Genomic DNA, 144,179 nt, shown 5'->3' with positions numbered 1-144,179 from the left:
GAATAAACTCAGTCTATTTCAAGTGCATAGAAATGCCGATTCCATCAGACTCTCCTGTAAAATTATATTTAAATAGTAGATATTGTGTTCCTTTTCTTGTTTGGCCAACAAACACCCAAAATTTTCTAAGGCCCTATTTTCAGGGGGCGTCACAGGTGGGTTTTGAGCCTTGTGAGAATTTTAATGATTTAGATTTTCTAATCTAGTAGAAGCTAGCAAGCGAGAAAGGCTTATATGAACCCCTCAATGGCGTAGGCTTAGGTCATCCAAGAAAGGCCTACATCATTATAGGCTCTGCTGATCTCTGCCTGCAAATAATAGGTGCTGACCTGTGCCCATTGCCAGGTGCTGACCTGTGCCCATTGCCCTCTCTGCTGATGTCAAGACAGAATAAACAAGTGTGGACTTCATGTAAAACCCCTCCCATTTCTCTAAGCGGGGTCACCGAGCGCTGAGCAGGAGCGTCCCAGGACGCGTGATGCATTTGGCCGGAGTCACGCAATCTTTGACGTTCCCCTCGTCGCACCACGTGAGGTCCACGCTCGCTGAGCAGCCAGTGTGAGCTGCACAGGGCCCCTCTGCAGATGGCATGTCGTTAGAGCGCTGCTGAATTAAAGAGACTGGACGCTGTAAATATTAATTAAGGAGCTCCCAAAGCCAAGCCACCGTACGCCCACCACTCCCTGCATGCGCCTCTGCAGGAAGGAGCCAGATGGGCTATGGGCTCGGCCTCTCCACGAGCAGGGGAGCAGGGAACCGGCCCAGGCCTAATGAATTCCACCCTGGCTCCTCACAGGACGTTTTAACATAAAATCAATGACAGGAAACAAGGCTTAAATATTTCATCAGGCGATCCATCTTCTGAATTATGTAAATCAGGAGTGCTGCCTTGCTCAAGCGCGGGAGGCCTGGCTGGTGAAGGGGCGCAGGGGATGTCAGGGCCCAGTATGGACCTTGCAAAGAGCTCAACCAAAGTTTCAGAGCTGATGCAACCTCTTCCCGTGGTTCAGGTGGAACACATTCCTTCCAAAGGCAAGATGCGCCCCTCAAACCAAAACATAGAAGGTACACCCCGCTAAAACACATCTCTGCTGTCCATGCCAAGAGTCCTAAGACATGAAGTCACACTTATTGAATTTCAGTGTTGTGTATCTTCCATATGTTGTCGATTTCCGTGAATTTGCCATCGAAAGTTTGAACATTTGTAGATTCACTAAGCACAAAACATGAATACCGACAAAACAGAAACAACTTAAATTGTAGATTAGACTTTCCACCTGTAATCATGTAGCAGAGCGGAGAAGCTTCTGGACAGGGCGGCTAGAGATCCAGCAATGTGTCATAGGATTGTTGGGATGCCTCACCAAATACTCAGCTTCACATCATTACCCCATCAGCTTTCCCCCATTGAACCCTCAGCTTTGCGTCATTACACCCTCATATGTCCCTCATTGCACCCTCAGCTTTGCGTCATAACCCCCTCAGCTTTGCGTCATAACCCCCGTCAGCTTTGCGTCATTGCCCCCTCAGCTTTGCGTCATTTCCCCCTCACCTTTCTATCATTGCCACCTCAGGTTTGAGTCATTGCATTCTTGGTATTGCTTTGTTAAGTGCTTTGAGCGTATGCCACTGTACCCTCAGAGGGCTTCATCTCAGTCCTCAGAATATATATTACTCCATGAAAATGTTGTTGTAAATGCCAAAAGGCCGAGTCATTGCACTAACTGTAGAGCTATGTTGTTCCCCGAAGCAAGAACCATTGTATCCAACAGACTGAGTTTCGTTTTATTATTCTCTCATGATTGCATTACTCTCATAACTTAAATATTGCATTGATTGAATAATCACATTGCTTCATTGTACCCTTAGGATTCGGCCCTTTTCCTATATTGCAGCAGTGTGCCATTGGAACTGCATCTTCGTACTGTTGGAAGGATGTCAATGCACTTTCATGATTACATATTCATATGCTATGGCGTGTGAAAGGAGAGATAGAGTAGGAGTAGCATAGTGGTAGTAGTGGCAGAGGTAGTAGTAGAAGTTTGAAGTGGAGACAGTGGGAGTAGGGGAGTAGCGAGTGAGGGATTGGCAGTAAGTAGTTCTGTTGACAGTGGGAGTGCAGAGTAAGTTTGGAGGTAGAAGAAGTAGTAAAGTGGTAGTAAATAGTAGAGGGTGATAGCAAAGGTTAAGTATGGAGTAGAAATAGTAGGAGCAACAGACTACTAAGAGCAACATTGAGTGGGAGCATAGGAGTAACTATCAGGAGTAACTATCCGCGTAGAGTGAGACAGAGATTACAACAGGAGAATAGCGAGAGGTGAGGAGTTGGCAGGGTAGGAGGACAGAAAGAGAATAAGATAACAGAGGAGGTAAGAAATGAAGGAGTTAAGAAGTAAGCTGAGAAGTCAGATCAAAAGGTGCAGGTGGAAATGCGGAGTGAGAGATTGGAGGCACAGTAATGCGGTGGTAGTAGGGTACTGTGGGACATAGTGCAGGCAAGACAGTGGGCCTCATTACGAGGTAATGGTGCCGGTAAACTCATTCTGCCCTATTGCGAGGTTCCCTTACGGGACCCGCACAGAATGTCTGGTCAGACCAGACGTCCTTTGCGGGTCCCGCAAGGGGACCAAGGGGCTAATAACGGGCCCGTTCTTAACGGGCCCGTTATTAGCTTCATCCCCATTCCCAATGAGCCCTATGGGGGCTCAAATGGGAATGGGGATTGGTTTTGTGAATGAGGAATTACCGGGTCCTCCAAGGTTGGAATGAGCCGGTAATTCTTCATTCACAGAACCCGGACCCGGACACGATTTTGGAGGCAGCCATGGCGCTAATAGCACCATGGCTACCTCCAAACTCGTAATGAGGCCCAGTGTGTGGAAGACAAGCAGGTGGATATGGGTGTAAGGAGGCACCACCCCATAACACCCTTAGAACACTAAGCGGGTCTAGGCGAGGGAGAGTTAGAAGACCCCTAGGAAGTCAGGTAGCCAATGCCTTGGGGAAGCCACACTTATGGTCTCACTACAAGTTTGCTGGTATTCTGGCAGTAAATCAACCAGAATACTGGCAAGCAGACTTACTGATATCTCCACTCGGTTATTACCACTGCCTGTAATACTGGCGATTTTTGCCAGTAAGTTGCTGAATGAACATCCAACTCTTAGCTGCAGGTCATTCCGCCACCTCACCGGCAAACTCCTCGTTAGCTGGTCCAGTTATGTGTCGGTATACATTAATACTAGCACATTATTACTGCACCGGCCAACTTGTAATGAGCCCATTAGACTTAAAAAGAACAAGAGACAGTAGAAGTACCTGGCGCTAGCTATTAACCTCCTGTTATGTACGCATGGGTTAGGGAGGTGGGGAAGACTGGGGAAGTTGAGAGAGAGTGGGACAGCCCTAACGCCAAATTCACCAAGAACCCCTTAGCCTTGAGACCTACCTGAGAGCCCCTAGCCCAAAGTGATTGTAAAGTCCAAATAAACACCATTGGACTTACCATTCGAGTCAATGTGGTTCTTTGTGGCAGTCCGCCTTGTCACATGTGCTGTCAGAAGAGGGATTGGCCAGATCCTGAAAATAGAGATCGCCTGTCCCTATCAAAAGAAGACAACCTATACAGAGGAAATGTTTATTTATTTATTTTATTCACTTAAACATTTATAAAATTGTGCATAGCCCATGGGCATCCAGGCACTAGTTACAGTGGACCAGAAAGAAACAGTTGCAAAGAGATAGGAGCGGGCTAGGCAAAAGGAGTACAAGCTAGTTGAAAAGGTGGATTTTTAGTTTTTAGGAACACCCATGTGAGCACCTATCACCAGAAACCAGAATCGCCAGGTTGCTTTTTCAACCATTGACCGCCCCCCACCCCCTTACCCCCGTGCGCATGTAGCAACCCGAAGTTCACTGCTGGAGAATTCCTATGAGGTCCAAATTGCCTACGAGCATATATTCCCATTAGTGAGAAGGCCATAATCGAGACAGACTTGCGAGTGGACTTACCCGGGACAGTGTGGGATACTTTGCTCCATTTTATCAGTTCTAACAGAAGTCTCAGAACAACATTATGGGCCTCATTCCGAGTAGGGCGGCAAGGGTTAATGGTCACCGGTAACGAGACTGGTGCCGTTAAGCCCTTAATGCCCTACTACGAGTTCCCTTTGTGGGTCCTTCCTTAACGCCTGCTTTTAGCAGGCGTTAAGGACGGGACCCGCAAAGGGACTCCGGGGTCAATAACGGTACTGTACTTTACGGTACCGTTATTGCCACCTTCCCCCTTCCCATTGAGCCCTATGGGGGCTCAAATGGGAATGGGGAATAGCCCTGGTGAATGGGGAATTACCGGTCCCTCCGACCTTGGAATGGACCGGTAATTACTCCATTCATCAAGCCGGAATTTGGACGAGTTCGGAGGCAGCCATCCCGCTTATAGCGGCGTGGCTACCTCCGAACTCGGAATGAGGCCCTCTGACAGTACTAAGTCACGCACAGTCTCCAGCCAACATCCAAGCCCTTTTAGTTGATCTGTCAACAGAACCTGTTTACCTTCAAGCAGAGGAATTATTCAGGCACTTCATTTTGGATACTCTCTGAAAGACCGAAATAAGTTTACGGGCAGCTGAAGCAGAGAAAACCCAAAGTCTGCCATGGAAACAACATAACATGGAATCAGAGGGCGGGCCAAACCCATATCTGGGAAGACAGATAGATATCTACAAGAATGACAGCAAGGCTACCCTATCCGGTGAAGAATAGGGATCTATCACTACATCTAGGCCCTTAGACCCAGAATTCATACTAATGGGATCCGAGCTGGAACTGAAGACCGACAGCCAATCAGGGGCAGAGGAACAGAATGTTCCAAACAAAACTGGAGGCAGGGATACCCTACCACAGGGAGAAATGCGAAGAGACTCTAAGGTTGTCTGCAACATCGAGGACCATTCCGGGAGGTTGTAACAGGAAGGAGAAGGAAAGTCCTCTACTCGCTAAGCAGCAGGGTCAGAGCTCACTTAAGGAGAGTCCTAACAACCAGAGAACAAGCCTTCAAGTATGTCCAACACCGGATGAACCCTTGGGGAATTAATCCAACCCAGAGCCCTTGTTAGGAAATTGAGAAGGGATCCCAAAAGGGTCATACCACCCAAGAACCACAAGTAAAATGACCATTCCCGAGAAGCAAAACTGGAAGCCGACCTGAGACCACCAGCATTGAGACCCAAACCCTTTTCAAATGAAGGAGAAGGTCCCTCTCCAGAAGGAGCCCAGCTGAGGACCATACTGTTCCAACAATGGCCGGAGGACTTTGTGAAGGAGGAAGAGAATGAGTCGGCCACGAAGGACTGGGCCTGAGCCCTAAGGATAAACTCTCAAACCAGAATCCCAACAGAAAACTTAAAGGACAGAGGAAGAAGGGAAGAACTCCCAAAAGATGCTGCATGGCCCAGTTGTTGTACGCCCGAGGTGACTTCCTAGAAGGTGCTTGAGCATAGCATCTGGTTCTTCTTAGACTCTGTGGCAGCACTTACAGCAGCATCTGCCCAGAGATCTACCTGCGAACAGCCAGTTTGATGGAAATCATAGAACAACCTGTTGTGTTCATGATGACTGGGATAAATATCCATCAACCAGAGTGTCCATCCAAAGTCCTAGTGAATCCAGACCTTCCTGAGGACCTCATTATTCGGAAGAGGTTCCCTGGATGCAATCAGTGGATGGCTTCCATATGCTACCAAGGACCCATAGGAAAGTCCTGTGTACGTAGGGTAAATTGGAGGACTAAATGCTAAGCTTGCGGAGGCAGAGGACACCTATCCTACACATGCCTGAAAATACCTCCAATTCCAGCAATACAGAACCAGCCAGGAAGGGTGATGCAAACCAAGGAAGAGACATTGAGTTGCCAACATGAGAGAACCCCTTCCAGAATTAAGAAAACATCAGTGGAAGAGCTACCGGAGATCCTTCGAGTCCAAAAAGGCTATGTCACTTTAGCACCAAGAAACCCTAGCTGTACTATATAAGGCCCGATCTATTGACACAAACCTCAGCAATGTAGATGATAAGCAGGGACAGGAGAACCAGTAAACAAACTGCAAAGCAAGGGTGGAGGTGTGTGTCAGGGCCTGGTTTCAGGGCCTGTCAGGGGAGGGAGAGAGCCCACCCCACCCCAGCACCACGACTGGCGAATCCTGGGAGGGGGTGTACTACTTAAGTGAGTGTGTGAGTGGTCTAGTGTGGGTTCGTTGGGTGAGGACAGGGGGTGGAGGAGGAAGTCCGAGAGACCAGAGGAGGCGAGAGTGTAAGGGGTACAGAGGCTATTATAAGGAGGGGGTCTGTGGAGTATTTGTGTGTATGAGAGGAGCATGCGTGAAGTAGAGATAGAGTAGGAGTAGCGTAATGGTAGTAGTACTGGTAGAGGTAGTAGTAGTTTGAAGTGGAGATAGTAATAGTCGGCAAGTAATGAGTAAGGGAATGGTTGTGAGGAGAGCTAGTGATAGTGGGCGTGAAAGATAGGTTTAGATGTAGAAGTAGCAGAGCATAGGAGTAGCTATCAGTGTAGAGTGAGACATAGATTACAACCTCAAAATTAATAACTCAAAATCGACTCCATCAAGGAAATTCATAGGCGCAAAACCTGCTTCTCGCTGATCCAGTCTTGGATGTCCAGTGCATGCTTGAAGCTCAATCACTCCAAAACCGAATTCCTACTCCTCAGAAACAATGCCAAACACCCAGACATACTGACCTGGCTATCAACCATGAACTCTGAGGGCTTCACACCGGAGCTCACCTCCTGCACCAAGACCCACTGTAACTACTTGTAGAGGAGCAGCTGCATGCCTCTGCAGGAATTCCTGCCCCCTACCTCCTATATGTTGGAAGCATGAGATCATGCCATGTTTGACACCAGCAGTTGTGCCAATACTGCAGTGTATATTCAAAAGAAGATACCCATTGAGACAACCATATCGAATGTATGCCTGAAGAGATGTCAATCTGAGGGAGGAACTCTGAGAAGGAATATAAAAAGAGCAAGAAAAGAAGTCTGTGACATCATAAGAGAGTATCAATGACATCCCAGGATATTGGCTGAAGAGGATGTATGGACCTACAGAAACGAATGATGAAGTAAAGAATCGAGCAAACTCTTAAATATGGAAAAGAAGATTACACGTGCACGAAGTGCTAAGAGAATCAACGGTTCAATAATTGTACAGACACTGAACCACAAATCATCATAGAAGTTGGCTATATGTAGTGAATAGAATTCAGGCAAAGCCACCATTGTATAGGAGCTGGATATTGGTGTCTGACGTTTAGTAAGCCAGGACCCAAGAAGAAAAAAGGCAGAATTATGTTGCAGCAAGAATAAGCTGAAATGGTGTAGCTGCATGGTGAGGTTGTCTGGCCTGGAGTCAAGATTGAAGCAGCCGATGTCAGCTATCTATTCTGGAAAGGAGAGAACGTACAAAGGATGAATCATCCCTTGTTAAGGTGCAAAGAAAGAACACCAAGAGTACCAAGTTTTATTCATTTAAGAAATTTAAAAGCTGCAAAATGGACAAGATCATGGTCTCCTGTCACATGAGCCAAGGATGAAAATAGAGTCGAGCTTGGAGTCCTAGAACAACAATAGTGAGTGCTCGCACTCCAGTGTATTCCCAGAGACAAGGATACTTTGCAAGGCCAACTTCAAAGACAATCTTCATGGCAGAAGGCTTGGGTGATGAGAGATGATGGGCTAATTGGGTGGGGAGGTAGAGTCAGGCCCACCTCCTTGCACCTGGGTCTGGGCTTAAGTGCTGCTAAATGAAACAAATGTTCCAGACATGGCACAAGCGTGCCAACCAATTGTAGTGTTCCATATAACGAAGGACCTTATACTTTGAAGACCAATCAGAAACCGGGTACTTGATGTTTTTGTAGATTACATGTTTTAGAGGTAGGCATATATTGTCCACCTGATAGTGGGCAGCCAATCACAATCCTAGTTCCTACATGATGTATACTTTGATGTTCCCCTTTAGCCTATCCCAATCCCCAGTAGTTTTTCCATTATTTGCCATGTAGTATGCCATTACCTCTGACAAATTGTGAGTATATAATCTTGTTTTTATGAAAGGATCGTTGAGAGAATTCGAGCGTACGTCCGTTGATTTTTATTGTAACTCCCTGCTTTAGATCATTGTTAGTAAAACAGTACTTTGCCATCTTCCTGAGTTGATTTGATTATTTGGACTCTGAGTTATTCTGTGAACTCATCCATTGTATGCATGATCCTACAGGGCCCTATGATCAAACTGTGAGAACTTTGAGAATGCAGACTGATTGGTCTGAAGCAGATGAGTTGTAAGTCCACCGAATGATGATCAAAAACAAAGCCTTTGGTAAACACTCAGCTCCCGAAAGTGAAATCTAGGAGGAGAGTGATCACCAGGCCAAGCCCAAATATAGGGGAAAACCACTGTGGCAAAAAAACAGTTCTGTTGTAAGTCCGACTTCTAGAGGAAGTATTGGAGTCCAGATGATGAGATGGAGATCTGTGATGAAAGAAGAGAGCAATGGGACAGTCTGCAGGTCGTTAGAAATAGAATACTACAAGGAGCGAGAGAAGGCGAAAGGAGAGTTGAGAACCCCAAAGTGAAAGCCAAGAAAGAAAAGCAGAGAAAGACATGGGAAGAAAGGAGAACAGAAAGAGCTAATGCAAGGATGAAGAGAGTCCAAAGCAGCTCCCAAAAAGAAATGTGACCGGTTGGTGCGAGAAGGGAGAAGCCCAACCCAGTAAAGCTGTGAGAGTGGGAAAACTGAAGGCAAGTACCGGAGGAGCTGGGACTCAAGGTAAGCAGCGGCTGTGAGAAGGGAGAAGCCTGACCCAGCGAAGCCGAATGGAAGGAGAGGCAAGAGGGTGGGGGAGGAGCCGGCACCCAGGCTAGGAAGTTTGGGGAAGCAATTGTCAGCAACAAGGGGGCATAACAACAAGCCTAATGGGGCGAAGCAACGCAACAGGCTAAGCTCCCGGCCCTCTTTAGTAGACAGAACAGTGCCTGCCGTTGCCATGATGTTGGATGGCGGGGGCCATCTTGGGGAAAGGCTAGAACGTTGCTCATAGTGACAAAGGTACCCTTAACGAAGCACCATTTTAAGGGGTGAAGATTCCATTTGGGTGTCTGCGCCTCCATCGCTGCCACAAGGACCATGTATTGGGAAGAGTCCTAACAGTATGCCGCCTCCTAGGAGTCCATGGTCCCAGTTTCCAGGGATGCAATCTGTGATAATGACAGAGAAGAGTGGGAGCATAAACAGCAGAAGCTGGTTCCCATGTGCGATCTGATGGTCCATAACCCTTCCAGTCCAGCAGGTATTGTAACTGACCTCGTCGATAATGAGACTCGCAAACTGCTTGAACTTCAAACTCAGGTCCGGACTAGGTATCCACAGGAGGGGGTTTCTGTTGAGTCCTCCTCTTAAAAGGGTCTTCAATGTATGGTTTCAACTGAGAGGCAATTTAAGCTTGAAGGCAACTGGTCTCATAGTTTGAAGGTTTTTTAAATGTCCAAAAAAGCAGGGAGACAGTAGAGGGAGCCAGATGCTTGGGTAAGTATCGAGCTGAAAGCCAGACCAGAGACCCTTCTCTAAGATCAGGTATAGGAAGGCTTTGCAAATCAGCTCTCCTTTTGTTTGCCATTCTAGTTTCAGTCAATATCCGTAAGGCATCTGTGTGACCCTTTTGTACTTTGAGCACTAATTTGTCCACAGATGGTACCTTGTCAGAGGTTCTAGTAGCCGAAGGAAAACAAATTGGGTGAAAACCATACGAACAGAAAAAAGGACTAACTCTAATGGCTGTATGCAGTGAGTTATTATGGGCAAATTCCGCATAATGCAGTAGGGGGGATCCAAATGTCCTGAGAAGCGGAAGTAAAACATTGCAAGTATTATTCAAGGAACTGATTTAAGCGTTCCATCTGACCATTGGATTGAGGGTGAAATCCTGAGGTTAAAGCCCTTTGTATACCCAACATTTAACATAGATGTTTCCCAATAATTGGATGTGTATTGAGGACCTCTGTCTGAAAGAATGGCAGGCCATGAAGCCAAAATATGGTTTGAAGGAATACCTTGGCCATGACTTGAGCTTTTGGGATCTTAGGTAAGGCTACGAAATGTGCCATCTTAGTTAGGGAATTGAATGTTAACCTTATAGTGGCTTGATCTTGCGAGAGGGGGAGAGCCACTATAAAATCAGTGTTCATATGTTCCCATGGTAAGGTAGGCAAGACAGGGTGCATCAATTCTCCCAAAGGAAGTCTTTGTTTACTTTTCTGACAAATAGAACATGCTGCAACATAATCAGGCCACCAAAAGTATTGTTTAAGGTTTTCCTGAGTGACTCTGACTCCTCTGTGACCTGCTGATTTGATATCATGACACATCTGAAGGACATCTAACTGAAGGATGGAGGATGGTATAAAGAGAGCCTGATTGTAATACAGCAATCCATTTTCTTCTTGAAGTTTATGTTGACTCATGATTCCTTGTATCAGCAGATCCTTCACAAGGGTGGCTTGTTTTACTCGCTGAAGAAAAGTGGAGACTTCAAACACAAAGGAAGCCTTGGGTAACAAGAACTCCTTGGATGTGGGAGTGTTGTCATCAGAGTCAATTCTGGATAAAGCATCCGCCGTGTGGTTGTCTGCTCCAGGTAAGAAAGTGAATACCAAATCATAAAGTGAAAATAAATATGGCCATCGGGCTTGCCTACTGTATTGACACTAATGTTGTTGTAGGACTTTCAAGTTGCAGTGATCGATGTGTATGGTAACAGGATGTCTGGAACCAAGTAAAAGGTGTCACCATTCGAGACAGGCCTTCTTAACTGCCAAAGGTTCCTTCTCTAACACTGTATAGTTTTGTTCATATCGATTCAAAGTTTTAGACATGAAGGCAATGGGATGCTCAATCTGATCTACAAATCTTTGTTTTAGTACAGCACTGATCGTGGCATTGGAGGCATCAGTCTCTAAATGGAAGGCTGTTTTTGGTCAAGGAGTCTGAGAATATGTGCTCGAGTGAAGTGTTCCTTAGTTCGAGCAGCTTCATCCCAGTGAAAACTGACCCCCTCTTTTAAGAGAGCAGTTAACGGAAGGATCTTTTTAGAAAAGTTGGGAAATAACTTGCGATAAAAGTTCAAGAACCCTAAAAATCTTTGGATATCCTTAACTGATTTGGCCTCTTTCCAACGTGTAATGGCCTGTGCCTTTTTTGGATCCATTGACGCACCTGTTTCAGATAAGACAAAGCAGATGTAACTCACAGACATTTGGTGAAACTGACATTTCTCCACTTTGGCATAGAGATGATTTTCTTGTAGTCAGGATAAAACTTTAGAGACATGTTTTCAGTGTTCTGAAAGTGATCTGGAAAACACCAGTATATCGTCCAAATAAACAACAACAGAAATTAACATTAAATCAGCAAAGAGATGGTCCATGAATCTTTGGAATATCACTGGAGCATTAGCCAGACCGAAAGGCATAACACATTGTTTGTAGTGGCCAAAGGGTGTACAGAACTCTGTTTTTCATTAATCGCCACTACGAATCCAGAGCAGATGATAAGCTCCTCTAAAATCTAGTTCAGTGAATATTGTAGCCCCTCGTACAGCCTACAGAATTTCCGGTATCAGTGGGAGAGGGTATTTGTCTTTAACGGTTACTCAATTTAAGCCTCAGTAATCGATGCATGGCCATAATTCAGCGGTATCTTTCTTGGGAATGAAGAATAATGACGCCCCAGCGAGTGATTTTGACTCAGCGATTAAGCCATTTTTCAGGTTGGTTTGTAGGTAGGTCTTCAAGTCATCCTTTTCTGTTCAATACAATGTACATTCTACCAAAAGGAACCTGGACATCTGGTCGATCTAACGAACAATCCTCTGCCCTATGAGGAGGTAGTTCCTTTTATTCTTCTTGCAAGGAAATTTGCTGATAGGGTTGGTATTCCTTAGGCAAAGCATTAACCAAAGATACAGTTTATTTTTCCATTTAATCTAGATTACAATGAAAGCCAACAGCTCCTTGACCCAGACAATGGGTTAAACAGTGTTGTTCTGAACCTAAAAACAAGGTGCCTGCAGCCCAATTGATGTAGGGATTGTGTTGACAAAGTCAGGGTAACCCCAAGATAAGAGAATAATGTGCCTCCTTGATAAGATCAAATTGAATGGATTCTGAATAGGAGGCAAGATTGATGATGAGTACCGAATTATGTTCCTTAATGGGTCCAGAACTGAATGGTGTACCATCCACCCGTTCTACAGGAATCAGGATGGGCGTCGGTTCCATTTTTAACTGCTATTGAGAAGCCCACTGATCGTCCATGAAATTCCCTGCCGCTCTACAGTCAATGAGTGCAGGTACATTTAGAATGGTCTTATCATGTAATTGTAGATCAACCTTTAACACGACCATACAGGTCTCTTGATGATGAAGAGCTTGGGAACTCAAAGCTTCTCCTGTTCCATAGTTATCTTTAAGGATGAGGTTTGGCGTTTCCCGCTGGTCTTGGGGAGCCAATGGACATTCCTGAAGTAGATGTATATTTGACCCACAATATGTACATAGCCCTAAAGTTCTTCGACAGGTCCGTTCTCCTGTAGACAACGGACCTATGGTGCTGCCTATTTGCATAGGTTCATCCTCTGGCGTAGATCGTGCATTGATGCGAAAAGGTTCAGAAGGTTTAAGAACCCGTCCTTTCCGCTTTTCCGCATGTCGTTCATGCATGCAGAACTCAAGTTGAAGAACCAAAGTTATAATTTCCTTCGAGGTCGTATGCCTCGGGGCTCTAGAGTCTTTGTCTTTTAGTTCTTCTGATAAGCCTCTATGAAATAAGGTCACCAATGCATCTTCAGTCCAATTTGTGTTGGCAGCTGTCTGCTTAAAGGTGGTTATGTAGGTCAATACCTCCTGAGATCCTTGTTTAAGATCCAAAAGGTTTTCCTGTGAAGTAATGGTCAACTCCTGATGAGCAAACATGGACTGAAGTCAGTTTACAAAGGCTGGATAGGAATTCAAAACCTGATTGTTCATCACAACCAAAGAAGTAGCCCAGGCCAGCGTGCCACCAGCCAGATTGGAAATCAAAAAGCTAACCTTAGCCCTTTCAGTAGGAAAGAATTAGGGTTTTAGAGTAAACGGAACAATACAGGATTCAAGGAATTCCTTTAATCTTTTTGGATTGCCATAAAACTTTCCAGTTGACCTATGTGAAGGTGGCAATTCAGTGTGCGATGGTCCAGCGACTACAATCTGACGCAAAGTAGCATTTTCACTTTTTAGATGTTGCACTTCCTGTGTAAGGTCTTGCAAAGCAGCAAAGGACCTGTTGCATCTGATCCATGGTGATTCTTTTTCTATAGGTATCTTAGGGCGTTGCTTACTGTAACAACTGTGAACACTTTGAGAATACAAACTGACCTGGTTTGAAGCAGATGAGTTGTAAGTCCACTGAATGATGATTAAAGACAAAGCCTTGGTAAACACTCACCTCCTGAAAGTGACATCTAGGAGAAAAGAAATCACCAGGCCAAGCCCAGATATAGAGGAAAACCACTGTGGCAAAAGAAACACTTAGTTCTGTTATAACTAGATGAGGTCTTGAAGTCCAGATGAGTTGGAGATCCGTGACGAAAGAAGAGATGGGGCACTCTGCAGGTCATTAGAAAGAGAATACTACAAGGAGCGAGAGAAAGCAAAAGGAGAGATGAGAACCCAACAGTGAAAGCCACAAAGAAAAACAGGGAACGAAACGGGAAGAAAGGAGAACAGAAAGAGCCAAGGCAAGGAGGAAGATAGTCCAAAGCAGCTCCCAAAAAGAAATGTGACCGGCTGCGAGAAGGGAGAAGCCCAACCCAACAAAGCCGTGAGAGCAGGAAAAGTGAAGGCGAGTACTGGAGAAGTCGGTACTCAAGGTAAGTGGCGGCTGCGAGAAGGTAGAATTCCGACCCAGCAAAGCCGAATGCAAGCAGAGACAAAAGGGGTGACGGAGGAGCCGACACCCAAGCGAGGAAGTTTGGGGAAGCAATTGTCAGCAACAAGCCTAACGGGGTGAAGCAACGCAACAGGCTAAGCTCCCGGTCCTTTTTAGTAGACAGTACAGTGCATACCATTGCCATGATGACGGATGGCAGCTGCCATCTTGGGGAAAGGCTAGAACGTTGCTTGGTGTGACAAAAGTACTATTAACGAAGCACCATCTTGAGGGGGTGAAAATTCTATTTGGGCGTCTGCACCTCCATCGCTGCCAGAGGGACCATGTATTGGGAAGAGTCCTAATACCCTCGGGTTCCAAATCGACAACAGCTCGCCTTCAAGAAACACATAGCTAAGAAAACTCAGAATGCTTGGTATCGGCTCTCTCTCTTGTGGAAAATCAAGCCCTGCCTCCCTCTGGACAGTTTTAGATCCACCGTTCAAGCACTGGTCCTATCCCACCTGGATGGGGGCAATGCACTCCTCGAAAGGCTCCCGTTGTCCTCCCTTGTGCACCTGAGCAGTGGCCTACCTGTGGCTGCACGCCTCATCAATGGTCTCTGCAGATACAACCACATCACTGGCTCAGCACTGGCTCCCACTGCACCCACAAATCACCTTCAAGTCTTGCTGCATCATCTATAGGGCAGTCACCCTTAATTCATCCAGCTACCTTGTGGAAAAACTCAATATCTCATGCAAAAAGGAAAGGACTAGAAAACAAGCCCTCTCTGCCTATGCCCCAAGACTATGGAACCTCCTCCAGGTCAGCATAAGTCTCATCCCCATGCTCCTACAATTCAGAAAATAACTCAAGACCCACCTCAAAGAAACTCTCCTATTCAACACTAAGGCCATCACATTGCCCCTCGCTCCACCTGACTCGCTAGACACAGCCCGCTCCTCTTCCTCCCCGCCACCCGGTACATCTGTACCCCTCCTCTGTGCCTCTCTATATCCAACCCCCCTGCTGAATATCTGTTCGGTTGTTACCTCTGAAAAGCGCTCCGTTATGCATCCGTACTGTTGTATACATCTGTAAAGCGCTCCATTATGTATCTGTACTATTGTATACCTCTGTAAAGTGCTCAGTTGCTTCTCGAAGCTAGGTCCGCGCTCAATAAATACCATAATAATAATAATAATAATAAACAACGGGAGAATAGCAAGAGGCGAGGAGGTAGAGTAGGAGGAAGGGAAGATGAGAAGATAACAGCAGAGTTAATGGTAAGAAGTCAAAGAGTTGAGAAGTAAGAGGAGTAGTCAGATCAAAAAGTTCAGGTGGAAAGGTGGAGTGAAAGATCGGAGGGTCAGTAATGTTGTGGGAGTAGAGTATCTTGGGACATAGTGCAGGGAACAGGCAGACAATACAGTGTGTGGAAGACAAGCAGGTGGATCTGGCCGGAAGGAGGCACCACCCCATAGCACACCTATAACACTAAGCAGGTCTAGGAGAGGGAGAGTTAGAAGACCCCTAGGAAGTCAGGTAGCCAACACATTAGGAAAGCTACACTTAAAAAGAACAGGAGACAGTAGAGGTCACCTGGCGCTTGCTACTAACCTCCCGTTATGGACGCCTGGGTTAGGGAGGTGGGGAAGACCGGGGAAGTTGAAAGAGAGAGGGATGGTCCTAGTGCCAAATTCCCCAAGAACCCCCTAGCTCTGAGACCTATCCAAGAATCCCTGGCCCAACATGATTGTAAAGTCCCAATAATCAGCCTTGGACTTACCATTCGAGTCAGTGTGGATCTTTGTGGCAGGCCACCACGTCACTGTGCTTATGTACATAGCGTAAATGCTTCCTGTATTTGCTTATGGGTTGTGGGCATTCATTATGGGGGATGGAAGAGGGTCCAGCAAGGTGCTGGTAGAGATTGCTGAACGCAATCTGGCATACTTTGGACGATGGTTCTAAGACAAGTGTCATTAGCAATACTGGCATATGAAAGCACTATAAAGGGACAGGCAGCATGAAAATGCCTTTTTACACTGGCAATACTAGCATTATTTGACACAGCTAACAAGACAATGGGCATCATGAGAGGGTCTGGCGATAACCCTTCTGGTGCCACTGGTGGGATGCCGCCAGACTTGTAATAATTTACTGGCACCTGACTTCCCGGTGCCACTGGGCTATTACAAGTCCGGCAGCCGGGAAGTCAGGCGCCAGTACATTTATTAATCCTCATTCCCGTACAGTCCTTTGGAACTCTATGGGAGTGGGGAAATGGGAGCACTGGCACCGTTAATAATGGTGCCGGTGCTCCCGTGACAAGTCTGCCTACCGTGGCCGCTGCACCCGACAGGGTCAGACCTGTCAGGCACAGCGGCTCTGGCAGACAGGCTTGTAGTTTGCCGGTCCGGAAACAAGGTGCCGGTGAGCTTACCGGCACCCTGGTTTCCAGACCGGCAAACATGCAATGAGACCCAGTGTCTCTTATAGATGAATATACATGAATATTGTCTAAGCTTTAATGAACTTGTACCTAAGAACTATATCCATGTTTTCCTGCACCCAAGTGAATATTCGGTAATAGCGCCACGATGCCTTAGGGCAGTTGTGCTGTTTATGAATGGAAATAAATAAATAAATAAATAATAGTGGCTCTCTTGGCATTATTAGGCATAGATAACATTAGTGCACTCTTACAGTGGTAATACTGCTACATATTGGAATAGCCAGCATGACAAAGTCTTATTACCGTTTTAATACTGGCATTATTATGCACAGCCAACGTGAGTCTTCTGTTACAATGGCAATCATGGATTGGGGACAGCCAACATAAGTGTGTTATTACAGTGAAAATGCTGTCAGTATGGGCACAGACTACATGAGTGTAATGTTACATTGCCAATACCTGTAAAATTCAAATGGCTTCTTACCGTGGCAGAATACTGGCATTTATTGTGTATATGATCAAATATGTTTTACCGTCACAATGCTGGCATTAAATAATGTAGTCAAAGTTTCCATAAAAATGTATTGGATAATTCTCTTATGTACTGTTGAGAATCTGGCCTCTATTAAATGTTTAAAGGTTACCCTAGTGAATTGATTATATACAAATTGTGTGACTTTTAACCTACATTGTCAAAAAACGGGTGCTCACAATTTACAATTGTAACCAATGTATTTCAAATATATTCTCATTGATTTTTTTGTATCTCACTCGCTAAGCTTGCTGCTTACACTCATTATTAAGACACATAGGGCCTCATTACGAGATTCGCGGTAAAAACCAAACCTTACCGGCATGGAGGCAATACCGCCTCCAGGTAGCACTGACGCCACTAACAGCGGCCGATTACGAGAATGCGGTACTGTCTGTAATGGCATGGTGTTAATGACCCCAAAACCCCTGTTAGCGGCATCAGGCAAAGCGCTGACACCTCCTCCACCTTCGTCCACCCCTAAATAACAGGCACCAGCAATAACGGGCACTGGCAATAACGGGCACCGGCAATACCATGCTCGGCAATACCGGAACCGGAAGTAACGTCATTGCGCCAGAACAGGAAATGCAACAGCGGCCATCTTGAAAAACACAATCCATTGCAATCCTCCAGACAAAGGACCTGGATCCACACACCACCAGCTACATCTGCAGCACAATGCCCAAAGCAATCAAAAAAGGTGCCTCCAGCCAGCGAAAGCGGCGCTTCTTGGAGGATGAGTTAAATATGCTGGCAGACACTCTGGTCCAGAATGGAGAAGTTGTATTCGCATCAGACCTCAGGCGACCTGCCCAGCTAAAGAAAAAAGAAATACGGGAGGAAGTGGCCCAAAAGGTCAGTGCGGTCAGCACCACCCCCCGCACCGTGAAAGATGTCAAAAAAAGGTGGGATGACCTGCGCCTCTGTGTGCGCAATATCCTATCTGCGAATTGGAGCCAGGGTCTGGCTACAGGCGGCGGGTCCAACTCCCCCATAAAGCTCACCAGATGGGTGGGGGCTAGCACGATTGGCATGGAGGCCATTGAGGGAGTGGGAGACATGGAGCGCGGAGTCCGTCATCGCAGATGGAGGTGAGTGTCCACACAAACCACTGGAATGCAAAGCATAATGATGGGCCATAAATGTGACAGTGACATAAGCCAATGCATGGGCCATCACACACACATGGACACATCCCTGCCTAGATGCTGTCCCCAGCACTGTCACATCAACATGCATGCAGCATGCCAATGCCGTACCTGAGACACACCCCACAAATAGTGAAATGGCATGTGTCACACTACATGCAGTCTACAACACAAAGGCATGTCACACAGCATACACCAGCTTACACATGTGTCAACCAGACATATGCCTGAATAACCCCCCCCATATAGCAAGCAACCTGTATGTCACAACTCCAAGACAGCAAATCATCACATGCGTACAACTGCACTAATACCAATGCATGCATGATGCATGTACAACCATCACTGATGCCGTCCCTCTCTCGGTTCCCCACAGACTCAGATTCCGACAATGATGCCGAGGACACCGCTGCACAGGCCACAACACCAACCAAAAAGGCCAGGGGCAGGGATGACAGCAACAGGCCATCCAAATCTAAGGGCCTAGGCAAGCAACAACAACCACCCAAGGCAAAGCCAACACTGGATGCCAAGGCACAGGGGAGGCAAAGTACTTCCGCAAAACCAACAGTGGCTAAAGTGGAGGAATCCACTGATCCCAAGCCAGTGGCAGATGGGACCCTGTCTGCTGCAAACAGCTCTGTAGGGGAGGCTGCTGCCACAGCGCCCCAGAGTGGTGATGAAGGACAGTGCCAGGCTGAGGTATGTATCTCCGAGGACGACAACCTGTCCATGGATGTGGCAAGCACACCCAGCCCCAGGCAAACACCCCAGCACACCCCACTGAGCACCCCAAACAGCACCACACTCGACCAGTCAGGAGGAGAGGCAATACCAGAGGCCTGGAGCCCCACCAAGGACACACCTGCATTGGGCCCCTCGGCAGATGTCCCATCCACCTCAACGGGCATCCGGGATGGAGAGTGGCGCATGGCACAAATGGAGGGGCGTCAGCAGGAGCTCACAGGGCTTGTGAAACAGTATGTTTCTGATGGTGCCCTAACACGGCAGGAGGCCCGTGAGAACACTGCAGCCATGACTGGGGCCATGGAGGCAAGCACCAGGTGCATATGTGAGGAGCTGTCAGCAGTGAGGCAGCTCCTGGCCAGGATTGCCGATGCCTTGGAGGCTCAGCGTCCTGCCCCGACAGTGGAGCGTGCGGGCACAGCATCATCGGCCAGCTCCACCCAGACAAGCTCCCTGCATCGGTCTTCACGCACCACATGGTGCACTGACATGCATCCATCGGAGGGAGGCCGACAGAGGACACAAGTAGCAGGGGCAGTCTGCATGTGCGGACTAATTAAGACCCATGTTGCATACAATGAATATTGCACACCATGTGTGGGGGAGTTGAGGGGGGAGGGGGAATGGGTGTGTGGGGGAGTTGTGGGGGGAGGGAGAGGGGGCAGGGTGTGTGTGGGGGAGTTGTGGGGGGAGAAGGAGGGGTGTGTGGGGGAGTTGTGGGGGCAGGGTGGGGGGTGGTGGGTGTGTGGGAGAGTTGTGGGGGGAGGGGGAGGGTGTGTGTGGGGAGTAGGAGTGAAATGCACTTTGTAAATATCACATGTTCAATACACCCGTTGTGCACAAAAAATCACATGACTGGACATTGCTTATTGTGTATGTGTGCTTTATTGGTTTATAGTGCACAGTGTCCATGTACCCCCACACCCAGTGCCCAGAGTCCCACATCCATGGCATACTCTGCATCAATGTGTCTTAGAAATATTGGCCTATCACAGACTGGCACACAGCACGTCCCTCCTGTGCATCGCCACCTGGCTGATGTGCAACCCCTTCTTCTTCATCATCTTCATCCTCACCTGGTGGTTGCTGTTCAATGTCAGGGGGCAGAGGCACGTTCCGTCTGATGCACATGTTGTGCAGCATGGCACATGCCATGATGATCTTGGGCACCTTCTCATGCCCGTACAGGAGTGCCCCACCTGACCTGCTGAGGCAGCGAAACTGTTGGCCTTATTCTCATCAGGTGTTAAGTACCGAAAAGGACGTTAAAAGGCTTAACGACCTTTTCGGTACTTAAGACCTATTCTGAAGTTGGCGCATTCTTCCGAAGTCGGAAGGAATGCGCCACTTTCGGAATACATGTGGCAGTTGCTAGGATGGGTTGGAAACCAACCTAGCAACCGCCACATTCGTAAACTGGCTTTTTGGAAGCCTATTCTGTGGCACTCCTCCAGTTTAATATGTGCGCTACACTAGTGCACATTTACGGTACCCTTTTGGTGCCATTAAACTGGAGGAGTGCCAAAAGAAGCCTTGTTTGGTGTAAATGGAAGTGTCCATACACCCGTGTTATATATGGACACTTTCACGTACACCAAACCAAGCAGCTTCAATGTTGCAGGATGCAACGTTGAAGCTGCTCGCTTTAAATGAGAGTGTTCATATATACCTCACGGATGTATAGGAACACTTTTATTTAAACCAATGCGAGCAGCTTCAACGTTGCATTCTGCAACGTTGAAGCTGCTGGCTTTGGTGTAAATGAAAGTGGTCATGTACACCGCATGGGTGTATATGAACACTTTCATTTACACCAAAGCCAGCAGCTTCCTTTCATTTACACCAAAGCCAGCAGCTTCAACGTTGCAGGATGCAACGTTGAAGCTGCTTGCTTTAAATGAAAGTGTTCATATACACCCCATGGGTGTATATGAACACTTTCCTATACACCAAAGTAAGCAGCTTCAACATCCTGCAATGTTGAAGCTGCTCACTTTGGTGTATAGGAAATGTGTTCTCTGCAGCATTTTTGTAAAATAATGAATATGTCGTTATTTTACAAAAATGCTGCTGAGATTGGATTGTGCCTGTAACACCTTAGAACAGGCGCAATCCACACAGAACACTGTCATGCTCTACAAGGACGCCCAGGCCCAGTTGAGAATAGTAGTGGAGCCTGGGTGTCCTCTTTTGGTGCAGTGAATCGTGCTATTTGGCACCTTCACTGCACCAAGTTGAGAATAGGCCCCTGTGCCTTCAACAGGCCAAAGGTCTGCTTGATCACTACACATGTATGGGCACGATTGTAGTCCTCTTCGTACCTGTCTGCGGATTCCGGCATGGGTGAGGAGCCACGGCTTCAAGGGATAGCCAGCTTCACCTGCATGGGATCAAAATAAGGTATGTATGAGTCAATCACTACCGTGACACCTGTACTTATCACTCTCATGCCTGCAGATATTTGTTGTTCACATGCACATGTCCCAGGACGTCTGCACCCATTTTATTTTGCCGCAATGTGTTCTGTTCCATGGTCTACAGGTGTGGTTTGCGTCGTCTAGATGATGCAGGGTGTCCACCTTCTTGATGGTGTTCATACACTGTGGATGCCTAAGGCTGTATTTGCTATCATCTATGTGATGTGGAGTGATTCGTATGTATTTATACTAGCAGCATTAGCACAAGTTTTATCATGATTTGTCATTCATAGCTTAATATTCCCATGGTGACATGCAGCACTACTGTGGGAGTGAGCCAGTGACAATCAGTGTATTCCCTTGGTGGGATTGATTTGTGTGCACTCATGGATGCATGTCCTGTGTTGTGTTTTGATTGCGGTCATTTACATTGTGCATACTCACAGCATGTTGCTGCATTGTGTTACAAAGGGTACGGTCTGATGATGTGCAGTGGACGTGTTGAGGGATGTGGGCTGGTTGCAAGTCTGGCATATTGGCATTGGTGTGGAGCTTCCATCATGCAGACAGGCACGTCGTCCAGCATGTCGCTCCATGTAGCGTGGTATTGTGGAGTTCCGCAGGACCATTAAATCATGAGTTGATCCGGGATATCGGGCACAACAATGTGTGATGAACTTGCTGGAGTCACATACCATCTGCACATTGACGGAGTGGAATAGCTTACGATTGCGGTACGCCACCTCCATGGCATGTGGGACCACCAATTCCACATGGGTGCAGTCGAGGGCACCGATACAATTTGGCATGCCTGCCAGTGCATGGAAGCCAATTTTAGTGTCAGAAATCTCCTGGGCAGTCCGTGGTAGAGATATGTAGTCGCTTGAGTGCTTCAGGAGGGCATCCAGCACTTAGTTTAGCATGCGTGAAAAAAAAGGTTGTGATATGCCATGCATCTGCCCCACTGTGTGCTGGTAGGTGCCTGTGGCCAGGAAGTGGAGCACAGACACTACCTTCAGTAGAGGGGGGATGGCAGTACGGATTTCAATCAGGCTGACAATGTCGTCATGTATCATGTCCACAATGGTGGTGATGGTGTTCCAGTCCAGGCGGTACAGGGTGTGGATCTGCTCAGGGGTTAGGTTGAAAGGACTGGCTCTGATGCAAGGGATTGGAGGCTGCCTGTGTGGTACCACTGGCTGCACTGGTGGGACTTGCTGGGCCCGTATGACCCTTCTTCACCTCCTGCATCTCCTCTGTGGTGCCTGTTGTAATTGTTGCTCATAGTGCAGCATTGCAAGCATGTCCTCCAGCCCCAAGATTGCAACTACAAGTGGGATCATTTTGGTGTGGGAAGGCGTGTGGTGTGTGGGTGTGCTCCTTTTCTGCTGGGCCAGACTCCATTGCCTCCACCTGTGCGGATTGTGTGCACTTGTAGCAGTTGGGAACACAGCACATTGCTGTTAGCGTGTGATCTGCGATGCCGGTGTTGCCGGCATTGCGGTATCCCTTATTACTGCCTTCAGGATGCCGGTAGATGCATGTCCGCGTGACTTGTGATGTCCTCCTGTTAGCGGCATCCCGGTACTGCCGTGCCCACGCACATGCCGGTACAGCGGAGCACGGTCTCAGCAGTGGCGCTGATACCGGTTGTCCACTCGTAATAGGCCGGAGCGGTATGTGGTGCCGGTATTCCCTTACCGGCATCGTTTTTCCATTACCGTGAATCTCGTAATGAGGCCCATAGTTCAGAGAAAGCATTGAAGTTCGAGGTATTGAAATTAAAATAATGGAAAGAATTGGGGCTGACTGTATCCCCTCATTGAGATTCTAGGTTAGGTGCATTAGCTTAAAAGTAATGTGTTTTTATTTAATGAGATGTTGGTGTTATTGTAATACCTTTACATGTATTGTGGGCTTGTATGTCACTTTCAAACATGAATGTGTTGGAGTGATTGTCTCCTCTTAAGGATATGTTGACTGGCAGGGTTCGAAATTGAGGGGAGCTGGGAGCTATGTAGCTCCTGCTTGTAGCCAAGAAGAGCCTGGTTAGCTTGAAAGCAATAGCAACAAGGAGCTAGTTCTGGCTCCCCAGGCCAACTGATGCCAAACAAACTCACCTATGTGAATTTAACTCTGTGTGTTAGGAACAATCTATAGGATATGTCTATATGACATTAAAAGCATAAGGGGTCATAAATAATGGACACAATTATATATCTGCATATTATGTGGAAGCTAGGTTTTTGGAACACTATGCACTAGCTCCTCCTTCCCCAGTGGTAGCTCCTGGTCACTGGTTAACACTGGTAGCTCCTGCTTATCCAATCTTAATCTCGATCCAATGCTGGTAACCTGAAAGGGTTGTAGGGATTGCGTCTTGTGAGTGATTTCTTCTCAGAGGAATAGGATTGAATGAGTTTCGCCTCCGAGTCATATGATGATGCATACTAGAATGAAATTGTGTGATTGTCTCCTTGAGTTATTTTGTCTGATATCATGAAAGAGTTGTAGGTATTGTATCCTGTGAGTGAGCCAATTTCTTCTCACAGGAGTATCATGGAGTGCTTTTCATCCCTCACATTTGATGGTTCCCACTGGAATGAGATGTAGTGATTGTCTGCTCCCAGAGATATTCTTCTTGAAAGATGAACAGCTTGGATGTATTGCTTCATGTGAGTGAGTCACTTTCTTCACAAAGGAGTAGCATGGGGTTCTTTTTACCACTAAGCCATCAGATGGTCTTAGTGGAATTAAATGGAATGGTTGTCTTCTCCTGGAGTTATTTTGTCTGGTAACATCAACAGGTTTTAGATATTGCTTCATGTGAATTAGCCAATGTCTTCTCACAGGGGTAGCATGAAGCACTTTATGTCTTTGGGTCCTTGATGGTTTCTACGGCTTTGGGGTCGAGTGGTTGTCTCCTTCTTGAGGTATTTTGCCTGTTCACATGAAAGGCTTGTGGGGACTGTCTACTGTGAGTGAAGCTGTTCCTTCCCACATAAATAGGATTGTTTGCTTTTCACTACTGAGTTTTCTGATGGTTTCTACTGGAATGGGATGGAGGGGTTGCCTCTTCCTTGAGGTATTTTGCCTGGTCACATGAAAGGCTTGTCAGCATTGTATTCTGTGAGTGAGGCTGTTCCTTGCTACATGAATGGGATTGGTTGCTTTTCACCACTGAGTCCTGTGATGGTTCTTGCTGCAATGAGATGGAGTGCTTGTCTCCTCCTAGAGATATGCTGCTGGTAACATGAATGAGTTACACTGATTGTTCGCTGTGAGTGACATCCTCTTACAGAAGCGGGTTTGCGTGATTGCGTTCTTGCTCTACAAGTGAGGGCCACAGCGGTGATCTCCTCTGACAGACAAAGCTTCCCTTTACACTCCAGGTGTTGAATAATTGTCACCTGTGAGGGCAAAGCAAAGCATTGCTGCACAATGCATATAGGGGGCATGTATCCGCTGACTCTCGCTGATTCTGGGTGCTTGGTCTCCTTTGGACAAGGTCCATGACTTGTCTCTGGGCATGGCTGCCTGAGGACCATTGGTAGCAGGGGAGTTGCTAGGTCTGGAAAAGACCCGGGGCTACGCTGATGTCGGAACTGTTGGGACTGGGGGCTAGCTAGTCTTTTGGCTGCAGCTCCTGAGATTCTATCCGGGGCTACAACCAAAAGATCAGGGGCTATAGCCCTCTTAGCCCCCCCCCCCTAGCAACGCCCCTGATTGGTAGACACAGCAAGCACATTGTTTCCACACAGGTGATGCAGCAACTAATCTTAATCTCATTACGAACTTCATTCCCCCTTATCTCTGCTTACCCCCTCAAGTAAGTGCTGTGTAGCTATTATGTGCGTAACATTTATGATGCAGGGCCAGCTAAAAAAACTTGAAAACATGCTAAATAATTATTCATTGTGACTGCTCTTTCTCAAGCCAAGGAAAAACACTTGAGGTCGACTTTTACGAAGTACACAATGCAGGATTGCAAAGGGCAAGTGGCACGGCGATGCGCCTCTCTGTCAGCACAGAAAGGCAGGAGTGTTTTTATTCTGCCATTTAAGTTCTTACTGAAATCCGGCGCATGCCTGTCCATGTTCACTTGAAGACTGCAAGCGCCAGGTGAATACAGCACAAATAATGAGATCATGTCAACATGAACATATCATAATGCACTTGTTGGGGTTGTCAGGAAAGGTCCCAGTGATGAAGAGGGGATCATGTTAAGCGCACCATATTTGTGGCTGGGGGGTGCGGCAAACCAGGAACGACGTTGCAACTTCAAATGTATCCAGGTTACTTTGTGTTCAAGTTGATACATATTAGATTGGCACGCGTGTCGAAAGATAAATGCTAAAACCTTCAAATGAAATATAAAACACGATCCAGATATGGTGTGCTATGAAGTGCCTATAAGCTGAGCAACAAGGAGTTTCATAATGCGCGTACAGGGAAGCGGAACCCACTGCGAAGAAAAAGTGACAGTTATTAAACATGCATGAACACTGATGTGCATACACGGGGAATGTATATGTCTACATGTAGTGAGCTTTTTCCAAGACACTGGGGGTCTCCTGTCCGTGCAACTCGGCTGCAGCGCCTCTCTGCCGAGACCAGTCTTCCATGCACAGTGAAAAGGGAAGATTTACGGGTGACATATTGTTATTTTAGAAGTGTGAGGTGGTATCCCACCTAGCGTATCCATTGTGAGGATTGTCCTGATATCCTTCAGTTTGCATGTCTAGTTGTTTGGAGTCCTCCCCTAGGGGTGAGGTGGCATGTTATGGTAAGTCCACTCGTAGATACCTTCCTGAAGTATACCCTTGGCACCTGTCATTTTGCATTGATTGTGCGGACGGAGCCCTCACCTCACTTTTTACTAGCGATGAAGAGAGTGAGAGCAGCAGTGTTGTAGTGGAAATGTTGCGCCCCTTCTATTCTTGAGTGAAGGAGATATCTCTGAGATATTGCCCAGCGTGTGTTTTTTGGATAAGATGCTGTCTTTTGTGCAAGAGTGAGAAGTATAACTAAAGTAAATAGCTAAGCGGGTGATTGCGTGGCAAGCAAGCATGGTGAGTGATTTTGTGGGAAGACTGAGAAACCGGGAAGGGGTAAAAAGGGGTTCCTTGGGTGGAAATGTTGTGCCGCAGGTTCGGCTTTGGTGTTATTTTTTGTGAAATTATTTTGGGTAAATTGGGTTGGAGTATGGAGACTGCTGAATCATTTGTTTCGGGTACTTTCTGATTATAAGGTGAAGATTCTAAAATACCATTGGGAATGGCTGCAGGAAACTAAGGGTAAAATGCTCAATTCTTGGCCTACTGATGGGACCTATGATAAGGGGATATTGGAAAACTTGCACACTTTTTTTAACTACAAGGCACAAGGGCTCAAATTTAGAGAAGCGGTTAAACATCTTAGAACTATGGAGGATGTATGAAAAAAGCAGGAAGGCCCATAGTGTTAAAGGATCAGAGGAGGGGCCGAAAAAGCAGGAATTCCTTCTCCACCGCCTCCATATAGGTGCTATCCTTTATTGACCTGTGGGGACCGGGAATGCCGCTGTGAGGCGACTGCCGCAACCTCAACTGTCTCGGCAGTCACGGAGAACAGCAGCACGGTATTCGCAGGGACGCTGGCTGTTGCAGTGTTTCAGGAAGAGGCAAACGCTGCTTCCAAAGATGGCACAGATGGCATGCAATCTCCAAGTTCTCGGGCACATCAGCTGCTGCAGCAGACTGGGCGGCTAGCACGGCCTCTGCTGGAGAAACGCTGGCTGCTGCAGCATATAATGCAGAAAATATGGCATTCGGGAAAGCGGCACCTGCCACCTTAAAAGACACAGCAGAGGACAGGGACACAGAAAACACAGCTGGAAGCGATTCAATATAGTGGGACAAAGGGAAGATCGCTGTACCATCAAGATGCAGTCAATCAGACCTGGGAAGCCAGAACAATACCAGGCCAGTAACTGGGGGAAAGAACGCCATTACAGTCTGGAGCAGAACAGGGGGACACGTGGGAAGAACAGCAGCCATTATAGGGGGCGGGGCTTACTATGGAGAGAAGGGATTGGTGTCTCGGAGGAAGTGGATTGGCAGCAGCGGGTAGGTGGGACTATAAAAGGAAAGGAAATCCCTGTTACATTTTTATACTTGTTACCTTCCAGGATGTCCTGCTGCCAGAGGAAGACCCAGAGGAGTGGTGGGCCTATAAAGAGCAACAGGAGAAAGGTGAAAATCCATTACCTAGACTCTTTAACCAGGAGAAGACATGCTGAACTGAAAGGGTGAAGTAACCCTGTATTCGAGTCTTGCTTGAATTGGTGTGTTCCTTTTGAAAAAAATGAGAAGTTTAAACTACCTCCTGAGTCGTCCTACTCTGTCAATCCTACATGTCCCAGAGGGGTATACACACCCTGAGTTTGAACCTCCATTTTCTCCAGCAGCCACACCAGTGGTTGCAAGATGGACACATGTAATGCCTAGGAAGTTGGATAGCGAGGAAAGTGGAAGGATTACTCCTTCAATGGTTAGGGCTGAAGAAAAGTTGAGAATGGAGAGTGGAAAGGGAATAACTCCCCTGAATGCTAGGTTAGCAGAGAGATTAAGGGTGGAAGAACAAGAGAGAGTGAGGCTGGCAAACAGAAGAGCAGATGATGGGTTGAGAATGAGGGAGAAAGAGGAGATTGTGCAATTTACCGTTAGGATAGAAGATAGGTTGCGAATGGCAGTAGAGACACAGGAGCGTGAAAAATTGGAAGAAGCACTGTGGCTAGTGGAGGAAGAAGTAGTGCTGTTATGGGGGCATAGAAATAAAGAGCGGGAAGAAGTGAATAGACAGGAAAAGGACATAGAGGAAGGAAGGTGGAGGCATGGGCAAGTTCTTGTTAGGTTGGATAAATATAAATCGATTATCAAAGAGGTTAATGTGGACCTGGAGAACAGGAATATTGCCATGGGTACAGGATTCGAGCAGTGAGAAGGGGCACTGTCCCCCTCTGGTAGTGCTGAGTATGCTTTCGTGCTTGTAGAAGGGTCAGGGGAGGAGATAACAGAAGTACGAGATGAATTTTAATGGGAATTGGATGTTGAGCAGGGAGACCAGGGTTTTCCTGCCTCCCCACCTGCTCCAGTAGCCTCAAAAGAGAGTACACCATGCGGTCTTAGGTACTTGCATGGACGTGGTAGGTAGCAGCGGAGAGATGGGGAAGACAAAGTAAAGGCAAGTGTAACTCAGTTTCCATTACTCCAGAAGGGTCTGGGAAAGGCGTATTAGGTCCCATGGTCACCCATGGAGCGGAATAATTTGATGAAGACACTCCTTTTGCTTGCTGCGGGGGCAGGGAAGTGGATTTGTGCATTAGAGAAACACACTGCTGGTGTCATGGTGGCCAAAGGGGATAGGACAAGTGTATTCATGGCTCTAATAGGGGAGCGGTCAGAGGAGCTTGGGAGGAGGGGGGTATCTGGGAGTTCAGTTGAATTCAAATACTCACAATGGAGTCATTTTTAATAATTGCAGGGCACGGCTATGGGGGGCCCTGACGATTATGTGTCCTGATATGGCTGATATCAATTTCATTCTAGCCAAAACAATTAAGTTGGACGATGATCCTGCTGCACACATGCAGTTAATTCAAGAGATGTGGAGGGCAGACTCAGGAGGAGCATGGGACAAAAATGTGGCAAAATCCAGCACTATTTAGGTAAAGAAGTAGGGTTGGAGGCCAAGAGTTGGCTGGAAATTCGGGCACATATTGTGCATGTTTCTAAAAGGAGACAAGAGAAGGAAACGGAAAGTATAGAGCAGGCAAAAAAGTCAAAGGCTAAGCTAGTTCAGGAAACGTTTACGCAAAGCAGTTTGGCAGGGCCATTGATTACAAGCTCCATGGAGGGACAGCAGGTAATTTGGACAGCAGGGACATGGTGAATGGGGTGTGACACAGGGGTGGAGGGAACGAATATGCTCCTGGTCCAAGGCAAATGAGAAGGTTTCCGAGGGGCAGTGGAGGATTTTCATGAGGAAGTGGGTCATTTGGTGGGTCTGGAGGAATGGGGCCCTGGTTTAATGGGCCAATGGGAAATAACTATGGAGGGTTGTATGGCATTCAGTGTTGGTAGTTGGTAGTGTGGAAGGATGGGACATGTGTGTAAAGACTGCAGGTGGGTTTCTGTACTCCTGCCCTGTATATAGCAGAGTAGAATCACAGAGCACCCCAGCCAACATTCTCTATGCGGTAGCAATGGACGAGCAATCCAGGCTTAAACTCTCAGGAGGTGATGCAGGCAGGTTCCTGCAAGCCCTCTGCTGCTCTGGTGTCAGATCTGGAGAGGGATGCACTCCCTCCACTGAGCCATCCTGAGGGTTGCTATGCAGCAAATCAGGAAGGGGCTCATTCTCTTCCTTTCTTGCTCTGAAGCTAGCAGAAGACATGCGACTTCTTCTTGCCTATGGAAGGCTTGAGCCTGTTGATGTGGAATACCTGAGGGGCTACCCCAGGGACTCCCATGTCAACCAGATAATTGACTTCACTCATCTTGGAGATTATCCTGAAGGGTCCAGTCAACTTATCTGTCAAAGCTCTAGCCTTGGTATGCTCCATCACAAGGATCTCCTGTCCTGGAGTCCAATCCACTTGTGATGCTTTGAGGTCATGCCAGTACTTACTCAATTCCTGGTTGGCCTTAAGATTTGCTGTCGCCTGGCCCATCATCTGTGTCATCCTCCGTCTGAGGCCTAACAGATAGTCCCGACTTGCTTGGCAGGACCTGGAGGGGTGGCTTCCAAACATTCTCTGATAAAGGCAACAGGCCCCCTCACGGGGTGTCCAAAGAGGAGCTCAAAGGGGCTGAAACAAAACACCCTCTTGAGGCACTTCTTTGTAGGCGAACAGTGGGCATGGCAGGAGGAGATCCCATTACCGCCTTAGGGGCTCTTTCAAAGCACCCAGCATGCCCTTGAGAGTTTTATTAAATCTCTCAACCAGACCATTGCTCTGGTGGTGGTAAGAGGTGGAGAACTTATATGTTACTCCAAATTCCTTCCACATCACTTGCATGTAACTCGACATGAAGTTGGATCCTCTGTCAGAGACCACCTCTTTAGGGAATCCAACTCTGGTAAAAATGCCCAGGAGAGCCCTGGCAACAACCTTGGCTATAATGGTCTGAAGGGGTATAGCCTCAGGGTACCTGGTGGCATGATCAACCAAGACCAGGATGAACTGATGTCCACTTGAAGTGGGAGGCTCAAGGGGATCGACAATGTCGATGCCAACCCTCTCAAATGGTGTGCCAACCACTGGCAAAGGCTACAGTGGGGGCAATGACCTTGCCACCAGTCTTGCCAGACAACTGACAAGTGGGACAGGTCTGGCAGTGGGACTCCACTTCTACTCCCATCCAGGGCCAGTAGAAACTGGCAGAGTGCCTTTGCTTAGTCTTCTTGGTCCCAAGATGACCAGCTAAGGGCACCTCATGCGCCAACTGCAATAGGGAGGGTGTGTAAACCTGGGGGACCACCAACCTCTTGAGGGCACCAGGTTCAGGCTTAGTGGGCTCACTACAAAAAGGAGCTCACCCTCCCAATATATTTTGAAAGACCTAGGCACTTCACCTTGTGGCTGGGCCTGGGCCTGTTTCCTTAGACCCTCGAGAGAGTGGCACTCTCTCTGACACTTACAGAAGTCACGCCTAGAATGCCCCCCTTCAGCCAGCAGGCATTGAAGGTCCAGGTGATCCTCTGGGTTCAGAACTTCTCCAGCAGGAGGGTCTTCTGGCACTTCTGCCTCTGGAGTTGAGTCTCGGGTTACCACTGGACCCAGCCCTTCCGGAGTATGATTCCCAGTGGGTGCTGCTGAAGCAGCAGAAAGAGAAGGATCCCCCTTCACAGAGGTGGCCCTCTTACTACTCCGCCTTGCCTTGGGTCTCCCCTTTGGCTTGGGTACCTGACTCTCAGTCAGACCCGGTGTGACCTGTGACATAGTGACTGCAGCAGCAGTCAGGGGTAGACCATCAGAGATCAACCCCAACTCCACTATATCATTCTCCAACAAAATGTTAGCAGTTACATTGTCCTGAACCAGGACAGGAAGCTTTGCTGTCTTGTCTGCAATTGTGATGGTGACTAGGGCAACAGGAGATAATTTGGGAGGCACACTACTAACCAGGTAGTTCTCAGAGGAGCACCTACATAGTCCTCTGGCATGAGCAGGATCCTGTCCACCACTGTCATACTAGCCCCAGTGTCTTGCAAACAAGCAGAAGGCTGGCCATTCAGGAGGACACTTCTAAAAAATCTACGGGTGTTTTGTGGGATTGTAGCCAGTACTTCTCCGTACTGGTCCCAGGCCCCAAGGGACACAAGGGAAATCTCTACAGGAGCACCAAATGTGATTCCTGTAGAGGATGGGAGGATAGTGGACTCCACCTCAGGCATGAAGTAAGGGAAGGTCAGGCTGACAGCCTGGACTCTAAGTGCCTTACCTTTACACTTGGGGTCACCCTTCTTGTGGTCCAGGGCTTCACAGTCCCAACAAGTGCCAGGAATGCGAGGTATGGTACTGGATCCACTGGGAGCCTGCTTTGCAGGAGGAAGACCACTACTCTTAGTCCCACCCACATAAGACTTATCCCCACTATATTGTTGGTTCTTATGGGAGGAAGGTTTAGATTTACTCGACTGCTTTTCATCCAGCCTTGCCAGTTTAAAGGGATCCAAAATGTTCTGGTCAGCAACATACTGATGCAGCTCTGGCTAACAGGCTTCGGAAATATGCTCAAAAAACAAAAGGTGGGACAATTCAACAAATGTTTCACCTTTTATCCATCAATCAACCCCATCATGTTCATAAGTTCAGCACTCACCCAGTCACCCCAAGACACATTCTCTCTTTTCTTATATGCCCTGAACCTTTTAGGGTATTGGGTAGGTGTCTTGCCAAACCTGGCAATCAAAGCGGATTTCATGCACTCATACTGACCCATTTCTTCCACAATCAGTTTCAGAATACAGTCATAACCAGTTTGAGGCACTCTACTTAACAAACATTTAGCCCAATCTCTTTTATCAACACCATGGATTCCACAAGCCATTTCAAATGCTCCAATCCATTGGAGGATATCCAAACCCTCCACATACACAACAACCAAATCTTTCATAAACTTGGTGGCTGGGGACCTGACACACTCAACTGGTTTTGCTGAAGTCTCCACTCTAGCTTTCTCTAGCTGGATTATCTGACATTCAGGGTCCTTGTTTTTAAGTTGAAGATCCCTATCTTTGAGTATCACTTGCTGTGCCAACTCCTCCTTCTTTAGTTCAGCTTCAGTTTCAAAATTTTTATAATTAAAGGCCAATTTCATCCTTAATAATTCAAATTTCAAGGAATTCTCTGAAGACCAACTGCTGGGTTTTGGAATGGACACAGCAGGAGTGGTGGCACTCCCAGAAACAGATTCATTAACACCTCCAGGGGCAGGGTCCTCAATGGTTGTGCCCCCCCCCCTTCATCAAGAGCATAACCATCAGTCTGGTAGTCCACCGGGAAAGCTATCAGCTCAGCCCTAGACTTATCTTCAAAGTCTACCTCCCTGGCTTCACAAGCATTCTGGAGAGCCTCTAACCTCACCCTAGTCAATTTACCATTTGCAATAGATTCCATTGATTGTAATGTAGTTATCTTAGTGCACAATTAAACCTAAAATTGTGTGGATATTTTGTAAGTGGCAAGGTTATACACTGTTTCTTAAAACCATTAGCATCCCACCGCTGCCACCAGTGTAAAGACTGGAGGGGGGTTTATGTACTCATGCCCTCTACATGGCAGGGTAGAAGCACAGAGCACCCCAGCAAACATTCTCAATGTGGTAGCAATGGATGAGCAATCAAGGCTTAAGCTCTCAGAAGGTGATGCAGGCTGGTTCTTAAGTACAGTGCAGCCCCCAAGCCCCCACAAAGGAATGTAGACACCATATGTTAATGGTGTAATTCTTTATATAAATAAAGTTCAGAATATATACACAATCAATAACACACTTTGTGCTTTGGCAGTTGAAAGAGCAATCAGTCACAGCATGCATTTTACCTGTTGATGAAGAATGTTCAGCCACAGATCGCAAAGAGCAGAAGAATGGTCGGTGTACGCAAAGAGTCCAATTGAGTTTAGAAGGGGCTATTTTTACCAATAACCGATGGGAACAAGGGGTGAAGAGTTGCAAAGCTGGAAAAATGTGTGGATTCTCAGAAGAAGGGGTGGCACAGGTAAACCAAGAATGTGGAAATGTGCGGCAAAACTATCTTCAGCATCTGACATGACTCAAGGAGCCATAGAACCCTGTTAAAATGCAGGCACTTACCCATTTCTATCTGTGTTTTAAGGGCACAAATGGAAACGGCAAACACATGCTTCACATCGGCGCTTTGGCTGGAGGTAGAGCTGCTCTTCTGGAAAATTTTGGACCTGCGAATTGTACACCTAGAAGCAGTTGACTCCAGCCTGGCGAAATGTGTGCAGGTTCACCACATTACATGTGCCTGTCATTGTCGCTCTGGAAGAACATTTGGTACTGGCCTGTCCGATGCCCAAAGCCACATCTGTACCCCCTTTGTCCCGTGTGCCCCTTCTGTCCCCTGTATCACCACAATGGACTAAGCAGTCCAATTACATCCCAGCGGCATCATCAAAAGCTTTAATGGACATTCCTGAACAGTACCGGCTATTTAGTTGCACAGAGTCCTTCTTTACATCCTTCCGGGCAACTGGAGTCCAAGCTGCAGCAAATTCCAAGTGGCTCCAGGTGACCCAGTACAAACTGCTGCTGTTTGTCAATTCTTCTGAATCAGTGTTTAGTGCCTTCAAAGAAGAGCTGTGAGCCCTTAAGCTTACAACCTTACAAAATAGGTATATCCTCGACCTCAAAACATCCATTGAGGGAGCGGTCTGCCAGAAGATCAGGAGTAGGTGCTGCACATTTGTGACTCCCAAAGATTTGGAGAATGGGTCCCTGACTCAGACAATTGCTGCCATACATATATTTTATAGGGATTATGGAGAATGAGGCAGGAATCACAAATGAGCTGTGGTTTGACTCTCTTTTTTCTTGGGTGCTGTCTGGGATGAGCCTAGCTGTGAGAATTCTAGTATCTATTTTTGTCTTTTTTCTTATTATCTTTTGTTCCTGCCAAATGCTCTTATGATTTTTTTCTGCCCAGGTACGGAAAGCAGCTGCCATGATGACTGTGACCCTGTCCAAAACTAGAACCACTACCATTTCTTCTCACATGTTTACTCAGACTGAAGCTGTCTTGTGTCCTCCACCAAGCTGGGATGATTGTGTGGAGCAGCGGGCAGATTGCGGATATTGTGAGGGCAGGAGTTCGGTTTGTTCTGCGGAGGAGTATGCCCCTCTTGGGACCGATATGAGAGAGGATTGGGGGTTGTTCCTCAAGAAGATGATTTTAAAGAACAGGAATGTGATTTATTAGTTAAAGTATAAACTAAAGTGGGGAGTATTGCAATGGTCAGGAAAGGTCCCGATGATGAAGAGGTGTTCATTATGTTCATGTCATATTTGTGACTGGGGGTGCGGCAAAATGGGTGCGATGTTGCATTTTCATATGTATCCAGTGTAGTTAAATGTGAATGGGACTTAAGTGTTACTTTGTGTTCAAGTTGATACATATTAGATTTGCATATGCTTAGAAAAATAAATTACAAAATCTTCAGATGAAATATAAAACACGATCCAGATATGGTGTGCTATGAAGTGCCAAGAAGCTGGGCAACAAGGTGTTTCATAATGCACATGCAAGGAAGGGAACTGGTCATAGAGAAAATATGACAGTTATTAAACATGCACACACACTGATATACATGCACAGGGAATTTATAAATCTGCATGTAGTGGACTTTTTTTTTATAAATGGATTAAAAATCAGCAGTCAGGGTTTTGCAAGGTGATTTTTATGTGGCTTTGAGAAACTAGTTTTGTAGAGTTTCAGAGGCCAGAGGAAGTGTAATTGAGTAACTACGACCTTAGCAGATGGTCAGCTCAGCTAACAAACCGGCAATGGTTTATGGCCTGGCAGTATCGCAGAAAGCAGGTGCAATCTCTTTTAAGTGCATGAGAGCTTACAGAGGGTCCGGGTATTTGTTTTGACCAGTAATAAATGTGGGGTGAGGTGACACCTGAGGCCAGGGTTGACCGATACTTCGTGTGTTTGGATTGTTTTCAGGATGTGCTATGCATGCTGAAATGGTAGTCGGTAGATTAGAATTTTGCAATGACGCCAAAGCAAGGGTGGGTAAGCTGGTTATCGACAGTCCAATGAGAACCTATTTATTCTGCTCTCTCTCATGTCATTTGAAGTAGCCATGCAAACAATATGCAAATTACATTTAGGATTAAGAGGTCTCAGACCAGTTTGGACTTGTAATTAATTATGTTTGTATGTGAATGTATAACTGTACAATTATGTCATTACCTACCACGGATGAACCCCAAGAAGGGGTGTACTTTGAATATGATCTGGAGATGGAAGTTAAGATAATGGACTGTTTTAACTGTTGCAAAAATGCATATAATGTGTCAACTTGTGTTGTTCAGGGAGATGTGGGTTAGTCTGGCTCCATAGGGTCATTTGACTCCTCCCGGCCATTTGTACAATAAACTTGCTTCACTTACAAAACATGCACTCACTTATGAGGTGGGCCTACTGTGGGTTAAGGTGATTGGAGGCCAGCCCCTACAAATTTAATGATTTTATATTGCTCAGACCAAAAGCTCAATTGTCTCTTCGAGTTACTATGCTTCCATAGAGGTATCTTGTTGACAACGAAATGTTGAAAGGCTGAGTCAGCCCGCTAGAATTGTAATCCGTGTTTTTTGCTTACATACATAGCTCTGCCATGGGTGCATGAATCTACTGAGCTATTTTCCAGGGTCAGGTGGATAAAGGCTTGTATTGTCACCGGCAGAACTCTAGCGTGGCCTTCTGCCTACAGGCAGGACACAGCCAGCACAACATGAAGGGGGCCAAGTGGTCGCTGCAAAATATATAAATATATATATATATATATATATATATATGTATATATATATATATATATATATATATATATATATATATATATATATATATATATATATATATATATATATATATATATATATATATATATATAATAATGGGGCACTAAAAATGCCACTACCCATCAGAACGTTGAAAAACAGAGTCAGCACTACAATTGCTGATCTTTAATCTACCCACTAAGCCCCTAACAACTCGTATCCAACACACACTCCCATCTGATGTATGTATTTGCGCTGAAATTGAGAACGCCGTTTGCCCGTAGCGCCTTTTTTTTATCTCATGAGAGACCCATTAGTTCACAGCTCCCCTCCCCCTTCCAGGAGCGTGGCAAGGAGATGCGTTTTTATAATAGATACAGGGCATAAGTGTGTTGATGCCGAATTCACAGACAAGGCCTCCGTGCCTTTTAATAGGCACTGACACTGCTGCCTGGCCATTAAATGTTGGCGGCAGGAATGCCGAGCCTGTCTGCGTGTCAGGAGGATGATGGATGGGGCCGCACGGAGAGCGTTGGAGTTTGGCTGCACTTTCAGCGTTCTGACTGCTGGCTGGCTCGTTTTAATCACGAAAAGCCCTACACAAGCAGGCGGCATATAACAACAGCATCTCGAGAAAAGATTGGGCTGCCTGTGTCTCATCAGAGACCCGGCTCAGGTGGTACAATGAATGTTATAAAGCGCAGCCGCCGTGAAGTATCAAGGCTCTCACAGATGCCGCCATGGAACGCATGTTCTCCTCCTTGGCATGATGAAAGTCCGCGCCATGAGACCTGCAGTGTGCGCAAAGAGCGCTGCAGTGTGCACATGAACCCACTGAGCGGTGTTATCAGCTCTGCGAGTATTTTAGTTTCCCCACTCCTGTAAAGAAAGATCTGTCTGTGCCGCTGGGCGCCTGCCATCCATGGCACATGGAACTCTGCTTCTCAGACGCTCCCCGTAACTATTTCCACCAGCGCCTAGAAACGACTACTCTTCACTGCTGTGAAGGGAATTAGCATAACCAAACAAGATTTAGAATAATTTAGCACAGCACAAAAGAAAATAGCGTGCCTAAATGCAGCAACGTATACCACAGCATACTAAGGCACAGCACGTGATTGCATAGCATAAAATCATAATGTCAACATTGCATAGCACATAGCATGAGTTAATGCAAGAACGTCTTACGCCTTTGAGAGTCTCTGATGATCTGTGAAAAATGTTTATGAAGACTCTTCACTACCTTTTGTAAAAATCGTACTTTTGTTTAAACAAATAAAAAAAAAATAGCACATAGCATGACAACATTGCAAAACAGCACGTGGAAGGCAGGAGTGCATAACATAGCACGTGACATTGCAGCGTAAAACAGCACATGGCATATCATAGTACTACAGCCCATCTCCACTTAGCAAAAGCACAACACGCACACAGGACAACATACCACAACGGAGCAAGGGACAGCTTGCACAACAGAGCACCTACCAGCATGCACAGCACACGGCTGCATAGCACAACGCAGACCACCTCAGAATAGCACATGACAGCATAACATACCACACGGCTGCATAGCATAACACAACCCATCTCAGCATAGCAGGGCACATAAAAACATACAATAGTACACGGTTGCATAGGATAACAGCCCACCTCAGCAAAGCAGGGCACATGGCAGGACAACATAGCACACGGCTGCGCAGCATAACGCAGCGCATCTCAGCATAGGAGGGCACATGACCGCATAACATGGGAAACAGGTGCACAGCATAACACAGCCCACCTCAGCATAGCAGAGCAGCAAATGCCAGCATAACATAGCACACAGCTGCACAGCATAACGCAGCCCACCTCAGCATAGTAGGGCACATGCCAGCATAACATAGCCCGCCTCAGCATAGCAGGGCACATGCCAGCATACCATACCCACCTCAGCATAGGAGGGCACATGGCAGCATACCACAGCCCACCTCAGCATAGCACGTGACATCATAGCATAACATAGCACAGCACACGGCTGCATAGAATAACACAGCCCACCTCAGCTTAGCAGGGCACATGCCAGCATAACATAGCCCGCCTCAGCAGAGCAGGGCACATGCGCAGCATAACATAGCCCACCTCAGCATAGCAGGTCACATTCCGGCATAACATAGCACACCTCAGCATACCAGAGCACATGCCAGCATAACATAGCACACCTCAGCATAGCAGAGCACATGCCAGCATAACATAGGACACCTCAGCATAGCAGAGGACATGCCAGCATAACATAGCACACGGCTGCACAGCATAACAGTGCACCTCAGCATAGTAGGGCACATGACAGCATAACATAGCCCGCCTCGGCATAGCACCACACATGCACAGCATAAAGCCCACCTCAGCATAGCAGGGCACATGCAGCAGAACATAGCACACACGGCTGCACAGCATAACAGTGCACCTCAGCATAGTAGGGCATTTGACAGCATAACACAGCCCACCTCAGCATAGGAGGCCACATCGCAGCATACCACAGCCCACCTCGGCATAGCACGTGACAGCATAGCATAACATAGCACAGCACACGGCTGCATAGGATACCACAGCCCACCTCGGCATAGCATACCTCATATAGCAGGGCACATGCCAGCATAACATAGCCCACCTCAGCATAGCAGGGCACATGACATCATGTAGATATCACAACGGCACACCAAAGAGGGCATAATTACCCGCGAAAGACTATAGCAAAACAAGTCATCCTGTGAACCTACAGACACGGGACTGCACAGTGAATAATGCACATATACAGAAAGGGCATAACAGTTGACAATTAAACATTGCAGGTGTTGCGGTACCCCGGCCAGGGGAGCGCTCTCCGCCGTTACACATGCCGCTGCTTCCGGGGCTGCCGGTGACGGATGGGCGGAAAGTTCACGGCCACTTATCTGGGACACAAACACGCAGACCCCCCAGCGCTGCCGGACGCAAGCCTTGCCTTACCTGTGCAGCTGAAAGTCTGGCTGCAGAGCTCCCGGGCTGCGGACGTCCCCACACGAGGGAGGCTGGAGGGGCGTGGACCACGCGCGGGAGGGCGCAGCGAAACTCACCGACTCCCAGTTGCGGGGCTCCACCGAAGTCAATGAGCGGCTAAGGCGGTAAGACCCCCTTCAAGGAGTGAGACTCCGACGCAAGGAGTGAGACTTCGGATGTGCCGAGCAAGTGGGGGGACCTATATAGCCCTCAGACGCTCAGTGGGGCGCCCCCACACCCCCACTACACACAATATGCTAAACCTTTTTCATCCGTGTGTTTGGTTTGACTTTTCCGAACAGTGCAGACGCTGCACGGACTTCACACACAGAAGAGGTGTTTCCTGTTACCACCAAACAGGCGGACCCAAGGATTGGGAGAATGGGGGACGGGGGGCAGCGCATCAACCATCTCACGCACTCACCTCTCAGCTGGCCAGAACGAACCAACACCCCAACCCTCCCGCGGGGAGTGGCGGGTGTAATGGCGCTCTGTGCCCCAAACTCCAGAGCGAGATGAGGGGAAGGGGGCGAGGGGGGGGGGGGGGGTCTATTGCATGGATAGTGCTTTCCCCGTCAGCCCAGAGTGCATTCTTCGGAAAAAAAGAGAGGCTGAAAAGTTACAAATTGATGCCATGAGCCCATCACACAGCTTTTGCCGAGGAACACAGACCATTGGCCGGGGTTAGGCTCACGTGATACTCTGCCAATATATCGAATTTCTCCTATACTGCCACCCCCCGCCGGCTCCACCCTTACATGGGCCGAGTGAGGGAAGTGTCCAATTTGACACGGGGAAGCAGGGTCAGGCTGGGGCGAGGCTGGCAATGCAGCGACCATGATGAGTCTTTACTCGCAGGAGGCGCGGGGGGACGGGGTGGGCAGTGCCCCCTACCCTGGCACCTGCAGCAGGGGGGACCCCAGGCTCCAGAGGTCCTACGGCGCCAGCTGCAGTGGGGGAGAAGGAGGAGGCCACCCCACTGCAAGACAACTTCAGCTCTCTGGGCACCATCCATTCCAGCTTCCATGCCACCAGCACCCCCCCTACAGCTCCCACCATCCAGGGGGGGCCGCTCCTGCCCGACTCCCCGCCCCGAGACTCCATGCCAGCTACCCCCACACGTGGCAGCATAGCCCCCAGGACACAGACTTTGTTGGGGCAGGTGTGCCAACTTCTGCTCCCCAGAACAACCAACACCAGAGATGTGCCAACCAATCGCTGGGCGCCTTCCTGGCAAACTTCTCGGCACTGTTCCCTGAGGATGAAGGGGTGGCGGTTCCTTCCCTGCCCGCCAACAGTGACCCCCAAACTTTTGATTGGATGAGAGTGAAAAGGAATCCACCCAAAATAGGTGAGAAAACGAATGTTCCAGCCTATCGGGCAGGTTCATTTCAGGCACGTGCTCCATGCGGACAGCTGCTTCTGTTTAGGCAGCGCCTAACACAGGCGAGGCGACAAAGTATAGGTCCCGTGGTCGGTGCTGCGCGACCGTACCCCCAAGTCCATGTTATGCTGGAAATGGGCGTTTCTGTCAGCAGGAAATCACAGGGGCTCTGCGGAAAGCGTGTGTTTGTATCAAATATCCCCAAAACGTTTTAAGATGTGGGCACACCTTTCCATGACAGTCAGGGGCGTAATGGGATATTAAATTGTCTCGGGTACCAATGAAAACGTGGCCACAGTTTCACATCGCAATTCATTGCTTTTGTGACAGACTGTTTGAATAGTACCCAAGGGGGAGTTTTTTTAATTTTTATAAAATGTGATGCAAATTTTGCAATTCCAAGGATGTGTATTCAGCAACAATGGTCAAAACTACTAGCCACATAGTGAAGTAACTCATCAAACCAGCCAAATTGGCCAACAAAGTGGCCCACGTTAACCCAAAAAACAGCGCCACAGCAGCATTTTGCGTTTTTGGTTCCGGCATCGCCCTATTGGCCAGTGCGAGCTGGACGATAGTCGCCATGTGTTGCGAATCCTCTACAGTGAGTGTGACAATGTTATATCAGAAGGGGAACAGGGAGGGGAATTCGACGAGAAAGCACTCCCTGCGCTGCAACCCGCCTTCAACACCAAAGCACCCCCGCATCCGTGTACACCTCCCCGCCCCCCATCACAGCTTGCCGACACGGGATGTTGTGCTCCCGGCACACACTATGCCCGCGGTGCCTATTAACCACCATCTCCCACCTGCGCCATCTGCGTGATAAACACAAGCCATGAGCAGAGTAAGAGGCACTTTCCAGGGAACTTCAGAAGTCAAGTGGGGCCGAGGGTCACAGTGACGTGTACATGCCTCTCCATACTTTATCACATGAGACATTCTTTGGTGAAATTACATTCTGAATGTGATATATACATGACAGACAGATATGGATGGAGAGCTAGATAAACGACAAGCAGAAATGTCTGTTTGGCCAGGCAGCAATAGTTTTTAGTGTTTTTACCGAGACGAGACGCTGCCAGTATTTATTGTAGGGCTGTCCTACAACGGATCTTTCTGGGAAGGGAGAAGCCAGAGAGAATGGGGCGGGGGGGAATTTGCAAAAAGGGCAGCCACACCGCAGAGACACCAAATAAAGTGATGAAACAAGCGGCACCATTTAAAGTGCAGAGCCCTACAAGCCCCAAAGGGCATCGCCCACAGAGGCACGATTTTTCCAAAGCCTGCATAGACACGCACTGAACGCACATAGTTTTGCTTAACGGATACAGCGCATTAGCGCATGCATGCATTGGTGTGTTTGCGTGTGTGCAGGCCAGTAGCTACACTGTGAACATAAGAATGACCATTCACACGTTCATTTCCCCATAATTTCTACGAGAACTAAATAAGACGCATACGCGCATGTGCAAACTACTGAGTAACGTGTACAGTGTAGAATAATAAAGTCCCACCTCCTCTTTCATAATATTATAAAATAAAAAATGAACCGGCGGCTTGCCGAATATATGGTGCTTGAGTGAAATACTTTGCGCATGCCACTGGCGTGTACGTTGTTATAGCCCTTCCGAAGTTAACCGTGTCTTGAAACGACACTTAACGCGGTCAAAATGTTTGCGCGGTTGAACAGGAAATGCACCTTTCCGACTCCGCCCACTAGACACGCAATGGGGGGCTTCAAGTGCTCCACTGTGAATGTCGCCAGAAACCAGAAAGGGTGGGGGCCTAGGGCGGGTGTCATGAAATGTTGGAGCCATTTCTTTACCAATTATTGTTTTTAAGGGACAATGTCAGCGTGCACTCCTATAATGGGGATTTCACTGTCTTTCTTAAATACAATGTTGACTCATCCGCTGGCGGCTAGAACGATTGCCACAGTCGTTTCCCTGTAATAAGGACGAAGAGTGGACGTTTCCTTTTCTAGGGCAGTTGTTTACACAATGGCCAGCAACCTGTTACAAAGTGGGTGCCCTCAAAGTCAGAGCAACCCTGCTTATGGCGTTGGCATTTGCTCAAATGTCACAACAACTTCGTGTCTCACCGTTCACTGAATACCCAAAATATGCTGAATTTCACTCTTTGTAATTGCCTGCATACCAAGCACACAACCACTTAGGGCCTGATTTAAAAGAAATACATTCAATGGGATTAAACATTTTTGTAAATCAGGCCCTTAGAATCTTTTGGTGTGCAGATACATATGTAACAAGAACATATAACATAGACCTACTTTAAACCTTACACTTGGATGTTTTTTTATATCACAACCATGCATATCTATCACTGGTCCGCACCTTTAATCTCAGTGAAATCTACCGCCTAGAGCTAGGAAGTGACAACACCCTCGCCCCCACTCTCCACCCGCTTCATCCCTCAACTAACTCCTCACTACTAAAATCTTTCATCTTTACGCCCCCCACATGCCTACAGACAACCTCCGAGGTCTAGTGTACTTAGAAGATGGATAGGGTCTGAATCTGTTATCAACAAGCATGCAGTCAATGTTGCATTCCGCAATCCGGGGGCTGCCCATATGACTAACCTGCCCGATCAGTACCAACCACAAAGAACATAGAGATTTTCATATCGACCCACAGGTAACAGGTACTTCCCGACATACATCCATCAACACAAAAGCTTTCTGCATCTACCTTCCTACTACCCGACTTACACACGCTGCCCACCTATCTTACAGTGCCATGCGCAGCAAGGACAACATTATTGGCAGAAGAGCGCTATATAAAGCCACTTTAAATTCCATTAACTGACTTTAGGGTCAGTGGCTGTGTCCTGCAAGAGAAACACTAAATCAGATGTAATGCTGGAACACACTCCACCAACCTGTGCTCATTAGCCTATGGTGTAACACCTGATATCAATTCTAGTTGAATTCAATTCAACTATAACATTATTCTGATTTAGTATAACCCTTTTAATTATAAAATCAAATAATTACTTTTCACAGTTAACGCAGAGGACTTGTGCATTTTATATGTACCCAGTGCAAAAGAGATTTGTCAATAGTTGCTCCTCTTGGGGAAGAAATTAAATCCACCACCCGGACAGGACCTGAGCTGGCGTTTAGGTAGAGGGTTAGTAATCAAGAGGCATAAGCTCAATTTCTGCTGTCAACAATGTATACAATATGTACATGGTGGGAGGGTATCTCAGGGCAACGCGCATCAGTGCAATACCAGCCCCACATTCAGAGGTTGGACGTTGGCATAAAAACTCAAATTACATTTTTTTTAACAATGAAAAAACATTGGGCCTCATTCTAAGTGTGCCGGTCTGGAAACAACGGTGCCGGTAAGCTTACCGGCAGCGTTGTTTCCAGACCGGCACACTACAACTCTGCAGGCGGGTGCCATCCCGCCTGCAGAGTTTTCACAGAAGCACCAGCACTGTTATTAACGGTGCCACTGCTTCCGTGGTCCCCACTCCCAGAGAGTCCTAAGGGAGTCCACAGGAATGGGGACTTACAATTTACCGGTGCCTGACTTTCCGGGCAGCCGGGGTTGTAATACCCCAGAGTTACCGGGAAGTCAGGCGCCAGTAACTCATAACAGGTCTGGTGCCAACCTGCCGGTATCACCAGCACGGTTACCGCCGGACCCGTAATGAGACCCATTGTCTTACTTTTGCATCCTTCATGCCATCATGCGGAGAACAAGGTATAAATCATGTGACACAAGGGAAATCAAATCAGTTTTGAAAGTTATGCCAAGATTGTGTTAAAGTCTTAATTTTTAAAATGCATGGCAACACATGAAATGAGGGCCCTGCCATTTCATTATGACATCACACATGCATAACAGTGTTTAAGCAGCGTGCCGCTCTTTGAATGCTCCTCGGAGTGCTCCACACTAGAGCGAGTGATGCTCCACTCCACATACATATTTCTTGTAAATGTCGGACCACATAGCGTGTACAGTGGATGCACAGAAGTTACAGCTTTACACTGTAGCGTCACTGAATTATTTCTAGGTATACCTATTCCTGCAAACCTCAAATCACCTGAATAACAGGTTAATTGCAATTTGGGGAATTTGCATAATTTTTCAGTGATTCAGTTGAACATTTTCAAGGCCATAGAGAAGTGGGGCCTGGTTCGGGGTATATGACACTAATAGAAATAGCATTTTTAGCTTTTGCTGAAAGTTGGCAAAGTCAGCTTTGTGAAAGTACTCTTGTGAATGCAGCATTTTGGGTCCGTTTCTTGGATACATTGTGATTTGGCTCTTTTTCCTTCCTTGTGTGCTTGTCCTTCATCACAGTCATTTGTTGGCAGTCTTTCAACTTTGCCATAAGCCTTCATCAGAGTGCTTCTTCACAGTCATTCTCCTTTGTCATTGTCCTTCTCTTTTATTGAAGTCATTCACCACTGTCTTTCCTTGTCCTTCATTAGGCTCCACCTTTTTTGTAGCTTTTTTTGTATCTTCTTTCTTTTAGTTTTGGCACATATAAGTACCACATTGTGGCCAAAAACAATGCTACAGAGGAGAGAGAGAACAGAAAGGCTGTTCGTGAACAGTCCTTCTCCTTTAACAGTCATTGGTCACATTCTCCTTCATCCAAGTGTTTCATTATTATCCCTTTCCATCATAAACCTGTATTTTCACAGTTCTTCTTCTTCATAACAGACCACCTTTCGTTACACTGGCTACCAGTAAAGAAACACATCAACTTCAAAGCCCTGTGCATTGATCATAAATCAATACATGGACAAGGTGGTAAATACATCCATGCAAAAATCTCCCAATACCAACCTAGAAGAGATGCGAGATCTAGCACCGACCTCCAAATAAAAAGAAAACAATACATGAAGAGAACATTTGGAGGAACCAGCTTTTCCTATCTGATAGCCAAACTATAGAACTCGATCCTGAAGTAAATAAGAACAATGGAAGATCAACTAACTTTCAGCAAACAACTAAAAACCTGGCTATTCAACCTGCCGAGATGAACATAGACCTGCTGCACAACAATCACACTCACGACCGGATCGCCCGAGCCCATACAATGCCTACTGCCACTACCGTAAGGCAGAAACAAGCTAAACAAGGGATAAACACAGAATGAAAAATAATAACATTGCTACAAATACCCAGAAATCACCCAAAGCCCACTAACCACTTCACTCTTCCACACAAACTGTACCCCTCACCTACAACCAACGTCCAGAGGGCTAGTGAGGGCTAGTGAATCAAAAGACCAAAACACGCGAACCGCACATCATTCTGTAACCAAGCTATACACCTACAAACCTCTGACATCAAACATCATAAACACTGGACGTCTCCCATCCTGACATAACAAGCCCAGTGCACACAACAAAGCACACCTAGGAATCTCACACACACAGATGCCAGATGCCAGTTCCTCCTGGTACTGCACACATCAACAGATGAGCACAACCTCTATCCTGTCTCTCCCTCACTAACCAACTCAAGCCACCTTTCCGTACAGAGCCACATGACCATCTGGAGACCATGAAAATGGCAGCGGTGCATGGTATTCATCAATATACCATAGAATAACATAACATAACATTCCTTCTCTATCACAGTCCCTCTCATTTGTCACTGACCTTCCATTTCTGTGCAGTTATTTTCATTCATCACAGTTCTTCATCAGAAATCAGTTACTCTCCTGTATCCTAGTCCTCTTTTGTCATAATTCCTCTCCTATGTCATAGCTCTTCTCCTTTGTCATAGTTCATCTCCATCCTCATCCTTCTAGTTTATCACAGTCATACTTCATCACATCCATCCTTCACAGCCCCCTTCTTCACAGTCCACCTTTTTCACAGACCTACTCCTTCCTCAAAGCCAATTTCCTTTAGCACACTCCTTTCTTAAAGTTCTCCTCCTTCACCACAGTCCTGCTTTTTCTCATAGTCCTTCCCATTCATCACAGTAATTCGCCTTTATCATAGTACTTCATCACAGTCATTTTTTGTCAGTCTTTCAACTTTGCCACAGGCCTTCTTCAGGGTCCGTCATCACAGTCATTCTCCTTTGTCATTGCCCTTTTCTTTTATCATAGTCCTTCTACTTCATCACAGTCATTCAACACAGTCCTTCCCTGTCCTTCATCATGGTCCACCATTTTGTTGTCCTTGTCCTGTCTTTTATCACAGTCCTTTTCCTTCATCACATCTCTTCTTGTCACAGTCCTTCTTTGTTAGTCTTTTGCCAGTCCTTCTATTCTTTGTGACACCCCCTTCATCCTCGTCCTTCTCCTTTATCACAGATCTTCTCCTTCATAAACATTTTCCTTTGTTGCAGACCTTTGCCACATCCCTTGTTCTTCCTCATAGTCATACATCATAGTCATTATCATTCATCACGCTCCTTTGTCATAGTCCTCCTTCACCACATACCTTCTTATTATCACAGTCCTTCATCACAGTCCTTCTCCTGCATCATAGTCCTCCACCTTGATTATAGTCCTTAATCAGTGCTTCTCATTCATTATAGTCCTTCTCCTTCTTCACAACCCTCCTTCATTACAGTAGTTCTCCTTTATCATAGTCTTTCATCACAGTCCTTATACTTCATCATCATCCTCCTCTTGGGTAACAGTCCTCCTCCTATGTCATAGTCCTTCACCTTCCTCTCCTTCCATAACCTCGATTGCAGACATTCTACTTCTTTCCAGTGCTCCATCACAGTCCTCCTCCTTCACGTCACACTCCTTCCTCAAAGTCCTTCCCAGTCAGCCCAATGCTCTCCTTTGGCACAGTCCTCCATCACATTCATTCTTTTTTATCACAGTCATTCTTCATAGTATGTCCTTCCAGTTGGTCACAGTCCTTCTTAAGGTCCTTCATCATAGTCATTCTCCTTTCTCGTCACTCTTCATCACAGTCAATATCTTTCATAATAGTCCTGCTGATTCATCACAGTCCTCCATTGTTATAGTCCTGCTCCTTCATCACAGTCCTTACCCTTTGTTACATTCTTGCATCACAGTCCTCCACACTCCTTCATCACAGTCCACATTGTGTACAGTATTTCTCCTTCATCACAGTATTTCTCCTTCATCACAGTCCTTCTCCTTAATCCTTAATCATATCCTTCTGCTTCATCACGGTCCTTCTGCTTCATCATAGTCTTCCTCTTTCATCATAATCCTTCTCATTGCCTTTTCCTTCATCAGTCCTTTGTCAAACTCCTTCTTTGTCACTGTGCTTTATCGCAGTCCTTCACCTTTGTCATAGTTTTTGTACTTTACCCATCCTTCTACTTCACCACAGCCCTTCTTCACAGTCCCTCTACTTCAACAGTCCTTCAACAAAATCCTTCTCCTTCATCCTGCTCTTTCAGCAGTCCTTTGTCACAGTCCTTCTCCTTCATCTCAGCGCGTTTTTATCACAGTTCATTATTGTCCAAGTCCATTTCTTTGCTATGTTAAGTCTATTTAATAAAGAGCGACAAAGTCCCAAATCTTGGTGCTACTGATCCATTATCTCCTTCATCACATCCATGGGCTCCTTCATCACAATCCTTTGAAACAACCCTTCTCCATAGCCACAGTCTTCTCCTTTGCTGCAGTCCTTCATCAGAGTCCTGCTCCTTCATCAGTCTTCTTTTCATCAAACATTCACCACAGTCCTTCTCCTTCATGCTTTTTCTTCAACGGCCCTCGTGAAAGTTCTTCTGTTTCATCAAATTCCTTCTTCATCACCATTCTACCTTATCACAGCCTTTCTCCTTTGTAAAAGTACATTTCTTTCATCACAGTCCTTCATCACAACCCTTCCCCTTTTCCACAGCTCTCAACCTTCTCCTTTGACAGTCTTTCTCCTTTGTGACATTCCTTCTCCTTAATCATTGTGTTTCTCCTTCATCAGTCTTTCTACTTTATTAGCCATTTGTCAAAGTCCTTCTTCTTTGTCACAGTCGTTCCTCAGAGCCCTTTTCCTTTGTCATTGTGCTTTTCATCCATCAGAGTCACTTATCACAGTCCTTCACCTTCATCACATTCCTTCTGCTTCACCACAGTCCTTCTTCATTTTTAGTGATAGTCCTTCATCATTTTTTCTTTGGTCACCATTTCCTCCTTTGATACAGTCATAGTCCTTGTACTTCACCAGCCCTTCTCGTTTATCATATTCTTTTTGCACAGCTCTTCTGCTCTGTCACAGCCCTTCTCATTTATCACAGTTCTTCTTTGTAGTCAGTTGTTCTGATTTGTCATAAACCTTCTTGTTTTCAGTCCTTCTTCATAGTTGTTCTCTTTTGTCATCGTCCTTCATTACAGTCCTTCTCCTTTATCACAGTCCATCTTTTCTCATAGTCACTCATCACAGTGCTTCCTTGTCCATCACCTCAGTTCTCTTTCATCATAGCCCTTCTTTTCATCACAGCCCTTCTCCTTCATCACAGCCCTTCTCTTTTATTGCAGTCAATCATAGTCCTTACATTTCCTTCATCATGGCCCTTGACCATTTTAGTCTTCTCCTTCATCACAGGCCTTCTCCATCACAGTCTCTCTCCTTTGTTGCTGTCTTTCACCACAATCCTTGTCCCTCCATGCCGTCAATCATCAAGATCTGTATCCTTTGTCACATTCCTCATTCATTATTGACCATCTCCTTTATCACAGTTCTTCATCTCAGTCCTTATTCTTTGTTATGGTCCTTAGTCAGGGTCCTGTTTCTTTCTCCTTTTTCACAGTTCTTCTCCTCTTCCCTGCCTCTTTCCTTTGTCACAGTCCATCTCTTTCACCACAGCCCTACTTCATCATAGTCCTTTTACCTCATCTCAGTCCTTCTACTTCACCATAGACTTCATCTTTCATCAATGTTCTTCTCCTTTGTGATAGTGAATCACCTTTGTAATTATTCTTCACGTTCATCACATCCATTCTCCCTAATTACAGTCCTCCTTCATCACAGTCTCTCACCTTCATCACAGCCCTTTTTCTTCACCACAGTCCTCCTTCCTCAAAGTCCTTCTCCTTCATCAGTGCGTTTACTTCATTACACTGCTTATTTGTCATCAATCTTTTTCCTTCGACCACTGTTTTTGTCCTTCACCATAGTCCTTTCCTGAATCACAGACCTTTCTGGAATCATAGTCCTTCTCCTTCATCAAACTCCTTCATCACATTCCTTCTCTGATGTCACAGTTCTTGTCCTTTCCTTTTTCATTACAGTCCTTCATTACAGTCCTCCTCCTTCATCACAGTCCTCCTTTGTCTTGGCCTTTCATGAACGCCCTACTCCTTCACCACAGTCCTTCTCCTTCTTCAGTCTTTCCCCTCCACCATAGTCCTTCTCCCTTGTTAAAGTCCTTCTACCTTCTAATAGTCCTACTTCTTCACCCTGATATGATTGCTTTAGGCACATTCTCTCAGTCAGTCACAATCTCGTTATTTCTGGCCCGCTATGTATCGCTTCATTGTCTTCTTTTCCCATCCATATGGCTCTCTTTCCCTCTCACTCCCTCTCTCTCTTCACACCCTCTCTCTCTCTGTCTCTTCTTCTCTCTATCTCTCTTTCTCTTTTCTGTCTCTATCCCTCTCATTCTCTCTTAAACTCTCTCTTGCTATTTCTTCTCTCACCATCATCATTTTACTGCATATGAAAATCCAGTACAAAATAACATAATACAATGTTAGAAATAGACACTAATAATGAATGGGTAGACAACAACCCATGAAATAATACAAAACCATAATAAGACACGCTCTGTAATTACAAATTCTATCAACCAGCCCCATGGCCCTTGACACGGCTTTCCCTATCTGTCTTAGCAAGGTCCACACATCTAGGTATGAGGGGGCCTTCTTATTTTGTGATAGGCACAGTGAGAAAAAATGTCATGACTTCTGTCACTGTCTCATCTTTAGTCAAGGCGCATTATTACATTGGGGTCATTACAAGGTTGGCGGTAAGGGGTTAACGGCGCCGGTAAAGGTGACGGTGCCGTTAACCCCTTAACGCTGCATTACGAGGTCCTTTAGCGGGTCCCGCTAAGGGTGGCTGGTATTATCAGGCGCCCTTAGTGGGAGCCGCTAAAGGACCAGCATGCTAACAACGTTAGCATGGTCCCATTCCCATTGAGGCTTATGGGGGCTCGAATGGGAATGGGGATGGGTTCCCTGAATGGGAAATACTGGGTCCTCCAAGGTTGGATTGGCCCGGTAATTCCCCATTCAGGGACCCGGGCCCAGTATGCAGTAAAGGGGTAGCCATGGCACTAATAGCGCCATGGCTACTTCCAACCTCGTAATGACCTCCATTGTCTTCTTACGTGTTTTAATAAGGTTTGGCCTAATGAGGTATAGGGGCCTCTTCAATCTTCACCTGTGAAAACCTGGCCATAAAATGAAGAAGTATATCATGGTCCCAATGGCCTTATTTGCAGATTCACAGAGCCTGGTCCTGGGCACCTTGCCCCACTGAGCAGTTGGTGGTCCCAGTTTAAATCATATACTTGGTGCCACGTAATGCTCCATCTCCTACATATCCTTATGTTTCAAATACCATGAAAGCATGGGTCATTTTTCCAAGTTTCCCTACATCGCCTCCCTTCTCACATCCCAAAACATCTCCCTTAGACCTGTAAGACAATCCCTGGTAAGCACAGCTGCAGACTCCTACAGGGTTCCAAAGCCCCAATGCGTACAAAGTTTTCTTCACCCAGGCCGGCCACAAGATCTTCATACAAGCACCCAAGACTACAACATCTTCAGAGTGTCTTGATATACTCTGGCCTCTGGGTTCCCTCATACCATAATCCTATATGCAATTGCTAACAGGGCAATACAGTAAGATATTCCCCAGTCTCTAGATGCAGGGGTGCGGGCAGTGCTCTCTTTGAAAATAAGACGAGGCTTCTAAGTTCGGAATTTTCAGTTACAGTCTCCTCCCCAAACTTCTTCGCCTGCCTAACGCTCACAAATGGAGACTACCACATTTTTTTGTAGAGGAGTCTTTAGTGAGTTCCTAGGTTGTGTCCCACAGTGTCAGGTAGGTCTACAAGTCCATCTCCTTGTTGGCCATAGAGTAGGTCATGGTGGCAGCCACCCTCCTTACTTTATGGTCAAAAGATAGAATTGTTGCCATCAGTTCAAATTTAATCAAGGAGAGCAGCCTAGCAGCAGTTGACTAAGGCGTCTTTTCTTACTCAGAAGTCTTGAATTACCAATAGAGATTGGGGACGAGTTATATTAGAGCAGGCACCCTGTTTGCCCTGGCAGGCCTGTCCCATGTCCTCTTCCTCTGACCACTGAGCAATGTCCTTTAGGTCTCCATATAAGGAAGCACCAGGGACCCCTGCCAGATGACCCCAGGAACAGAAGTTGATGGTGATAGGAAAAGCTGTAGCTGGACTATGGGCAGAGGAGGGGTGAAGCGAATTACACCCACTCCATGTCTGTTTCCAACCACTTCCCAGTAGAGAGGGTCTTCAATGGCCCAAGCCCCTCCCTAAATGGCCACACTGTGATGCAGGTGGCGCTTTCAGAACATTGGATTTACTGGCAACTGAAAGTCCAGGGGATCGGGGACCCCCATGTCACTGATGGCTCCATCAGTTCAGTTGTCAGGCACAAGATTTGAACCCAAGCTGCCCAAATGAATTCGCCCTCATCAAGAGAGTTTCCAAAGGAACTGGCAGTGATCTGCTTATATCAGAAGAGGGAAGGTGCACAGCAATCTGGATGGCTGTTCCCGATGTCACTGTGGCATCTTTGAAAAGTACACCTGACACTTTAAGCATCTGCTTTGGCATAATAATGAGCACCTGTGCATATTAGAAGAGCCGATTGCACATTTGAGCAGCACATCTGGCGTCTGACTTCCACCGCTGGGACGTTTGAGAAGGCACCTGGCATGTTTCAGCAGAAACGCTGCAATATTTTTAGCGCCTCGCTGTCATATTTGAGTAGCGCTTCAGGAAATCTGAGCCGCATTCGTGGGTCTTTGAGCAGTGCCCCAGTCACTCTGAGCATCAGCCATGACACCTGGAGCCTCACTCTGTGTCCCCAGGACATTTCTGTTAAAGTGGGGGTGTATTTGTCGCACTTTCAGTAAATTGGAACAGTATCAGGGAAGTGGCCTTCGGTACCCACTTTCTATAGCCTGCGGGCCTAGTGCTGCTGAAACAAGGTTGTGTTTGCATAGATGTTTCCGATTTACTCTTAGGCACCACAGGGCGTCCCTGGCTTTCAAAACATCTAGTAGCAGCCGTAGACTATATGAGAAGCACATGCCATGCCTTGTGAGCAGCACCCTTGGCCACTGCACAGTATCCTTAGCACACCGAGAAATATTTCTGGCACATTCGATACACATGCTGGAGTATCTGGACAGCATCCCTTATATTTTGGACAGTTCTGATGGACCATGTAAACAGCATTCCATGACCCCACTAGTAGGATCCCTGGGATATCTGTGGTGCATCTATGATCTATGTCATGTGTCAACAACATGCCAGAAACCTTGATTAACGCTTCTGGAATGTTCTGGCAGCACCAATGTACTTTTTGAGCAGCCCCCTTCTATAGCTGAGTAGAATACAAGCTTGTTCAGGTAGCATGGCGGCAGTTTTTGCAGCATCCCCATTTGAGCAGCGCCCGTGGCATAGTTGGTCATCCACGGAGACAATGTGGGCAGCAACCATCGTCCTTGGGGAAACCTGGTTGACCCAAAAGAGCAGCAACTCAATCACTTTGGGAACAATCACTACGTTTCTAATATGGGAAACTGCTTTCTTTATTTCAGCAGCAACCTTACCACTAAGAGCAGCAGCCCAGGCATATATGAGCAGCACCCCTGGAATAGGCAGTATTGCTGAGACTTGGCACATAGGGAGGCAACCCGTGGCACTTCTGGTAACACCCCTGGCATCTTGAGCCAACATGCTATTAACTTTGATAAGTGCATAAGAAATGTTTGAGTGGGCTAGTGATTCTAGCTTGTTTTTAGTCGCATGCATGACATTTCTGAACAGTAGTGTGCCTTACACATGTGAACATCACCCCTGGAAAAGCAACCCACACACCAACCAACTAATCAACACCCCTGCACAGCGAGCAGCACACAGAAAGACCATGGCACATCCAGGAAGCACCAGGCCATAAGCCAGGGGCAGGCCCTTCTTATTCGGTGGCCCTGAACCGGATGGATTTGATTTATTTAGGCGTTTCCTAGAGCACCAGAATGGCTCCCTTATCACAGCTTCTTAGCACTTCTGCAGAACTCGATAAGAGCAGAGTAAACATTCCAATGAAATAGTAAAAAAGAAAGGCAAGTAAAAGGTTACAGAAAGTATGGACTAAATGAATGGCGAATTACCACTCCATCCGAATGTATTCTTGAAATTCCGCCCACTACCCCCAGGTGTTCCAGCAACACCACTTCTTGTTCTTGTATTATTTGGTATTCATTTAAAGCCTCATATTGATGGTGTAAATGCATAGGGCACAGCAGCGGTTCATACCATTATTGCACATGTTTCCCAATGCACACAATGGTACATTCTGACCCTTGTATTCATTATATCACAAGGTGGTGAAAGGGTGGGCATCCGAGGTGCACATCCGTTCACCCCCTCAGAATGTTTCCATTAAACAAATTCCTGTATTAAGGGAAACCGCTTGCACTTCCCTTCATTAGAAGAACCCCCCACCACCAAAAATGTATGGGGGCCATTACAATTCTTAGCTCCACCTCTGGCGTGGATGTACAAATTGCCTTATTTTCAATTTGAAAAATCCACTGACAGTAAGTAATGCAGTACCTGGAGCAGGAGGTATTTCCTTGGAATACCGCCGGAGGTAAGACATCCTAACTTGTCATTGGAAGAGCGATTAAAATGGTGGCATTGGACAAACATTGACGGTTTTACTGTTACCTCTCAACTCGTAATGAAAGTGACAAAAGAGTTAGTATAAGGGTGGATAACACCATCTGCCTCATCACAGGTGCGGTGCTAACTTTAAAATGGGTGCGGTTACTGAAGCACAGACTGCTTTAGTGCCCACCATATTACAGTCATGGTACTGTATACACTGCCGGCAGTAGTCTTAAAGAATAACGCTGCTGGAAATTACAGGCACATGCTAAGGTGCAAACATGCCTTGGACTACCGACAGTTTTTACCTCCACCAAAAGTTGTTTTCGCTTTACAGCTTCTCTTTAACGGAGGAAAAAAAAGAATGTGATTTCTTGTTACAAGTAGACTTCCTATTTTGCCAATGGTCAAAAGGTGAATTTAGGGTTTTCGATATTTGGGATTTGGTGAACAGAATACTGGTGACATGTTTGAAGATGCTAAAGGTTTGATTAACAGTGTGCCTGCCACACAGGCACACACTGTTGAGGGAAGGGGGGGTTTATTTCTCAAAACAGAGTTGGTATCTCAAGGGGTGCTGACAGCAGATTGAAAATGGCCATTATGGATTATGGCGTCTGCGGGGGTAGGGAGCCAAGAAGGGGACCGTGCAGCTGTTTTGCCAAGGGTTCTCATTGGAAGCTTTCTGCTTTGATCCAGGGAAAGTTTATGTGGGTGGTCAGTTCTGAGGTGGTCATTGAGGAGGCTTCTCTGGCGAATGGGAATCTCAGATGGACTTGGTGGTAACAACTATTTTGGGGGATATTAATGGCTGCGGGGAGAAGACAGATACTGAATGTGCGAGGGCCCAAGCCCCCATGTTAAAAGATGGTTCTCAGCCATGCTACCAGAAAAAAAGCAGATGGGCCAATGCTCCACAGACCCATCTGGTTAAAGCAGATGAGCTTAGACTAAGCTTGAAACCTTTCTCACCTCAAATGTTTGCTCCCTATAAGAAGAAAAAGAGGGTGGAAGTCATACCAATCAGAATCTGGAGATTAGATTCTATTTCAGGCCACCCTTGAAAGTAAATTTTAGTATTGTTATACACCCCAAATGTCTACTGTTCGTATGTATCTTTTTACCCCAAAAGTTACATTGACATGGTTCAAACGCTTTAGCGTTCTTTGGCAGAGGTTAAACTATGGCTAGCCACCAACAATCTTCAACTAAACCCTACAAAGATTGAACTCTTGCTCGTGGGTCCCCAACACCTATTACCACATTTACATTGTTATTGATCTCCTCTGCGCCAATCAGAATGTTTGGAGTGCAGTCAATAACTACTGGTACTGAATGCATTGTGAACATTCTGGGCCTCATTACGATTTCTAGCGGTAGCCGTGCTGGTAAAACTGGCTCGGCTGCCGCCAGAGTCGTTTTTTTACCAGCACCCGGGAAAGGGCAATTACCGGGCCACTACGGCCCTGCCGGACCCAGTAATTTCCCATTCCCGGGCGCCGGTAAAAAATGCTCCCCATTCCCATTTAGCCCAATAGGGCTAAATGGGAATGGGGAGGCCGGATGCAACGGCACCATTTAGAATGGTGCTGGTACATCCGGCATGGTCTGCTCGCGGGTGCCGGTCCGCCCACCAGGTCAGACCTGGCGGGCGAAAAGGCACCCGCAAGCAGAACTCGTAGTTTGTCGGTACGGTAACAACGGTACCAGCAAGCTTACCAGTACCGTTGTTGCTGTAACGGCAAACTTGTAATGAGGTCCTAGGCAGGGAAACAGCAATGCTTTTTCTATGCAAGTTTTCTTTCAACAAGAAATGCTCTATTTAACACGCGGAGGGGAAGCTAAAACAGAGAGAGATGCTTTCAATTTCTGATAGAGAAACCATTTACTTTTACAATGCATGTTAATGTTAATGTTAATGTTAAAGGATATTTGTACCGTGCACTATCACCACTGGAGTGGTCCCCTGGCGCTCTGGCGGCTCTGAAAAAGGGAGAAGGGGGGTTTAGTTAGTGGGAATAAGCTGGAAAAGTGCAAGAGAGCAGTGATGTGCTGTTGGCAGCCTCAGCCTGGTGGGTCCATTGGCTGGGATTGGGGTGTTTTACGGTCGGTAGTCGTCGTGTGCTGTTGTGCAAGTCTATGTGTGGTTTGTTTTGTTGTTGCAATGTAGTGAAGTTTGTGCGGCTTGCTGTATTTAGCCTTGTGGTTGTGTTTGTTAGAGTTTGAGAGATGTATGCCTAGGGCTGAAGTTGTTAGTGCATAAACAGTGTAGTTTTCAGGGATCAACAATACTAATACATGTTGTTTCTCAGTCACAATGGTTAGAGCCCCTCTTCTGGATTTGTAATCTATGTTTTAATAACCAGCTAGTGGGGAGACCAGAACCAGTGACTTGAGACCTAATTCTGATGTTCATGTTAAACCTGTTTCAGTTTCGCCTAGTTTGCAATAGAAAGACTTAATTTGTCAAGGCAACCATGTTATTTAAAAACGACAAAATAAAACCACATTCAATTTACAAGCTCATTTTGTCTGTTCACTTCACTCACAATTAACGTGACATGTTTTACTTTACCACCAAACCTCACAAACCGCTATGTGCTTATAGCCTTATAGACCTCCAGAGCGGTCTTTATCACATGGGATAGTGACCATTCCCCAGCGTATGGCCCTCCTCTTCGCCTCAGGCCATTACCTAGTGACGGGTCATTATTCACGATAATGACCCTTCCCTCAGTCTATAAAGCTATATTAAATGATCCTTCATCCTACCCCTCATCTTCTTCCCTGTTTGGTCTAACAACCACTTTTGCCAATAAGATTAAAAACCTTTAAACCATATGGGAGCCTGATCTGAGGCCGATCAAACAAATCAATGTGGTTGTTAAATCATTTATTTTCACCGTCTGATTGCTGCAATGTAGCCTCCCTTACCCTCCTTTCAGATCATTCTAAAGTGGTTGGCGCATTGGTTAATTCTTGGCTGGATTGTGCAAATGCACTATACACAGGTCTTCCTAACCAGCTTCTGCAAGGACTTCAACTTGTCCAAAATATGGCTTTTTGCCTCATCTTTCATCTCCCTAAGTTCACTCTGATCTCTGACTTCAGACGAGCACTGCGCTGACTACCTGGTTGACATTGTATCACCTTTAAGATATGCTGGTCTTTAGATGCATCCATCGATTGGCACCACAACACCTTAGGCAGAGAATTCAACTCTACCAACCCCCACATCCTCTCAGACCAGCACACCTTCATCTTGTAATTATCCCTCCTTCACGTTGTGACACAAGTGGAGATTGACGTATATCAGTGATTTGAACCCGCCTGTCGAATACGTTTTCGATCGAACACTGGTCCATGACTTCGCTTTTAGCTTTTCAAAGACATCTGAAAACATTCAGTTTCTCCTATTGTTTCTTCTTCTCTGCATTCAGATTCAATATTCCAACTCTCTGGTTAACGATCAACTAGTGGTTGTCATCTGTGCCCAGATGCAGTGAACACTGCCCGGTACCCTGTTCCGTTCTGTGTCATAGAAATGGATCAAATCAGATCACATCACTCAGATCACATCACTCAGATCACATCACTCAGACCACATCACTCAGAGGAATCACGTTCTCTGTGGGAACTTCAACGCTGTAAGAGGTGTGAAGATGGCCAGATCTGGGATTGAGTTATTGCAATTTCTAATGTGCACCTGCTCTTACAGCTGACAAAAGATGTCCAACTACGAGAGAGGGCAATCTCGGGTCACGCCCCAGGTTTGTTAAACCTAAGGCTCACAGATGTATTCCCCTGTTGCACCTGATCACGGACCTCCAATGATATCCTCCTATGGGACCAGCGATGGGTGATAGCATTCGGAAGGACACAGTTACGCTGTATTTTGAAATTATCAATGGACTCTTTTTCAGAGGTCTGTATGCTTGTTACTAGGGCAGAGCTCATCATAACTCCTTACAGCAAATAATGAACCTGGGTACACTAAGAGAAAAATCTCAAAGCCCTAGAAATCAAATATGGCTAGTATGACTCCATCCATTCCATCTATGCACTCAGGCAATTGCATAGGGCCAGAATCAAACACAAGAATTATGAAGGAGGGAATATAGCCAACTGCCTTTTGGCTTACAAACTGAAAATAGCTCAGAATCGAAATGCTCTTTATAAAGTGAGCTAAGAAGCTAGGAATCATAGTAAAACGAATACTTTAAAAAGTATTATTCAAAGTTTTTTCCAGGGAAAATCTTGTTTCCACGTGTCAATCCTAGTAGTTCTCTAAACTCTGTCTCCCTCGCATGGAGGGACGAGATAAACTCAAAATGAAGATTACCCCAAGAGGAGGTATGCAAGGTAACTTCACAGTTAGTGAATAATAAGACCTCTGGCCAGAGCTTCGCAATTGTGCTTTTATTTTAAAATGCTGCACTGTCTTGGAGTGCCCACCTTGTGCATTTTCCTTCTCAATGGGCGAATCAGGAATTTCATTGATGGCTAAATCTAAGAGGGACCCCTTGAAATGGACATCATAATGTTCAATGGTACTGTTGAATTACAATGCAAAAATATTTGCCAGAATTATTAGCCAGCAGACCTGAAATCAACCTGCTCAAACCAAAACACCCTCCACCCTGATCAAGTAAGTCCCAGGAGGAAGCATGAAATATCTGATAATGTCAGAAGGGTGATTGCTATGATTAATAATAATAATTTAGCATTTATATAGAGCTACAAACCCTCAGGCATCTGAGTGCTGCTTTTTATTACCCACAGTGTGTGATGCTCATTTATCGACCTCAGGTGAATGAAAGGCTGAGTTTGGCCCTGCCGGGATTCGAACCTGCATCAACAGGATCTGCACAGATGTCAAAGCAAGCACTCTACCGCTGTGCTATCCGACCGGCATCATTGAACATGCACATCATTTGGTATCACTGTTCATGCTCCTCCTGCTTGACGATGTGAAAGAGTTGGATCTCTAATGAAAAGGAATTATATGGGGTAGGTGTTATGAAGATTCGGTTGCTATCCTGTCAAAGTAATCCATCCCCCAAGCCAAACTGAAAGTTAACGGCCTTTTGCCTGATGATATAGACCTATGTGGGGGGACCCAGCAAGGGTGTTTCTACTCACGCCTGATTTATTTCCCATGGCCATGAAGCCCTTTGCCCAAAGTATTACAGAACCCTGGAATTAAGAATATTGAATTTGAGGGGAATACCACAGAACTGCAATTATTTTCATGACAACCATATGTTTATGATGTTGGATCCTGCCTTCCTCTCATGGGATAGCCACGGAGCTGCATCAACTTGTCGATTGTTTCTGGCTTTAAGTGTAAGGACAACAACTCCAGACGACCAGATTAGAAAACTCCAACACTCCCATGAATATTACTGGATTGAGGAGCAACTAACCTAAACCCTGACAGTTATAACTAAAACGTTTGGTACTTTAGACAAAAATAACATCCTCGCCTTAATTCTGGATATCCAGGAAGATCTTAAAAGATGGATTTCAAGGTGTCTTGGTGTAGGGGTATTGCTTTCATATCAATCATTTACAAAGCCAACAGTTTTGGCTTTTGTTGATGCATGGATTGGTAGTTGCCAGGCACTACCAATCATGTTGCCAGCTGGAGCACCTGGGCATTTGTTGGCAGTACCTGCTTAATGCCCCTCTAATGCCTATAACAGAGCCAAACCCATTTGGAAAATGCTTGCTTTTTTTATCAGGAATGCAATGCAAGGACAGGCACCCACATATTGCTTAAAAAGCAAGTGCCTGAAGGCACACTTGTTTAAGCTGATTTTTTATACTAGGGCCTGTTAAGAAGACTGCTTGGAGATAACAATGGCATCCCCCTAAAATCCCATAATTTGATGTTAATTAATGATACATCTAGCTCAAAGAGAGCCTATGAGGGTGTGTTGTGGGTGGGGAGGGGCTGGTAAAGAGTGGTAATGGCCAATCGGATTAGCATGGGCACGGTTGGAGAATAAGTGGTTAAACAACAAACAGCACCGTATGCTGTATGTCCATCCTCACATCCAATCTCCCTTTTTGACTGTCGGTTCAGTGGTGGTGCTGTAGCACCACCTAATAGCCAAAACAGATAATGAATATTCTTCTTAGGGTGCTTTATAGGTTCCAGGGATTGCCTATGGCGATTCTCAGGGAAGACATAGTTAACTTGCATTGATATTGATAATGATATTGATATTTTATTTCTATCGCGCTCGTACGCAAGTGTTTCAGAGTGCGACAGGGCAAGGGAGGGGAACAGGGGAGAACAAAACAACGATCTTACTAGGCCCAGTGACATTGATAACACGCAAGTGCATGGGAGAGAGGGGAGGGAAAAAGTGCATGGAAGGGGGAGAAGTGGAAAGTAAGAAGCATATGAGAAACAGATAAATAACAATACATAAATAAAAAATAAAGGCAACAAACAGTGCTACTGCAGCCAGCAATTGGCAAGTGCTAGGTTTAAGGCAGCAGACAGGGTAGGTCTGATAAGCGCCGGAAGAAAAGGGGGGCAGTATGGGTACAAATACAGACCCCAGTGCAAGGGGTGGACTGGAGGCAGTGCAGGAGGGTGACAGGGTGAGCAGGTACCTGGGCCCGGAGGACAGAGAGTGGCCAGGTGCACGGTGCCAAGAGAGAACAGATCAGCAGGGGAGAGGGGGAGCTAAGGCAGAAGAAAAGAGGAAGTTCCAGAGGGCCCAGCTGAAGACAGAGATCTATCCCCAGTTCTTTTCTTGGAAAAATGACTGACCCTGAGGGAGTTAGAGGTAGAGGAGCGAAGAGCTCGAGATGGGAGGTATTTGCAGAGGGACAGCTGAAGGTATTTTGGATCCAGGCTCCAGAAAGCCTTGTGGACAATGCAGAGGGTCTTGAATTTAATCCTTGCATTCACTGGGAGCCAATGGAGGGATTTCAGAGCTGGAGAGATACGATCCCAGGGCTCGAGGCCAAGGACAAGTCTCACAGTCCTGTTCTGGATTAGTTGCAGAGGACGTAGAGTAGAGGCAGGTAGATTTAGAAAGAGGCTGTTACAATAGTCCAACCTAGAGAGAACCAGAGCTTGGGAGACCATGAGCTTCTGCGGGAAGGAGAGGAAAGGCAGAGTACCTCTGAGGAGGTGCAGTAGGAAGTTAGATTTTTTAGAGACATCAGAGATGTGAGCGGAGGGGGAACATGTGGAGTCAAAGATGACCCCCGAGATTCTTTGCCTCGCAGGTGGGGGTAGGAGGAGGGCCAAGGCTAGCCGGCCAGAGAGCGAGGGGAATGGATGGTGAAGGTTGGCCGATGAGGAGGATCTCCGTCTTGCTGACATTCAGACAAAGATCATTGGCGGCATACCAATCTTGAATGGCAGTTAGGCAATCAGAGATGAGAGAGGGAGAGGAGGTGGCCAAGGGCAGCCTGCAAATGAGTTGAGTGTCGTCAGCGTAGCACTGGAAATTTGAGCAGACAATGGCAATGCAGTGGGCGAGAGTTGCCAGGTACCGGTCGAAAAGCCAGGGTGAGAAGTTAGATCCCTGGGGAACACCACAGGTAGAGAAAAAGATAGATGGTAGGAAGGACCCAAGTTGGACCTGGGAGGGTCGATCAGAGAGGAAAGAGCCCAGCCAGGCCAGAGCCTGATCAGTGATACCCAGGTTTTCATGGAGACGGTTGAGCAGGATGGTATGGTTGACCGTGTCGAAGGCAGAAGGGAGATCGAGGAGGATGAGGACAGAGGAAATGTCAGAGTCAAGTTTGGAGAGCAGATCTTCACGGATGTTCAGGAGAGCAGTTTCCGTGCTTCTGGCAGCTCTGAAGCCAGACTGGTGATCATGAAGACAGCCGACAGAATTGGAATGAAGGTTAAGCTGAGAGATGGCCAACTTTTCCAGGACTTTGCCCAGAAAGGGAGTAATGGAAATTGGACCCTAGTTAGCTGGACAAGAAGTATCAGCTGTGCGTTTCTTGAGAAGAGGATGAACAAGGGAGTGCTTCAGAGGGGAGGAGAAGGATCCTGAGGCAAAGGAGTGGTTGCAAAAATCAGCAAGGGCCGGAGCGAGGGTGTCAATGTGGTCCTTGATGGTTTTAGAGGAACAGGGATGAACCTGTTTTGACAAGGCTGTCATAGATGGGACTTGTCTAGCGACCTCATCAAGGGAGAAAAGAGGAAAGGATGAGAAGGATGGTGGTGGGGTGGCTAAAGGAGCGCCAGCAAGCACAGATGGAGATGGGAGAGGAGGGGTGCGGTGGAGAGGCTGGACAGGATGCCCTGGGTTTTTGAGATAAAGTGAGAGGCAAGGGCATTGCAAAGAGCCTGGGAGGCAACAGGAGGGGTAGAGACTGCAGCAGGGTTGGCCAGCTCCTTGCAGATTTTAAAGAGTTCAGCCGAGTTGTTAGATGCCGCAGAGACACAAGCTTGAATGTGGACTCTCTTCTTGGTGAGGACAGAGAATCGGTATTGCCTTTGTAGCAGGCGACAGGCCAGTTTGTCAGAGGATGAACAAGAAGCCCTCCATTTCCTCTCAGCCGCCCTACACTTAGGTTCAAGTGTAGCTAGGTCGGAGTCATACCCAGAATTGCACTTGGCTTTGGACTTTAAACAGATCCTCATGACAGGGGCAAGAGCATCAAGAGTATCAGAAATTGAAGAGTAGAGAAGAGACAGGGCTGTGTCAGGATGTGAGACAGCCAGAGGTGGAAGGGGTGGGGGAGAGAAAGTGGCGGCAAAAGCATCAACTTACACACACTTCATGGGCCGGATGTCCGAGAAGGTAGATGGCAGTGTTGGGGAAGGCTTGGCTTGGGGGCAAGAGAGAGAAAGATGATAGGAGAGGAGGGAGTGATTGCTCCAGGAGAGAGGAGTGGTCAGAGAGATGGAGAGGGGGAGGTCAGAGGAGATCAAGACATTGAGTGTGTGCCCTGCAGAGTGAGTCGTGCCAGATGGGAGGATGGACAAGGAGAGGGAGTCGCAGAGGTCACGGAAGAGTACAGAGGAGGAACAAGGAGAGTCTAACGAGGTCATTACAACCTTGGTGCTAAGTACACCAACTTTACCAGTTGTAAACGTAGTTTACACCATGGTGGATGGCGGATTTACCGCCCCATTCCAAGGTGAGTGGGGCGGTAAATCCCCATTTCCCATTTTCACTTCCCCATTCCCATTTTTGCCCCATAGGGCATAATGGGAGTGGGGAAGGCGCTAATTACGCCACCGTAAATTACGGTGGCGTAATTAGCATCATGGCGGATTAGCGCCATGGATTTTAACGGCTGCTAAAAGCAGGCGTTAAAATCAGAATCAGGCGTTAAGGGTTAACGGTGGCGTTAACCCTTAACGCCTGAGTTCTAATGAGGGCCCAAATGTATATTGAGATCACCGAGGAGGAGGAGTTGAGAGGTAGAGGCCAAGAGGGAGGAGGAGAGGTCTGTCCACTCAGAGAGAAATGAGGTGATTTGACCAGGAGGCCGGTAGATGGTAGCGACAGTAAGAGAATGGGTAGGCGAGAGAGAGAGCCTACAGACAAGGCATTCAAAAGAGGAGGAGGTCTGAGTGGGAATGATAGAGGCAGGAATCCACTCAGGAAAGATCAGGGCTACCCCCCACCTGACCAGGAGGATCTGGGTGCGGAAAGGATCTTGTAGCCATCAGGGAAGAGAGTGTCAAATCTTGTGACAGAGCTGCATTGCGGAATAAATACATTTATCTGGTCCCTGGAAACCTTTTGGAAGGTCCCTGAGGAGGCTCTTATTGAAGAAGGCTTAAATGTGCTTAATGTCGGGCAGTATCTCATAGCTGCTCAACTAGACCACCTTAGAGGTAGGTCCATGGGCATATCTGATAGGAAGCAGGTTTTTATGGAGTCCCATAGAGGAGGGACACCCCTGAATAATCGCCAATGGTTTCCTCCAATGGCCTAGAATAATAACAGTCTTGTGGGAAACTACTAACTTGACATCTGACATTGGAGCTGGGGGTTTGTTAAATTTGCACCTCCCTATTGCCCCTCCCCCTCTAGCCCTATTGTTAATAATCCTGACACTTCAATTAAAAGATAAGGATCTAGAAGCTGTGCACCATTGTAGTGGATGTTTCAGAATATGTCCTTATAGTTCTGCACCCCTTCTAGCAATGAAGCATTGAGTTACAAACTTGACCATCCTGCCCTTGGATACATGACTATATGGATGGGGAAGCTTTGCTCCCGAATATCTGAAGAATCCTGGATTAATATTTATCTGCATGCACATTAATGACAATAGCTTGAAACTGTTCCTGCCATGTGGCACCTGTCCAGTCAAATAAAATCTTTCCTGCCTCTTTGTCTTTTTGTTCCATGGGTTACCAGGCTATCAAAATCCTCTTGCGTAGATGGTGGCCTTGCCTGGTGGTAAGATATATTGGAAACAGGTCCTGGCGTCAGATTAAGTGGATAGTAGGATAGACCTCCCTCTTACTACCACGGGTTGCCTTTTTTGGTGTTGTAAAAAAGAGGCAGGTTACATTCCTGGGGAGAGCTGAAGTGCTTTGGCCACACATTTGGTTGCTTCATGGCTGTCTATTGTCCATTTGGGAAGTCGTGGACGCTCCTCCAATAAGCATATCACAGTCTCGAATGTGGCAAACGGTAATGATGGAAATAAATGGAAAGAAATGGACCCATAGATTGATGATGACAAAATATTTCTTCAATTAATTTTTCTTACACGTTATTTTTTTTTTTTTATCAAAACGAGTATTTCATTACAATAATAAAAAACATCAAACTGGATATATATTTTTCTCACAATCACTTTCCCACCGTTCATGCACATTCATACAATCAAACATAGCTCACGGTCTTTCTACGTCACAAAATGGTTATTAATACATATATTATACACGAGTGACCATGAACAGCCAACTATCAACATAATTCCGGTCCCTGTCACCACGGCACTTAACCCGTGATCCTTCCAGCCTCAACACTGGACCTTGACATACCCTACTCGTAAGACTATAGCTACGGACGCCCTGTCAGAAACCAGCGCAGGCACCCAAATAACTTCAAGTTCAACCGCTGATACTACCAAGGCGCTCACCTACTTGAACTACGTCCTGATGACAGTTCGGACCCTTCAGCTGCGAACAGCTCAATTCAAGTGAAGCCTGACTCCATCCCGAGCCAGAAACATAACTATGTGTCGACAACAGTAATACACTACTAGTCCATAAGTAGTATTGAAATTCACACTATATACTTATGCTACTAACCCTCACTCACTCCACTGTGGTGTTTAATACAGTTTGCAACTTCTTCTGTGAGCCAAATCTGGGCTCAAATGTGAGTTATTTTTTAAAAAAAGGTTCAATTATTGTCTTTCTTTGTGAATCTACAGCTTTTAAATGTGTATCTGAATCTACGAATAAATTGAATTACCATAAAATTCTCCCGAAATCAATTTGTGACCTTCCTTAGCCAGTATTTGTATAAACTAGCTATCTGCCTCCTTCAATCCTACCACTGTTGTAAGGTTGAAAAGGGGTAGCTGTTGACTCTTCTCTTCCTTACTGCAAAACAAATGCATGCATACTCTGAGCAACCGAACATCATGGGAAAAGGGCATTAGGAAAGCCTTACAGCCATTTCCCTTCTGGATAAAAGGATGGAAACTTTCCGAGAAGCGTGGACACCTTTGAATGTCTTATGAAATGTTGCAAAGCTTAGTCCAGAGCAACAAACTAAAGGGGGAAATGTTGGTGTCAAAATATAGCATTTCCACTCAGATTCCCATACAGACATTTTTGAGAAAGTATAGCACAACAACCGCTAGAAGGATTGACAGCAAACTTGCATGAGAAATTATAAGGTAGTGTCACTGTGCCATGGGACTCTTCCCAAGATGCCCCCCCCCCTGCCAGAACATAGGAGACATCAAAGGCTGTCCTTCAGGCTGAGACATTTTTGTCCAGAGGTTCTATGGACTTGGTGGAAAGAACAGGACGGTGGGGGAACGTTTCTTTTCCTGCTCCCCACCATATTTCTGCTTGCCGGTTGCACTTACTCTGTGCCTCACAAAACTTTTTGGATAACGAGGATCTGCTAGTTCACAATCACTGTTTAATTAGCTTGCATATGTGAAAAATATTTTCCTGAAAGAAGGATTATTTTCAAAAATACAGACGTTTTCAGGCAATCAAAGGAGGGACATAGGAGCAATGTGTGTTCCACAGGAGAGGCCTGCCCAACCCAAAACTGCCAGACCAAAAACCAGGAATGGACGTTCCTGAGCTTGTTTCAACAAGTTTTATGAGGAAACAAACAATCCAAACACAAATTGCTTAAAAGATCTATAAAAGATTAGTATCTCCATATTGCCATATTTAATTGCAAATTTATTAATTGCCTTATAACTGCGGACAAATGTTCGAGGAGATACTGAGAAATGACACCACTGAAATTGACTAATAAGTCACCAAGACAGAATCAGGAACTGGTTACCATAGATGACAACCTTAGCGTCCTGCAAGCGCTAGATATATGACTGCTGACTAGATGCTTCCTGAGTCCAGTACACATGCCTCTCTACCTCCTTTACCATCTACCTCTGAGCAAATGTTTTGCGAAATGCGTAAAAGTAATCCGGAACAGTGGGCTCGTAAGAATAAAACATCCACTCCAGGCACTCACCTCTCCTATCAATATGCTCACTCTCTACACCAACACACATAGAGTGCAGCTACACCCCTCAACCAATTTCGGCCTAGCTGCTCACATACGAACAATACTCCATCAACACCTCAACATCCTGCTAGAACGCAGCTGTACCCCACGGAAAATCGGATTAGCTGCACACATAAACATCCTACACAAGCCTAACTCTGCCAGAATCCAGCCTCCGAGACCAACCTCCAGACTGCACATATTCAACTGATCTCAATACCACTACACCTAATGCTAGGCTGCAGAGCTACCATCAGGCAATCGCATCAGCTGCTCACATATTGAGTGCACCCAAGCACCCTATGATACCCTACTTTCTCGACTGACCTAGACTACGGTCCGAAGGGCGTTCAACCCACAACCGCTTTGTGGTCATACCAATGATATATAGAGTGCTATATAAATGCCAAATAACATAGCATAGCATATAGTCTGAGATGTTGTCCAGTCCACATTGAAGGCTCCATAATCAATATATCATCTGTGATCTTTGTTACATTAAGAACTCCTTTAGCTAGCCAATGGGGACCCGGTGCTTTGTAATAGTTCCTATTCCTGGATCGCTAGTACGTTTCTAAGGGGGCTGCAGCCAATGGATAGAAACCTGCCTATACAGATTAGAATCCTCCAGGGAGGCATCCTCATCATGATATAGTGAGGGTGTCAATGCACACTGAGTAAATGTCGCCGAATGGGTGCTCCGAGATGAGGTCGCCTGATTCCAAGCCTTGCCAATGTTTCTTTGTTTGTTAATTTTAGATAATATACATGACTCCAGATTAAGGGATCCATTACAGCTCCAGGAGGTATCCCCTGCAGAATATCAGCCAACACAAACTAGCACTACCACTGGTGGTAATCTGAAGAGTTCAACCCAATTACATCATGCCAACTGGTACTGTGTAATGGTCGTGCTTTTCCTGGAAGTAGCCATGCAGTGGTTTTTTTAAATCTTTGTTTGCTATCCATGGCCACCTTCATATTGCAGGTGGAAATGGATAGTATGCAGTGGTTTGTAACACCACTGTATATATTTTTTGCAAAGCTATAATGAGACCCTGCATCTTTAGCACAGTACTGTTTTTTAATACTAGGTAATAATCCGAAGAGGTCTTCTGCTCCCAGACACAGAGTTTGGCATTTTCTTTTTTTTTGTATTCACATTTTTATTGAAACATTCATATTACAACAATATATACAAACAGGCCAGACAAACCAAAAGTGACATGGGATTGTATCAGATCCAGGACCTGCCCCAGCTCTCACCATGTAAACCACCCCTCTCTTGCCTACCTAGGATGACCTGCTGAAGCAGTGATATTTTTCATAGGTCTTTGACCCCAGTTGACCTAGAAGGAATGGTGGCACCCATCCAATCCCGCAACACAATCTTCTTTGCAGAAAGAGACCCTGAAAAATGAGAGCGAGTTTGGCATTTTCTATGTTAATCGTTGGATAATATAAATTCTGACCTCACTTCAGGGACCCGGAAATCTGACTTTGCAGGGAATATTCTATGATACTATTTAATGTACAACTCATTAAAAAGTTATATTGTCTAAGAGTGTGAGCCATGTCAGACACTATACACTTTGCACTTTAATCTTTGACTCTGGGCAGGATGTTAAATGTGGTCTACACGTTCTCTTTATTTTCGTAACGGCAAAGAAGAAAAGAGGAAAATGTAGTGAATGTCAAGAACAAATATACCTCCTGTGAATGAATCTATGGAGAGGACAACCCATAGTAATCCCACAATAACCCAGCATAGAAATACACTTGACAAATTTGAGGCTATTGTTATGAGAAATGGCCAAATCAGTTTTCACACTTTTTTTTTGTTTTGCCTCATATAATGCACGATTGATGAGAATTTGGTGAAAATAGGCCTAGCCCATATAGAGAAATTTCCCCAGGAAAAAAAAGGCATAACGCTGCAGTTTTTACTTTTTCAAAGACCTGCTCAAAAGCATGAAGTCCTGCATCAGTTTCCATCACACTTTCTAAGCCAGACAATATGTAACACCCCTCAACATTGGATATCAATGGTACCTATGAATTGAGGATTCTAACAATTCCAGGGAAAAGTAAGTATTGACAATGCAATGTAACCAATGCCATATGCCCACAAATGCTACTCTATAATAGAACATAATCCCAATAGACACTGAAAGACAGTACCTGGAACTGTATTACAAAATTCCCTTGAACATTTTTTGCAGCGAGTTGTTCTGAAAGAGCAAAAATACATCGTCGCTCAAACTATGTTGCCACAATTTTGTGTAAGAAGGTAAGAAAGCAAGAAAATTGTATGATGCAGAAGCCGTAAGAGCCATGGAAAACAAGATGTGCTCGTTCTCTCTCCTCTCCATCTCTATATCTTTCTCTCTCTTCGTCTGTCCCCCTCTCTCTCTGTCTCTCTCTTTTTGTGTCTCTGCTGGCTGGAGTTACGTTGTCAGCACCACACCCTACTTCCTCAAATCCATTTCTCTGTGAATTACTGTGTCATAATCAACAAAGAAACTGACTTCAGAAAGGGTTTAGGTCTACTTGGTCAAAAATATTGGACCTTTTCCAATTTGACCTATTTGTTTTGGTAGTTTTTTTGTTGAAAATGTGGGGGCGGAGCACCCAAACCCCCCTCCCCCAACTTCCTGCCACTTTAACCTATTCCCTTACCCCTACCCATATATTTATTTGATTTAATTTGACCCAAAAAAAAATAATAATGTTTTTGATCGAGTATGCTAATACCTCAGAAAAGTACTGCATGTCACAAAATCACACCACAAAATTAAACACTCATAGCACCATGCAGGTGTCAAGGGTGCTTGTTTAACTGGGTTAAAAAAACACACTTACCTTGCGGTACATCTCAGCACCACCACTTAGTTCCTGAAATCCATTTTCGCAGTTGATGACCGTTACATCATCAAAAATAAATAGACCTCAGAAGATACGGCACAGCACACATTTTATTTTAAATTAAACACTCTTTGCACCATGCATCGAATACAACCTACGTTCCAAGCATCCTGATTGGGTAGCGCCCCTTCCATGAATGTAATGAAATGTAGTGGCTACACCACTGTTCAATCTTTATAAATATAAACATAACCAAGTTAACTCAAACCATCAACTCCTAATATACAAATGTGCAATCTGAATCGAGAATCGCACTTCTTGAACCAATACTCATACATCTCCTACTTTCAGAAAATAAACGTCACCTTTTTTACATTGTATACTTTTCGTTAGTCATGTCTAACAAATCGAAACAGTGCACATTTATCTCTGTGCCCATTGAATCTTTCCCAAATCTACCAACACTACTCTACCTCCTTTATACCCCTCACATCTGCCCTTCACACAAATCAAACATTAAACAATCCTAAAAGTAACTTTTTACAACTTCGATACAAATCCTGACTTTGAGAACTGTACCGAAGAGAACATTGAATCGAGAAACGTTCCTTTAGATCACATGAAAACCTCCCCCAATCAAAACAAAACACAGCTCTGCCATGAATGTGTCTCAGTGGCACACTTTATGTTCACTAAACAAAGTTAAATAAAGCAGTTATTGATCTCAATACACAAACGCGAAACGTTAAATCGCATTAATACAACCTCCTACACAGTTAATTTAATATTGAAACCTTTTTTTTAAAAGAACAATATATATTTTTTAAATCCTAAATTTACTTGAAATACTCATCTTCCCCCAACTAGCCACCATACTGATTACCACATCTCGATGTACTATAGTTTAGGTATTTACTCTTTCTTTTCCCTGTTCGCATGCCTTCTCGATATTGGCAAATTGCTTGGAAAAAAACAACTATGCTGTCCCCATGCCCCAAACCTTCACCAATCATCCTTCTTCAGCCCACCCACATGCTCCCTGCCCTCAAATATCCTTAATTAACACCATTATATAATTTTAGGGGCAATGTTCAATGTCGATTCGGAACTTAATACTCCAATCGCATAATAGCAGCCTTTCAGAACTGAAAAAGTTTGGCAACAGCAATGCATCATGGCAGATACAACTAACTTTTCTGGCTACAGAAGCACCCCACTCTGCGCCAAATTAAAGAAAAAACAAAGGGCAGATTTGCACTAAAATAAGGCAAGAGTTCCTCTGAGCACTTCGTGCCTAAATTGTTTCTTATTTGTTGCTAATCCGTCCAGTGTTTTGGGTTGTGTGCGTGAGCAAAAATTTGACATTTTCCCTATGGAAAAATGAATGGACAAGTGAAAAGCACCCCCTTTTCGAACCCCTTACATCTGTTGAACCGTAAACAGATTTGCACAACATTTTCTATTTCTGAGGAACATGGGCCCTAATATAGGATTTGAAATGCTGTGCTGATCTCTCCTAAAGCTCAAAAGTTATTAACCATAGAATCATCGCTTTTCCTATGAATGATAGGTTTCACTTTAACTGTAGGGCGGTGACATAACAGCTAGAAATGTCATGGTCACATAACATATTTTTCCACATTCTTTACATGATTTCGATGTGGGTGAAATTGCATTACACACACAGACACACGAACACACACACACACACACACACATACAAACACACACACACACAGAAACACACTGAGACACTATTTATTGAAAACCTCATGCAATCAAGCGTTCCCTAAAAATGTTGCTCTTTGTAATGTTTCACCACAGCATTCACAATTCTGAGAGTGCAAAGTGTACATTCAGCTGCTGTTACTAGGAGAAATTCAAAAGTTTTACTTTGTGAAATGTTTAAATAAAGATTGTTTCCAATTACAGTTTAGTTACTCTGCTGGTATATTAGTGGGAAGAATCATGCCCAAAACTAATTTGATGGAACAGTAAAGAGATTTCAAGCATATTTCGCTAAATAAGTCGCACAAAAATTACTGTCTGGGTCTGAGGTCCTGATTTATAAAAGCGTTTTACAATGGCGCAATCCATTGGAAAACGCTTTGTAAATCAGGCCCTTAGTGTTTAGAGCGGAACACTCTAGTGAAGAGTGTTCACTCAATTTCCCTCAAACAGAAACTGAAAATTCTTTAGCAAAGCCACTGGAACAATCAAGCAAATAATGTAAAACTATTTACTTGCGTTTTCAAGTTATGTGTATTTATGCATGTGCTGAGTATTATATAGAAAGCAAACTTAGCTGAAGCGGTACAGCGCTGCACGGTATTAGGGTATTCAGGTGAAATAATAGGGATACAGTCCGAAGGATAGATTGTTAATGGTGCACTTGTAAGGGGGCAGAGGCAGTACAGAGGGATACAGGCAGAGCAAGGATACGCAGGCCCAGCCTTAATTCGTTTCTTGGTAGATGATCAGATGCGCTCCCCTTGAAGCTGTGTTCTTGGCATGTTCACATGATTTAACCTTCCCAACTGCTCCACTGAGTGAACCCCTCCTATGCTTTCTTTTGCTATGAATGAAAGCAAAGTGTGTCCCCATTTCATCCCACCGGGAGAACGGAAGCATGGTGCGTATCTTTCTCACCCCACCGGGAGAGCGGAAGCATGGTGTGTACCTTTCTCACCCCACCGGGAGAGCGGAAGCATGGTGTGTACCTTTCTCACCCCACCGGGAGAGCAGAAGCATGGTGTGTACCTTTCTCATCCCACCGGGAGAGAGGAAGCATGGTGTGTATCTTTCTCACCCCACCGGGAGAGAGGAAGCATGGTGTGTACCTTTCTCACCCCACCGGGAGAGCGGAAGCTTGGTGTGTACCTTTCTCATCCCACCGGGAGAGCGGAAGCATGGTGTGTCCCCATCTCATCCCACCGGGAGAGCGGAAGCATAGTGTGCACCTTTCTCACCCCACTGGGAGAGCAGAAGCATGGTGTGTACCTTTCTCATCCCACTGGGAGAGCGGAAGCATAGTGTGTACCTTTCTCATCCCTTCGGGAGAGCGGAAGCATGGTGTGTACCTTTCTCATCCCACCGGGAGAGCAGAAGCATGGTGTGTACCTTTCTCATCCCTTCGGGAGAGCGGAAGCATGGTGTGTACCTTTCTCATCCCACCGGGAGAGCGGAAGCATGGCGTGTACCTTTCTCATCCCTTCGGGAGAGCGGAAGCATAGCGTGTACCTTTCTATTCCCACCAGGAGAGTGGAAGCATGTTGTGTACCTTTCTCATCCCTTCGGGAGAGCGGAAGCATAGCGTGTACCTTTCTCATCCCACTGGGAGAGCGGAAGCATGGAGTGTACCTTTCTCACCCCACCGGGAGAGCGGAAGCATGGTGTGTACCTTTCTCATCCCACCGGGTGAGCAGAAGCATGGTGTGTACCTTTCTCATCCCACCGGGAGAGCGGAAGCATAGTGTGTACCTTTCTCACCCCACCGGGAGAGCGGAAGCATAGCGTTTACCTTTCTAATCCCACCAGGAGAGCGGAAGCATGTTGTGTACCTTTCTCATCCCTTCGGGAGAGCGGAAGCATAGCGTGTACCTTTCTCATCCCACCGGGAGAGCGGAAGCATAGTGTGTACCTTTCTCACCCCACCGGGAGAGCGGAAGCATGTTGTGTACCTTTCTCATCCCACCGGGAGAGCAGAAGCATAGTGTGTACCTTTCTCACCCCACCGGGAGAGCGGAAGCATGGTGTGTACCTTTCTCATCCCACCGGGAGAGCAGAAGCATAGTGTGTACCTTTCTCACCCCACCGGGAGAGCGGAAGCATAGCGTTTACCTTTCTCATCCCACCGGGAGAGCGGAAGCATAGCGTTTACCTTACTAATCCCACCAGGAGAGCAGAAGCATGTTGTGTACCTTTCTCATCCCTTCGGGAGAGCGGAAGCATAGCGTGTACCTTTCTCATCCCACCGGGAGAGCAGAAGCATAGTGTGTACCTTTCTCACCCCATCGGGAGAGCGGAAGCATAGCGTGTACCTTTCTCACCCCACCGGGAGAGCAGAAGCATGGTGTGTACCTTTCTCATCTCTTCGGGAGAGCGGAAGCATAGCGTAAACCTTTCTCATCCCACCGGGAGAGCGGAAGCATAGCGTTTACCTTTCTAATCCCACCAGGAGAGCAGAAGCATGTTGTGTACCTTTCTCATCCCTTCGGGAGAGCGGAAGCATAGCGTGTACCTTTCTCATCCCACCGGGAGAGCAGAAGCATAGTGTGTACCTTTCTCACCCCATCGGGAGAGCGGAAGCATAGCGTGTACCTTTCTCACCCCACCGGGAGAGCAGAAGCATGGTGTGTACCTTTCTCATCCCACCGGGAGAGCGGAGGCATGGTGTGTACCTTTCTCACCCCACCGGGAGAGCAGAAGCATGGTGTGTACCTTTCTCACCCCACCGGGAGAGCGGAAGCATAGCGTTTACCTTTCTAATCCCACCAGGAGAGCGGAAGCATGGTGTGTACCTTTCTCACCCCACCGGGAGAGCGGAAGCATAGCTTGTACCTTTCTAATCCCACCGGGAGAGCGGAAGCATGTTGTGTACCTTTCTCATCCCTTCGGGAGAGCGGAAGAATAGCATGTACCTTTCTCATCCCACCGGGAGAGCGGAAGCATGGTGTGTACCTTTCTCATCCCTTCGGGAGAGCGGAAGCATAGCGTGTACCTTTCTCATCCCTTCGGGAGAGCGGAAGCATAGCGTGTACCTTTCTCATCCCACCGGGAGAGCGGAAGCATGGTGTGTACCTTTCTCATCCCTTCGGGAGAGCGGAAGCATTACGTGTACCTTTCTCATCCCACCGGGAGAGCGGAAGCATGGTGGGATGTAGCGGAAACATAGTGTGTACCTTTCTCATCCCACCGGGAGAGCGGAAGCATAGTGTGTACCTTTCTCACCCCACCGGGAGAGCGGAAGCATGGTGTGTACCTTTCTCATCCCACCGGGAGAGCAGAAGCATAGTGTGTACCTTTCTCACCCTACTGGGAGAGCGGAAGCATAGCGTTTACCTTTCTAATCCCACCAGGAGAGCGGAACGATGTTGTGTACCTTTCTCATCTCTTCGGGAGAGCAGAAGCATAGCGTGTACCTTTCTCATACCACCGGAAGAGCGGAAGCATAGCGTTTACCTTTCTAATCCCACCAGGAGAGCAGAAGCATGTTGTGTAACTTTCTCATCCCTTCGGGAGAGCAGAAGCATAGCGTGTACCTTTCTCATCCCACCGGGAGAGCGGAAGCATAGTGTGTACCTTTCTCACCCCATCGGGAGAGCAGAAGCATGGTGTGTACCTTTCTCACCCCACCGGGAGAGCGGAAGCATAGCGTTTACCTTTCTAATCCCACCAGGAGAGCGGAAGCATGGTGTGTACCTTTCTCACCCCACCGGGAGAGCGGAAGCATAGCGTGTACCTTTCTAATCCCACCGGGAGAGCGGAAGCATGTTGTGTACCTTTCTCATCCCTTCGGGAGAGCGGAAGTATAGCGTGTACCTTTCTCATCCCACCGGGAGAGCGGAAGCATAGCGTGTACCTTTCTCATCCCTTCGGGAGAGCGGAAGCATAGCGTGTACCTTTCTCATCCCTTCGGGAGAGCGGAAGCATAGCGTGTACCTTTCTCATCCCACCGGGAGAGCGGAAGCATGGTGTGTACCTTTCTCACCCCACCGGGAGAGCGGAAGCATAGCGTGTACCTTTCTAATCCCACCGGGAGAGCGGAAGCATGTTGTGTACCTTTCTCATCCCTTCGGGAGAGCGGAAGTATAGCGTGTACCTTTCTCATCCCACCGGGAGAGCGGAAGCATAGCGTGTACCTTTCTCATCCCACCGGGAGAGCGGAAGCATAGCATGTACCTTTCTCATCCCTTCGGGAGAGCGGAAGCATAGCGTGTACCTTTCTCATCCCACCGGGAGAGCGGAAGCATAGTGTGTACCTTTCTCACCCCATCGGGAGAGCAGAAGCATGGTGTGTACCTTTCTCACCCCACCGGGAGAGCGGAAGCATAGCGTTTACCTTTCTAATCCCACCAGGAGAGCGGAAGCATGGTGTGTACCTTTCTCACCCCACCGGGAGAGCGGAAGCATAGCGTGTACCTTTCTAATCCCACCGGGAGAGCGGAAGCATGTTGTGTACCTTTCTCATCCCTTCGGGAGAGCGGAAGTATAGCGTGTACCTTTCTCATCCCACCGGGAGAGCGGAAGCATAGCGTGTACCTTTCTCATCCCTTCGGGAGAGCGGAAGCATAGCGTGTACCTTTCTCATCCCTTCGGGAGAGCGGAAGCATAGCGTGTACCTTTCTCATCCCACCGGGAGAGCGGAAGCATGGTGTGTACCTTTCTCACCCCACCGGGAGAGCGGAAGCATAGCGTGTACCTTTCTCACCCCACCGGGATAGCGGAAGCATGTTGTGTACCTTTCTCATCCCTTCGGGAGAGCGGAAGTATAGCGTGTACCTTTCTCATCCCACCGGGAGAGCGGAAGCATAGCGTGTACCTTTCTCATCCCTTCGGGAGAGCGGAAGCATAGCGTGTACCTTTCTCATCCCTTCGGGAGAGCGGAAGCATAGCGTGTACCTTTCTCATTCCACCGGGAGAGCGGAAACATAGTGTGTACCCTTCTCATCCCACCGGGAGATCCCATGCAGGGGGACTCACTCATTAACTGCTGGAGTGGGCGGGGCCTACAGGGATTCCTTTTGGGAATTTAGGACGGACACTGACACCCTTAGCAGTGGAGCACAGCAGGAACAGGGTGTATACATGGCTATAGAGGCCCGCTCCACGCCACCAGATAAAAGGGATGTGATGCCTGAGCCAACACTTAGTCCAAGGTTGGTGCTTTCTTGCACAGTCAAGACGTAAAGGCGCTGCCCTGCATCCCAGAGTTATACAAGCATATGGCTGAGAATTTGCGTCACACTTTGCGCAACAATGGCAGCTTTTTTCTTCTAAGCACTGAGATCTAGTTCAGCGCGTGCTGTGCCTGGATCTTGAGGCCGTAATACTTTGTGGGCGCTTTAATTGTTTTTTGCTTCTGGAGTATGAAGGGTGCTGCAGTACCATTCTCCCAAAGCCGCCCCGGCAGCATGGAGGTGTTTGATCGTCTGAGTGGCGTGAATGGAACGGGTTTTAGAAACTGAAAAGGGTTCACTCAGTTAAGAAATGTGAGCTATTTTGTCTGCACCTTTCTTTATTTGGTTTTCCCATTGACCGTGACATACACCAGGGTCCTTTCAAGAATACTATTGCTTTACCAGAGGACTGGCTGTTGCCTCACTGTGGGAAAGGTGTGGGTGTTCGTTGGTAAGATAAAAGCCCTCACTCCGCGTTTCTTCTGACCATGTGTGCTTTCAAACAAGGCACATCAATGAGGGTGTTTGCAGTGCCCGGCGGGACTGGTTTTTCCAGCTCCCATTGTGGGTCTGCTATTGGTCTTGTGGTCAGGAGCCCAGTGTGTGCCCTTTCTCTTTCAAGGCACACTCTCCCAGGCTTTGGAACTGTGTTTGCCATGGATGTACGTGCTGTATGTATGCAGGTGTGCGTCATTGGCAGGTTTGCGCAATACTTGACCTTAGATCAGCGCCTGGGCAATGGCAATGTGCAAGCCTGGATGAACCCATGTGTGCTTTTGAAAGTCAACAAGTTAAAAGCTCTCTTTGTGGACCTAGAACTGAAAGGAGAACAACCCTACTGCCCTCATCTTTAACTCGGTGACACCGTTTCATGCAGGGTTGTCTAACTCCGGGTCTCAAGGGCCAGGATCCTGACGGGTTTTCAAGATATCCCTCATTAATATTCATAGGAAAAATGTGCATATATTTAGAATCATTGTATGCAGATTTAATTAATCTCATGAATATTGAGGGCTATCCTAAAAACCCAGCATGGACCCAGCCCTCGAGGCCTGGAGTTCAAGAACCCTGGTTTAATGCGATTCATCCTTGACCTCAGCTGCCATTGTTTCACTGACTTATCCGAGTCAATGCTTTAAGTGGTATAAGAAATTGAGGGGGGCCAACATGCCACATAGGTATTTTTGGGGGCGGGCCTAAGAAGTGTATGTGGCAGCCTAAGAATGGCAAGTTGCTAAGGGGCCTTTAAAAAAAATGGGGCCAATAAAACCAAAAGAGTTGCCTAATTTACACCCTCTAGTTTTCATACGTCATTGATATACTTATTTTTATTTATATCATTATTTTATATATTTATATAAAGGAAAGAACAATGGTCTTTTGATTGTATAAGAATGTACAATTGGTAAGATATCAGATTTGATGGGAAGCAGTGAGCGTCTTTCAATTGGGTGAGTTCGAGTGACATTCTGACCAGGTTGTGGTGGGTAGTAAACGGAACAGTCACAGGGGACAATACCTGGGTGGATTCACATAGATTAAGGGCAGTCGACATTAGGCATTTGTAAGTACTGGCAGGTGGCAGGGCCACCTATGTTAGGAATGTGGAACGGGATGAATCAAGTGTTAGCGTGGAGGTAGAGAAAGTGAGCGCCAAAGGCAGATTAGAGGCGAGGGAAACATGTTAGCTATGAGCAGATAACACGGCTGGTTAAGAGGATAACTCGTAGGCGAGGAGGTAGGCTTTCAATTTCAGTGTGGAAGGGAGCAAACTCTATTTAAAAAAAGGTGTGTGAAATATAACTAATGTGCAGTGACAAATCTACTAAAAAATATAAATATTCAAATATAAAAACAAAATAATATTAAAATTGGTTAATTCACGTTCTAGTCCCTTGGTTCTTTTTATGGAAATCCATGATTCTTAGGTATTGTTTAAAATCCTTCTAATGACGAGACATCGATATAATATGTTGCAAAAATCAAACAATGTATTTGCGCGAGTATGCTTTCCCTCCTGTTCTGTGCAGTGTTGGGAAACAATTCCCTGTTACTGATAGTGTCTTTCTAAACATGGCTAATAGTGACGTCTACTGGGGAAGAGCATGGCTGTGTCTCATCATCTTTGCATTTATCAAAGTGTGCTAGGAAATCAGTCAAGGGTACATTTGGGGAGCCCCGGGAGAGCATTGGCTCAAAGGCATTATTTAGAGGTTGCCGGAACTGAATCCCATCTAGCCCTGGCCCACTTAACGCCCTGATTACAATATTAGCAAGAAGAACTCATACCTGATTTCTGCCACACCCTGATTTCAATAACCAGGAAAACTATTTGTGCTCCAAAGACTCACCTTGCTAGTGGCAGGACAGCTGACCAGAGCAAAGGAAGTAGAACCGCACATGTCTCTGAATCTTTAATGGGTCTTGTATGGGAATGAGAAGATTTATTTAAAAATCGCGTAGAGCTGTTGAAAAAAGGCAATCACAAGTTAAAATACATCTCAAGTTTGGCCCTGAATGAAATAAAACTACTTAAACTAAAAGAGCAGAGTTTACAGAAGTGTTTCCTAACTGAGTAGTCTAGAGAGTAGTGATTGATTATTTGCACCAAGCTTGCTATTTTGCCTGGGGACTTCTTTTCTGAGATCCTGGCACACCACTATTAAAACCTCGTCGTGCACTCACACCTCATAGCAACTATAAGTCCTTTAAAGTCTGCCCTCACCACACACACACACAAATGAACATTTAGGGCCTAATTCATGGAAGCGTTTTAAAATGACAAAACCCCATTGGAAAGCGCTCTGTGAATAACGGCCTTAGTACGTACAAATCTGAATTTTATTTCTATCTGGGTAAGCATACATATTCCTGTTCCGTTCATAAATAAAAACAACTGCGTGCATCTAATTATTTGATCATCGTCTATTCATCCCAAAGCAAAATGTACACGTTTATCATTAAAACTCCTTAGATAAGGAAGGCACAGGTAGATAAAATTACCTGCCCAGGATCACACGCTTTAGTAGATGTGAAGCCACAATTTGTTTCGGGTCTACAGCTTAAGCACTTGACCACATATCTTCTCAGGTCTAGTTGTTAGGAGTATATGTTATGTTTGGCTTTCAGAATACTGTGTTTTATGGAAAATAACTTGAGCAGAACAGAGATGTTAGTAAAATAGCTTGACAAATGTATACATCTTTAAAGAAATATGTTCAGCAAAAACAGAATAAAACTGCCACCTCCTACCCCACGAATGTAGGAATACAAGTTCCAGATTGCAAAGTGACCTTTTAGTTTTTGCAAAAGTACTCAAGACGTAAAGCCACATAACAAAAGGGACTGTGACAAATTGGCGGCTTATAGGCATCGTGCCTATTTAAATATGCTGTGAAGACTATGTTAAATTCTGCATAGGTGTAAACCCTTCTTTGTGTACGCCAAGTACGAACACAAAATGAAAGCTTGAGACAGATGGCACACTTCGGTCCACTGGTGAAGCCAGAGATTAATGGAACAGGCCAAGTATCTGTGATCACTTGACATCCGGCCACAGATTTCCAGGATTATCCATGTTACTTACCATGGGTTTCCACGCAGGGAGTTACGGGGCGGTCGGCTGAGACCACCAAACACATATTTCACAGAGTACTTGGAAGTTCCCCTCCAAAGTAGTGATAAGGGAACATGAACATCGAATCATCTCCCCTATACTTCATCCCCCCTCTCAAAAGGCGTCACTGGACCTCTTTGGGAGCATCTTTCCTTCAGACGAGGAGATAGCTGTTTGGGCAGGTGATGGTTGTGGGCAGATAGGAACTCTAGATGTGATAGGACTGGGGGATGATGAAGGTCAAACACCCCAAGAAATGGACAGCATCCGTATTGGGGGTGGTTGGGGATTAGAAGGATGCAGGCGCATAGCAGTATGCAGTCTTGGGTTGAGTTCTTTCAAGTGATGTGGGAGGATGTAGCGACAGAGGGTGGGTGTTTATGAAGGAGAGGGAGATGGTGGGGTGGGAGGAGGTGGCTGCAGATATTGGGGCGCTGCAGGAACTGGAGACTACAGGGCAGCATGCGAATGGAGACAATGAGGCGGACGTGGGGCAAGAGAAGGAGGAGATGGAGGAAAAGGAGGAGGGATAGAAGGAGGCATGCATGCAGGGAAGCCGGTGTGGAACCTAAGTTGCAGATGCTGGAAAATAGGAGGCACAGCAGATAGAACTCAATGAGGTGCAAGAGGAGCAGGAGGAGGTGAAGATGAATCACATGGGGCTGGCACGTGACAGGAGTGACAGGACAGGGATGCAGGGGAGGAGACTGTACGTGCATCTTGGTGGCTCCCTTTCTGTGTCTCTGAGGTTCTAAAATAGCAGCAGCATGCCCCAAGAGCAGAACAATAGTAGCACAAATGCTAATGGAGTCTCATAACATCAAAGTCACCAGCAGTCAGTCACTAGAGTTATACTACAAACACCACTAAGAAAGCCGGACCCAGTGCTCTGTGTGTAGCTTGAAGCAAATAACAAGTTTCATCATCTGCGCTGCTGTCTTGAGAGGTCTTCCGAAATGAAGTGCTTGTTGATCTTCATGAATGTTAAGTGTTGATCATGAGCACAAGGAGGCTTCTCCTCCATTCCGACAGAATAGCCCTGGCAGCACCACAGGCATGGTCAGGCTGTACAGTAGCGGGGAGGCAGTTTAGGGGTGTTATGGCTACGCTTACAAGTGATGCTTGCCAGGCAAACTACTCGCTAAAGCAATACTGCAGTGGGTCGTTATCCTTAGCCACGTGAGATCCGTCAAGCCGATATGCACCCATCATCTCAGCTGCTTAAAGTCCTGTGTCTGTTCTTTTAGAACCCTCTGCTTTGAGGATCGCTGACTACATGGGGATTAAGACCTACAGTTTCTCCAACCTATTCAGAATGTTCAGAGAAGGTTGCTCAGATGCAGAAGACTAGAGGAAGTCACTCTCTGGTGATGAAAAAGACAATCTTTTTTGACCCCTCTGTTGGTGTAAGGAACTCTGGAATTGTTGCATTTTCTTCCTACCTCTCCTTTTTATGTATTTTCTTTCAAACTCCCACTTGTGCGGATTGTTGCACATTTTATCTGTGTTTCATTCGTCTTGGTTCTCCTAGTTCTCTTCTGCCACATGCAGTTGAAAAATTGCCACTTTTATCCCAAAATGTGGTTCAAGAACTGTTTGCAATGAACACAGAAAAAGTTCCCAATTAGGTAACTCACATCCCCTGCACACTATCTGGTGTCTGGAAATCCAGATCAATAACTTGGAGTACTGTTATAATACTATATTCAAGTTTTGGTGTTTAGTGAGTATTCACAGTGAAACATATAGTCAGAGAATTGAAAAAATCAAAATTACAGTAAGTTAGTTAATTATCCCAAAAATCTTCTTTTTATTCATGATGATGACACAAAGAGGGCCCAACGCGTTTCGAGTGCAAATTACTCTTCATCAGTGGCATGAATGATTCTTGTGATATGGAGAACTCAGACTTGGGTTGATCCGGAGTCCTTCGTGCTGAACATCAGCCTAATCGTTTTAGTCTGCATAAGCAACTAAGTGGTTATCAGAACATGCGCGTTTCATGTATGGTTATTCTATTACTTCAGCCAATTCACTGTCTGTTTATGTCTCTCAGGCCACTAGTACCGCCCATTGTAAATGTACTCCTTAATCTGAGGCAGATTTCAGAGCGCAGACGACCATTCTATTTGCCAAATAGGGTGAATCTTGATCTACGATTTGCAGTCAAATCTGGGTCATTACCCCGATTTTAGAATTATAGAAGTAAGCCGAGGAGAAAGGTGATGCCTCCCACGTAGTAGCCACTCCACTCCAACGCTGCATCCCAAGAACTGTTCGCAGGCAGAAGTCAATGTTATCTTTCATTGAAGATAAGGGTGGATCCCCATGCAACATTGAGAACACACTCCTCCTAAGCCATGATGCATCCACCTCACCAGTCAATCCATGGGCCAATATCGTGTTTAACAGTTTTAGTTTCAGCAGGTACACCAGTGGCACGACCTCACCGCATGACTACCATGACTTCCTTGCTTAGTGGCCTCCTAAAAAGGCTGCTGCTGTAAGGAAGGCATGGTATCTCAAGTATGACACTGACACAATAGGTAGAATTTGTAAAAACCTTTATTCAATCTTCGGGCTTTGGAAACATCCCTGCTCTGCCCTATAACGCTATAGCTAAAATGGGAGTCCTCTCTAGCATCAAATAATAAAGAAAACACAGTTTCAGTCAGTCTCTGTCAAATCAAAATGGCCTAAACTAACAAAACCTAATGCCTGCCCTATCTCTTATACAAAAGGTGTGGGAATATGTATGCAAAGGAAATTCAGTGTTATAATATAACAGATAAAAGTGGCTGAGTCAGCTCTCCTCCCCACATTGGACAGCACAGAGTATGGCGGTCATCGTGGACAGGAGGACACACTCTGGCTCAGGTTCTCAAAACAAAGCAGTTCAAAACGTGGATCGAGGCACGCCTGGCCTTCCACATTTCCAGCATTCCAAAAGTTCTTTCACAGTTCAACAAAAGGGTTTCACAGTTCAATCAAATATTCACACAGGACCCCCTCGATCGGGCTCAAACCTCTCAAAGTATAAACAAAAAGTCACGTCGGTCTCCCTCTGCCAGGCTCGGACCTCTCAATCACAACACTTGTAGGGGTTCCCTTCCCCAAGCTTTATTCACCTTTGTTAGGGGTTCCCTTTCCCTAACTTATCAGACTTCCGGTCTCCCTCAGTTGGGCTCAGACATTTTCCTGATGTAGAAGACTTTCGAATGTGTGAGCCTTTTACTATAGCCCTCTGCAGGACAACTTCGACTTTCGCTACAGGTCTCCCTCTTCCGGGCTCAGACATCTGAATCACTCACAGTTTGTCACAGATCTCCCTCAGTCGGGCTCAGATCTCTCACTTTGCAACTCACACAGGTCTGCCTTTCTTTGCGGCTAAGCCACACACTTGCAGTCTTCAATTGTAAAATATAATGTTGTTACTTCAATCTTTCATTAACACACACTGGTCTTTCATCTTACTCGCCACCTCATCGGCTATGTGTGTTCCTTTTCTTGTCTTTGCCGTTTAATTCACGAGTCAAGGTTAGTACCACAGGCTTAGCCTCGCCTCCCCAACTCTGTCGTTCGCCCAGGACGGTTGTGGGTGCCTTTGAAACACAATGCAGTCTTCTTGTCTGTGATTTGGCCTTCTCAATGTATCTCTTACGGTTCTCTGGAGGCAACAACCTCCTGCAGGGAACTCCTGGGTTCCTATACCCTTGGCTCTCGTCCCGCTGTCCGTCGCTCTGCTCCAGCAGGTTCGCCTTCACCCTGGAAGTTCTGCAGCTTCTCATGTTTCATCTTACTCAGTGTGTCTCTCTGTTTTCTGCCTTTTATCCGTGTGTGGAGAGCTAATGGGTATCAGATGTATATAATTAAAGTAAAGTGCCTGACTTTGCCTGACCCAATTAGAGGGACACGTCCAATGAGATACGAAAGGCTTTTAACCGGGACAGCCGACCCAGCCCTTCAAGACGAGCTAGCAATTCTTTCAGATGGATGGGGATGCATAAGTTACTAAAACATCAATAATCAAAACGACTCAGGAAGTCGGCAAATGTTAACTGTTTTAATATCAATTGTCTAAAACAGGGAGTACAAGGGACATCAAGGGACGTCTCATAGCATGGCTTCTTTCAATTTGCTTCAGAAAAAACATTTATACTTATAGTAAAAACTCGTAATTGATATCGTTAACCTACGCACTTACTAACATCATCCTACGTGGCAAACTACAAAAACATAGTGGCAGATGTGATAGGCTTAGAGGGAACATCTAAGTATACATTCCATACTAGTCTAAGAAAGTGATAGGCTCCTTAACATCAGGTGGGGCAACTAAGGCCTCCCCTCAAACAGGTCACTATAAACATCACTAAATACACAACGTCCTACTAGTTACACAAACTGTAGGGCTTTTAATCATGCGGACCTCTACAATTGGTTGGCACTCTTACATCCGTCAGTACTTTTCCACCTACGTTAGCAGCACGCAGGCTGGACTTCCAGGTGCTGGTGAGATGGTCATAACCATAGCTTCCCCCCAATTAGCACATTATTTATCATCACCTCAGTGGTCTGCACCTCAATTAAGGCTTTGAGATTGGCCTTGGATATGTTCCTTGCCCTGGAGAATACAGGGGAGTAGAGGCACGCTCTGCCTCTCTGCGTAGGTGTGGTTCCTCATGTTTGTCCAACGTCATCTATTTATGTGACTGAAGACCACACATTTGAGCTCTAGTTCATTTAAAATACAATTTTTAATAGACCTCTGGCGTCTTCCTTGTTTTCGTCCATGCCTTCTGAACAGAAGTTTCATTCTTTCACACGATTGTAACTAATGTCTGCACATCCCAGTCTGATAAGACCTTGGCTTCTTGGGGCTTATCCAGCCTCGCCTTTGTGAGATTCACTTCTGCAATTTCGTTGTTTTTCAACTGTGCACACTGGAAAAAAAGCCTTCCTTCTTTGGTCCTGCTCTGCTGTAACACGTTGTGGAAACATCCATACCTTACTTCATTCCTACATATGTATACGTTGGCGCTTGCTGCAATCTATTCACTACTCACGCTACACCTCAAGAATACTTTGTCTGCTTGCATTTCTTTGCACCTGTACACATGTAAAATGACTTGATATCTTCATTGCTTCTGTAGCATATGTTTCCTAATCTCGAGCCTGAGATGTTACTTATCTTGATACTGTCTTGATGCCTTATAGACTATATTCACTTCTCTTGTCTCTGCATCTCTTCCATGTACATCAGTCTGGCTTCATGTGACATCACCAATCTCTCTGGTATTTTGTTCAAATGGCCCTCATACTGTCTCGTATGCAGGTATGGCTTTCTCAGTGGGAAACTTCCCTTCAAGATTCTCCTTGGTATCGGTATTTTCACTGGTACTGCACATGTCTCACACTCTGGCTCCCAACATATAGGCAATATGGCTAAGATGCTTGAGGTGGGGGTAATTGGCTCCTCTCTACAGGTTAGTTTTGTTACTCTCAGTCCCCCTCTTCCTCGGCCCACTGTTTGTGTCGAAAAGGGGGGGTTGGGGCATGGGAAAATCCTTTGAAATAGGAGGGGTCACGGGTACTGGAAAGGAGGAATACTGCATCTCATCATTGGTTGCCTCGTCCCCACTCCCTGAACACCCTTCTCCCAGGTAATCTTCTCGCACTGGTGTACCCCCAGGGTCTGGATCCAAAGGCGATGGCCATGCCCTGGCCACCTGAGAGAGAGATCCCTGGGGACTAGTAGGCGAGACACCTTTTGGTTTCTCATACTGCACAGACCAGACACAGACTAGACATCATCTGCCATTGTCACACGAATACCCTATCAAATTTGTGGCTGTGACTGTTGCAATAATCAGTGATAGAATATCATTGTTCACATAGCACCTGTAAAGTGGAATTCCAGGAAGTGGCAATTGCAATCCTCAACATGTGTTTTGGCAACTTGTGGGGCACCTCCAATTGGCATTTCTTGCAATACAGACCTGGTTAAAGTGTGAGCTTATCTTCTGGGCCAAAGCATCAATTTCCTTTGAAGGATGGCAATTTCTTTTCCTTTTTTAAACTTTATTTTATTGAGAGTCACATACGTGCCAAGATGTTACAGGTGTATCAAAGACATTGCAATTTAAAAGTAACAGTATGCATGCAATAAACAAGACAATGGATCAAGGCTTGGATGCTGGAGAAAAGTCACTTTCAGAGAGCATGTCACATAGGTAATCTCTGAAAGAAGCCCAAATATCCTTGGGGCGGCTAGTCACCGGCATAGTGAGTACATATTGCTCTTCGCATTTGTTGACAAATGTAAGCTCCCGTAGAAAATCATCAATGCGGGGGACATTTGTGGCTTTCCAACATTTCAATAGACAACGTTTTGCAACAACATAAGCCACATTAAATAAGCATCTGGGTGGTTTTGGCCACCTTACCGATGTCCCCAAACAAATATTTCAAGGCGGACAATGATGCCGGGATTGACATAATCTTTTCAAGGATCTCTGCAACTGAACCCCAGAACACAGTTGTCAAAGGACACGCCCAGTACATATGGAAAGCGTTTGCAGTTGGTTCGCCACATTTCAAACACTCCCCAGAGCAATCCTCCCAAAACTTAGCCAACTTGGCAGGGGTATAATGGAGCTGATTGAGAATCTTAAACTGAATTAAGCTTAAGCCAGCGTTCGAAGACACAGATTTGGTAAGTTGGCAGCATCTAAGCCATTGTTCCTCGCTCAGCGTTACACCCAAGTCTGTTTCCCAAGAAGTCATTATAATTTTTAGAGATCTGGAATGTGTTTGCACTAAGGCATATAAATTAGAGACCCCTTTCCTTGCCCCATTAGTTGCTGTTTTGTATGCATTCATGCGTAGTGGGTTCTTCAGGAAACGTTGGCCACCTCGCGGCAAACACAGCCCTCATGCGGTGATAGTGAAGTTGTTTATGCTGTCCACCCCCAACAGTGTTCACAAAATCTCCCAGACTCACATAGGTACCCCTTGGGAACATGTCCCGCATTTTTAGCAGTTTATCCGGGTCCCATGTCATCTGCAATGTTTTATCGAAAGTGAGAGAGTTACCAGGGAAGTGCCAAAGAGGAACCTCAGGGTCATAGGGAACAGCCATCTCGATTCTTCTGTATATCCTGGACCATGAATGAGCGGTAGTGCTAACTGGGTCGAACTTGCAGGGGTCTTTATGGCTTTGACTGAAAATGACAGACCTGAGGTCAGTAGGGGAAGCTGCATATTTCTCTATAGGGATATGCGTGGCTGTGTCATCAGGGTCGAACCAGTGTTTAGCGGATTGGGCCTGTGCCGTCAACTAATATAGTTTGAAGTCTGGTGCTGCAATACCGCAGCTCGAATATGGCTCCACCATTTTGTCCCATTTCATTCTTGCAGGTCCCCACCCCGTCCCCATATAAATGAAGTGGCTAGTGATTGTAGCTTTGTGAAGATGTGAAGAATGTCTTGCTTGGCCAGTGGGGAACATTACCAAAATAGTACAGTAGTTTGGGGAGAATGACCATTTTGAGAAGCGCCACATGGCCGTATAGGGGGATCGGGAGCTTGGTCCACAATTGGAGTTTAGCTGTTAATATCTGTAAAAAATCCACATGATTGTCTACATATAGTGTATGTTTTTCTCTGGACACGATTATGCCCAAGTAGCGGACTTGTATCGGAGACCATTTGAATCCACTAATATTGGATGGGCAATTAATGGTGGGCGTGAGAGGAAACAGTTCAGATTTGGAGTTATTGGTATTATACCCAGAGTAGCGTGCAAAGTCATTATTTGTCGGTCATGATGGGTTCCGTGTTTACCTTGGTGTCTCGAATATAAAGCAGAGTATCATCCGCGTAGAGTGATATTATCTTCAGAGGGTCTGTCATTCTGATGCCTCTATGTACATGTTTCCTCTGGACGAACTCAGCCATGGGTTCAATTGTGAGGGCAAACAGAATGGGGGAGAATGTGCAACCCTGCCTGGTACCTCTGCCAAAGGAAAAAAGCAGGGATAAAGTATAGTTGGTGAGAACTCTAGTACCCGGATTAGTGTAGAGTAATCGGACACATCTAACGAAGTACGTCTCCGAGCCAAAGCATTCAAGCACCAAGAACATATAGGACCAGGATACCTAATTGAATGCCTTCTCTGCGTCGAGTGCGGCAACTGGTGCATTCGCGTTAGGGCAGATCTGTGCCATTACCCCAAATAGTCTATGGAGATTAAGATATGTGGATCGCATAGGGATGAAGCCCAACTGGGCTGGGTGTACCAGGTTGGGCATGTGTGAAAGGAGTCTAGTTGCAAGGATTTTGGCAAAAATGTTGGCTTCTGTGTTGATCAGGGAAAGGGGCTTGTATGAGGACATGTCATGAGCGGGGTGTCGAGGCTTCAGGAGCATGGTTATTATAGCTTCACGCATAGAGTTTGGAAGTGTGCCCCAGTCCATAGCCTCTACCCACACATTCAACAGGATGGGGGCCAATTTCTCATGGTATACCTTTTATAGTTCACCACCGAGCCCTTCAGAGTCGGGAGCTTTCGCAGATGTTAAGGCCTTGATGGCACTTATTACTTCCTCTAGCGTGAGTGGGTCTGCTTTCCGGGGATAGGACAAGAGCTCAAGCCCATGCAGAAAATCTTTTGCCACGATTGGAGTACAGTGCCATGTAAAACTGGGTAAATGTGGCATTTATGTCTTTCTCTCGGTTTACCACCTCCCCTTGTGTCGTCTGGATGCTGGCAATGGGGTTACGGTAGCTTTCCGCTGTCAGCATATTGGCCAAGGATTTACCTGCCTCATTGCCCTCACCATACCTGCGGGCCCTGACTGGGGCTGCCATGCACTGTACCTCTCTGTCGGCCAGCTTCTGGAACTCACTTAGTAATTTATGGATGTCCGCAAGGATGTCTTTTTTATGTGTGGCGCTATAGTTCTGTCTGAGTGCCAGCAGTTGGGATTCCGTCTGACTCAATTCATTCCTAACTGATGTGAGTAGCCCGGTGGTCTTAGCCATATGGAGGCCACGGACCCATACCTTCAATGTTTCCCACAGTGTTGCATAGGAGCTAACAGAGCCCTCATTAATCTAAAAAACCTCTCTATCTCCACAGGCAGCGATTCACACACATTAGGATTTTTAAGGATAGCCCAGGGCATCCTCCAACGTTTAGCCCATGGGGGGACATTGCGGAGCTCAAGGCACAAGGCGATCAGAGAATGATCCGAAAGTGTACAAGTGTGGATGTTGCATGCCGATACCGCATTCAAAAGGGAGGTGGCAAGGAGCCAGAAGTCTATACGAGACTCAGAGTCATGGACCGTGGTATAGTATGTGTATTGTTTGTGCGTCGGGTGGAGCATGTGACAAGCGTCTATTAGGGGTGTCTGTAGCATTATTTGTTGCAGAGTGGTGGCAGCCCTCATGGGCCTACGGGGGGTAGTGGAGTGTTGTATCTAGGATAGTGTTAAAGTCTACACTCACAGTACTAAAATATCATTGAGTGGGATGAGCATGTCCAGCACAGCACTATAGAACTCTGGATCGTCCACATTCGGCCTGTATGTGTTGACCAGCACCATTGGGCGGCTCGTTATCTCCCCCACACCAGTATGAATCTTCCCATAGGGTCTATTTTACTGTTCAGGTATTGGAACGCCAATGATGGGTGAATGAGGGTAAGAACCCCTCTTGACTGTGCAGAATATTCCCTAAAGTATTGGAGTGGTCCCCAGCGTGCATTGAAATTGACATTTGCACTTTTAAGTGCATGTGTTTCCTGGAGCATCAATATCTGTGGGTTGTGCCTTGTCACATATGCAGCAACCTTCCTAGCCTTACCCGGGTTGTTAATACCCTTCATATTCCAAGAGAGCAGCTTAACTGTTAACCCACCACCCAAATGAGTGTCACGTGCCATTCGTAATTATAGTGTTCATCATATGTGTGATGTGCATGGACAGATGTAATACTGTTCGCAGCGACATGACTCAATTTTATAACTTTTAACATCCCCAACTGACCCTCATCCAATGCAGGGGGCCAAACATCGCAAACCCCATCCTCGCACCCACACCATCAACCCCAACACGATGATGACTTTCCCCCTTGAACTTGTGGAACCTTCTGCAACTGCCACAGCCAGACCCAACCAATCCCGCATAACTTAACATTTTTGGTCAGTGCCACCCAGACACCTCATCCTCCAACACATAAGATATAGTACTCAGCAACAGTCAATCAGCCGGGTCTGTCCTTTCCGCTTCAAGTTGCGGGAGTCTGTTCTGGTCTGGACCAAGTTCATGTGGCGGTATTGGAATGGAGGCTTCGAGGTAGTCCATTGCTGCCGCCGGATGTTCAAAAAAGTGAGCTCTGCCCCTGTATTGTATCCGTAATTTCACCAGAAAGAGTAACGCATATGGGACGTTTCGCAGTCGAAGTTGCCTTTTAACTTGCTTGTATGATCTCCTCTGAGCCTGTACCCCAGTGGCGAAGTCTGGGTAGATATGTATATTGTCTCTATCATGGCGTAGGGGCCCCATCTCTCTGGCCAGCCTAAGGACCGCATCTCTGTCTCTGTAATTAAGCAGTTTGGCAATGATGGTACGGGGAGGGGCTCCGGGTTTAGGCACATGGGCCAGTGTACGGTGGGTTCTTTCCATGAGGAAATAGTCAGAGAAAGAAGGAGCACCAAAGAGGGATTTCAACAGGGTCTCGACATGTATTTCCATGGGGCCCTTACAGCAGGGCTCTGCCACGGCCACAATACGAATGTTGTTTCTCCTGGACCTGGATTTCAGGTCGTCACATTTGCCTCGCATTTTGTGGACTTCCCTTTTTAGCAGAGGAATGTCTCGGCTGTTGTGACCAATCGTGTCTTCATTGGTGCTTATCCTGGTCTCAGCCTCCGTCACTTGGGCACTTTCCGTGACCCAATTGTGGAGACAATATCATCCAGTTTTGCATTGACGGATACGAACCTATTCTGCATGGTGGTATGGAGGTGGTAATCTCTGGAAGTACTTGTGGACATTGTCGGGGGTCCCCAGTAGTTGACGCCATAATGGCTGGGGTTTGACTGTTTGTGAAAGAGTCCATTGGCCCTTTTTTGCTGGCACCAGAGCCCTTTGTCATTGTCAAGGAGTTATAGTGTTGGTGTTGTCCAGGACCCAATTGGATTGGAAAGGTTACGTTATGTAATGGATGAATTGCGCTGAGGCGTTGAATGCACACACTGACACAACTGTGCGTATGTTGTCACCCCCTAGGAGCTCCTCCTCACTACTTCAGGTGTGAGTTCTCTAGGGTCAGTTCCCTCTGCAGCAGTCCCCTTGTGTTGCAATCGTGCGTCCGGTACCGAGATGCCAGGGGTCGGGACAGCGCACCAGCGTGGGATCCCATGCACGGATCAGGGTCAATGATGTCAGTGCAGTGTCTACAGCATCAGCCGAAGGGCGGGTCAGCGTATATTAGATAATCCGCCACCGTATCTGCATGAAGGAGTTCAGAACACAGTCCGCGGTTTGCACAGGCAATCTTATCAGCAGCTTGGGTGGCTGCACCTAGGCCAGCTATGGCAACTCTATCAGATGTAGTCAACCAGTGTCTTCCCGCCTAGTGAGACGCACTCCCCTCGGCACACCAGAGTACAAAGATGACTTGTATTATGGATGTCAGCCCAGCTTAAGCAGCTAATTGTGTTCTATTACACCTCCTCCTATGTGCTCAGTTTAAAAGAATGGACTGCGCTTTCCCACGTCTAGCAATGTTGTCCATGCTGCTGGAAAATATGTCCATGCACATATGGTGTCACGGATGGTAACTCAAGTGAAATGTCAACCGAGCCAGGCAGCTTTAATAATCAGCGCGAGAAGGAGCATTCACTTCAGAACAGACTCTCGCCTTAAGTGCCGAAGGCCGATGCAGTCAGCAGCCTCCCAAGTTTGCAGACCCATGTAGTGGCCCAGGTGGCAGCACCCCCTATCTCCGCTGTGTTCGCGGTGTCAGCGTGTGGTTCTGCCACGCGGGTCCAACTCTCAGTCAATCACAATTAATCGTTGGTGTCATACACAGTAATATCGCTGAATATCAGCACTTGCCCTATTAGGGCCCGAGTTGTCCAGCGGGCTTCAATAAAACTATCAACACTAGGCTCCCTGTGTTGTCATCAGTTCGAGGTCAAGGATGGACTGTGGCCTCTCGCGTATTGGCCAAAATGTATATTAAGTCAAATGGCTTTCCCCGTAAACGAGGCGTATAATTATGCCGCTTTTATCAATCAGAGTTCTGTACAGGGGCTATGCATTGGGATGTACGGGTTGGCTTACAAGGTATCCGACACAGACCCCCTCTCGTTGAAAGGATCCAGATCAGGCCGTGTATCTCAGTGTTTCCGCTCCCAAACCGGGCTGCAGTCCTCTATGCCTCGTGTTGCATTGGGTAATTGTCAGCGGCAGGCCCAGAACCCGCAGCATGCACCGCTCCATGGCATTCTGCAGCCGATCGATCTGCAAGGATCAGTTATCGGATAAACCAACACCCGATTTCCTCCTCTATTCCGGATCACCGCCTGGCTGCGCTGCCTTCCGGGTCTAGGCCTGCTTCGGGAGCGGGAAAGGCCCACGCAAGTAAGCCGGACACGAACAGCTGGAGCCGATTCTCCCTTCTATTGCTGTCTCAGCGGTTCTTTAGATCAGTCGGGGATTCTGCAAGGGCCCAGTGGTATAGCCACAGCCGGTCTCAATATGGCCTGGCAGTAAGCAACTGCCCATCCGTCACGGTGCGGCCCAACGCCACGTGCACCAGCCGATCCCGATTACACCCACAGTGGGTAGTAGGTTGTTGGTTCACTTCAGCCGGGGTTGGCGCGCCGCCTCGCTTCTGCAAGATTCCTCGAGACACGCTCAGCTCAGCCTCAGCCCAAGGCAAAAGCAGGAGTGTTCTCATAGTTGCACCACATGAGAGGGGGAGGTGTCATCACGCCCAGACACAGGATGGAAAAATTCTGGGCTCCTAACTCTGCGCGGCCTGAGGGCACAGCTCCCACCGCAGATTAAATTAATTTCCTTGCGGTACCCACTTCCAGTCTCTGTTCCCCTTTTCCTCCGCTCGATTCCCACAAAGCAGATATCTCGCCCAATAGATGGCGGATTACTCAGATTGTTCGTACGTGAGTTTCTACAACACTTCCCACACAGGTTTCAAGCTGAGTTGCTTCTCTGGGTGGCTCCGAAAAAGGATATTTTTCAAAGTAGGATTTCAGCTGGAGCGGAGCTCAACAGCTAGGAGGCCATCACATGTGCGTCCAACAGCGCCCCCCTGAAGGATGGCAATTTCTGATAAAAATGGGTCACCACAAGGACAGGAACATGCATAAAGAAATGGACATTAGTGGTCTTGTCAAATCGTATGGCAGCAAGGATGTTAGACTTGATATCAACAAATTGCAGCTTTAGGTGCCAGGGGCTAGGTCACTGTGCCACCACCTCCTACACCTTTCCCCAGATGTCAACTTACTTGGGGCCGCTGGCATTAAACACCTTGCATTCACAGGGTGGCCTGCTGGTGCCAAACTGTAGCCATCTTCTGCCCCCAAGGATTACTTCTGGATTGGGAATCGCTTGGCTGGTAGGAGAAGGTAAGGGCACCCGATGCTTAGTGACAGCCATGTAATTAATGCTCTGTCCCCTGGTCCAACTGTTTATGGTTGTGGAGAACAGAGATCCTTAGGCATCTTGGGTAAGTTCCATTAGAGCTCTCCAACTGACATACTATGGAACCTTCACTACAGGCATTCCTACACTCACAGCTGATCATTCTCTCATGCATTCCCTAGCACCTGCATTCACACCAAGCACAATACAACAATGGTGAAGGGGACTTTTTAGACTTAGGACTGATCTTGTGCCCGCCCACATGTGAAAATAACCACATCATGCAACTCCAGTACAGCCTGCAACCGCGGGTGAAAAGTAACGCTGACAGAGAACGGCCCAGTGATGGTTGTCTTTTCACATAAACTGATGGATACCCGGTTTCTTTCAAAAGAATATGGCAAGCGAGCTAGAGACAATATTACCACAAGGTTATTTCTGATCAAGCATACTCTGCCATGTGAAGTGTGAAATGTGTGTCCATGCTCGAACGCTACCAACACACTGACCGGACACAAAGGCCGATGGTGTTCCATATCCCATAGGATGACACAACAACAACGTTAGCATAAGTGATAGTACGGGATGGGGTGGAATCGTGATTGACAGCGGGTATTGGCAGAACTGCAGTTGAGAGTTTGTGAGTTCTTCCCAAACCTTTGCTTGATGCTGCCCCATATTGGGCCATATAGATTTGGGGACTAAGGAGAAACCAGCCCTTCCCAGGCTGACAGATGTCTTGCCACAATGTGCATGTGGTGAGAGGATGGAGTTCTTTGTCTTTCATCAAGAAATCTCACAATTTGACATTTTAATGGATTAAGTCATGTCCCATTATGCCCAAATGGCCGTGAAGGTGTTGGTGTGGTTTCAAAAAATGGACACTTTACATTTTCAGATCGACCCGGCCGTGTTTGAAGCACACTGTACACAGCCTCCTCCTCTGTTGCAGTCATCCTCCTCTCAGGGTCGGACTGGGGCAAGAAATAGGCCCGGACACCCAAAATGAAGTGGCCCACCCCTTTCCTCAAAAAAGTGGCACACCCCTCGCCTCACGACCGCTGGTTGACCTCTGAAGACATCACCAGACATGATGTCATTTGATCCCACCCCAAAGTGACATCTCATGAAGCGATGAAACACGACCTTTCACCCCTTGACTAAACAGCAAGTGGCATCAAATAGGATTGTTCCAAAGTACACTACCAAAAATATGGTTATGATTTCACTAATATAATATACATGCCATACAAGAATGGATCACCATATGTATCATTAATATCTGTGTGTATAGATCCATATTGTCAAATTACTGTGAATGCAAGCAGTTGTCCAAGGCCAAATGATAATATGTTACTGTATAGCACTTACGCTTAAGCTCTTTTTTATAGAACAAATATGCATACACTATCACCCAACCTGTGTTGGTTCATTTATCTACTTAAGAACGATGAAAGGCTGAGATGACCTTGCTGGGATTCGAACCTGCAGATCACACACATCACAGCAGTGAGCGCTCAACCCACTGAGCTATCATATTGGCTATAGTAAAATGAGCAATTATTCCGTAGTGGATACCATTAAACTGGTAACTGAGATTTAACAGCAGATAAGTTAAGTTCATCTGCAGGTCTGGTGCAAAGTTGGCCACATGTCAAGCCTGCATGCATCTCCTTTCAGGCTTCAGAGGTTGGCAAAAGAGGGAAAGCAGCCCACTCAGAGAACATCCCATACTCTGAGCACTTGTTACCTCATTCATGCAAACAAACATCCTGAACAGCATGCCAGGGAGATGGGAAAGAAAGACACATTACAACAAATCATTCATTGTGGCATAATGAAGTCAATGGCCACTTGATGTTCTATGGTCAAATATTTCTACACTGTACAGAAGCTTTTAGGCACAAGGATTTTGTCAAGTTTCCAAGGACACTGAGATGGAATGTCTTGTGGTGATCGTAACGGAGACAATGGCATAAAAAAAACTTGCTATTACTGCAACTTGCGAAAGGCAAAATACACAGGGGGTCATTATGACCGTGGCGGTAGGGGGTTAACGGGGCCGGTAGAGCTGCCGGCTGCGTCAACCCCCTACCGCCGTATTGCGAGTGTTGCTGGTAATAGCGGGTCCCGCGAGCAGACCAGGATGCAAACAACGGGCCCGTTATTAACAGGCCCGTTGTTTGCATCCTCTACATTCCCCATGCATGCATCATAATTTATGATGCCTACATCATGCATGCAAATAAATCATCAATGCAAGGTAACATGTGTTACCTTGCTTCTATGAAGTATTCTGTTGCAGGTTTATTTACTTTTTTCAAATTTCTTTTTTTTTCTTTTTCACATTTCTTTTCTTTTTTTCAAAACCGGCCCAGGCGTTGGCAGAAACTGGCCCCCACTCCCCAGGGATGATTTCGGCCTGGCCACAGGCCGAGAGGCTGAGGGGCCAATCCGACCCTGCCTCCTCTTCAGTATCAGTGGTTTCCAGAATTGTGTGTTGCAGCCTGAGCCCAGTTGAGTTGTAGTATTTATCTTACTCATCATCACCCCCATTATCCTCAGACTTTGAGGATGAAGGTGGTAGTGGAGGCCAGCAACTTCCCATATCCTGCTGCTGTACACCGCGGGTTCCTCCTGGCTCATCAGTCGATGCAGTCTGTTCCTCTCCGCTTCTGTCCCAGGGACAGCGGCCCTTCTTCTTCTCTGGCTGCAGATCTTGATTGTGTGCTACATTACCTTACACAACAGAGTGATGTGCGGAACACAGTGCCGCCGGATCTGACGTTGACGCCTTCCATTGGCCAAGCACTATCCTACCATTCCCGATATACCAAGAAGCTGCTTTTGTAAAATCTTCCAGCCGCACGCCTCCACCGTGAAAATGTAGGTGATTGCGCCGTGTTAGCCACAAAAAGATGGCATATGCATTGCACTCTCAGCTGCAATCAACACATGCAATCCCCTGCCGCCAAATCACTCTGGGATTTTCTCTCCTCTAATATTCTCTCCTACATTGTCAATCAAATATGCCATACTCTGTTAGAACCACTTGGTAACCTCTGGTCTTTTCAGCTCCTGAGTTACTGACTCCCTGACAAGAAATGTCACGTGTGTTTTTTTTGTTGATGTGAGGTCTTCGTGGGGAGTATCCCCTCACTAAAAGCAGTCCCTAGGAGACAGCACCTTCACAGTTACTGAAGAGTAATCTCCTGCCTTCGCCCAAAGACTTCTGGGATCTTGTCCTCCCCAGTCACTGCCAATGAATGACACGTCCATTCATGTCTTGCAAAGTGGTCACTTGGAGTCTCTCCTGCCAAGAATCACTCACGAAAAGATGGTGCACTCTGTTACCCATCCTGAAAGATTCTCTTTGCCTGCCTCCAACAAACCTTTCCAAAAACAATAACCGTCCTATCTCAATGTTCAGAACTTTCCCTCAACAACCCTTGCAAACGTCTGCCTCTGCTTATAAGAATGATCACAAACGGGCCTTGGATACCCTGCAAGGATGAACTTGTCCAACACACCTTGCGCGCGAACGGCCAAGAAGGTTTGGTCTGTCCGAATCGGTGGAAATTCAGTGTTGACCTGAATAAGTTCACCTGGGTTACTCCAAGCTACGGATTCAAACCCTTGCAACCAGGTGAAGGGAAAGGCCAACTCGCATTGTGCCGCGGCGGTGCTGCATGGAACCGTCTCCCTTAATTGGAATGGGGGTCCATTTTAAGAAGCAACAGCAGCCATTTCCGCCCATGTAAGGAGAAGCACTATCCTGGGGTCAGTTTCTCTCTGCCCTGAACCCCCGTGTGGCATGTACAGGGAGATCTCCTGCAGGACTGCTGCAAGCCACCCATCATTTACCCCACGGTAGCCCCCCCCTCCCCCCAGCTTTATTTACTGTTTTATTTTTCGCTGCCCATAAAGCACGCCGCCCCCGATTCGTCGTGCGCACATTAATTGATGTTGAGATCTGGCTGTGATTGCTTTCTCTGAATTATGTTAGCCGCGGCCCTGGACCCGGTGAGATTATGTACGGTTATGGCACGCGGGGAGGCGGTGGGGCGCTTTCTTGAGGCATTAGCCGAATAACGTTTAATAATGGATCATGTTTGCTAATTTAAAGCTGATGAAGCGCAGAGATGGTTTAAAACATCAGGGGCCTTTTTCCTAGAAAGGAAGCACTCAAGTCGCTTTAACCCTTTGCAGGCGGTCATGGTCTCCGAGCTAGGCCCTGTTCCGAGTCTCGCTCATGCCCGTCATTGTGTTATAAGGAGGGGCAATGCTGTGTGGTCTACTGTACTGGGTAGGATAGCGGATGTTGATCCGGAAGGCCTGGGTGTTAAAATGTGCTTGCCCTTTTGGGTGACATTATTATGTCATGATATGGGCATAGTGATAGTGTCTTGGAGGGCCTACATTGTTGACTTGGTTCAGGTGAAAAGGGTAAAATGGAAACTATGTCAGGAGATAATGAGTTACACAGAATGTTGGGCCCCCGGTGGGGGGCCCAGAGAATGATTGGGCCAAATCAGGAGGGCTAACTTGGCTCTAAGAGACAAACATGAGTCAAGCCAGCATTGGATGTGAGGGGTGCGGGGGCTTGGGGCAAGGGGATACTGTGACAACTCACAGGTAGCTCGGTGGAGGTAATGAAAAGGGGGGATTCCGGATGGAAATTATCTTCCCTATTCACAAAAATGCTTCTGGATGCTGTCACGTGTGAAATGAGAGACAGAAAGCCGACATGTTAATCTTGTTTGATCCTCCTGTTGTGAGACCTCTCGGTGCTTCCTGTAAAGGTCCCACACTACAGCCCTATTGCAATGCTGCCGCCTTGCCACACTTTGCCTTTAGTGTTCATGCATCTCTGCTTGTCATAACGTGCTAGCTAGCCTCGTCTCCTGGCCCCTTTTCTGTCTCTAGTCCTCCTGCCCGTCCATAGCAGACGGTTAAGAGTTGAGAGTTGTTGTTCATTCTGCTGCGTACCTTGTAGCACTGTACACTTAATCCATGTCGTAACCCAAATGATGCGCCTGGATGCCCTTGGGCCAGGTGCGCTTTATAAAAAAAGAAAATACAAATGCAACATTTTCCTCGACCTATAACAGTGCCTCCGCTCTCAATGAAACTATGTTACATGCATCAGTAGTTAAAACTGATCCGTCGCAGCAGGTGAGGTCCTGCAAAAGGCTGGATTGTCCCTGGAATTTCTCCTTGTTCTTCAGCTGCTCCCTGACTTCCTGTCCCGCCCCTCGCAACTCAGCACTGGATTTGCTGAGTTGCAACGGGCAGGACAGGAAGTTTGGCAGTTAACCCCTACACCCCAGCTAGGCAAGATTGTACTATTTGTATCCCTTTATCTCCCAGGGCAAGAAGCGTGGGGAGTGGACACGGGGCTTGGCTCGTGTTTCTGCTGGGCAGTGGCTCGAAATTGGAGTTGAGCCAGCCACTAAGTCGAGAGCACCCAAGACATGCACAGTTCTGATTTTTAATGTGATTTAAGAATTACTTATACATTGTGCTGTGCGTTTCATTTGTCCAAGCCCTTTGGTAAATGGATGGAATAAAATGGATTATACATAAATGTTGATATAATTTACATTGTTTTAAGATGTGTTTTACACATTTCCACAGAGCGCGGGTGTTAAGTAACAGCTTGAAAAGATGTATTGGCATTGTATGTATATACAAGAAAAAGAATGTACGTTTGTGTTTGAAAAGGTTTGCAAAAAAAGAAATATATTTTGCCTGACTGGGCAATAATGATCACAAAGTGTCTGGAGTTGCTTAGGCCCAATTGCGTCACTGCACAGGAACAGGTTTACCACCAATGCTACTGCCCCCGCGAGGCGCTGGAAGTAAATCCTCCTCTCCAACGCCAAACACTGGAGGATTTACCGTAGGAAGAATTACCGCTGACAGTAAATCCCCCCAAATCACGTGTGGGGTCCTTGCACTGAAAAATGGAGCCTAAGACCACCTGCCGCCGCTCGTAGCCTGGCGGGAAACGGTAGCGGAGTTACACAGAATTACCATGGGAATACCGCCAGACTTGGAATAAGGCCCAGTTGTTCTGTGCCTCACTATAAGTGTAGGGGCAACAGAAATAATGGCTTATCATGGAATGAGAATGCATGGGGGAATGTACTGTGCTACATGACGTGTGTTTACCTGATGCAGTACTCGAGCCCAACTCTTAATAAAACAGCATTTTACAAATAGGAGGTATTTACACATTGCCATTAGCACATACTCATCATAGCAAAGTCTGAACTGCTCTCTCATCCTGCTGGGCGGGCTTGAGACACCTCTCGGGAGCAGTGTTAGCAGTTCTGGAGGATTGTAGCCCAATGCCTGCCATCACTCTGGCATTTCCATCAGCACCAAATGCAAACCATAGACTGCCCCAACCACCCAGAGGGGTTTGCTACACAATATACAGCCCCCCTGAGCCATCACCTTGGGTGTTGAACCGTGCCCTTTGCCTTCTCATGGCCCAGCTGGGTTTAGATGTAATGCACCCTGCATGTGATTGCTGTTTAACTTTGAGACAGATACCCGTGTGATGATATTGTACAGCGATGAGTACATGCTTTTACTTTAAAGAAGCACATACATGTCATTGATGTCATTGATATGTTTCTCATTTTTCTCTGTCTAGCCAGAGTTGGGCACTGCAGCTTTTCCGGAGAACATGCACGTACCAACTTCAGCACCAAGCAACTGACTGAGCTGGAGAAGGAGTTCCACTTCAACAAGTACCTGACCCGCGCGCGGCGGCTGGAGGTGGCGGCTGACCTTCAGCTCAATGAGACTCAGGTGAAGATCTGGTTCCAGAACCGCCGCATGAAGCAGAAGAAGAGGGACCGCGAGGCCTCCCTCCGAGCAGCCCCAGCTGGCCGGGGCCTGGAGGAACCCGCATCCTCGGACCAGTCAAACTCTGCCTCTCCGTCCTCTTCTCCGTGCTACCAAAGCACTGAGCGCCTCACCCCACCTCTGTGACCCAGGAGAACTGTGAACAAGCACATCATGGCCATATCCAAAGATCGTGTACGCCTAGATCTTGCTGCTACACGCGTCTACAACAGGGGTCGAGTCTTAAACAAAAAGTGGGGCGACTCATTAACATAACAATTGAATGTGGTGTCACCAGAAATTAGCATATCAAGGTACCCTCTGAAGAAAGAGTGGGGACTCCGTCCACCTGTGTGTACCCTCGACGTGAGCCCTGCTCTCCAACCAGCTTTGACTTTCTGGCACTAAGCTGCCAATTTCCAAAGATCACCCGCTCGCAAAATGAGTCTGCCACGACCTTCTGTGGCCTGGTGTGACTGTGATGGCACACGCCCACAGATGACCCGAACTCTAGATGACTCTACTGAGCCCCTCAGAAATCTGTGGTGACCATGTGAGACGTACCAGATGTTCCTGATCCCCCCCACTAGATTATGATCCTACTACCCCTGCCCACCAGCCCACCTTCCCACCCCTAACACAGTGAAGGTCATGAGCAGGGGTGCCCTCAATCCGACAAACATCTCACTCTTGCCCTTGTTCTCCCACTGAACATCTCTCTCCTAGTACCCCCCCCCCCCCCTTCGCGGGGATCTTGCCTCCCTCTGCCCTACTCCAGCACATTGGCTGCTCTGGTAGATGTGACAGGACTGGGGGATGAGGAAGGAGAATCCCCCCCCCCCAGCAATGGACAGCATCAGCATGGAGGGTGGGGGGGTTAGAAGGGTGCAGGCAGTCTTGGGTGGAGTTCTTTCACATGGTTTAGAGGGTTTCGGGATTGAAGGGAAACTGCTTTCTCAATGACAAGAAGATGATGGCATGTGTGTGTGTCGTGGAGCCAGGTGGTGTGTGAGTTTGTGTGGGAGGAAATGGTGGGGCGGGGTGGGGGGTGCACACATGGGTCTGCAGATACCCCTGCAACACAGGATGCAGAAAAGGACATCTCACTTGCAGTACTCAAAAAGGACACTCAAGATACCAAGAGTACTAGTACCTCGCTCATAAAGGACGCACGCAGGTACCAAGAGTACTGGTACCTCTCTCAAAAAGGATGCACGTAAGTACCAAGAGTACTAGTACCTCGCTCATTAAGGAGTCACGCAGGGACCAAGAATACTAGTACCTCTCTCATAAAGGAGTCACGCAGAGACCAAGAGTACTAGTACCTCTCTCATAAAGGAGTCACCGAGGTACCAAGAGTACTAGTACCTCTCTCATAAAGGTGTCACGCAGGGACCAAGAGTACTAGTACTTCTCTCATAAAGGAGTCACGCAGGGACCAAGAGTACTGATACCTCTCTCAAAAAGGATGCACGTAAGTACCAAGAGTACTGGTACCTCTCTCAAAAAGGATGCACTTAAGAACCAAGAGTACTAGTACCTCGCTCATTAAGGAGTCACGCAGGGACCAAGAGTACTAGTACCTCTCTCATAAAGGAGTCACGCAGAGACCAAGAGTACTAGTACCTCTCTCATAAAGGAGTCACGCAGGTACCAAGAGTACTAGTACCTCTCTCATAAAGGAGTCACGCAGGGACCAAGAGTACTAGTACTTCTCTCATAAAGGAGTCACGCAGGGACCAAGAGTACCGGTACCTCCCTCAAAAAGGATGTTCGCGGGTACCAAGAGTACCGGTACCTCCCTCAAAAAGAACGTTCGCAGGTACACATATTTCGACAAAAAAAGCAAGCTGAAAGACCCTTCCTACCACAGTGGGGTGCAGAAATCTCACAGCACGTGAAGTGCAGCTGCCCCTCCATCTCATGGGGTAAATAGACAGCCCAATCGTCACTTAGTAATGCGGCCGTGCAGTGTGTTGAATCATTTTGCATATAGGGGGGAGAGGGTTATGATTGGGGTGTCTTGATGAATCGTTATGTTTTGTTTTTCTTGACTTTGTAAATGATGCGAGACATACCGAAAGTATTTGCCAATGAAAGAGCAATGCACCAAAAAGGCGCCACTGGGAGAGGTGGAGTCCAAATCTGTGAGTGTAACCATAGCACTGGGGAGAGCTGGACAGCGGGCAGGGGGCCGGTAAGGGCTGCCAAGGGGGCTCCTGGGGCTGGGCTCCCTGAATATGTGTAGGCGTACGTGTTCCCTCTCTCGGGGAAACCGCGAGTAGGGGAAGAGAGCGCTGATAGCCAGAGAGGCGGGAAGATGGCCGCCAGCGCGGGAACATTACTTACCCTTCCGCAGCTCCCATCCCAGAGATGCTCATTAGTGATTAGATCTGCCGCTGCTGTGAGGAAGCACATAGTTCACTTTAAGAAATTATTTACCGGCGGTAATTTATGAGCCTGAAAGCGGAACGTGAAGCTCAAGATATAACTTACGCAAGATACGGAAGATAAGGCACAGACCCCTGAAGGGACGGCTGATATTGGGCACGCGAGGAAGGGGGCTACAATGCAGCGGTGCAGAGAGTGTTACTGATGGCAGCGTCGGTGCCTACGTAACCCCTGGTGTCGCTCTGTGAGGGATGGGCAACCACGCATCTGTACCTCCTCTTCCCCATCAGCTGCACATCCTCCCCATCAGCCACACATCTGTACCCCTTCCCCATCAGCCACACGTCTGTACCTCTTCCCCATCAGCCACACGTCTGTACCTCTTCCCCATCAGCCACACGTCTGTACCTCTTCCCCATCAGCCACACATCTGTACCCCTTCCCCATCAGCCACACATCTGTACCTCTTCCCCATCAGCCACACATCTGTACCTCTTCCCCATCAGCCACACATCTGTACCTCTTCCCCATCAGCCACACATCTGTACCCCTTCCCCATCAGCCACACGTCTGTACCTCTTCCCCATCAGCCACACATCTGTACCTCTTCCCCATCAGCCACACATCTGTACCCCTTCCCCATCAGCCACACATCTGTACCTCTTCCCCATCAGCCACACATCTGTACCCCTTCCCCATCAGCCACACATCTGTACCCCTTCCCCATCAGCCACACATCTGTACCTCTTCCCCATCAGCCACACATCTGTAGCCCTTCCCCATCAGCCACACATCTGTACCTCTTCCCCATCAGCCACACATCTGTACCCCTTCCCCATCAGCCACACATCTGTACCTCTTCCCCATCAGCCACACATCTGTACCCCTTCCCCATCAGCCACACATCTGTACCTCTTCCCCATCAGCCACACATCTGTACCCCTTCCCCATCAGCCACACATCTGTACCTCTTCCCCATCAGCCACACATCTGTACCCCTTCCCCATCAGCCACACATCTGTACCCCTTCCCCATCAGCCACACGTCTGTACCTCTTCCCCATCAGCCACACATCTGTACCTCTTCTCCCATCAGCCACACATCTGTACCCCTTCCCCATCAGCCACACATCTGTACCCCTTCCCCATCAGCCACACGTCTGTACCTCTTCCCCATAAGACACATCTGTACCCCTTCCACATCAGCCACACATCTGTACCTGCTCCCAGGGGAGTATGCAGCATTGCAAGAGTGGGAGGAAGGGAGGTAGAAGGTGGGGCACACAAAAATCCCCCCCAAAATGCATCTTGGAAAATGTAAACGGACACACAATCATTCCTACCTCCTATATTATGACTTGCCTCTGCACCCTCTCCCGGGTACATTAGGACAAGAGTGGGGCATGGAGCTGGTTGCTCCTGCTCTGCATCTGACTCTGCTTCTTATTGGGCCTGCAATGCAGTCAACGGCCTGGAGTGGGACACACAGCGTGCTCCTGCTATGCCCTCCATTGTGCATGGAGGGTGCAGAGCAGGAGCATACAGCCACACTGCTGTCCGTGCTCTCCTCCAGACTGCTGTTCTACAGGCAGCTCGGCTGAGCAGGAGCACACAGCAACACTGCAGTCCTGTACAGGATGCCCAGGAAGAAAGTCATGCACATTAAGAAAAGGCAAATTGGGCTTTAACATTTACAAGTGAAATGATTCTAACTCTGATTAAGAAATTCATCAGCATCGCGAGCTCCTGGCCCAAATTTACTTAGCAATGCGATTCTGAAGATCAACCCGGCCTTATAGGCGAGGGTTCTAAAATCTTTATGTGATAACATAATCCATACAAAAAAAAATCCTGAGTCCTGGAGAAATTCTATTATCATCCCAATTTATAAGAGAGGAGACCAATTGGCAGCGTTAAACTACTGCCCAAACTCACTCTTAGACGTGGATGGTAACATTTTTGCAGCACTAATCCTGAGGGATTCGGAAAATTGGGCAAAAGTTAAGGGGATAAAACCAAAACAGAAGACAGGATTTTGGAGCGGACAATCTTATCCTTAGTTGTGTCAGCTCAGGGTCCTTTATAAAGGGAGGTAAACTCCCAGGCTTTCGATACCATTAATAGAGATCAGTAATGGGGAAAACTGAAAAGCTAGGGTTTACCTGAGAACCTGCTGGCCATTCTAATAGAATTGCATCAAAACTCATCTTTATGAGTTACAATGACTAGACTGGGGGACTTGACTCAAGCAATTGGTATCGATAGAGGAGTTCGACAAGGTTCCTGGTTGCGCTATTTCTCTTCAACTTGTACCTATCAGACCTGTTCCAATGGCTTGAAGATATGGGTTTGTTTAGTTCTAAAATCACCACTACGAAAATAAACTGGTTGGCATATGCCGACGATGTTGTGATATTAGACCACACACAAATTGGATTACAACGCTTACCGAATGCCCTATCTGAATATGCACTACAAAATGATTTGAAAATATGTCTGAATAAATCCAAAATAGTCATTTTTAACCATCCTATGTGGGCTATGAAAGCATTCACTTGGCATATGGACAAACAACCCATTCCAGTAACAAATGAGGTAACCTATATGAGATCACAGATCAGAGCATTCCCGACTAAAATCCATCTACTCTCAATCTTAGATATAAAGATATTAAACATGGGATTGCAAATGAAGAAAATCTGTACAAAATGTTGTAAATTCTCTATTCTTCTTATAATAAAATGTTATATTGGAAAAGTAGGGCCTTTCCTATTTGGCTTAGACTCTAATTCCCAAGCCTTTGATATTGATAGGGACAAAATTGAAGCAAAATTATGGAAAAGAACTCTTGGTCTTCCCAATTGCATCCCACTAGCCTGTATAAGATACAAACTCAGTCTTACCTCACTCCTGGCTTGGTTGGAATGGAAATGGGTATGTATATATATAGACTGAGCCTCGAACCTCCGGTATCGTCCATATACAAGGACGTGACAATACTAATGCATAAAGCAGATAACTTATTTGTGAATAAATTAAGATTAAAGTGTAATGAAATATTAACGCAATCGGATAGTACGATAGAAACCCTTAAGAAAATGGATTGGATAAGGACTATAGAGAAGATGAGATTAGCTAAAATATCATCTTTGTTTACTCCAACTGTCAAACCTAGGTCCTTCCTGCCCTATTATCTAAGGAAATCGCCAGACCCAGGAGTTAGAACAGATTTCCTTAGATTTATATTTAATATCCTGCCTACCTTAGAAATTCAACATATTAGAGATAAAGTAACTTTTCCCACAGACATATGTGAAAAGTGTGAGGAAACGGAAAGACAATCTATCCAATATCTCCTATTGAAATGCTCAGGGACCTAGGACCTGAAATTGCAAAGATTTCAACGATTAGTACATGATGTCGGGTCATTAGATACTAACACTTTCTGGGAGAGACTGGCTTCGGGAAATGAACTATTTCTTACGGTTGAAGTGGTGAAGACTTTGAAAGATCTAAATCTCACTGGTAAGAAAGTTATGTAAACGTTGGAAACTTGAAAAGCATTAGACGACTGTTCTCCTTGTGATTGTGCTTGATCCTGTGACTTCTTAGATAATGTTTTATTTCCCCCTTTTTCTATTACTTTTATTATCTGTTTTTTTTATTCAATGACATTTTATTGTTTAAGATTTAAGACTGTATGTGATTAGATTTTTGTATTACTTAATGTTATATTTTTTTGTTGACATTTTCTATCGGAGATTTTGTACGATATAATGAGCAAAAAGTCAAGATTTTGTTTGGGCTAAAACACAATAAATAAAAAAGAAAAGAAAAAAGAAAAAGAGCGACTGGCTGCCCCAAAATGCCACAGACTAGGCTAGTAATAACACAAATCATACTCAGTTTCAAACCAAGTATTCGATGCGTTATTACTTGGCTAGACTGGCATTTAGAGGCAGCCAGTCTGGCCCTTTCTTACTGTGCTATGACTTTTTTATGGGCATTACTGGTAAACCAACAGGTTATCATAGATGCCCAGAAAAAAACGTCATCATACCACAGTAAGAAAGGCTAGACTGGCTGCCCCCAAATGCCAGTCTAGCCAATGCTTGGTTTATCATGGATGATCATTAAAAAAGTGGCAGTGCCATTATGGCACACCACCCCTAACCCCCACCCGCCAAATGGGTGGGTGTGTGCATGTGTTTGTGCTGACTGTCTCAGCAAAAACACATGCACACACCCACCCATTTACACTACATTTACTCACTATACAGACATAAATACACAGCACAGCACCAGGAATACATAAACATGCACACGCCCATAAGCAAATGTTTTCTTACCTGTTTCAGTACTTTCCTAAGTCCCCAACTGCATTGATTAGTCAGACTTCAGAAAGTAGTCAGATCATTTATTTCTGGTATCGGATGCACTCCGACTTCAGAAAGAAATCACCTGACTTCTTTCTGAAGTCAGACTAGTGAATGCGCCCAGGGCTGGAGCTGAAGACAGAGTACACAGCACTATCTGGTGTCCGTGTCCTGCACTGCTCCAGGCTGCAGCTGCTGCACTGGCTAAGAGCAGGGTTGGACATGCAGACCTGTTTTCTATGTGCTCCTGCTCGGACGGCACCCTCTTTATTCTGACAGAGGGACATCTCTCACGTTCGGCACCCTCATTGTCAATGAGGGTGCCGAACGGGAGAGTTGTCCAGCTCCTAAATGTCCCGGTCTGCCTCTTCAAAGAGCCACTGGGCGCGGGGGATGCACCCCACCCCGTGCTCAGTACTCCACTGCCTCCTCCCCATCAGTCACCAATCTCTACCTCCTCCTCATCAGCCACACATCTGTACCTCCTCCCCATCTGCCACATATCTGTACCCCCCCATCAGTCATAGTACCTCCTCCCCATCACACACACATTTGTACCTCTTGCCCCATCTGCCATGGTGCATTAGAATCGCTGCACGTGCATCATTTTTTAAAAACACTGCAGGTAAACCCTGCCCCACACTTCTCTCTACCCTTTTTTTCTCTACCCCCTCCCTTTACACCTTTACAAGCCCCCTTCCCCCTTTACCATGTTTTACATTTGGTTTGCGCGGTTTCTATAAAACAAGCGAACCCAATGTAAACACATAGATCATGGCGCATCGAGGTAAAAGTATAAGAATGCAAAAGCATCTTGGTAAAGACATATCAACAGGGTTTTTAAGTGAGCTCGGAGTGGCCAGGCCAGAGCCCTGGCAGTCTCCAAAGGGGCCCACTGGCAGGGACCTGCTGGGGCTCACCCTAGAGTAGCCCCAGCTATGTCGATCCCTCATCAAACCTCTTCTTTTTTCTAAACCAAAGCGCTGACACTTGCAGTCAGTCCTTTAACCATGCAACCTTTGGCTAAAAAAGCTGCCTGCTTGGGTGTTTCACTCTTTACCAGCCCTCCTTCTGTTTCTGAGTAAAGAGCCAACACCCAGCAGGCAACCATTTCAATCAAGGAGACACATGGTTAAAGGGTTGCCTGCAGGAGCCAGTGACCACCCACAGGCAGCCCTTTAACCACACAGCTCCTTGAATGAAATGGCTACCTGCTGGGTGTTCTCCACACATTAACACACAGAAGTAGAGCTGGGGTGCACTGGTGTCATACCGTTGGTGCTCCTGGTCTCTCCTTTTGTTTCTTAATCCCAGGCTCTGACCCCCCAGCGGTGCTCGGAGCCCATGATTTGGAACAAAAAGGAGGGTCTGGACACACCAAAGGTAATAATGTCAGTGCGCCCCAGGTTTCCTGCTCTTACCAGTCCCCAAACCCCATAAGCGAGGGGGGAGGCGCTGGTCTAAGTACCCCCACACGTACTTAGGCTACACCCCCCCCCCCCCCCAAACCAGAGTCCCCCAATTTAAACCACCGTACATCATCAATCACATATTTTATAGGTTACACATTTCGATAATTGCTTACTATCTACACTTTATAGGATTTGGTCTCACAATTGAAAACACACACACACACACACACACACACACACACACACACACACACACACACACACACACACACACACACACACACACACACACACACACACACACACACACACACACACACACACACACACACACACACACACACACACACACACACACACACACACACACACACACACACACACACACACACACACACACACACACACACACACACACACACACACACACACACACACACACACACACACACACACACACACACACACACACACACACACACACACACACACACACACACACACACACACACACACACCTCTCTCTCTCTGCGGGCCAAGAGGGACATTTTGTCCCAAATCTGCTTAAATTGCCCACACTGTGTCCCTCTGTTGGTTGATGTGAACCTGGCTTAGTCTAACTCACAGAGCCATACACATGAGAGAGTATCAAAGAAACCCAATGTGTTTACCTGGGGGCTGAGCCGTGAGGCGCTGGGCTCACATGTACCAGTGACAATCCCTTACCCGTCTTCCTCTGGCCACAGTAGGCCAACAAGGACCTAGGAAAGGTGGGTAAGAGCAGACCAAGACTGTTAATGTATTTAATTGTTTTTTTTTTATAACGCGCCTAATACCATACCTGAGTTTGGTTTCAAAGCGCGGATCCGGGATTCGAACCTCTGTTGCTTTGCGTCGTCTTGCTTCTAAGACCAGTGTGTTGCCCCTATGCTATTCTCCGTTCACTACACTTTTACTAATGGCAAGTTAGCTCAGCGAGTCAAGCGCACAGCTCCAACGACTGTAATTAGCCTGCAGGACGCGCTTTAAATGCTTTGAAGGTCAATTCAATTGTTCATGGTTTCGGTTTAGATTAGTAGACCCTTTTAAACTGGGCAACGGGGCTTAACATTACAGTGCTTAGAAGTGGGAGGCACCCAGCGCTAAATGTGAAGTCCTAGTCATTGGCTCGCCTACCCCACTCAAAGAAAAAGAATTGCCACTCCTCCACCTTTCTTTGAGAAATAATCTCTATAAAACATGATGTCAAGCTCAGCGCGAGCTCACAGGTCCATGCCGTGGTCACATGAGAATTCTTTACAAAGAACCTCGTAAACAGATTCTACTTTACATGATTCTTTTACAAGGAACCAAACAAACAGACATAAAAGGATTGCAAGGGCGGGGCAAAGCTGGACCCTCCTCTTCATAGAAAAGCGCACATGTCCTGGAGTCGCCTCCTCCACTCCCTATGGCCTGATCGGGGCATTAACAAATCCAACTGCTCGTTGGTCTTCCACTGAGCTCCCAGACTTGCTAACACCACGCGTGACAGTGACATCATTTACTCCCAACATTGCAATCATGGGAGCATCTTGACAGAAAAAAGTAAATGATTTGCCCATTTTCAGGCAAGGAATGTTATACGCCCCCCTTCCAAAGGGTTAACTAAACCTCTGGCCTGCTGATCCGAGGGTTTCAGCTTTCTAAAAATGACTGGATCATATATACTGGTCATAACGTGGGCAAAGGGATCGTCCTGCTTAACCGGAGCAGGCATCGTCAAGTCCTGTGCTCACAAGCCGAAATTCCCCACAGGGGACCTGCATTGTTTGCGCTGAGACGCAAACAGGCCCCCCCCCTCGGCAACTTTTAGTCATTTTCACTGCGAAGTGCAAAAGGGAGTGTGTACAATGCTGGCGAAATCCCTGTTTCGCCTCCCATTTGCACTTCGCAGATCAAATCGAGCAAATGCCACCTGCCTCTTACTCTTGACAGGCAGCATTTAAAATGGATTCCACTGGCACCTGCCTGCTTTTGCGGGTGTAAAATAGCGGGAGGACTCCCTAGCAATACAAAGCATTTATGGCTGCATAAACCAGTCATGCTGCGCATAAATGCAGGTGCATTTGTATGGCAGAAAGGATGAGGAGGCAGAAACGAAACTTTCATTCCACACCCCCACTCCACCATACCAATGAATGGAAATGTGGTATGGCGTAAATTGCATGGTAAAATGTATATGAATGCATTATATATATCCATTCTACGTTAAACCAGTGCTTTAAGTGGGCCCCAGCCAAACACGGCCGGGTATCAGCAGTCTCCAAAAAGTGGGGCTGAGCGGAGGCCCAGCCGGTGCCCCCCAGTCCCACCACGCCATGGCTGGATACATTATCCCACCACGGCCGAAGCCGTGATGGGAGATGTGCCCGCCATTTTAAAGTCAGGCCGCTGTGTGACTGACAGAAGTGCCAGCCAACCACAGCGAAACTGAAACTGGAAGTTGCAGATTCAGCAACACTGTGGCTGGCTGGCACTTCTGTCCGTCCCTGTAACTTCCTCTTGTGACACCTCACATGAGGGATCACAAGCGGAAGTTATGGTTTCTTTGTTTCCGATACACACGTCACTAACCATCAACGAACCCCCGGGTTCGCAGATGGTCAAAGACGCCTCCGGCTCTGTGATCTATCTGCTCTGCAGAGCAGAGCACAGAACACAGAGCCCGAGGCGCCTTTGTTCATTGGCAAAGCTTTATAAAAGATGGCATGAATTGTGTGCTTTTCAAGTCATCTTTTACAAATTTAGAAATATGTAACATATTTCTAAATTTATAAAAGATGGCGTGGAAAGTACACAATTCATGTCATCTTTTTATAAAGCTTTGTTGGCGGACAAAGATACCTCAGGTTTTGTCCATCCTCAAAGTTTTATAAAAGATGGCTGGAATTATGTACGTTTCAAGCCATCTTTTATAAACATAGAAATATGTTACATATTACATGTTTAATATGTTACATATTTCTATGTTCACAAATGATGGCTTGAAAAGTACACAAACCATAGTAAGGTACGCATGTAAATATATAAATGCTTACATACATTTATATATTTGTTTGCACACCTTATTATGGTTTGTGCACTTTTCAGGCCATGCCCACCATGGAAGCCACACCCCAAAGTGAGGGCCCCCCCTCTCTTATCCCACTTAAAGCACTGCGTTACACTAAGCTGAACATGAACCCCTCTAGGATTTCAGGTCAGGATTGCCAGAAACATTTAACTTAATTAGCACCAAGGCAGGGTGAGTGGGGGATTTCCAGCCAATCAGGGAGTTCAGAATGCTGGCTTTAAATCACGGTAATTCCTGCATTCTGAGCCCTCTCAGCAGCGGGAGGCTGCCATTTTCCATTTGGAATTTGGAAGTGAGCTTTTGACCCCTTCCGCAGGCACTCCCCATATTCCATCTCCCTTGTCCATTCCCCCCACCTCAACCTCTGCCCCACTTCCCTGCAGCAGCCACATCCCTTTCTGGTGCCTGAAAAACTCAGTGTTCTGGCACTTGCCTTCTGGGGCATCTTGTATTGTAGTTTAGGTTGAGAAATGGCTACTGCGCCATTTCTCAACTTTAAAAAAAAATGAGCACCATGGAAAGCATGTAGGGAGGTTAATAGCAATATAATGCATTGTGCAGGTGCATCACTGAGTCTTGGTTGGGACCCTCGTGGGGGGCCAACCTGGAGACCATGTCTGCGGCAGTGGTGGAACTGGAAACAAATTGGTGGGGGATCCCACAAGGGCCGGGGTGGGGGCAGAGTTCGGGGGGGCCGCGGTGCCCGAGGAGGAAGGGTTAAGGGGGTGCAGAGCTGGCAGTTGACCTCCGATCAAAAGAAATGTCCAAAATAATAGTTTAAAATGGCACAATTTCTTCCAGGCTACTTGTTTTCCACAATATATATCAATTCCACTTTAAACCACTTCTATTGCACTGGCGACGAGTTACTTCACTATGCAGATAATAGTTTTGACCAGTGTTGCTGAGTAAACATTCTTTAAAATGCACAATTTGCATCCCATTTTATTAAAAAACTCCCCCTTGGGGAATATTCAAACAGGGTGATTTCTGTTCACCATAAGCAACATTTTCTTTTACTTGAACCCAACCCGGCACAGCTCCTGCAGCTCCGCTCTGAAAGCAGTTGGGTGGCTGCATCGTGTGCGATCGTTTTAATAGGGGTATTTATTTATGCAATGTTTGTCGGATACTGTATATTTATTTATGCAATTTTTGTCAGATACAGGTATCCGACAAACATTGCATAAAATAAATAAATAATCCGGGTCCATGTATCCGACAAATATTGCATAAATACATAAACCGCGTTGTGGCTGAGGACTGTAACTTCCTCTTGTGACCTCTTGCATGGGGTCACCAGAGAAAGTTACAGTTTGCTCGCGGGTGCTTTTTTTCTCTCGCTTCCCCGCAGCGCAGAGCAGAGATTTGGGGCAGCTGACTCTGGCCGGATCCTGAGATCCGTCTACACATCTGGTGCTGGTCTGCGGTACTAAATAATCTCTTCCATTGTAGGTGGTGGCTTTTTCCGTTTTATTACAATCCTCACAAAATGGCAAGCGTTACAGAAGAAAGCTATTCATTGCAAGGTCATCCTATCCCACGGCCCAAAAAAGTGGAATGTCTCAAACAAGAGATGCTGCATTTGATATCCACAGATGCCGTGCGGCAGGGGTCGAGAGCGACACGTGTTGCGATGCTGACTTCTTACCTGGCATGAGTTACAGGAACCGGAAACTGAGGCGCCCAGACCCACGCAGCGCTGAACTCTAACGCCCCATTCACAGGACTGCGCTGTGAGAGGGCCCGGCGGGGCCCGCGCCGAGCACTTAATGCCATGCGATATTACGCCACCTACCAGTGCGCACACTAATCATGCCAGCTAGTTGCAAATGGGCACGTCGGGGACTGGGCAGATCGATGGCAACACTTAGTTTCAGTGGTATCATTTTTTCAGGTACATTTATTTCCATCAGCCCGGGCCCAGTGTCCTCCTGGGTTGCGTACACTGTGTGATTCACAGATCGCTCATAATATCATGGCTGCGTCTGAAGAAATTACAGTAGACATCGCGATATTTTAAATGGGTCAGCCCACCTTTTGCATTTTGATATCAGCTCCGTTTTCCATTTGAACTGTAAGTAGACCGCGACCATCTCACCTGTCCATAGTTGAGGCACGGTGTGACTTCTGTGACATTGGACCTGCGTGGGGATCACGAGCTATTTTACGAGCCCCCTTCTGTAGGTACAAAAGTGCGCCATTATTGGCGAAGACACGCCCTGAAAAAGGCCATTCCCCCAGGTGTGAATCTCACTTCCCCGAATCCCCGTGCACGTGTTGTGGCTACTGTGCGTAAGCGTGCTGGATGTCCACCACCGAATAGAGAGCACCACCAGGCTGCCCTTTCAATACTCCAGGTGGGGGTGTACACCGTGATGGGCAGAACCGCTACCCAGGGGTGGCGCTACCCAATCGGATGAGCCCTTGACTGCTTTTATAGTCGGTGGGCTAAGTGAACTTGTTCACAATTGACAACATGATCCATTCCAATCTGGTGTAGATGCTTATCCATTCCTGGGTTTTCTTTGCATTCTGGGACTTGTAGTTCTGATAGTCCCACTATGAAATGCAGACTACAAGTCCCAGAATGTAAAGGAAAAAAAACAGGGCTGGATAAGCACCGACAGACTGGAATGGATCTCTTTGGCAACCAACTCTGCAAGTGCTAACATTGTAAGAGAGCTGCCAGCCGTGGTGATGGTACAAGCGCAAGAGAACCACCGCACAGACTGACAGAGCAGCCGGTTCACTCTCGCGCTGTGTAGGGTGCCAGCAATTAGACACACATGTATCGATTACTCTGTATAGCCACTGCTCTGTGAACTAATATGAAACTAGTTATCAACAAGGGGATGGGGGCACGAGAGCAACAGATTGAATGGATAGGAAGAGAAAAGGAAGGATACATGGAAATACATTCGGCGCTAACCAATGGCGCTATTAACGCCTTGGTTGACGGCGTACCCGGACCGGCAGCGCCTTGGTGGATGGCGGAATTACCGCCCCATTCCAAGGTTGGCGGGCGGTAATTCCCCATTCACCAAGGCTCTTCCCCATTCCCAAATGAGCCCCCATAGGGCTCAATGGGAATGGGGAAGATGCAAATAACGGTGACCGTTCATTACGGTCACCGTTATTGGCTTGGAGGCCCCTTGGCGCCCTCGACTTTAACACCTGCTCAAAGCAGGCGTTAAGGGCGAGGGCGCAAAGGGAACTCGGAGTATGGCGGTAAGGGATCACCGCCACCGGTCTCGTTACCGGTGGCCGCTATCCCTTACCGCCATACTCGGAATGAGGCCCATTACAACTATAAATAGCAAAACTGGGCATTATGAGCAAGGTGTTACAGAAAGCTTTCGTGTTCCCTCTCTCTATCTCCCTCACTTGAATATGGCGGGTACTTGGGAGTTAGGGCTGGAGGCCCCTGGCCATGCTAAGGAGTACTATTGCCACTTGCAAGTTGGGGGTTACATTTTCACTGGAGCCCACAATATGATGTAATGTATTTTCTTCCCAGAGGCTTAGTTGTTCATTATTTGTTTCTTTCTCTCGTTCCTTCTTTCTCACCATCACTGCCTTTTCTTCTCTCATTGCACAAGTTATTATGTTTGTTTGTTTCTTTCTTTCTTTCGCGGCAGGTGATTTCTTTGTCCTCGTTCACTTGTTTCTTGCCCGTTTGCTTCTGTTCTTCTCCTTTCTTCTTTTAATTGCAACACATTCCTTCCCATCTCCCCTTCTTTCTGTTGCTTTTAATTTGGGTCTTTTTCCCTTTATTTCATCTTATCTGCCCCAGTTTTCTTTACATGCTCCCAGTCCTCACTTAGCAGTGTATGGCTATCCTGTTATTCTATTTGCTCGGTCTTGAAGTGAAATAATAATACATAATAATGTATTTCTTATATAGCGCTACACACCCATAGATCTCAGAGCGCTCAACTAACAGAAGACATTATTATCCCACAGAGTGGTACTCATTTTATGGACCTCAGAAGGATGAAAGGCTGAGTTGACCCTGCCGGGATTCAACCTGCCACAGCAAGCTGTGCACAGATATCAGTAGCGAGCGCTTAGCTAGCTGTGCTATCGGACCGGCATATGATGCCTTATTTTGCGGTTTGTGGTGAGTTTGTGTTTTCTTTGGTACATGTACTTTAAAATAATCAGGGATCAAGATGCACCCATGACCTTAATCACCATAGCAACAAAATATGACACATTTCTAAAATTCTCCTCGCTTGTGTTTTACGTAGCAACGTTCCTATAACTAAATCCAATAAATAAAAGCAACCTTCTTCAGCCCTGTTGCACTCAGAACGCCTCCATTAAAATGTATTACTTCAGCGGCCCTTCTTCTGCAAACCCTGATAGAATCAGGATGAGCTGATAGGCTCTGCCCGCAGAGCTCACCCCTGGAATGCTGCAGTGGAGGGAGTGACCCCCAACACTCTCGAAGTCTGCCTCCGGTTGCCAGCGCTATCCGAGACCAGGATTATACGGGTTTAACCTTAAAAGTCTGATAAATGTGGAATCGGCCAATCGATGCATATGGATGTCTCTGCAGCGTGCAGCGTGTCCCGTGGCTTTCTGAGAAGGGGAGCGCTGTGCACTGCAAGGAGCCCGTCGGAATCTTCTACCTCAGCAGTAGGTGCCCGCCCCCGCACACAAATCTCAAGCGTGTGCTACACAATTACCCGCAAATGCACCAGCCGACTCAGGAACAGAGTGCTTCATTTGTAAACAAATACGTGCAGGGCTCAAATATTTTCCAACACGCCCATGACACGTCAGGATGGGCCTCTCCCCACCCACTGTTGCTGCCACCCACAGCTGCACCCCAGGCTGCCAACATATATGGGGTTACATCTGCAACTTTAAGCAATTGGAGTTCACAGAAACCTATGGCCATGCCAATTGCTCTCTGGTTTCCCCTAATTTTGGGGTAAGAGCACCTCTTCAATGATACACCCTGCTTGTTATTTTTTGGCTCAATCATTTATTAATTGCAGAAGGCAGTACAAAGTGCCCGAGTGTTCTTGTTAGCCTCTGCATTTCGGATTCACACCCTTCCTCAGGGCTAAATGCTAATACGTTAACCAAACGCATAACATTTACAGACTATCCAATGAGGTGTAAAGTGGAAATACATCAAACAAAAAACAAAAAGAACCAGAAAATAAGTGAATAACACCAGTTAGATTCATGTCAACAAAACATGTATGAAAACATGCTTTCTATTGCGAGTTTCCAGGTCAGATTTACCTCACTTTTTTACTTTGCTTTATTACATTTATACCACACACCATTGACCCGAAGGCACGAGGGCGCAAACAAACAGACAAAAAACAAGATACACCATGATGCATAGAAAAAAGCAGAATACACCGCCTGTGAAATAAAACAAACCCAAGGAGAAATAATAATAATCACAAAATAGATATAGCAATGTCCTGAGAGGGTCGATTAATAACAATAATGAAACTTTAAAAATTCAGAGAGGAAGCATCAGAGTATCAAATTACAATTTGAGCACCCCCTGGGAAGATATTTACACATGCTTAAATAAAGAGGTAGATTGCTGAACCCACAACCCACTAGGACACAGTCCCTTTTTAATCGCGAACACCAATCACTCAGGTCAATCCTGCGTAGAATCTTCAAGTCAGACAATCTGACAACTCCTGGCCCTGTTCTTTGTCACAACCATGCAAGCACCTTATTATGAAGCGCTTCTCTGGACTCTTTTCCTTCTAACTTCTCAATTTTAGAAATAACAACATTTATTTGGTCCACAACAAAGGCTTGTATACTCAGCATTTGTGTCTTTCTTATGCGCAAACCCCACAAGGTCACCTGATCAAGTTTAGCGCTCACCTCTAAGGGTTGTTTGGGGCCAGATTTATGATCGAGTACAGAGAGTGAGAGAGGTAGTTCCTGGAATTGCCCACTAATGTCAACAGTAGGTGATTTGTCCTTTTCATTAAGAGAGGGTGTTATCCCAGAGGATACTGGAAGGCCACCCGTAGTCAATGTACGTCTGTCTGAGAGACAATGTTCACTCTAGCCAAGCGTATGTCCGACACAAAGTCATCTAGTAGGTCCACCAGCGAGCATAGATCAATAAGACTGTTACATAGGTGGAGCTCTTTGAAAATACTCGCCTTAAGGTGAGACCACTGGGAATGAGCAATATCATCTGCTTGGAGATTATTAGGCCTAGTGCCCAATTGTGAAGCAGAAGATGACGTTTCAGTATGTTTCTTTATCCCTCCTAGTAATAATAAGGTAGTTGCTCGGGGAAAACTTGAAGCAGTAATATCAGTCATTCCCCTTCCTTGTGTGGATTCTGGGATAGCAGGTCCTGTAAAACCAGAGTTCGGCGACTGACAATCCAGTTCCTTAATTAAACATTTACGGAGGGAATCAGAATCGTTGATCTTATCCACATCAAGGGAAATATTAGTGCCCCCACCTTGCAGCCTCTGTCTCCTACGAGTACTAAGAGCAAGGACCTCAGAAACGCGGTCCAAGGACCTCGGAAATGCGGTCCCTGTTGGCCAAAGGAGACGAGGCGCTACACCAGCTTCAGCCAACTTTGTCCTTAGCCGGGGGTAGGATTTTTAACATCTTGATTCCTGGAAAGAAAACTTTTCACACCACAATTTCTGCTTGCGGCCATAATGTAGACCAGATTCCTCGAATTAGGATAGAAAGCACTGTGTACTATTTACCAATGGTCCACTCAGTATTTATTTAAGCAATCACCCTACAACAATTATTCCAGCACTGACTCACCGGAAAAAAAGGCCAGGACTGAACTAAGTGCCAGTATTGGAGCTAGTGCTTACCCCCGTCCAGTGGCTACGCCGTATTGTAAAACCCGTTCAGGCCCCTCACATCATCAACCGGGGCACCGTGCCCCACATTGTAGCCCCTGCCACTGGACTGCTAATGGACCCGGATAACGATTAGCTCAGTCACTGACACTGACGATTAGCTCCGTCACTGACACAGCTCCCAAACCTGGGAGCCGCGGCATGCAGCCTGCAAGCTGCGAGGAAGAAAGATCTGAGGAAACGACCCACAGAACGTCAGGCCACACCGCAATCCAGTGTTGCAGCCGCCTCCGACGTCAACTGAGTTATTCAGAACATAACTGAGCTTTCTTTCATAACCTCACCGAGGTTAGATTTTCAGGTTACACTCATTAGATTCCACTACAAAAAGAAACAACAACCCTCTTAGAATCATATCCTGTTACTGTTCGAGGAAAACTAACCTGTTCCTCAAAGCTGGTCTATTCTTCCCGGCAAGCACATTTGGAATCTTACAGCGTGACGTCCCGCGTACTTTAATGCAATAACGTCACGTCCACCCACGTCCCGCTTGTTAACAAACGGGAAAACAGTAGCACAATGTAGTTATTGGACTATTACTTCTTTTTTTATCTAGTGTGGCTAACCTTGCAATATCATATGAACAAATGGTACTGGACTGAATCCTGGATTAAGAGTGAGTTCTTAAAAGTAAATGCATGCATATTAGATTTCAGGTAAGCACCAAAGCTCTGGCAATAATAAGTATCAACACATTACGTACGCCATAAAGGAGCAGTAAAACCAAGTGGTACAAATATTCATGATCCTGTGTAATGGTATATGTCAGCCGCTAGCAACATGTTACAACCCTTGTTGATGTAAAAAGAAAAACACTCATCAGTTCAACAAAAAGAGTTTCTACATCAGCAGCGCATCCTTGCCCCATGTGCATTGAGAAAGTAATAGTGGGTCATGTTAATCTGTAAGGGGGCCAAAGTCTGCATGATCTGTCATTGTAATAAATGTATACATCGCAAATATATAATTATCCATGTTAATTGCCTCATGCGTTATCCACAGCCATCTTCTTTGCCAGGATCTAGTGACACAATGGTGTAAATGAGATGTGGGAAACTGTGGTAATTGTCGGAGTAGACTTCATAGAATCATTGTGCCGGCTAACCATCAAATGCACGTAGGAATTACAATCATATGAAACACATACATTTCACTTCTTCATTAATTCCACCTGCGGTAAAAGAATCCAATCTCTGAATCCAGAAAGTCTCTCTTTGATTAAGTCTTTCCCCAGATCCTCGTGTGGGTATCTTTTACTTTTTAGTTCCACAATCTAAAAGCGGATTTGCAAGATGTCATGTCTTTTTTCTAGCCAAAGTCTGGCCACAGCTGTTGGCATTCTCTGTCCTGATGCATGAGCGGTGTTCGTTCCATTTTTGTTTGCACAGCCTTTTAGACTGTCCAACATAGTTGACCCCGCACATACATTTAATAGTGTAAATCACATTCATGCTCTGGCATTTGCCACAGCTTTAGATTTTAATTATTTCACCAGATCTCGGGTGATTGACGTGATTGCCCTTTGTTACAAAGCCACAGTTTGTACAACGCAGACAGGGAAACGTACCTGTCCGCTCAATGAATGGTGGCTTTCTGGTTTGTCTGGTTTTAACCAGTTGGTCTCTGCAGTTAGTACTTCTCTTGCATGCAAATGTGGGTTGGTCTCGAAAAAGATGTCCCACTCCACTATCACATGTAAGTGATCCCAATTTTCATGAATGATGGATTTGATGGGCCCACTATGAATGGAATATTTAGACACGTATACCAATGATAGTGGCTCCCTTTTAGCACGTGTCTCAGTGAGTAAGTCCTTTTGTTTGTCGCTTTGCTGCATTAACCTCCTCGGGTTTCTCTCCCATTTTGGATATCTCATCCTCATAATTGTTAGGATCACTGACAAGTCTCCTGAAACGAGGCAACTGGCTAAAAGGCACATTTCTGATCAGGCTGGGTTGATGCAAACTCAGCCTCTGCAATAGGTAGTTTCTGTCTGTTTCCTTGCTGAACATATCAGCTATGACCCAGAACGCGCTTGGCATGTCCACAAGTTTCCGTGAACTCCTGTTGCTTATGGTTAATATCCGTGTGCCAAAGGATTTTGTTCACCAAGCAGCTCTGTGAATAATAATCTAGCATTTAAGAAAGATTGTGTGTAAGCAAGCATTTGACACATTTTTTACCCAAATAATTAGTGGTGCCTACCTCTGTTTCTCCTTTGTTAAACCTGCAACTCCCACCAGCTTATTGTGGTTGACGGATGTACTCGTTCACTACGGCAGAGGTGTGATTTACACATACCAATCAATGTACATACAAAAGAACACACTGACTTTAGACAATTTATTTAAAATAGAAAAGTCTATTGGGTGCTGGTGATTTCAGCGTCACTATACAGGATGAGAGTTTCCGAAACAAGATTGTCAAAAACTAGTTTTCAACAAAATGCAAATAGAATGCAACACACTCTGCCTATAGACATCGTGCCCTTAGAGATAATAAGCCACATAGAACAGACATGACATACCTATTCACCTTGAAATCAAATAAAGGACTGCTAAGAATAATACATTGGCGTAATAGTTATACTGAACATAAATGTATCGTGCAATATTAACAAAAACATGTAAATGATATTGACATTTACCATAGAGATAAGGCAATGGTTAGTTAGTCTTGGTAAATCACTTCAAAAAGGTAAATATGTAGAGGACGTGCAAATCGAGTTGGAGTGATGACTTATGGCCAAAACAGCTTAATGCCTGTGATGCTTAGGGATTTGGAACAATTAAAAGTGTTGCTTAACATTTGTTTTTATTTATCAGGAACACGTGAATGACGAACATTATTCAAACAATAGGTTCCTTGGATCTTATTTCTCCTACACATGGTACATAAGGAATTTTAATTTGACGTAGGTTTGTAAAGGGGTAAACACATTGGGCCCTATTCATGGAATATTTTGCGGGGTGAACTGGGACTTTGCGCAACATTCTGCACGCAAAACCCCCCTTCGTCGAATTCTCAAAATGACTTTGCAGGCCTTTTCCATACACTGAGGGACTTCGTGCTGGTTCGGCTCTTCTCTGCGTGCAATCGAGCGCGTTGCGCAAGACTCTATGCAGATTGTGCGTTCGGCCTACGCAGAGATGTAAATAGAGGGCGGAACATGCAGAATGAGGAAGAACAAGGGAAAAAGTGGGCGTGTCAAGGGACGGCTACCGCAAGGAAATTTCATGCTCACAACCGTGCGAAACCAAGCACATTCATGGAACTGACCACACAACATCACGTTGGGGAAAATTAGAACACAAAGCTCGCGATCACACTGCCACCTGAAGGCAGGCTTAAAGTCCCAATCGCATAGGAATCACAGCGCAAAGGTAAGGTCCGATCAGGAATTTAGGGGTGCGTGCACGGAGTTGTGCTGTCGATTGGAGTTAGGGGTGCGCGTATGCAGTGTAGCGGGGTGCAGCCACAGTTTATGGGGGTTTGCACACAGATTTACCGGGGAGTGACAACAGTTCTGAGAATTGGTGCTCATATAGAGGGGGTGCTGTGAATAGTTGCGCGGGACCCTACACAGTGTCGCTGAGGTGCTGTCTTAGTTGGGGGGGGTTCGCCTGCAGTATTGCTGTGGTGCACTGCTTCGCAAAGGTCGCAAAGGTCGGTATAAATGGCTGGGATTGCTTTGCGTGGAGGTGTGCCGTGGGCGTTCTGGCCGCTACTTGCACATAGGGTTACTTTGTGGGGAATGTTCCACGAATGCACGGGGTGCAGACAGAAATATATGTACACAGGGACGCGCAATGTTGTTTTTGACGCGTAGAGTTTGCGGGAACAATGCACACTTTTCCATGAATCAGGCCCTTTGTGTCCTAGCAGTAATCTGTGAAACCCGCTGTACACTCAGAGTTTGCAGATCCAGAGAGAACCCTTTTTTTAATGTTTATATGTAGGTAAGTAACCCTTGCAGTATTCCAGAGAGATGCACCATTGTATCACACTACAAATAATAAGTATTATTAAATTTAAGTCTTTAGTTGAAAAGAGAATAGCGGGTCAAGGCGGTAGCAGTTGTGTCAGGAACTCCATCAGTTAGGCTACCTCCCTAGAGATAAAAATCAGCACGCCCTTGGATTAGCTTGTGACCGGGAACCAAAGCCACTCTAATATTAAGCTGTGGGGCTAGGAGCTGGAGTCTGCTCTGCTCTTTCCCAATCCACTCCCACATGGCGTTTCCTTTGCTAAGGGATGTTTTCCGTGCTGCTTCTTGGCTTCCCTTTACTTTCCCTCTTCTTGTGTCAGACTGGTTCTCCTTGAGTGTAATTCATATTGTCTGTTGGGATGGAATATCCTGTCCGAATCCCTATTTCCCATGAGGCTGTGCCTTAAATATCTATTAATCCATCCCATATCAGAAGGATTCTGATGTGGCATGATTCTATTGGCCAATCGCCATGATTTCTTTACATAAGGAAATATTAGGCAAATCCACCTTCCATAAGCCTGATTGGACGAGAGTGTGGAACATGTGCCTCTGGGCTCCATTTGCAGGCCACCTTTCTGTCCACCTTTCTGTCTTTTAGGAAGGTCACATGCTCATTGTATCCCCACTTGAAGCATCCACTTTCATGACATTATATTTGATTGCTTTCCTAGAACATGTGTAGCATTGGATCACAAACAGTTAAAATTGGAATGATTGGGTTTCATGTGATGCAGATTAGTTGACTTTTCTAAAATCTGTCTACAGGTTTAAACATATTACATTTATATGCAGATCACATATAGTCGATAGTACAGACTAAGAGCATCATAACCATGCGCTTCCCTCTTGCATCACTTTAGGAGTCTTCAGCAGCATGTTTGTGTGCTGAATATAACATTTGTTTAAATGTCCTAACTTTCTGTTTACAAAACAGACCTGTCACATGGCGTTCGTAGTGATCAAGTGCTGGCTTGGCAGGCGAAGAACGGTGGTCTGGAGGGTTGCCCAGAGCATTGCCAGTGGTTAAGATTAAGTCTAAACCTTCCAGCCATCACCTCTTTGTTTTTGCTATGTCACCCCAAGTGGGACGGGTATGCCCAGACGTGGGTCCCGTGCCTGCTGGGCCTAGAGACCCAAGCTACTCCTCACTGATGAGCCCCAACAAGGGCGAAACATGTTTGGGGATGCTTGTGGTCTCGTGCAGAAGGGATGTGGCCTAGCAGTTTAGGCTGGACTGCCCCTTTTGGGGTGGGGCCAAGCCTGATTTGCATATGGTCTTTCCCTTCTGTAATGGCTTGGCAGGCGAAGAACGGTGGTCTGGAGGGTTGCCCAGAGCATTGCCAGTGGTTAAGATTAAGTCTAAACCTTCCAGCCATCACTTCTTTGTTTTTGCTATGTCACCCCAAGTGGGACGGGTATGCCCAGACGTGGGTCCCGTGCCTGCTGGGCCTAGAGACCCAAGCTACTCCTCACTGATGAGCCCCAACAAGGGCGAAACATGTTTGGGGATGCTTGTGGTCTCGTGCAGAAGGGATGTGGCCTAGCAGTTTGGGCTGGACTGCCCCTTTTGGGGTGGGGCCAAGCCTGATTTGCATATGGTCTTTCCCTTCTGTAATGGCTTGGCAGGCGAAGAACGGTGGTCTGGAGGGTTGCCCAGAGCATTGCCAGTGGTTAAGATTAAGTCTAAACCTTCCAGCCATCACCTCTTTGTTTTTGCTATGTCACCCCAAGTGGGACGGGTATGCCCAGACGTGGGTCCCGTGCCTGCTGGGCCTAGAGACCCAAGCTACTCCTCACTGATGAGCCCCAACAAGGGCGAAACATGTTTGGGGATGCTTGTGGTCTCATGCAGAAGGGATGTGGCCTAGCAGTTTGGGCTGGACTGCCCCTTTTGGGGTGGGGCCAAGCCTGATTTGCATATGGTCTTTCCCTTCTGTAATGGCTTGGCAGGCGAAGAACGGTGGTCTGGAGGGTTGCCCAGAGCATTGCCAGTGGTTAAGATTAAGTCTAAACCTTCCAGCCATCACCTCTTTGTTTTTGCTATGTCACCCCAAGTGGGACGGGTATGCCCAGACGTGGGTCCCGTGCCTGCTGGGCCTAGAGACCCAAGCTACTCCTCAACGATGAGCCCCAACAAGGGCGAAACATGTTTGGGGATGCTTGTGGTCTCGTGCAGAAGGGATGTGGCCTAGCAGTTTGGGCTGGACTGCCCCTTTTGGGGTGGGGCCAAGCCTGATTTGCATATGGTCTTTCCCTTCTGTAATGGCTTGGCAGGCGAAGAACGGTGGTCTGGAGGGTTGCCTAGAGCATTGCCAGTGGTTAAGATTAAGTCTAAACCTTCCAGCCATCACCTCTTTGTTTTTGCTATGTCACCCCAAGTGGGACGGGTATGCCCAGACGTGGGTCCCGTGCCTGCTGGGCCTAGAGACCCAAGCTACTCCTCACTGATGAGCCCCAACAAGGGCGAAACATGTTTGGGGATGCTTGTGGTCTCGTGCAGAAGGGATGTGGCCTAGCAGTTTGGGCTGGACTGCCCCTTTTGGGGTGGGGCCAAGCCTGATTTGCATATGGTCTTTCCCTTCTGTAATGGCTTGGCAGGCGAAGAACGGTGGTCTGGAGGGTTGCCCAGAGCATTGCATGTGGTTAAGATTAAGTCTAAACCTTCCAGCCATCACCTCTTTGTTTTTGCTATGTCACCCCAAGTGGGACGGGTATGCCCAGACGTGGGTCCCGTGCCTGCTGGGCCTAGAGACCCAAGCTACTCCTCACTGATGAGCCCCAACAAGGGCGAAACATGTTTGGGGATGCTTGTGGTCTCGTGCAGAAGGGATGTGGCCTAGCAGTTTGGGCTGGACTGCCCCTTTTGGGGTGGGGCCAAGCCTGATTTGCATATGGTCTTTCCCTTCTGTAATGGCTTGGCAGGCGAAGAACGGTGGTCTGGAGGGTTGCCCAGAGCATTGCCAGTGGTTAAGATTAAGTCTAAACCTTCCAGCCATCACCTCTTTGTTTTTGCTATGTCACCCCAAGTGGGACGGGTATGCCCAGACGTGGGTCCCGTGCCTGCTGGGCCTAGAGACCCAAGCTACTCCTCACTGATGAGCCCCAACAAGGGCGAAACATGTTTGGGGATGCTTGTGGTCTCGTGCAGAAGGGATGTGGCCTAGCAGTTTGGGCTGGACTGCCCCTTTTGGGGTGGGGCCAAGCCTGATTTGCATATGGTCTTTCCCTTCTGTAATGGCTTGGCAGGCGAAGAACGGTGGTCTGGAGGGTTGCCCAGAGCATTGCCAGTGGTTAAGATTAAGTCTAAACCTTCCAGCCATCACCTCTTTGTTTTTGCTATGTCACCCCAAGTGGGACGGGTATGCCCAGACGTGGGTCCCGTGCCTGCTGGGCCTAGAGACCCAAGCTACTCCTCACTGATGAGCCCCAACAAGGGCGAAAAATGTTTGGGGATGCTTGTGGTCTCGTGCAGAAGGGATGTGGCCTAGCAGTTTGGGCTGGACTGCCCCTTTTGGGGTGGGGCCAAGCCTGATTTGCATATGGTCTTTCCCTTCTGTAATGGCTTGGCAGGCGAAGAACGGTGGTCTGGAGGGTTGCCCAGAGCATTGCCAGTGGTTAAGATTAAGTATAAACCTTCCAGCCATCACCTCTTTGTTTTTGCTGTGATTCTACCAAACCATGATATTTCCTGTGGTTTCCACCTTTTGAGATCATTTTGAAGATCTTTGATCAGTTGCGGGAAGTTGCATGAGTATAGGCGCAGTGGGTCGTTGGGGATGCTAACACCGAGGTAGTCGATTGGGCCTGATGACCATGGGATCGGCATTAGGGGGCAGAGATTGTCTTTTTCCTGTTTCGAGAGATTCACCGGTAAAGCTACGGATTTGGATATGTTTACCCTGAACCCTGATAGAGTCCCGAATTCTGAAATTTCATCCCATATGGCACCTAGGGACGATGTCAGGTTTGTTGCTGTTATTAGAACATCGTCTGCGTATAGCGCAATTTTATATTCGTGGCCTCCCACAGACAACCCACTTATGTTCGTATTTTGTCTAATTCGCGCTGCAAAGGGCTCCATTGAGAGAGCGAAGATTCGGGGGCAGTGTGAACAACCCTGCCTAGTGCCCCTGGATTTGTGGATTTTGCTGGATCTTGTGCCGTTGACCCGAACTGTGTGGTGGGGGAATGATAGTTAGCCATGACCCATGTGGTAAAGTTCGGCCCAAAGCCCATGTGTGTCAAGACTGCTCGGATGTAACCCCAATCAACCAAGTCAAAGGCCTTGTGTGCGTCTAAGGATATGGCGGCCATTCCTACCTTTAGTTTATGGGCGCTCTCGATAATGTCTATCGTCCTTCTGATATTGTCATGGGTACTTCTCCCAGGGATGAATCCCGTTTGGTCTTGATCAATTAGGGTTGGTAGGGCTGGAGCAAGTCTATTGGCCAATACTTTGGCAAAAATCTTTCCGTCGATGTTTAGGAGTGAGATGGGTCGATACGAGGCAGCTAGTTCGGGGTCTTTTCCCAGTTTGTGCGGCAGGATTGTGATGGATTCAGCATCGAATCGGTTGTTGACTTTGAGGTGAGGAAAGAGTTAAATAGGGCCGACATCTGCGGTGCAAGACTTCTGGCATACTTTTTGTAGACATTAGCGGATAGTCCGTCAGGGCCCGGTGCGGCTGATTTGAGCGATTTGAGGGCGTCTATAATTTCTTCAGTAGAGAAGGGTAGTTTTAGGGAGTCCAACAGGGTAGTGTCCCGGGAGGGCATGGTGCTTAAATAGTCTGCTAGGTTATCTAGTGCTGTGGGTTCTCCGGACATGATTGATTTGTGGTGTTTCAGTAGTTCATCGATTTTCTCTGAGTCTGAGTAAAGCATTTGTCCATTCTCCCTTCTTAGTTTTAAAATATTGTTTCGGGTGTGGGCTTTTTTCAATTTCTGTGCTAGGATCTTGTTTGCTTTGTTCCCTTTGCTGTAGTAGAATTGCTTTGTAAATGCTAATGCTTTCGCTGTGCGGTCGGCACAGTGCATCTCCAGCGCTGTTTTTGCTTTCCTCAGGGCTCTCTCTGTTTTCCTCTAGTTGCGTGATTTCAGTTCGGTCTCTAGTTTTTTTACTTTTCCTTCCAGCTTGGCACCCATGATATTCGAAACTCTTGTCTGTTCTGCACCAGCGCTAATTAAGGTGCCCCTGACGACCGCTTTCAAGGCATCCCAGATAACGTTGATGGAAGCGTGCTCCATTGTGTTTTCTTTGAAATAATTAGTTTCTTCGGTTTCCGTTCGAATGCATTCGTCTAATAATAATGAATCATTGAGTTTCCAGTGCCTTTGAATGGGTTGTTTTTGGCCTGAGATCACCAGATTCGCTGAAACTGGGGCGTGGTCAGATATCATGCAAGTGTGGATTTCGGAGTTGTTAAGGCAAGGGAACAGGACCCCTGATAGGAGTATGAGATACATTCTTGAGAAGCCTTTATGCACGCATGAGTAATGAGTGTAGTCCCTGCGGTGCTATTGAATAGTCTCCATGCATCAACAGATTCGGTTACTCTTAGCAATTTGGCTAACGCTAGTGCTTGTACGAAATCTGTATTCGTAGGGGGCATAGCTTTATCTAATTGTGGGTCTGGCATGCAGTTGAAATCACCACTTATGATTAGATGGCCTACACGGAAGGCTAGAATGGTCGGAATTAGTTTTGCAATGAAGTTGGCCTGAGATGCATTGGGGCCGTAAACTGAGACGATGGTTATAGGAAGTTCTTCAAACTGGCCCTTTAGAAGAAGGAAGCGGCCTTCCGGATCTCTTTTTATGGTGATTTTTGATAGTGGGACTTTGTCGCTTAATAGGATTGCAACTCCTCTCTTCGTCTGTCCGGAGGAGGCAAAGTATGTTCTGTGTTTATATCTATTGAACCTTACTCGGGCTTCGTCCTCCTGTAACAGGTGAGTTTCTTGGAGCATTACGATGTCGCGTGACAACTGACCCAGCCTGTGTTCTATTGATTTACGCTTTCTTGGTGAATTCAGACCCTGGACATTCCATGTGAGTATCACTATTTCACTTGTATCGGTCATTGATAAACAATTTAGGATCCGGTGTGTCGTTGGTCTTGCTCTCGCTCCTAGACCCAGAGTTTGCTAGTGGAGATAGCTTGCTGTGTTGGTCTGGTGAAAGCTTAGTTGCAGGTGCGATATGCTGTGAGAATGATTGTGAGGCCAGAACCTGAGGGGTTCGGAATGTTCCTCTCCAGGCTGGCTGCCATAATGGTTTATCTCCTCCCTTCCCCCCTGCCCCCCAACTAGAACTGGAAGTAGAACCATTGTCCTGCTGCCACTGGGGAACTGGTGGCACCAAGGCGCCTAACGATGGCCAACTGGGCCGCTGATCTGGATACTTTTTGGAGCTCATCCAGGCTCCCGCACTGATGGCGTAAATGGGAGTTAATGATTCTGGAGGCTTTCTCCCCATGAGATGGGATTGCTAGGACCCGTGTAAGTTCTGGTCAGGTTGGTCATCCCAGCGAGGTGTCTTTCTTAGGGCGACCCCGGAGTCTTCGTCTTCTGCCGGCTTTTGACCATTCTCCTGTGGGAGGTTTTTCCCGAGGGAGTCGGGACGGTTCTTCTGATTCCGACTCCCTGTCAGATTTTCTGAGGCCCATGAATTTATCCGCCTCTTTAGGCGTGTGAATTTGCCTCAGGGCTCCTTCCCATTTAAACTTGACTGATGTTGGGAAACCCCATTGATACGGGATCTTTTTGTCACGTAGCCACTCCGTTAGAGGTCGCATGGTCTTCTGCTTTTGTAACGTGGAGGCGGCTAGATCCTGGTAGAGCGAGATTGTGGAGCCCTGGAACGTGATCTGGCGCATTTGCCTCGCCTCGCGCACAATTTCTTCCTTCATTTGAAAGAAATGGATTCTGACTAGAACATCCGGTGGGAATGTGGATTCCCTTCTTGGGGAGGTTCTGTGCACCCGATCCAGCTCCAGGGGTGCGCTGTCTGGGAGTGTAATTATAAATCTGAGTAGATTTGAGACATAGCTTTTCAATTCTGTATCTGGGACGGAGGATGGTATTCCTCGTAAGCGGATGTTATTCCTCCAAGAGCGATTCTCTGCGTCCTCCTGTTTTGCCTCTAGGAGGTTGCATCTTGCTTCTAAGGCCACAATCCTGTACCTGTCCTGCTCGGTTTCAAATTTTTGGTCGCAGACCTCCGCTTCGAGCTCGGCCGTTCGGTGTTCTACTTCTCCCGTTCGCCCGTCTAGAGAGTTTATTTTCTTAGTGACCTCTTCTGTGCTTTTTTGGATTTCTTTCGTCAGGGCTGCTAGTAGATCTTGCAGGTCGGCTTTAGCGACTGATTGAGATGTGCCTTGGGTTGCTGCCCGAGCTGCAGCCGCGGAGATGTTGGTGGGATCTTCCGGTGGGTCCCCCTTTCTGGATCTCTCCGTAGTAGTGTTCGCTATTGGGGAGGCAATGTCCGCCTGCTTAGAGGGCTTGCTGTTTCTTGACATCTTGCCGGGTCACTGTGGCAAGATTTGCTACGTGGGGTTATTGCTAGTATATCACGAGAGGAAAGTGTGGCGGACCCCGACGTGCCGCAAGAAGAGACCCAAGGACCTGAGAAGGAGCGGTGGAGGGGAATAAGGCCGCCGCTAGGCAGGAGATGCCCCTCTCGTTATGAGTTGTTCGGGGGGGGCTGTTAATAATGAAACGAGTGAGAAGTCCACCCCTCTCCTCACCTTAAAGATGTCGGTGCCTTTCTGCTGTGTATTTCCGAGGGGTATGAGGACTCTGTGTCGACCCGCAAGTTTGCAGCTTTACAGGCCCAGTGATATATAATCCGGGAGATCTGTGCTGGCGTAGATTCACTGCGTGTCGAGGAGCGCCAGGCTGAGGGTTTGGGTGCAGTCCGGACGTGGCTTGCGGGGCAAGGCGGGAAAAGCGTAGTGGTGGATGCCTCTGGCCGGGCCTGGAGATTAGGCTGGTAGATGGGCAGTCGCCGCCGGAGTGGTCGCTGGGGGTAAGATGGTTAGATGTTCTCTGCTTGCCGTTTCCCCACTTCCCGGAGGAGGAGCAGCTGCGTCCCGGTCGACCGCAGCCAGTACCCCCCGCGCGGGATAGCTGGGAGGCAGTGGGGATGGGGGCTGGGGCCGAAACAGCTTCTGGTAAGGTTGGCTCAGTTCTATGCCGGCCCACAGTCTTGCGTGCGATGGTCTGCTTCTGGAGCTGTGTGGGATGATTGGGGTTGAACCGGCTTCAGGGTGTGAGAAAGCTGGAGTCAGTGCAGGCTGGAGAGCTGTGTGCGTTAGGCGGCTTCGTTTGCTTTAGCGCGTCTGCCCCACCCCTGCGCGGAGGGCTCCTCTGTTTGAGCTCCGCGGCCGCCATCTTGGATATGAGCGGGGACCCGTGTGAAAGAGATAAGTTGCCGAAACTTCACATTCCGGCCATGGTGCGGGGTCCCACTCGGTAAACAGCTGCTGGTGGTATTCATGCAACGGTCGCTTTAGTTTCACTCCATAACGGGGACTGGAAACAGCGTTTGTAGATGCGACGCGGTGGGCCTTTCAGGAGCTCCAAAGAAGCCATTCCACTCGCGGTGGCTCCGAGCCACGCCCCCCCGAAAGAAAGCATTTTTAAAGCATATGTTGAAATAATCTGTTCCTATCATAAACCTGCTGCAAACATGTATCAATCTTTTTTTTCTTCTTTTTTCTTTTTTTTTGGTTGAGGTAGGGATATTTACACACAACAAAAGTCACTGGGTTGACAATTCTGTCTACACCCATACTGTTTAACACAAAAAAGACAGAATATCTTTATTCAAAATTATTCCTCAAGCTAGGTTCCCTATAGATAACTTTCTGTCCCTGTAAAGTGCTCTTTCTGTCCCTAAAGTAGATGTTCTTACCCTAGTGGTGCGCTGCTGCGTCGCCTACAAAGGTTAGGGGATAGAAAAGAGCTCGCCCTGTCCTATCTCATTACTTTCCTCAAATGCTAAAAACGAAGTGCACACTTGGTCATGGAAATCAATGCAAATAAGTTTAATGTTCTTGTCTCCATGTAGTGTGGCTTATCAAAGTGTGTAAAAACAAGCAGCTAATTACACTCATATGGAGAGTAATTTTTCATGGATCTCTCAATGTCTCATTCTTGATACTCTGGACACTGAAAGAATAGATAAAATGACTGGAAGTGAATCGCACTACAGGCCCATGGTGTTTTCTATATGGGTTCTGGGGATTGGTTCGTCAGGCCAAGCCACTTTTTTGTCTACCGGTTTCAGCGGGTATGGACCAACTCTCCGCTTTCTTCAGGACTTCCCTGTAGCTCTTACTAGTACAGGGAAAAGATTTAATAAAAAAGACACTTTTGTCAATGGATGTCTTGTGCTCCTTCAATCACTGTGTGGAGGGCATCTCAATAGTGACTCTGGGACCGCAAACTCTTCAGTCTTTTCTTCCCTAAAGGGGAATACATATAAAAGGGAATCTATCAATACAGCGATTGTCTACTAGTATCCTCATGCTATAAGACATAGAGAGCAGGTCGCTTACCTCTTCGTATGTCAGACTCAGTGGGCAGTAGATGGTCTTAAATATCATATTGCAGTTAGCTTTTTCTAATTTCTTTACACCGGCCTTCTCATAGGGGACTTATCTATACATAGAAACAAGTGAAAACTTAGTTTCCCAAAGAGGGCCCTCTTAAATGCTCAATCGGTGCTACACAGTATCCAGAATGTGTGAGGAGTGCTACTCACCCCTGATGGTGTTCCAGCTACATGTAGGGTAAGTTGTTGAACCCGGATTTGGTTTAACTCCTGGTCAGTGATGGCTGTGTACTGGCTCTAAAAGTCACCTTTCAGTACCTATTTGGGAAAATACAGGGGTAAAAAGTCGATACACGATGCTGTTTAATAAAACATGCATTAGTTGGCACTTCAATAGCGTTCAGATAATGTGCATATGTATGTGACTTAGTGGTCATGCATATTAGTGAAGGGATTGTGCCTTGTCTAGTTAGTCAGGTTTAGATGGGTGAGATACACTCTTATGGTGCATAACGTTGCTGTGCAGCTACAACAAACCGAAAGTGAACAACAAATTCACGTGCGGGCAGCGATATCGTAATTGAGAGCCACCGTGATGTTACACGGTGCTCAACGGTTCGCTTGAGTACCCCGGCGCTGCATGCTGGGCAGTAATGTCATTATTGAGAGCAGCCGTGAGGAAAACGGAGCTCAGCTGCTCGTTTGTGCAACCCGGCGCTAAATGCAGATATATTGTATGTCTGCGGGTAAACCCTGAATGTTGGGGATCTTCTCACCCCGGGTGCCGTGATATGTCTAGGGCACAAGACACATGCAACTCACCTCCACATGATTCGGACACATCCCAACAAACAACATCTCCTCGAACGGCGTGTGGTTCGCCATCTTGGTTGTGTCGTGTCTATATAGGTTAATGCATAGTACGTGCAGACGTAACTCGATTAGTCCCTTTTTGGTGTTTACCAATCTTAAAGTTGTATTAAAGTGCGGCGCATCCTGTATATCGGATGCCTATACTAGACGGCTCAGTGTTTTTCTGTCCAGACAGCATGATAGTGATTAATTATGTAATCGCACATGCATGCCGAGTTCTTCTGATCATATATGTTATGATCATTGATATTTTGATGTATAGGTTCGGTACAGCCTAAATAAAGAGGCACAAAAATGGTAAACAAGTGCTTGATATGGCAAAACCAGTGAAATCATACCTATATGGTAATTCGTGGGACATCTTTGTTATTCACATAGGTATTTGCAAGTAACCCGGTTCCTGGGGTGTGTATATGTATCTCGTTCCCTCTCAGATCTAACAAGGCAGTCAGGAATGTATAAGACTGCTAGAGTCTGCCAGCATATTTCTTCATTGAGTCCATTTTGGTGACTGCCCAGTCTAAAAATCTATTGTTGTTCCCGTCTAAGTAGTAACGCTCCGATGTTTCCTCCCCGTTTCGGTACTGTTGCTTTCTCAAGAATTGTCCAACTCATGTCGTTCTCTGAGTGTTGTTTCAGTACATAATGTTCAACCAGTGGGGCTGTAAGTCTCTTACGTCTAATGTTAGATCTGTGTTCACAGATTCTTATCCTTACTGATCGTGTGGTCATACCTAAATATTTTTTATCACACGGGCATTGGATCAAATAGACTACATGTGTGGTGTTACAATTAGTGAAGGTTCTTTGCTCCCACGGCATCTTCCATCCTATATCAATGGTTGTGGAACGTTTTGTGAATGGGCACATTCCACAGGGTACATGTCCTGTGGTTTTGGTCTGTTGCCAGAGGCAGGATTGGTTGTTATTTTTAGGTAGTTCCTTATAGGTATGTACAAGGCTGTCTCTTATGTTCTTTCTTCTTTTTACTGCAAATAGGGGGGAGGGGTTAGCTGCATTTATCCAATATTGAGGAGATACCAGTGTCTCATAATTTCCTTTTCAATCTTATTCACCACAGGTGAATGACTAAAGACGGCTGTTATCTGGTTCTCATCTCTGGTTTTCTTAGGATGTTGGGCAAGTGTGACCTCCCTAGGTATATTACGTGCCCTTTTTCTCGCGTGTCGTATTGCCCTTGCGGGATAGTTCCTCTCTCTTAAGCGATGACTCAATTTGTCTTCTTGTAGATCGAATTCCTGCCTTGTCGTGCAGTTACGTCTGAATCTAAGGAACTGACCGAACAGTAGGTTTTCACGCAGGGTCCTTTGATGGAAGCTGGTGAAATCAAGTAGCGAGTTCATATCTGTAGTTTTTTGGAAGACTGTAGTTTCCACCCTATTTCCTTGTCTAGTCAGTTTCAAATCTAGAAATTTTGCAGTGTGCTTACTGTGTTCTGAGGTAAATTTTAAATATGGATTTAGTCCATTTACCCAGTTCAGAAATTCTTGTAAAGTTGTTTCAGTACCTACAAAGAACATCAGAATGTCATCTATATATCGTCGCCAGCTCAAGATGTTCTGTGCATATGGATTCAGCTGATTATAGTTGTGTCGCTCTTCAAAATCGGTGACATATAGATTTGCTAGCAACAGAGCAAAAGTTGCCCCCATTGCTGTTCCTGCAATTTGTTCAAAATAACGTTGGTCAACCATAAAGTAGTTTTTGGTTAATGCTAATTCCGCAAACTGCATAATCAGGTTGACGGGTATTTCAAGTGGTGGTTCGATCGCTCTTAGTATCTTTTCAACAACTTTGAGTGTTTCACGTTGTGGAATTTTTGAGTACAATGACTCAATGTCCATAGTTACTATAAAGGTATCCTCACTTGGTAGAGTCAGCGTTTCGAGGTGGAGTAGGACAGCTGTCGTGTCTTTTGTGTAGGATTTCATAGCTACAACCTCCCCAGGTATTGCAAACCTCCCCAGGTTTCTCCAGGGACGCACATCGGTCCATTTCATTGGTGCAGCGGCTATGGCTCAGTCTATCTGAGGATCCCCACGTGGAGGCTGTGAGCCTCTTTCCTAGTCCCAATGCCACCAAGAGGAATATCATTTTGTGCTTGGTATACTCCATTTCTCCCCAGTTCCCCAGTATTACCATCTTTGGATCATGCAGGACTGGAGTCCCCAGGACCCTATTAATCTTGCAGATGCATCTGTGCCAGATGTCCTGTATAATATCACAGTCCCATATCATGTGGAAGAAGGTTCCATCTGACCTTCAGCACCGCACACAGTCTCCATTATCCACCACCCCCTACCTCATCATCGACGCACAGGAGTGGTAAGCCTGGTGCAGTATTTTATACTGTATTAAGCGCAGTTTAGCCTCTATGCCAATCTCATGTGGGAACATTAGTGCCTCCAACCATTCTTCCGATTCCAGCGGGCCCACTACTCTCTCCCATTTCTCATGGAGCCGGGTCAGTTCTTGCGTTCCAAAGGCAGTAATTACCTGATAGAGTGTCGATGTGACCTTCGCCAGGATCTTTGAGAAAAAAATCTACAAATTGTGACAGGGGTTCTATAATCGATCCTATTCCTGAAACAATAGGTCTTCCTGGTATAGGGGTGGTGCCCTTATGTATTTTAGGTAAGGCATAGAACGCAGGGCATCTAGGAAATTTAGGAGAGAGGAACTCTACTTCTTTAGTGCTGATGAGGCCTTCTGCGACTGCTTCCTCAATTATAGGGTCAATCAAATTCTTCAGGGTACCAGTTGGATCTGTCCCCAATTGTCTATAGGTGTTTTTATCCTCTACCAAGGTATTGACCATGTTGTTACATTCATTTGTCCCCATCACCACTATTGCACCTCCCTTGTCTGCAGATTTAATTATAATTTCAGAGTTGTTCTGTAGATCTTTGAGTGCCTTTTGTTCGATTTTGCTCAGATTGTAGAATGGAGTATGATCCTCCAATTCTATTGCTTCAAATTTCTTCAATATTGCTTTCTTGAACGTGATGGACTCAGGCGTAATTGAATTCGGAAGGTGGTAGAATGTAGATTTATTACGCAGGCCGGTGATATCCTGTGTAGGCATAGTGATGTTGTTCTCAAAGAATTGTTTTAAACACATTTTTCTCATGAGTTGCGTTAGTTCTATTCTGGCCTGGAATGGGTCATGTCTCGTGGTAGGGACAAATGAAAGCCCCTTTTGTAGTACCCCAAGTTCGTCAGGGGAAAGTATTGTATTGGAGAGGTTTACCACTAAAGATTCTTTCATCATTGTATAGTTTTCATTTCTTCTCATCCTGTGGTTTACATGCCCGATGCGTTCTGTTCGTACCACCCTCTGCCTCTGTTGCGTGTGACCCTGGGTGACTGTTCCTGCCACCATCCTCTCGTTTTTCCTCTGCCTCGTGGTTGCTGAAAACCCTGGGCATTGCCCCGTCGAGTCTGCTCTTGATCTTCAAATCGCAGGTTTCTTGCTGGTCTAATCACATCCTCGTCTGAACTTCCAGTGGAAAAATTCCAATTATTCGGTTTAGGTCTATTTTTCCTTGGGTATTGACGTCCTGCTGGTTGTGCATTGACGGTGGTCTGATTGCTATTTTTGTCTTCTTCGTAGTATTGATCAGTGATGTATGGATATTTTTTCTCATGCGAGAACGCTGCAATATCTTTCTTCAGTTTTATGATTTTTTTTATTTAAATTGAATTCTTTGAATTCTTTTATAGTTGCATCTAATGCCTCCATACTTTTCAGATAACTTCCTACGATCACTTTAGCTGCTAGGGAGGTAGGGATATACCTTCTAGATTAGGGATACTGAGGCATTTTCCCAACCCCTTTTATTCTTTTTTAATCTGTTTATTGGCTTATAAAACGAACCAGGGTGGACAAATCAAACAAACAAAAGCAAAACATAGGCAAAACAAGGTCGCATTACAAGGGTACAGTGTATTGCATTTGTGAGACAGTGAAGAGGAGTAAGGAAACAGTTGAGGGAGAGTCCTTGAGGTGGGGTCAGGGGGATTCAGTAGGCGGGGCCTCAGTTCACCACACATCTATGCCTCAGGGTTCAATAACCTGGGACATTCCCATGTCAGGCATTCATGTACTTTCAGTCCATTTCCCCCCGGCCTTCAAGAACTTCCCAGGGCATCCCCAGGCATTGTATATGTGTTTCTCCAGGGACGCACATCGGTCCATTTCATTGGTCCAGCGGCTATGGCTCAGTCTATCTGAGGATCCCCACGTGGAGGCTGTGAGCCTCTTTCCTAGTTCCAATGCCACCAAGAGGAATATCATTTCGTGCTTGGTATACTCCATTTCTCCCCAGTTCCCCAGTATTACCATCTTTGTATCATGCAGGACTGGAGTCCCCAGGACCCTATTAATCTTGCAGATGCATCTGTGCCAGATGTCCTGTATAATATCACAGTCCCATATCATGTGGAAGAAGGTTCCATCAGACCTTCAGCACCGCAGACAGTCTCCATTATCCACCACCCCCTACCTCATCATCGACGCACAGGAGTGATAAGCCTGGTGCAGTATTTTATACTGTATTAAGCGCAGTTTAGCCTCTATGCCAATCTCATGTGGGAACATTAGTGCCTCCAACCATTCTTCCGATTCCAGCGGGCCCACTACTCTCTCCCATTTCTCATGGAGCCGGGTCAGTTCTTGCGTTCCAAAGGCAGTAATTACCTGATAGAGTGTCGATGTGACCTTCGCCAGGATCCTGGCGTGGAGAATGTTTGCCTCTAGGGGGGAACATTTTGGAATGTCAGCCGATACAGGGAACTGGGTCCAGATAGCATGTGTTAGTTGTAGGTATCTGTACTTTTCCCCATTGGGTATTGCAAACCTATCTTGAATGTTCCTAAATGGCAAGAGGTGCCCATCCTGTATCACATCAGCTAGGGTCCGTATCCACAGGCCCTCCCACCTGGTGAAGTGCCTCATTCTCAAGACTTCGGGGAGCATGTTGTTCCATAGGGGTTGGTCCAGCATTGGTTTCCTGCCCCAACCAATATGGTGAAGAGCTTCAGCCCAGACTTTGCGGATTTGTCGTATCATCCCGGGCATGTCAGACGTTTCTCTTTCTGTCCCATATAGCACTCGGAGGGGTGTAATTATGCCCATACTTCTGATCTCACCCCCTATATGTGGGGGCCCTGGATCCCTGTGATGCCAGTCATTCACTGCTCCCAACTGTGCAGTCCGGTAATAAGCTTGGAGGCAGGGTAAACCTATTCCCCCTTCCCAGACAGAGCGCTGTAGGGTTTTAAGGGCTATACATGGCTGTTTCCCTCCCCAGAGGAATCTCCGGAGGGTGACATCTATGAATGCCAAGGTCATGTGGGGGATATGGAGCGGGGTGTTCTCAAGGACATATAGGACATATAGGAATCTTGGGAGGGAGCAAGAGCATTTTAAAGAGGGCTGCTGTGCCCATTAGAGTTAACAGGAGGGATTTCCAGTGGGTAACATCAGTTTCAAATCTGTCCACCACTGGTTGCAGATTGAGACGAAGGAAGTAATCGGAGTTGGGGCCTACGTGGATGCCCAGGTAGACGAAGCTTCAGATTGAGATTGAATAGGGCAATGCTCTGGGATTGCATCAACCCCACCCTGGAGGAGGAAGAGCACCGTTTTTTGTTTGTTTACTTTGAGACCGCATAATTATTGATATTCCGTGAGGATCTTCGTTACTACCGAATATGAAGTCTTGGGGTTGCTCATGAAGATAAGCAGATCATCTGCATAGAGTTAAACCCGGTTTTCCCCTCCCCACGGCCATACAAATCCCAACCACTCCACTGATGTCCTGAGTATAATTGCAAGCGGGTCTATGGCCAGTGTAAATAGTAGGGGGTAGAAGGGACAACCCTGCCTGGTTCCTGGCCCCAGCGAAAAAGCCCTGGAAGAAGTCCCATTGACCAGTAACACTGCTTCAGGTGAGTCATAGAGCATCTTAAGCCATGACATGTAGTAGCCCCCAAATCCCATGCGGTCCATAATATCCCATAGGACAGCCCATCCCACGGAGTCAAAGGATTTTTCAAGTCCACCGCTAAGAGTGCGAGTGGGTCTTATATTGCATATGCCTGATCAATGCTGAACTGTACCCTGCGGAGATTCATCTGGGTGGATCTGGATGGCATGAATCCACATTGGTCGGGTGGACAAGGGAGTGTATAACCCCTAACAGTATGTTGGCTAAAACGCAGGCAAGAACCTTGGCTTCTCCATTGATCAGTGAAATTGGCCTGTAGGAGACAGTGGTTTCCCCAGATTTGAGGATCACTACAATGGCTGCCTGTCTGAGATCTTGGGGAAGCTGCCCTTCCTCTCGGGAGAGCACCAGCATGCGGTGCATGTGCCCTATTATTGGTTCATCCAGTCGCTTCCAGGTGTCCACTGGGAAGCCATTTGGTCCCAGAGGTTTCCCTGAGTGGAGTTGGGACAGGGCCGCCGCCACCTCGTTTTCTATGATCTCAGACTCTAATTTGCGTTTATGGTGCGCTGAGAGTCTGGGGATCTCTATGGAGTCCAGGAAGTGTGAGCTCTTGGTTCCCTGCGATGCCCCCGGGGGAGTAAAGATGTTCGTAGAAGGTGGAAAATGCTTCAGCAATCTTATCATCGTCCGAGAATAGGTCCCCCTGGCCCACGTATGGCTTGTACATGTCCTCTATTCCTATCTTTTCTTTCCAGCCACGCAAGGGTTTTCCCAGCTTTGTCCCTGGTTTCATATATCTGACTGCGTATGGCCCCATGAGCCGTACTTGCATTGTCTAGTGCCAGATTCCTTAGAGCTTCCTGTGCCATAATAAGAGCATCCTGTGAAGCACCTGTGCCCGATGCAAGGAACCCCTCCTTAGCCGTAGGTGCATTTTTCTCAGCCTCCGCGATAACACAGATTTGTTGCCGGCGTTGGGCCGACGCCAGAGAAAGAGTCTCCCCCCGGAGAACCTTTCTTATAGCCTTCCCATAGTGTTGTTGGACTGTCAACAGAGCCTTTTGTTGAGGGAAAAGTATTCTGCTGTTTTCCAGGAGAGTCCATCTGCCACCCCAGGGACACCAAGGCAGTATGCATTAAGATACCAGTAGGGTTTGGACTTGGTTCGGCCGTGTTTTATTGCCATGATCAGAGGGGAGTGATCCGAGATGCCCCAGGTCATATATGAAGCTGTGAGCAGCCTATGTGTCATGTCTTGCGGGACAAAGAGGTAGTCTATACGAGAAAGGGACTTGTGTGCATTGGAGAAGAAGGCATGCAGTTCAGTGCTCAACTATTGGCTCCCAGGCCTACTGATTCAGGACCCTGGTATGTCTGGGGTAGACAGGACCCGTGCCTACTCCCCGTAATCACCCCCTCCACTGAGCTTTGCGACCAGCCAAGACAACCTTTATGAACAAACACCCACAACTTCTCCCTTTGCGGATTTATTTCGGTCGAACACCGTTGTGTAGGGCAACAATTCCCACATCCGACCCTGTACTTCCCCCCCAACCTGAAGCACCTGTAGCCCGAACTGTGTGCCAACAGGGTGCAAAACCACATAATGGAACATTATGGGGTGTTTACCCCAACTGTGAATACAAGTCCAACAGCATTAGGCAGCGACCGCCAGTGTGGAATCCTCATGCAGTGTCATTCCACTATAGGAACTTGAAAGGTGGTGTGAGTGATTATCCATTCTCATCTCTGCCTCTCCAGTTCGTGGAGGGGCTGATGATTCAGCAACTTGGGAGTCCAATTGTGTCGGAGATCTGTCACTCCTTGGTCTCTGCTTAGGTGGCCCTTTTGGCGACCGCGGCGGCGCAGATCCATTAAGAACGTGGGTTTTCAGCCATTCCAATGCCTCTTTGGGTGAGTAGAACAGATGGGTAACACCCTCGTGGTGCTCTTTGAGTTGTGCAGGAAAGAATAATGCATATTTTATGGACAAGGATTGGAGCTTCTTTTTTACTGAATCAAAAGATTGTCGGTCTCTTTGAACCTCCCTGGTGTAATCAGGCTAGAAGCCAATGCGGTAAGCATTGTAAGTGATGGGGCCAGTGACACGGGCCATCTGGAGAATGGCATCCCTATCTCGGAAGTTCAGGAGTCTTACAATGATAGTACGTGGTAGTGCGCCACGGACTGGGCGCCCAGTCGGGATTCTGTGTGCTCGCTCTATCAAGAAAAACTTGCAGAGTTTCTTAGAGGCAAAGAGTTCATTGAGCCATTGCTCGAGAAAGAGCTTGGCACTGGGCCCTTTTTACTTCTCCGGGACCCCAAAGATACCTATATTATTTTGGTGTGCATGCCCCTCATTATCCTTCACTCTGCTTTTAAGTTGGATCACTTTCTGAGTGATTGTGGCCAGTTGGTTTTCCATCTGTTTGACCGTGTCTTCCGAGTTCGAAATCCTTTGCTCCGTCTCTCCCACCCTTCAGGACAAGCTGCGGAGACCTTGTTGAAGGAAGGAGGGCTCTGTAGACAAGCCCCCTATCTTGCCATCCAAGGATGATCTCGACCCCCCGATAGCCTTCATCACGTCAGTGGGGGAGATGGACGGGTCCTGGGGCTCGTCGCTCATGTCCGCAGTTTTTAAGGTTTGGGTCGTGGGTCTCTGGAGGGCACCCACTGTGAAGTGATCCATTTTGCTCTGCAAGGTCTGTCATTTGGTGTTGTCTTTCACCATTATGTGTGCCCAAATTGGTGCTGCGGGGAACAGCATCGATCAGTCTATCAGGCGCAAGGTAGGACCACAAATCGGCAGTGGCCGTGTCTCTTACTGGCGCTGGCAGCCCGGTATTAGTGATTCTAGTAGTGCAGGTGTTCTCCAGCCAGTCCTACAGATGTCCACGCTTTTTTTTGGGGTGGGTGTGTGGCAAGAGTGAGGGGGGCCCTGCTCACAGGCGTTATATTGTCTCTCTCCCTGGAGTCCTGGGGGCTGCCGGCAGGACAGATCAGGAATCAGCTCCTGGCGTGGGCCTGTGTGGCCCAGCCAGGTGCAGAGTCAAAAGTAGTGCTGTCCCCAGCCCTGCGATCCCAGCACCTCCACTGCGGGTCCCCAGCGCCAACCCCTCACCTTCTGAGTTATGCACCACTGCCTTTTATTGTCCACACCAGTTGTTGCACCCTTGTGCCACCCGGGCGTCTTGCCACCATCCAACTCCCAATGTCAGCCCCTTTGTCCCCACCAGAGAGGGGCAGGAGACACTCCCTCACTTCTTCACCTCGCTCCGTCGCCCTCCGCAGGACACTGGGGCAGGCAGAGGCTCCTGCCTCGTCACACCAGCAGGTGATGCTCCGATCCTGCATTTCCCCCTATTGAGCCCCTCCCACGGGTGAATTGCCTCTCTTCAATTCAATTCGCCTGGCCTCCGAGACCAAAGCCGGTGAGTATCTGGGTGCCCCGCGAGTCACGGCAAGGCACCAGGGATTGTTAGGACCTCCGGGCCAGCAGTTGCGTGGGCAAGATGGCGCCTATGTCGTTGTTCCACGGGAGGAGCCAGCAGATGAATCTCGGGCTTCGCAGCACCGATTCGTGACCGTAGTGTGTCTAATTGTAGCCCCACTGTTCTGCCCTCAGATCGCAGGTCTTTTAGATCGAGGGCACTGCAGGTGACTAGGATATTGAAGGATAATGCCGGCGGTTGCTGAAAGTGAGAAGGCTCACGTCCGCAGGTCCGCCTCGCGCATGCGCAGTGTATCATCAATCTTGATCACAGTAAAGCTAGCTGAGGCATTCATGATTCTACCCCAGTACCATCTATCGAGCTAAAGGTAGGACTAGCATGCACTGCTCCACTACAGCTTGTTCATAGCACTAAGTCTAAAAAAAGGACCAAAAGTGCCTTCTTTTACTGAATTACATCCCACATATAAAGAAATAGTAGGACTTGTATGGGCTAACCTCAGGCAAGCCCACAGCCAACTATTATTGCATAAAAGTCGGATGAGCATAGTCTGTTCAAATGCATGGCCACTCCCAATGAACACATCTGAAGTAGGGCCAACATGGGTTTCGGCATAACGTTGCCACACCTAGCTAATACATTAAATCGGAGCTATCATAGCCTGTTCCAGTACAATCGCACTCCTAGGTATCAGCTATCTATTGGACCAGTATTGGTTGCTACAACGAAATCCCACTCCCAGCCATAGTAGGCCTATCAGAGACAGCATTGATATTAAGCACTCAATACAATCAAAGGAAAGGTAGCATTTGCATGGACACATCTGCAGCATGGGTCCACGCCAAAAGATCAGTGTATTACTAAGAA

At 46.8% G+C, this 144,179-nt stretch overlaps 1 protein-coding gene across 1 annotated transcript; it reads left to right on the top strand.

Moving 5' to 3' along the window:
* The first annotated feature begins 40,366 nt into the window (after positions 1 to 40,366).
* On the top strand, positions 40,367 to 102,271 carry LOC138581803 (homeobox protein Hox-A1-like). Its single transcript, XM_069652819.1, has 2 exons — positions 40,367 to 40,731; positions 101,082 to 102,271. The coding sequence occupies exons 1-2, from the start codon at positions 40,701 to 40,703 to the stop codon at positions 101,420 to 101,422; spliced, it is 372 nt and encodes a 123-aa protein (XP_069508920.1). The 5' UTR covers positions 40,367 to 40,700; the 3' UTR covers positions 101,423 to 102,271.
* The last annotated feature ends 41,908 nt before the right edge of the window (positions 102,272 to 144,179 follow it).

Source organism: Ambystoma mexicanum, chromosome 3q, assembly GCF_040938575.1.
Source record: "Ambystoma mexicanum isolate Mex_15411 chromosome 3q, UKY_AmexF1_1, whole genome shotgun sequence".
NCBI classification, from domain to species: Eukaryota; Metazoa; Chordata; class Amphibia; order Caudata; family Ambystomatidae; genus Ambystoma; species Ambystoma mexicanum.
The sequence above is the reverse complement of the archived record's forward strand: the minus strand, read 5'-3'. Positions and strand labels throughout refer to the sequence as shown.

Excerpts from the sequence above, each read along its gene's own strand:
- LOC138581803 (XM_069652819.1), top strand. The coding sequence starts at position 40,701 with ATGAGAGTGAAAAGGAATCCACCCAAAATAG. Across the intron at positions 40,732-101,081 it reads AAGGAATCCACCCAAAATAG|CCAGAGTTGGGCACTGCAGC; the intron begins GTGAGAAAACGA and ends TTCTCTGTCTAG.